We start from the raw sequence: 142,929 nt of genomic DNA on the forward strand, positions 1-142,929 counted from the left end.
TCCACCATATTTTTATCCAAAATGCCTTGACATTACGACATGTCCACCATATATGAAAATATGTAGCATCACAAGAACCACATCTCCAACATTTAGGTTGAACATTTGGATACATAGAGGCAAGCTTTTAGGATCTAGGTGCCATCTATAAAACATCTTATAAAAATTTTCTCTCAAGTTTTGTGCTTGTGTAAATTTCACATTTCTTACCCAGATTCTTTCCCATGTTTCAAGCATTATTGGTTCCTCGATATTCTGAGCCCATTTATCATACAATCCTTAATCAGTTCCGTTTCAGAATCCATCTGTACTAATACATTATATATCCTCTTTATATGCATTGAGCTTTGATCTCTTATTTGTTTAAACAAATTATCCTCAACTTTTACAAAGCCAATTTTTTATCTGTTTTCCACCTAGCCTGTAGTTGACCATACTGAAACCACGTTTGAACTACCTTCTCTTCTTTAAGTACCTCTAAAGATTTTAGTTCCATCACCCCTCTTTCTGAGATAAGAAGTTGTCTATAGGTGGTTCTATCGTGTTTTTGTTCTACATTCATATTTTCAATTGCATGTCTAGGAATTGCCCACATGGGCACTTTATCATTTAATTTATGTTGATATTTTTTCCAAACCCGCAATAAAGCATTTCTTAAGATGTGATTTTTAAATTTCTTATCCGTTTTTTTGTTAAATAACAGGTAAGCATGCCAACCATATAACAAGTCATATCCCTCGATATTCAAAATTCTGTCATTAATTAGATGAATCCAATCGCTAATTGCAGATAATGCCACTGCGTCATAGTATAATTTTAAGTTAGGTAATTTCAATCCTCCTCTTTCACGTGCATCTTGCATTATTTTCATCTTTACCCTCGGCTTCTTTCCTGCCCACACAAATTTGTTGATACCCTTCTGCCATTCTAAAAGATTCGCATCTCTTTTAAGTATTGGTAACATTTGAAAAAGAAATAAAAATTTTGGTAAAATGTTCATTTTTACTGCCGCTATTCTACCCAGCAAGGACAAATGCAGTTTTTTCCCACCTTTTCAACTCCAACTGTGTACTATGCCAAAGTGATTCATAATTATACTTGTATAATTTCCCATTTGAGATTAAATATTAACTCCAAGATATTTAACTTTTTTAACTACCTCACATCTTAGCATCGCCCCCAGTTCTTCCTTCTGTTTGATAGTCATATTATAGCTATTATTTTGGTTTTCCCTAGATTTATTTTAAATCCTGAGACTTGACCATATTGATTGATCATATTCAATAATACCCTACTAGTTTCCTGCGGTTGTTCCAATATTATAACCAGATCATCCGCAAATGCACGGACTCTATATTCTTGCTGTCTAATTTTAATCCCTTTAGACCGCCCAGGCCCCATATCTTATTCAACAGTATTTCCAAAGTTATAATAACAATAATGGGGACAGAGGACAGCCCTGTCTTGTACCTTTTTCAATTTGAAAGGAGTCTGTCAGACTTCCATTGACAATGATCTGGGCTGTTTGCTGCTGATATATTGCACCAATTGACCGTAAAAAGCCATCTCCTATCTGCATTTTTTGCAATGTCTTCAGCAGGAATTGCCAATTAACTCGATCAAAGGCTTTCTCCGCATCCAAAAATATGAATGCGGCCGGGATTTGATTGTTCTTTCCCAGGTATTCTAAAGCGTTGATAATTAATCTAACGTTGTCCTTCATCTGTCTGCCCTGTATAAAACCAGTTTGATCGGTATGTATCAGTTGCTGAATTACCCCCATTAGCCTATTTGCTAATATTTTAGTAAAAATTTTATAATCTACATTGAGTAATGAAATAGGTCTGTAATTTTTTGGTTGGGTAAGGTCTTGGTCTTCTTTGGGTATCAACGATATGAACGCAGTCTTCCACGAAGGAGGCACTTTCCCTCCCGATTGAATTTTATTGAATAGTTCTCTGAGGGGTTCTACCATTTCTAACTGTAGATTTTTATAATAAACAGCTGTTAAACCATCTGTGCCTGGTGCTTTCCCTAACTTTAATTGTTTAATTGCCTGCAAAATTTCCCCAGAGGTTATAGGTTGATTCAGCTTATGCCTATGTTCTTCTCTAACTAGGGGGATTTTCTCTTTATCTAGGTATTTGTCTATATCTCCGTCCTTAATTTTATCCCCTTTATACAACTCTGTAAAAAATTCCCGAAATACCTTTTGAATCTCTTCCTGTTGAAACACTTCCTTCCCTCTGTAACACAATTTGGATACATTTCGAGCTTTCCTTTTTTTCTAATCTGATAAGCCAACCACCTACCGGGTTATTTGCATTGCAGAAAGTATTATGTTTAGCATATAATAAACTAGTAGCTACCTGGTCAGAGATCAGCATATCAAACTGAGATTTTAATATAGCAATTTTTTCCCTAATCTTTGTATCTCCTGGATTCAATGTTAATTCTGACTCTTTCCCTTTAATTTCCTCTTCCAATTCTTTTCGTTTTTGCCCTTGCTTGTGTCTATGTATTTTGTTTATATTCATTAATACTCCTCTCATATACGCTTTGCTTGCATCCCATACATATTCCAAAGATGTACCCTTGTTCATATTGAGAACAAAATATTCCGATAACAATTTTTTACAATCATTAACATACTTTTCATATCTAAATAAGTTTTCATTCAACCTCCAGGACCTTCTTGGCTGGGCTACCCTTCCCAATTCCATCCAGACTGGATTATGGTCTGAAAGAACTCTCGCCATAATCTTTGTCTTCTTCACTCTACAAAGTAAATCATTTGTAATTAGTATAAAATCAATCCTTGAAAGAGATTGATGTCTATTGGAAAAAAAGGTAAAGTCATATTCTTCTGCATGCCTCTCGCGCCAAGCGTCTCGCAATTCAAAGTCGTCCAGCATGTCAAAAAAGGCTTTGGGTAACTTAGCTCGAAATTTGGTGTTCGGGCGAGCTGTCTTCTTATCTCTTTTGGTGTCGATCACGCCATTCCAGTCACCCAATAATATACAAGACTCAAAGTCCCACTGTACTAATTTAGCGTGAAGATTTCTATAAAATCCATCTTGTTGTTGATTAGGAGCATAAATTCCCAAAAGTAACGTCTTTTTCCCTTCTAAGATTAAATCTAATGCAATATATCTTCCAAAGGGATCTGCTTCAATTAGCTCAGCTTTAATATCTTTTCTTAAATATACTACTATGCCATTTTTCTTTTCCATGGCTGAGGTCGCAAAATGTTGGCCCAGTTTGGGGTTAAACAAATATTTTGATCGGTTGATTTGATATGAGTTTCTTGCAAGCAAATTATGTCATTCTTAAACTGTTTGAGATAATGAAGTATTTTCTTTCTTTTCTGTGGAGAGTTCAGTCCGTTAACATTCCATGTCAAAATCTTAGTTGTCATTTTTGGTTGCCTGAAGCTTTTTTAGAGCCTCCCGCAAGGCCTGTCTCACCTTTGGTTTAGCTCCTCCCACAGCTTCTGAGCTTGTTGCAGTAGCTCCTTGATCAGTGGCCAACGATTGTTGAGATTGTTGCATAGTAGCTTGTTTATCCGTTTGTCTGGTGGTCTTACGGTTGAATCTTTTTTCCTTGACTCCTTGCCCTTCCGGAAGAGGGAGATGATACATTTTATCTGATGGTTGTGTGGTTTGCTGTTTATCTTGTTCGTCTCGTGGTTTTTCACCATATCCCGAAGGTTCAGTGTATCCCATCTTCAGAATCTTATGATAGAAATCACGAGCTTTCCATACAGAGCTGAGACGATATCTTTGTTTGTCCATTGTAACTATAATACCGAATGGGGCATCCCATCTGTACTGTATCTGATGCTTCTGAGCTCTTCCACCAGAAAAGCATAATCTCTTCTGGCTCTTAGCACCTGAGGTGGTATTTCTTTCAAAACAATCAGGTCCTGTCCACCAATTTGAAGCTTAGTATTGTAAGACTCTTGTAGTATCATATTTCTAGATTCTCTTGTAACAAAATATATTACCACGTCTCAGGGAAGTTGCCTTTGTTTTGCCGCCCATGAGTTAACACGAAAAATCCTGTCAATCTGCCAATCAAAATTGGATCCCGGTTTTCCCACCAGACGGTCAAAAGCTTCAGAAAACATTTGCTTTAAGTTCTCCTGCTTTTCTTCACGCAGCCCCCTCACTCTTAATGCAAGCTCCATCTGCTTATACTGTATCATAATAATTTGTTTTTCAGCATTGTCAATTTTTTGTTCCACCACTTCAGTTTTGGATATCAGGTTAGTTTTAGCTTCATTGAGAGTTTCTAAATTATCTTCCATTCCAGAAATATATTCTGTTATCACATTTACAATTCCCATCATATTATCGTTCATTTTGGTGACCCTGGTATCGAATTTGTCATATAGAACTTCCATCTCATTCCTTATTTCATCTTTGAATTCTTTAAGCATTTCTAGATTCTGTTCTCTGAATTCTTTAAACATTTCTAAGTTCTGTTCTGTGGATTCTTTGAACATTTCCAGAAAAAATTCTTTTGTTAGTACATCTCCACTAGGGGGCATAGATGGTGGGGGGCTGCAACTTTGTACCAGGTATGGGAGACGTTTTCGGAGGTAATTTGACAGAGGTTGATTTAGATGCCATTATATTTTAGTTTTAATTATTTATTCTAAATTACTAATCCACTGTGCTATGTGGAGAAAAAGAAATTCCTCCCCCCCCTTTTTTTCCTTTTTTTTTTTTTCAAGGGGTTTTACGGAGGATTTCAAAAGAGAAAGTCCGTTTGGAATGTTTGGAATGTCCCTGTATCAACAACAAAGAGTCTTGAAAGCTTTAAGGGAGTAGCGCTAATTAAATTATACGAGATTGTTTCTTTAATTCTGTAGCAGGAAGCCGGAGATAACAAATGCAGAAGCTGTAAACGCCATTTTGAAGACAATTAAACAAAAGAGGTTTTTATAACATTGAAGCTGGTATTTCAGATAGAGAAAGGTTTTCAAAGTTCACAAGTTTGGTCTTTGCTCGTATTGATTTTTAATAGTCTCTTTTCTAAAGATTGTCCTGAGGGGGAGGGGTCCTGTCTAGTGCTGTGAATAACAGCTGCGAAGTTCAGGTCGGAGTTGAATGACTCAGCTTTGGGTTGATCCTCCCCCTCCGTCCACAGCTCACAAAAAAACAAACTGTGAACTTCAAAGAAGATTCTTACCAGCTGAAATTCCTCACTGCTTTTTTCTTGTCTGAAAAAAGAGTTATCTTCTTGATATTGAGTAGATAACGAACCTGAATTCTGGGGGCAGCTCTGTTAAGCTGCCGACGGCGACAGGCCACTCCCCGGAAGCTCCGTTTTTGAATGAAACATTACATCTAGTGTAATAGATTTTTGTCTTTTATAAAGGACACTAAGGTATATAAAATCCTAATTTAAAGCATAATTTATCATAACTCCGTACCCTTTAATTCATAATAAAATCATTTTCTGTCTTACTCTGATATTTTAAAATAGTATTCTGTTGATCTCATCAATCATATTAAGCATTAAAACAGGAGTGTCAAACTTGATTTCATTGAGGGCCATATCAAGGTTGTGTTTGACCTCGGGGCTAGGGGGGCAGGGACAGGGGGCCGTGGCCAGGAGAGCTGTGGCCAGCTCAATGTCACTTGTGTTATGGGCATCTGTGGTGCAAGGATGGGTTCTGGCTGCTGCTACTGCCAGTTCTCTCAGGGATGCACTGTACTATAAAAATGTTTCTGCGCATGCACAGAAGCAAAAAACAAGGGCGCAGAGAGAACTGGTTCAGGGGCGTGGCAGGCCAAGTTACTACCTATTTGGCCAAACCGGTCCAAACCGGTAGGAACCCACCTCTGCTGTGGTGGCCCAAGCACTCTGCCAGCAAAAACAGGCTCCCAAGGGCCTGTGATAGCCTCCTGCAACACTCCAGTGAAAACAGACCTTGGAAGGGCCACCCGGGCTGGTCGTTCGCTTTTCCAGGGCAGCCCCAAGGGCCATATCTAAGCATCCTGGCGGCTGAATGCAGCCCCCAGCCCTTGAGTTTGACACCCCTGCATTAAAATTTTACAATATGCACCTTCCTTTCTTAAGTAGGCATCATTTGTTTCACTTAAATTCTTGTAGTTTCAACAAGAGAATAAAGAAGCTAAATGTGAATGGCATCTACAATATGAGAAATTGTGTAAGGGCCCAGGGTTCCACTTTTTAATAGAAATAGCTACAGTACAATTTTCCCACAAGCAATTGGACACTAGTATTTTTAGCCAGTGGAGAGCCAGTGTAAGTTAAGAATAGCAATTGCTACAGTGGGAAACTACACAGTTTCTATTAAGGGGACAGCTAGTACAACAGCTGGCTGGTGATGAATTCATACAAAATATGCAATAGTGCAGCATACATAAGAATACATTTTATAAATTGTTTATGGTGGAATTGTGAAAAGACAATAGCATATTGTTGCCTTCTTTCTGTAATGGGAATAGTGTTCGTCTTGATAAGCTGCAAATTCTGAACCCACTCAGTTTATATGGCCTTTCCAGCAAAAGGGCTTTCTACAAGAACAACATAGGTATTTTTTTAAAAAAAATATGGAAGAAAGTTAGACAGATACCATCTGTGCATCTGTTCAGAATGTGCAATATTTAGAAAAGCAGGCCAACTCAGACACAAGAAAGGGAGTCACTGCAATTCACAGATGGTCGTTTTCATTTAGTTTTGTGTACCACCCTAAAAATGTAGTGGGAAAGCAATCTTTTCCCATGCAGATGAAACTAAGAGAGGATTCTTTTTCTGGAATCAGGTCATCATTTAAAATTATAACAAAGCATGTTGCTTACCCATTTCCCAAACACTGATATTCACTGACTTGTGTTTGAAGAGGAGCAATGAGGTGCCTGTTACTTATTTCCATTGAAGTAACAACAGTGAGAAGGGAATGCATACTGGTGGATTTGTGAAAATGCAGGGCAGTATCAGATACTAAAAGTAGCAAGCACAACAATTTAGAACTGGGAAAAGAAAAGAAAATTGTATTCTTATTCTCATAGCTACCAATGACAGTATTTACTATCTTTGTAGTCCTCAACTTACAACTACAATTGAGCCCAAAATTTATCTTGCTAAGTGAGAAATTTGTTAAATGATCCCCCCTCCCCATTTTATGACTTTTCTTGCCACATTTGTTAAGTGAATCAGTGCAGTTGTTAAATTAGTCACATGGTTGTAAAGTGAAACCGGTTTGCCCTTTGAGAGCTGTATGTAAGAAATTTCATTTTAATGTATGGTGATTAGTGTACATTCAAAGTGACAATAAAGTTAGCATTTTATTCTATTCTATTCATTGACTTTGTTTGTCAGAAGATTGAAAAAGGTGACCGCATGGCCTCTGGACGCTGTAACTTTCCTACATGTGAGTCTTTCAAGCATCCAAATCTAAATCACATGACTATGGGGATGCTGCAACAGTCAAAAGCACTAAAAATGGTCATAGGTCACTTTTTTCAGTGCCATTATAACTTCAAACAGTCATTAAGTGAATTGTTGTAAGTCAAGGACTGCCTGTATTAATAATCAAACTCATAGTGCTGTTGCAAGACCAAACTGGACTATATTTGGTAAATCACTTGCACATTAAGTTTTGTATCAATGAGCCTTAATCCCAGCCACTGTATGTAGAAATTATGTATTTGTTTGTTTACTGTTATTTATACCTCACCTATGTCTAATGAAAGTTTCAGAAAATGAAAGGGTAAACAAAACTCCAAGAGAATTAAATATAATCCAGCAAAATATACACAACAATTATCCTCGAAGTATCACAATGGCATCATAATACATCATTAAAACAAGAGTTAGAAAAGATCTTACTAAGATTAAAGGATCTTTGTTGCCAGACAGACAGTGAGCTGAAATGGGGCCATTGTTAAAAATGATAAAGACTCTTTTGGAAGAAGCACATTACCTGGTGATTTCATAGTCATGTCCATGTGGTTTTTGGTGAAAATATCCTAAGTTTCCAACAGGAGATTTAAAAATTCTAAAAGTTCTTCATATGCCATCAGTTCAGTTTCCTGAGATGAACTGAGCCTGGAAACAAACTAAGGAAGATAAAGATCCACTGCATTTTAAGCCATCTTCAAGAGAGATCTCATGACATCATGTAAACTATATAAATTCAACCTGAAGTAAATTAGGCAATAGATGCCCAAAACCAGCCTTGGAAGATAGCTGATAGAATGTGAAGACATTCCTAATTAAAAGTCAATTACATGTTAGCTATATTGAATCTAGGGAGTCACTCTATATTGCAAACTGATACTTTTTTAGAAAAAAGTCTTATTGATAAGACTGCAGATGTGAGGTCAATTTGGAGGAGTATACAGCAAAACAAAAGAGGAATAATTCAGAAAAGGTAGACACAGACACACTTCACCTGAGGAGATGGTTAGCAACATCAAGTTTCTGGGTGTGCAGATAACAAATAGGCTGGCTTGGTCGCTCAACAGCAAGACATTGGTGAAGCAGGCACAACAGCGCTTGCATTTTTGTGTTGCATGAGAAAAGTACATTTTCCTCCCCATCCTTACCACTTTCCATAGAGGGATGATTGTGAGCATCCTGTCATCAGGGGTGGTTTTCACTTACCTTCCCTACTGCAAATGTGCGCGTGCTTACCTTCCCTAATGTGTGTGGATGGCCCCGTCTACGCATACACCCGGACTTCCGCGCATGAGCTTGGCTCAAAAAGTCCCTAAATAGGATAACATACAGTCAGGATGGAACTGTTCCGCTAACAGTTTGAGTGAACCAATCTGAAGCGGCTGAATATCACTCTGCCTGTTATATTGCATCGCAATCTGGTTTGGAAGCATTACTGCCTCAGGCAGGCAGGCAGTGGAGAAAGTGGTGAGGATAGCAGAAAAGACTATTGGCAGCTCACTGCCTTCTAAACGAGGTCACAGCATAAAAGCATTGCTTGTGCAGGGTCCGCAGGATTCTCTGAGACACTGCACATACTCTTCATGATTTGTTTTCCTTGTTACCTTCTGGGAAGAGGCTTTGTGGCTTCTGAAGAAGAACATCCAGATTCAGCTATAGCTTTGTTCCACACAGTATCAGCCTTGTGAACTTTCAAGCTTCCTCTTTCTGCTATGTATTCAAGCTGGACAGTGATTAATATTTATATGCATTTATATAATAGGGTGTAGGTGTATAATATGTATCTATATAGCATATCTATCTCTGTGTTATATATGTGTACACTTTGGAGAGCAGGCAACAGAAATTCATTTTTAATGTGTGCCAGTGTACCCACAGAAAAAAAATGATAATAAGGAGTATCTAACTAATAATTCTTTCTCAACCACCTATATGTTCAAATTATCCTTTCTCTACATATGCAATTACTAAAACTATCCTTTTAAAAATATTGGTATCATCTTTATCATATTCAAGTGGAATGCTAGAGGACAGTGGTTAGAGATGGAAGAGGAGGTGGACACAATGTTTATTATTTTAAAAGTGGTCTTTTAAAAAAAAAACCTATATATTGCCAAGTTTTCATGAGATTTCAGGACACAAAGGTATTATGAGATCTAGCTATCAAATGAGATTATGGCTACTTAAAAATATTTAGAAGCATCAACTAGTGATACTGTTGGGGGTTTTATATGTCTATGGGTTCCCTTATTGTCAGCGCTTAACATTAGTTGCTCTCTGATGTGCAGCTTTCCATTTCTTAGCTCACCTTCTAACATCCGTGCAACCATTCTGCTTTCCAGGCTATCTTATTTGAGCTGCAAAAATCTAGAAACTAGTATATGGCACCAAAGAGATACAAAAAGGAGCAAATGCTTGCAACCATTTAGTGAATATCTGGAATCTTGCAGCTTGACTATGGTAGTTCTCCTCTTTTTAGTGAGATCTTTAGTTCAGCTATTTCTGTCGTGGAACAGGAGTCACGAATTCTTCCAAACATAAGGCAAGGATATAGAAGTGTTTGGTTATGGGGATAAACATACAAGTGTTTTGTCTTTACCATAGATACTGTCTTTGGTGCTTTTTTTTAATGAACCATTTGTCTGAAAAAGGAAGCCCTGGGACTAGATCTTTCACCTTCCTTTGATTGTCATTTTCCAATTGTTTCATTAAAAAAAAACTACGTTAGCAGTTGACTGATGTTGAATTTCAGCCTAAATTTGGAAACACCCAGAAAAGGGAAATGCCAAGACAAAGTTGGGTTTTGTTTTGTTTTTTTAAAAAAGACATCCCTTGAAAATTTGGTGTGCACTTTCCATCCGTTAGACTGTTATCTGAGGTTTTTTTTAACAGGGATACATGGAACCATGTTGGCTATCTCAGTCCCCATTTTCACTTCCTTGTGAGGGTGTGTGAGGGTTGTTAAGGGGAAAATTATTTGACTTGTCCATGGTATACATAGTAGGGACCTCTTGCTGCCACTCCTACCCTTAACAGGTTCTCTGATTTTCTCAATAGAGTACGCAAATCCCCCAGTTGAGTGGAAAGACCCTTCACCCATGTTTCCTGTACCAAATATTGGGACTTTACCAAATATTTGTTCTATGCAAAATATTTATTCTCTCTCCCTACACACTTTCTTGTAGAAGTTTTTCTGCATTTTGAGGAAGGAAAGGGGAAGTGTTGTCTAGTGCTATGCATCTTTCATGTACTTTAGAGATAGCCTGGCCATTGTATCTGAAAGCTGTATCTTTTCTTGTACAATAATCTGCCCATTGATCACCAGATCCCGTGGCTTCTGAAGTTGTCATGATGAAACTCCACCTTTAACACTTTTTTTAAAGTCAAAGCAACCAAAGAAATGTTGAAGAATGATGGGGAAAGATGTACAGGTAGTCCTTGACTTACAACAGTCCCTTTAGTGACAATTCACAGTTATAAGGGCACTGAAAAAAGCAACCTTTGACCATTTTTCACAGCTGCAACCATTGCAACATTCTCATGATCATGTGATCAAAATTCAGATGGCAACTGGTTCCTACTTATCACTGTTGCAACAGTCATAAGGTCATGTGATCACCTTTTGCAACCTTCTGACAAGCAAAGTCAATGGTGAAGCCACATTCACTCAACAACATGGTTACTAACTTATCAACTGCAGTGATTCACTTAACAACTGAGGAAAAGAAAGGTTGTAAAATGGGGCCAAATTCACTTAACAAATGGCTCACTCAAGAACAGAAATGTTGGGTTCAATTGGGGTCGTAAATCGAGGACCGTGGCACGACAAAACCGCGCTCGTCAAAATAGCGGTGATAAAACCACATCGCTAAAGCTGTGACATCATCACCGCGCGTCATCACCGCCACGACAACAGCGCGGCGACAGAAGGGCGCTTTAAAACAGCGCAGCGGCAGAAAGCCGATTTAAATTAAGGTAAGGGTTAGGATTAGGTTTAGGGGTTTGCTTTAGGGTTAGGTTTAGGGTTAGGGTTATGTTTAGGGTTAGGTTTAGGGTTAGGTTTAGAATTAGGTTTAAGGTTAGGTTAGGGTTAGGGTTAGGGTTAGGGTGCTGAGTGCTTCGGAAGGCAAGGATTTGCCCTCCGCGATTATGTCATCGCGGTAGGGTCGCGTTTTTCCTTAGCGCTTCGAACGGCGCGGATTTGCCCTCTGCACTTATGTCAGCGCAGATAAGGGCTTCGCGGTTTTGTGGTGGAACCATCGAGGACTACCTGTAATAGAAAAAATACGCTTGGCCATAAAATAAGCACAACAAAGCAAAACAAATATTTTACAACACTTAATGAGGCGGAAAAACGACTGCACTTTTACAAAGCTCTTAGAAAACTGGCAAGGTTGGGCCTTTAAGCTTGGATCAGGTGTAGTAAGATGAGTAATGGGTGTGAGCAGAGCTTTGTGTGCTCCAAGGCAAATTTCTCACTGGAGCTGTCAAATCCAACACCTAGAGGACAGCAAAGAAATGGCAACTTGCTAAGCCTTTGCTGCCACCTAGTGGCAATCCAGAGCTTTTCAGCCCAAATATAGTACCCCTATGATGAAGTGGCTCTATAGTCACTGACATCATATCAATGTTTGCCTATTGTTTTACTCTAGGTTGCTAGGGAAGAGGTGCCACATTTCTGCTTTCAACAGCAAACTATACTCTTTCCTAGTTCTGCTTTGAAAAAAAATGTCCTGAAGGCATACTTAAATAAACAAGGAGAAAGTTTGAGAGAGGTGAACTTTTCAAATCTGGGCAAGCTCTTTTTGTGACTACTTAAAAAAAAAAACTCGGGAAACTTCTCTGCATGATCTGCTTTTCACTCTGTTGGGGGTTACCCGAATATCCCCCAAATAATTTTAAAATTATCATATTAGTGTCTCAAGAAATAATATGTATCAAGTATATCATCCAACATTAAAATGCCCATAATAAAAATCCCATATTAATTTTAAAAGTAATGAGTATAGCTACTATCACAACTCCAGTCACCATAGGAATAGACATCCTGTTTAATTCCAATTCTACTTCTCAATGTTACCCTTTTGTCCCAAGACATAGTCAGCATTAAGTGCATCACATTCTGTCTTGGGGGAAAAAGGCTCCCTCCTAAGGGTTTGCAAATCTTAGATTTCCCAAAATATTCTGATAGCTACATTTTTGTTCCTTGGTGGTTGGACTGCCTTAAGGCAACCAAAATTGTGTAAATACATACTTGACATTTTACATCATAGGCATCAATGTATGCTATTTATGCAAATAAATGAAGTAAAATGTCAGTTATATAGATATAGCAATACCATAAAATATGCCAATTCTGTGGCCTGCTTTAAATGAAACAAATTTTGTGCTTGGCTTGTGGATTCAGTAGAAGGGAGAAGTTTCTCCAGAACATCCAATATTCATTGAATGAAGGCCAGAGAACTGAGATTTTATTGCAATAGCAAACTGACAGCCCAAATCTATTGCATGAGTCAAGGCAAATTTATCCAACTAGATATTGTATTATACACTTTGAATTTCCATACGTATCTCAAAATATTTGCTGATGATCAGGTTGAGGTAAGCTGTTTTATTCTTGATATGCAACCAAAATTGTATTTATACCAAAACAGTATACAGTGGTTCCTTCACTATCATCTAGAAATGTCTGTTTTTCATTTATTTCCAATTTATGTGTTTGTTAATTTCTTTTGTTTAGGAGTTAAAGGATTCTCTCCTGAAATTTTTCCAATAATAATTCTGCAAAGTTCTATAGATTCAACTGAGAAAGGCTGGTCCAAAGGCACTCAGTGTGCTTCCATGGTTAACAATGGACCAGAACCTGTATTTTATTGAAGCCAGTTTAATATCTTAACCTTTATGCACTTATCCAACATTAAAGGAAATCGGTCTGCATGGAAATTGCACTATAGGCCAAAAAACTGGTGTTTAATACCATTATTCGAGGGTGTTGTCTTCTTCTTCCCATATGTCTTTATTTTATATGACAGTCTTGTCTGTTGTTGTTCAGTAGCTAAGTCGTGTCTAACTCTTCACAATCACATGGATCATAGCATGCCAGGCTTCCCTGTTCTCCACTGTCTCCCAGAGTTTGGCCAAATTCACGTTCATAGTCCTGACTGAGTTTTCCCCAATTTCTTTTAAAATTTAAATTGTGGAACTAAATCTGGAAAATGAAGGAAGGAAGGAAGGAAGGAAGGAAGGAAGGAAGGGGAGAAGGAAGAAGGAGGGGGGAGGGAGGGAAGAAGGAAGGAAGGAAGGAAGGAAGGAAGGAAGGAAGGAAGGAAGGAAGGAAGGAAGGAAAATATACTTTAACTTTTGCTCCTAGGTTTATCTATGCAGTTTTCTTAGCAACAAAATAGCCATTTTCTCCTTCCAGGATACTTCCCAACTTTTGAACTTGCTTATAGTCTAGGAATTTCCAGGTGGTTTCCCATCCAAAGGAAACCAGGTCTGACGCTACTTAGCCTCCAGGGTCAGACACAATCAGTCAGGTGCTGCCACCAGGCTGAGGCAAGTATAGTAGTTACCATGAGAAATAAAATTCATCCCACACACATAACCAGGGTGAAAAGGGAAAGGAATGCATTTGTGGCAGTAAGAGAATGGAAGCATCTTGCGTGTTTACATTTTATTGCTGTCACTAGTGGTGCCATGTCAAGAACAGCCTTCTCAGGGGGCACAGCCTGATTTGTAGAGTGACTGCATTTTTGTAGGCTTTCCTTAGCGCAGCCAGCACAAGCGAGAAAGGGACACACTCAGTTAGCGATACTCTTAAAGCGCTTCTAAAGATGCCTCCTGAAAGTCACAGTCCGTCCTTAGATTGTTCAATTTTTGGAATTCTTCGGGAGTGAGAACAGACTCTGTTGTCAACAGAGTCCTGTTCACAGAAACTAGGCAGGAAAATGAAAGAAGGGTCTCTATTGTTCGGGGATGTGGTGTAGGCTGCAAGAATGTGTGGGGAATGTGAAGTCTGCATATCACGGAGAAAGAGGGGCCTTTGTGTGAAAACACTGAAGCAGAATGTCAATCATATAAATAACCCTTACCTCATTTTTTATTCGAAGCATGGCTGTCATAATTTTCAAACCATATATCAATGAGCATGGATATTATAGGTTTCCTGGAGCATATTGCTTTCAACCTCCCCACCCCCACCCCCAGACTGCCCGCCGCATTCAGTCAAACCTTCTACCATAAAAACAGAGACAGAAAGAAAGATTTGGGGCCTCTTTTAAGTGAGATCACTGACTCCACCGACATGGAGGACTGATTGTGGTGCTTTTGGACCGATTCCTACAGGGAACGACACGTGGAAAACATGACGTCAGAATTGAAAATCCATGTGGATTTTGCAGGAAGGAACTGGGAGGAAAGCAATTGGTTCATGTTGGCTTCAGCTTATTAAGCGCTCTGGTAAAATTCATATGGATTTACAGTTTCAGGCAAATGTTCTTCTTCCCTGTGCATTCCACCACAAGATTAATTGCAAAATAATCACAGCCTTCTGTGGAAAAATATATCACATCAGAATTGGCTCCTTTCACTATCACCTTCAGTGGACGATGATCTTCCCTTCCAGGCAAATCTTCATTTACTTTTTCTTCAATGCGTATATAGAAGCTGATAAACTCAGGTGCTGGGATTTGGGGTGCAGTGGAGGGGAAAAATCAATAGGATTGGGTTTGAGTGATGTACATCCCACTGGATTACTTAGTATGATGAGGCATGATGCAACCCACCAAGCTTTGCTGGGAAATTCTTGAAATCCTGAGCTTAAGGCAAGCAACAAGCCTGGAGAGAAATATTTAGCTAATAAATGCTTTTGTTCTTCCAACAAGCAAGGTCTTGAAGGCTGCCTTGCCAAGATAGGATACCATACCTCTAAGACAGGAATCAGAGTTGGCTTCTATTCCAGAACGGCATCCTACGTGTTGGTTTTATGAGGTGCTGTCTAAGAAGATCGCCCTTTGAGATACAATATATTGTTTTGCCTGCAGTGATAGAAGGAGGGTTTGAGTGCTGAATATCACCCACGCTGGAAAAGTTGTTAGCCATTATTTAATTAGATAATGCTATATGCTGCGTCACTTTAAGTACATCCAACGAGCGTGCCACAGTGCTTTAACTTCAAGTGGGTACTGGAAAAAAAAGAAAATAAATCCCTGCAGGTATGATTCTTCAAGAGAATATTGTAGGAATGTGCACATAGATAGTTACAAGAAGCTACAAGGTGATCCAATGCTATCCTTTGAGGCTTCCTGGACTGTATTCATTGTCTTGAGATAAAGAATGCCTCTAAGTTGCAAGAACTAACTAGTAATATGAGATATAATGATAGCTGGCTTTGTCAAGTGGGTGGATGACATGAACAAAATGCACTGAAGAAAAAAAAATGATCCAAATTAAATTTGATACTTCTGCATAGTTCAGACTATAAGTTGTCATCTTCCAAACTATTACTTTTCTGTCTGCAGAATTCCTGGCTCTAGAGTCAGTAGTGGTGGATCCGTTGCCAAGAGCTCCACCACTGTCTCCAGAGAATAATCCAGAAGCCTTTAAAAACAGACTTGGTGGCTGTAAGACTTTCCCCACTGCTGTGTTAAAATATTTGTTTGTTGGTTTAAACATTTACATGGCTGCCCATCTTAAAATAAACTCCAGGCTGATTGATTATTTAATTAATTGTTCATAAATAACACAAGGCAGAGAACACATCAAACAGACTTTCCTCTTACTATTTTCCCCACAACAATCTTGTGAGGTGAATTAGGCCGAAAGAGAGTGCCTGGCCCAAGGTCATTTAGCTGGTTTTCCTTGGCTAAGGTGAAACTAGAAGTCATTGTTTCTTGCTTTCTGGCCTGGTGCCTTAACCATTAGCTCACCATCCTTGAATCAGCAGAAAACAATATGGACATCAAGTCCATTCCCAATGCCTATCCTTCCTGTATGGTCTATTTCAAAACACTTGGCAGTTCCAGTCCCTTCAAAGCATTTGGTACATCATGGGGACCCAGCACAAGTATAAAAGCGCTAAGCACAGATCTGAAAGCACAATATTTTGGTAGGCCCTCCCTTCATATTCAAACCAAATATTTATCTTTTGCCAGACCACCAGTATAGTAGTCCAGCATGTTGTACAAGAACTAGAATTTGGCCATGGGCCCATTTGCAGTTTTAAAGGCATATATCCAGGTTGCATTCACTCAACATGCAATCAATTGGGTAGAACCATTTCCATCCAAAGGCATGATATCTATAATGGATATTATCTATAATGCCATAAAGAAAACTCAGCAGTTTCAATGCCCCTATGGTATTATTGTCTTTTGTTCTGGCAGTGCCTTGACCCATGCGCAGGGATGACTCAAGAGCTATGTGCTGTAATAAATGTTTACAGAGAAACAGCTTAGCAAACAACCATTTCAGCATAATGAGGAATTCTCCTTCAAGCTCCTTCAACATTCCATTCATATTCATCTTCCTTATCTGCTCTGTCAGTTTGCAAGAAACAGTTTGGAAAACGAGATCAGAAAAGGTGTCAACCCCGTGTTCAAATGCAGTCTGCCTATTCCTCCAATCCATACAATTTCCTATTTAGTACACATTGTGCAAGCGATTGCTGATGAGTTGCTCTGTTGGAAGACAATCCTATTCAGCCTCTTTGGATTATCCTGGACTCTGTTCCTTTTTGCATATGAAATTTCATATAATTGCGCATGCATTAATCCAGATTGGCCTGAAGAGATAGTGCAAAAGAACAAGTTTGAACTATTTTGAATATGCTCTTTTGGCACAGAGTTTAATTTCCGTAGCAAGGGGAAAGCATACCTTGTAATGTCTAAACAGAAGTTGCTTTTTCAAGACCACTAATAGGTCTGGGTAATTCCATGCCCATAAGGTGAGTTATTCGATGATGTCTGAGGTCTGTGAGGAATTGGCTTGTGAGAGGAACAAGCAGGAAGTTGGTCCTAGTAAGACAGAAAGAGTTGTGTTTGAATAGCCACCAGGTTAATGTACTAACGAAATTCAGTTTCTGAAAATGTTTAGCAACTGTTGCCTTTTTATTAAAGAGGGCCATTCTCCACTATTAACTTGCCTTTAATCCACATCATGGCAAGTAACCTAATATCCCTTCATGGGTAACAAAGCTAACAGTTTTTATACACCTTAGGTCCAGTGGAATTAGGAAAAAAATATTACTTTGAAACTGGTACAGCTAAGTGTACCAGCAGAGTCGGACAGTGAGGAGATTGGGGAGGAGCATGGGCCCGTCCTGGAATTTGCGGAAGGCTCAGATGAGGGTTCTGCATCGGGGGCAGAGGGGGGGACAGGGCCATCTGGGAGTTATGTGTTGCCTCTGGAGCCTCCAGAGTCAGACATCAGCAAAGCAGAGGAACAGGGGGAGCCTTTTCCCAGTGCTTGCATGCACAGAGCTGCCAGAAGGAAAGAGCATTTAAGACAAAAGGGATGATTTGGGAGTAAGGCTTTGAGTTATGTGTAGGTTGCAGAGGAGATATCTTGATTTCCTATTGCTATGGTGTTTATTTATTTGTTTGTTTTCTTGTTTGTTTATATGTCTTCCATTTGTATATCTGTCTACTTATTGCTAAGAAACAAATCCAGATTGTCATTTATTAAGGAAAAGGGGAAAACAAACAAACTCTAACAATTATATTCCTGTTTCATTTGTCTAGACTACTCTTCACACACAATGAGCCACAAGATCTACAAAGAACAAAAGCAGTTTGGAGATCAAATCCTATCTATTGTTTATGGTGAAATCAGCAGCATGCAAGCATTTATCTGGTCTTATTCTCATAGGTCACCTAAAATCTGAGCTGTGAAGAGATCTTGTGAAGCTAATAAAGCTATCTTTAAGCTCAATAGAGATTTGTACTGTACTTTTCATACTATTATGAAAAAGCAAAAAGTTGTGATTTGATGTTAATGCCATATTTTACGGTAACATAGAGAGAGTCAGAAATCAATGCTTCTTTTTCTCTCCCCCCCCCACTATCTTTCCTCACTTCTCTTCCTACTCCCCCCATTTACTTTTGTATTTTACAATACTTTATAACTCAATAAAAATGTTATTTGTACTGTACTTTATTTAACATAACCCTAAGGTAACCTCTGTTACACACTTTTCTGGGCCGACAATGGCACACATTAAAATGAAATTCTGATGCCCACTCTCAAAAGAATACACACACACACACACACACATACATATACTGTATATATACAAACACACATACACACATAAATACAGACTATGTGACATACTGTACATATATTAAAATGGACTGTAATATTTTATATATACATTATATATGTGTGTGTGTGTGTGTGTGTGTGTTTGTGTGTGTGTATGTATATACATATGTGTGTGTGTGTGTATGTATGTATGTATGTATGTGTATATATATATATATATATATATATATATATATATATATATGTATATGTGTGTGTGTATATATATATATATATATATATATATATATATATATATATATATATATATATATATATATATATGTATATGTGTGTGTGTGTATATATATATATATATATATATATATATATATATATATATATATATATATATATATATATATATATATATATATATGTGGGTCTCTAGTTGTTCGGGTTTTCTCCCGCGTAGAATTGGAGATGTCTTGGCGACGTTTCGACGAAGTCTCATTCGTCATCTTCAGGCGGCTTCAGACTACTTCAGGTTTGGTGTTTCCTGGAAGATGACGAATGAGACTTCGTCGAAACGTCGCCAAGACATCTCCAATTCTACGCGGGAGAAAACCCGAACAACTAGAGACCTACATACTAACACCCGCGAAAACCTCAGAAAACAAATATGTATATATGTATGTATGTATGTATGTATGTATGTATGTATGTATATAGATGTATGTATACACTCACACACACACACACATAATGTAACAAGACATATTTTCAGCTTCAAATGAACTAGTTAGGTATGCATTCATTCAATAAAGATTTGTCTCTTTTAAAAGGATATATGCACACATCTTTCTCTCTCCACCCCCCTCCTTTCTCTCACATATACATATGTATATGTATATGTACATATATAAATACCTTGGTCATATCTTGGTCACTGGTCATTGAAAATCCTCTCTCTCTCTCCCCCTCCCTCCCTTTCTCTCTCACACACACACATAAATATTTACCATTTACCATTTATGTCCCATCCTTAACAGGTATGTAAATATTTCTTTTATAAGGAAAACACATTTCCATTAAATGAAATATTTAATTTGCTTTTCCCACCCTGTACTTACACTTCTGAATGCTATGGAGTTTCACTTTTGATTCTAAGCAGTTTCATTTTCTAAGTGCCATAGCCTTGTGCAATATTTGCATTCCAGGCACTGTAGGAGAATGTTGAAACCATACTTCAAAGCTATTTGTTAAAGCATTTGTTTTATCAGTCATTCGGCTCTTCATGTTAGGTTTAAAACAACAAAGAAAAGGTGCCCTTTACCTAGTTTAATACCTCACTGTCCTTCCCCCATGAAACCCTCTGAAAAAACCTTCTCTGGCAGTTGGGAGAGCCTACAGAAAGGATTAGGATAAGGAGCAAACCACTATACTTGTAGCGTGAGTTTTAGAAGCTTGCTTACCAAAATGCCTCCAGGTGGTTTTCCCATTTTGGTTTTTGAGTTTTGGGGTTTTTTTTTGCCTTGCCAGAGAACTCTTCGCCTGTAATTCAGGAGGAATGGGCATACTCTCCATCTATTGACTGGTATGCTCTTCAACCTTGCTCCCTAGTGCTTTTCAATCTACTTTAAAGCTAATTGAGAGATTCCTTCAACAATTGGCTGGAAAGAATAGGCTGTCACAGGCTATGTATAAAAATGCATATAAATTGGGAGTTAGAATTAGCTCATTCTGATTCCCAGGTTGGTTGGCTGTCTAATTACAAAGAAGAGCAGCAATCAGTATCCACAATACTGTATGTTAATCTTTGAGCCACACTATTGGATCAACAGCTGGGACATCCAGTTCAGACAGGTATGTATATGGAGGGAGTATACGTAGATGGGTATCAACAGACCTACACTACCGTCACTATCAACATTTTCCTTCCATTCTGCAGTCCCAAGTTTAGTACTCTTGAAATAAACCTGGAGCCTTATATCCTTCCCATTCTGCCTTCTAGCATTTTTTATGATACCTCTACAAATCATTATTTCCACCCTCCAATCTCTTGCAACACTATCTGAAGCTTTCCTGCAAATATATTCACTTCTGATGACATCAGTAATCCAAAGGAGTACTGGTTTTAATTTTATTATAAGGTTTCATCAATAGAATCTTGCAAGTGAAAGTACATGTTGTCACCAACATCAATCTTGCAAGTCTGAAAGTACAACTCTGATCAACAACATCAATCTTGCAAGAGGCCTCTTATCTGACCATTGCCTAGCCTGTGGTCCTTCTTCTTCCTCTTCTGCTTCTCAAGAACATTCTCACAGACCATTATGGATGCTCATACAAAAGAAAACTCTCTTCCAGATCAGTAAAAGAAAGAATAGGTATATATGGTGGTGTTATAAAATTAATTTTATTTTCCTTTAAAAAGGCTTTTAAAAAAATGTTAAAGAAGACTTAGAGTAAGACATGGCTTAAGTGACTCTTTTACACTCTCCTATTTGACAGCTGGAGGAAATGCTGATTGGTTTTGTAGGCCTCTGAACATTCTTTGGATTACTGATGTCATCAGAAGTGAATATATTTGCAGGTAAGCATTTATTATTATATACTTTATTCATTAAACATGAAACTCAGCCAACTGAACATTCAAAAATGCATCACAAATACAAGTGACTGGTGCTAATGGTTGATACGGTTTGCTGCCAGCGTCCTAGGTATCAACTAAGTACCTTCTTAAAATATAAGATGTAGCACAGTTTTTTGCAGCTCCACTGGTGTTATTGCAAGAAGCTGTAATTTATTGATGTATCTTGTAAAATTCTTGGACATGGTACCAAGTGCCCCGATGACAATGAGTATCACTGTTACATGCTTCATCCATAGCTGTGTAGCTTCGATGGCCAGGTCGTGATATTTCATTATTTTTTCTAGTTCTTTTTCTTCGACTCTGGCATCTCCCGGAAAAGCGATATCAATAAACTGTACACTTCGGCCCTCTACAACCATGATATCTGGCGTGTTGTGCTCCAAATGACGATCCATTTGTATTCAAAAGTCTCACAATATTTTCACGTTCTCATTTTCAATAACTTTTTCCACTTTATGTTCCCATGACTTTCTGGACACAGGTAAATCATCTTTTTTACATAATGACCAGTGGATTAATTTAGCAACTCGGTCATGTCTAGCTTTGTAATCAGTTTTTGTGATTTTGCTGCATTCACATATTAATTGTGAAACAGTTTCGACTTTGTTATTGCAAAGCCAGCAGTTTGGGTTGTCAGTGGATTTTTTTATCTTCACTTTCATAGCATTAGTTTGTAGTGCTTGTTCTTGAGCAGCCAGTATTAAACTTTCCGTTTCTTTCTTGATAGTTCCCATCTTAAGCCATGTCCATGCCAGTATCTTTGTAAAAGTTGAGTGTTGCTGTCAGACAAGTAATTGGGTGATAGTTGCTTGGTTCTGTGTCTTTTTCTGGATCTTTCATTATCAAATATGTTCGGCCAGCTGTTAACCATTCTTTGCTTGTTGCATTTTGAAGCATTGATCAAATTGAGTGGCCATGCGATGATGGAGGCTTGTCAGGTGTTTTAGCCAGTATCCATGCAGTTCATCCAGACCAGATGCACTCCAGTTCTGAACCTTCTTTGCTTGTTTTGCCACCAGTCAGTTTTTTTTACATAATTTCCATTTTGTTTTGTGTTTTTTGTTGTTGAATATCTTTGGATCCAGGAGGCAGTGTTGTTGTGTTCCACTGGGTTTTCCCACAGTTCTTTCCAAAAGTTCAAAATTTTTTTTACATTGGTGAATATTAGTTTGGTTTCTTCTGAACTGGACATTTTCACAATATTGTTTTATTCGTCCTTCGTACCTTCAATTTTCCTTGCTGTTGCTATTGCACGTTGTTTTAGTCTTCCATAATTTCTGTTATTGTTTTTTCCTCCAGGTTGTATTTTTTTTGTGAACTATTTTTCAGCTTTTTGTTCTTTAGTTTTCCTTCTTTTAAAAACTTCAGATTGGTCATGTACCCTCATTGTTTTTTAATTTTATTTTCAAGTCGAATTTTCCACTTTGGTGTTCCAGTGGGTTTCTTTTTTGGCATTTTATAACCTAGTTCTGCAGTTATAATGGCGGCTGTGCTATACATTAATTGGTTGGTTTCATATAGTGTGCTGGATGGGATGGAAGTTAAAATGTTGTTCACGGCAGTTAAGGTAGTCTTTTTCTTTCTACATTTTCTTTGATGTGGTTTTCAATTTTTTCTTTCAGTATTTTTGCTAGATCACTTAGCTCTACACTTTCAAGTTGTTGCACAGAAGGGTCATCATCCTGTATGTTCGTTTCTTCCACTGGCTAGTCAGTTTGTTCAGGTGTTGGACCAATTTCTTCAGCTTGTTCATCATCACTTGTTCTTTTCTTTTTAGCCAATATTTCTAGATGTTGCATTTCCGCTTGTGTGAAAACTTTATTACAGATGATAAAGTGCCTTTGATCCATTAATCTTTGTTCACTTATGTCACTTTCTGGGTGTTGTTTTTTCCACAGTTGCATCATTCTTTTTTGAAATCCTCTGGCTGTTGGTTCTGGCCTGGTAGTAATATTTGAGGATTTGTTGACTTTCTTCGGTTGTCCAAGTTTTGCGTTTTCGTTCCAGTCGCTTTGCAGTTGCATGCCCTGGTTCCCTGGCAGTAACAACTGAGCCCTGTGTGCCCTTTTTCGACAGATGTCCAGGAGTCATAGCATCTGACATGGCCCTTGTTGACCCGGGCGATGACCGATCCAAAGTGGAATTTTGTTGGTTTCTCCTCATCATTAGTGATGGTAGGTGCCTGGGTTGGTTTTCAGTGCTAAGCCACTACTGATTCAAAGATGATAATATCATAACTGTAGGAACCAGACCAGATAGCTGTCCAGGCCCAGCCATGGCAGGAAAGAGGCCTACCTTCTTGTTTGATGGTAGGAAGGAAAGTCTGGAATGGAGGGGGTGGAGGAAGTGGCCTACCTTCCTGCTTGATGGTAGGAAGGAAGGATCAGGAATGGGGAGAGGAAAGAGGCCTACCTTCCTGTTGGTGGTAGGAAGAAGGATCAGGAATAGGAGGAAAGGAAAGAGGTCTACCTTCCTGTTGGTGGTAGAAAGGGGGATCAGGAATGTGGGAGGGAGGAAAGAGGTCATTATTATTATAATTATAAGTGGTTAATCTTTGGTGAGATTCACAGCTCGAGTCCTTCCAGTTGTCATCCATTCATCATTTTCAGGTGTTTTTAAGATCTGGTTCATTTGGGCTGCCAATCTTTTGTGCACACTTGTAAGTGCCTTTAACCAGAAGCCATGTAACTCATCTGGTCCAAGTGCACTCCAGTTTTTCACTTTTCTTGATTGTCTTTGCACCATTTCTTTTGTTATTTTCACATCTTCCATTTTATGCACTTTAATAGAATCCTCAATCTGTTTGATCCATTTTGCATTTCTGTTGTGCTTCTTGTTGTTTTCCCACAAATTCTTCCAGAATTTCAGAGCTTTCTCTTTATCAGGCTTTTCATTTGTTTCCATTCCATCTCCACTTTCTAAGCTCTTATAAAACTGGTGCTGAACTGTGAGTTTTCCTTGAATTGAGTTTAGGCTTCCTCTTCTTGCCTCTTTGGTTTTTTTGTATTTTTAAACCCAATTCTTTGGTGGTTATGAAAGCTACTGCATATATCAGCTGGTTTGTTTCAGCTAATGTAGTGCTTTGAATGGTTTGCACAGTGTCATTAACCTTTTTTAATACAGTACCTTTCTCAATTCTTTCCGGTTCACTTGGTTCAGCTTTGGCAAACATGTTCTTTCAGCATCTTCCATTTGATGCTTTATTTTCTCAGCTAATTGAGCGATATCTATTGGTGTTTGTTCTTCAGTGCTTCCTTGTTCTTTATCTTCATCCATTTCAGCATCTTCTTCCTCCCTTTCTTCCTCAGTTTGCTTTTGAGTCTGCAAATCATTCTTGATGTTGCTCTTCTTTGTTGGTATACACAGACCATTAGTTGCTTTCTCTTCGATTCCTATTAATTCTGCTGTAGTGAAAATTTGTTGCTTAGAATTACACATCGTTGGTCCATTAGCCTTTGTTCACTGATTTCACAGTCCATGTGGTTCACCTTCCAAATCTGATACGTTCGTTTTTGAAATCCACATTTTGCTGGCTCAGGCTGATAGTAAGCTTTCATAATAGAGAAGTTTTCTTCCCTAGTCGAGATTTTTCACAATATTATTATTATTATTATTATTATTATTATTATTATTATTATTATTATTATTATTATACAATTGTATCACAGCGGCCAGTTGTTTCACCGGATTTGGCATTGGTTACTAGTCGGGCCCCACCCAGGGGCCTAGGACGTCGTAACGTATTTTCTTAATATGCGTGCAGATCCAAGCAGTGCGGCTTTTTGCATTTGACTGATGGTGATTTTGTCAATTTTTAACTGTTTTAAATGTAATTCCAGTGCTTTTGGAATAGCACCCAGTGTGCCAATTACCACTGGAATTACCACTGCTGGTTGTGCCATAGTCGTTGAATTTCGATTTTAAGTCCTGGTATCTTGCGATTTTTTCATGTTCCTTCTCAGCGACCCTGCTATCACCTGGTATTGCGATGTCTATGATTGTGACCTTATTTTTCTCAACCAGTGTGATGTCTGGTGTATTATGCGCCAGTATTTTGTCGGTTTGTATACGGAAATCCCACAAGATCTTGACCATCTGATTTTCGGTGACTTTTTCAGGCTGATGTTCCCACCAGTTTGTTGCTGTTTTAATATTATAATTTTTGCACAAATTCAAATGGATCATTTGTGCTACTGAATTGTGCCGCAATTTATAGTCAGTCTGCGCGATTTTTTTACAGCAGCTGAGTATGTGATCAACAGTTTCATCAGCTTCTTTGCAAAGTCTGCATTTGGCATCATCAGAGGATTTTTCGATTTTGGCCTTAATGGCATTTGTGCGGATAGCTTGTTCTTGCGCAGCCAGGATTAGTGACTCTGTTTCTTTCTTTAATGTACCTGTTGTTAACCATAACCAAGTTTGTTCACTGTCCACTTTATCTTTTATTTTTTCCAGAAATTGGCCATGCAGTGCTTTGTTCTGCCAACTCTCCATTCTTGATTTTATCACATCTTTTCTGTATTCTTGTTTCGTCTGTTGGGCCTTCAGTAGATTTTGTTCTTTACTTCGATTAATAGATGTTCTTGACTTTCTTTTAAATAATCAGCCAGTGCATGTTTTTCTTCTTCAACTGTTTGCTTCACTTGTAATAATCCTCTGCCACCTGATTTTCGGGGCAGGTACAGTCTATCAGTATCACCACGTGGATGTAAACTGTAGTGCATTGTCATTAGTTTCCTGGTTTTTCGGTCCAAAAGGTCCAAATCAGCTTGTGTCCAGTTAACTATACCAGCTGTGTATCTTATAACTGGTATTGCCCAGGTATTTATGGCCTTGATTGTATTTCCACCATTCAATTTAGATTTCAAAATTTTCCTAACTCTGGTGGTGTACTCTCGCCTGACAATAGTTTTTACTTCTCCATGCTTGATGTTATCCAACTGCAGAATGCCTAAGTATTTGTAGGCTTCATTTTCTTTGCATTTAATTAATTGGCCATTGGGCATTTCAATTCCCTCACATGCAGTGATTTTGCCCTTTTTATGGATACAGTTGGCGCATTTTTCCATGCCAAACTGCATTGAAATATCGGTGCTGAATACTCGGACTGTGTTTGTCAATGATTGGATTTCTATTTCTGACTTTCCATAGAGTTTCAAATCATCCATATATAGTAAATGTGAAATTTTTCAGCTTCTTTGGCTGTTTGGGTAGCCTAATTTCATTTTTTTTAAGATTATTGATAGTGGGATCATTGCGATGATGAAGAGAAGAGGTGAAAGTGAATCACCCTGGAAATTCCTCGCTTGATATTAACTATTCCGTAGATCTCATTCCCTACTGCCAACTCCGTTCTCCATTGTTTCATCGCCTTTTCAGTAAAGGATGTAATATTTTGCTAATGCCAGTTGTTTCTAAGCAGTTTATGATCCAACTATGTGGCAGTGAGTCAAATGCCTTTTGTAATCAATCCAGACCCTATTCAAGTTCGTTTTTCTGTTCTTACAATTTTCTAATATCATTTTATCATTAGAAGCTGATCTTTGGTGCCCCTGCTCCTTCTTTTGTTGCCTTTTTGCTCTACTGGCAAGATGTTGTTTGTTTCCAAATAATCCATCATGTTATCTGCAATAATGCCTGTGAGTAATTTGAAGGTTGTTGGCAAGCATGTTATTGGTCTGTAGTTTTCAGGTGTTGTTCCTTTAGTTGCATCTTTCTGAATCAAGTATGTTTTTCCAGTTGTCAACCATTCATCAATTTGGCCCTTTTGTAAAATTTCATTCAGTTGCCTGGCCAATATTGCATGTAAACTGGTCAGATATTTGAGTCAGAAACCATGTAATTGGTCCTTTCCAGGTGATGTCCAATTCTTTACCTTTTTAACTCGATTTTTGACCATCTCAGTTGTTATTTCTAATACTTGCATTTGCTTGTTGCCAATGTTTTTCTCAAAGTCATGTATCCACTTTGCTTCCTTGTTGTAGTCCTTTGCATTTTCCCACAATTCTTTCCAGAATTCAACTGTGGCCTGTTTTTCTGGTTTTTCACTTTTGGTGTCACCATTTACATTAAGACTTTGATAAAAACGCCGTTGGTCTGATCGAAATTGCTGATTTTGTTTATATTGGATGATTCGTGCCTCATATCTTTCAATTTTTCTAACTGTTGCTGTTATCTGCTGTTTTACAATCTCTACAGCTTCATTGATGTTTCTTGTATCCAATCTATATCGTCTGATTAGCCGATCTATGATTTTGTTGTTTTTAAGCCGTTGCTCATGCGATGTTCTTTAAGTTACTAGCATCTGCCCTTAATTTTTTGATTTTTTGTTCTAAACGGATTTTCCCACTTTGGCTTTGATGCTTTTTCTGTTGTGTGACTAGGTACTTTAATTTTAATGCCTAGTTCATTAGTGACTATTACAGCTGCGCTGTACATTAACTGTTTGTTTCCAAGATGGATCCCAGTTCAATTGTTGAAAACACTGCATTAACCATTTTCATGATAGGGGCCAAAATTTTCTTAGGCACAGTTTTTAGTGATGGTAAACGTTGCCTTTCCTCATTAAGCAGAAAATGCTCCCTGATCTTATCCTTCAATTCTTTTTGTTTTGAGTTAGTTCATCAGTTGGTCAGTGATAACTGGTTCTAGTGGTAGTGATGTTATTTCCCTCCCCGAGAGCTTCTTCTGGGAGTTCTACTATAATGTCTTTAGTTGTGTCTTGAGTATCAGTTATTTCCGCTTGTGATATTGTTTTTTGGGTTTTGCAATTTGCCTGAATTTCCTCATGTTCAACTTCACTAAACACTTTATCCGTATAATAAATCGCCTTTGATCTGCTAGTCGTTGTTCACTAACATTTGAATCTGGATATGTTGTTTCCATAATTCATACATTCGCTTTAAATAGCCTCTTTTTTCTGGCTCTGAGTTGTAGTAACAGGCCATTATGGCACGGTTTTCATCTGCACTATATTTTTGTCGTTTTGTTGGCTGTCCACTTGTAGCCCACTTGTCGACGGATGTCCAGGGACCCCAACATCCGCCGCGGCCCTTGTTAACCCGCGCGACGACCGATGCGGTATGGAATTCTTATTTGTTTTTTTCACCATATTGTATGGGTTGGCCGGGGTTTTTTTACGGACCAGATGCCAACCTGACCCCAACCCTCCTCCTTTCTCATCCGGGCTTGGGACCGGCAACGGCGGAGTTATTATTATTATTATTATTATTATTATTATTATTATTATTATTATTATTATTATTTATCTAGACAGATCTTGAAGGACTTGAATACTGGTCCCTATCCAAAAAAATGTAATTCAGTGATGAAAATGTCAGATTTTATATTAAGGTAAGAAAAAACAAATACACAGGGTATAAAATAGATGGTGCTTACTCAATAGCAGTAATTGTAGAGGAGCCCTACCGTACAAACCACTTACCTAGCAGTATGCCTGCAGCTTCAAAAAAAAGCCAACTTCTGGACCTGCATCAACAGAGGGATAGTATCAAGTTCACATGGCGTGTTAGAGACAATTTATACTGCACTAGTGAGAACACCCTTGGAATTCTGCATCAGTTTGGTCATCATGATAGAAAAAGAGATGTTGAGACTCTAGAAAAAGTGCAGAGAAGAGCAACAAAATGATTAAGAGACTAGAGGCTAAGTGTATATGAAGATCATTTGCAGGAACTAGGAATGTCTAGGTTAATGAAGAGAAGGACTACAGGTGACATGACAGCAGTCCTCCAATATTTAGGGGGTTGTCACAAAGAAGAGGGGGGGTCAACATATTATCCAAAACACATGAATGCAGGACAAGAAGTAACCGATGGAAATTTATCAAGGAGTGTTCCATCCCAAGGAGAAATTTCCTGATAGTGAGTACCATTAATCAATAGTATGACTTGCTTCAGAAGTTGTGGGTACTCCATCACTGGAGGTTTTTAAGAGGTTGAACGGTCACTTGTTTGGAATGGTAGAGGTTCTCCTGCTTGAACAGGAGTTGAACTAGAAGATGTTTCAGGTTCTTCTGTTATACGATACGTCAGAAATGGGCAGAATGGCAGAATGACAGAGCGGGCAGAATGGTCTGCTGCATTCTATGGCTTTTCAGCAAATATTTCAGGGATGATTCCTAAATTGTATGTCTTAATACATGATTTGACTTATGAATTAGAAATGTTACGCTCCACTTATGATTTGAGCCACATATCTTGCACATATGTAAGGAATTTTTGCACATTCTATATAATGGTCCCTATCCAACAAAGTTAACTGTTTCGGTTATATTGTTCAGCTAGTTTTTAGACCTCTTCTAAAGTCTGGAGCTGGTTTGTATTTCTTTTCCTAACTCTAATGCTTATGCAAACACAATTAACAACCTGCAATGCCACTCCATTATCTTTCCAACTGAAGTCTCTATAGAAGTCCATCAGGCAAAATTAAAAGAAAATAGAAATTCTGTAACAGTGATTATATAAAATCAACATATACAGGTGAAACTCGAAAATTAGAATATCATGCAAAAGTTCATTTATTTCAGTAATGCAACTAAAAAGTGAACTAATATATGAGATAGACTCTTTACATGCGAAGCAAGATAGTTCAAGCCATGATTTGTCATAATTGTTATGATTATGGCTTACAGCTCATGAAACCCTAAATCCACAATCTCAGAAAATTAGAATATTACATGCAATCAATAAAACAAGGATTGTAAATAGAACAATATCGGACCTCTGAAAAGTATAAGCATGCATATGTACTCAAAAGGTTTGGGCCCCTTTTGCAGCAATTACTGCCTCAATGCGTTGTGGCATGGAAGCTATCCAGCCTGTGGCACTGCTGAGGTGTATGGAAGACCAGGATGCTTCAATAGTGGCCTTCAGCTCTTCTGCATTGTTCGGTCTCATGTCTCTCATCTTTCTCTTGGCAATGCCCCATAGATTCTCTATGGTGTCAGGTCAAGTGAATTTGCTGGCTAATCAAGCATAGTAATTCCCATGGTCACTGAATCAGGTTTTGGTGCTTTTGGCAGTGTGGGCAGGTACCAAGTCCTGCTGGAAAATGAAGTTAGCATTCCCAAAAAGGTGTCTGCAGAAGGAAGCATGAAGTGCTCCAAAATCTCTGATAGATGGCTGCGTTGACCTTGGACTTAATGAAGCACAGTGGACCAACACCAGCAGATGACATGGCCTCCCAAATCACACAGACTATGGAAACTTCACACTGAACTTCAAGCATCTTGCAGTGTGTGCTTCTCCATTCTCCTCCAACTCTGGTCCTTGGTTTCCAAATGAGATGCAAAGTTGCTCTCACCAGAAAAGAGGACTTTGGACCACTGAGCAACAGATCGGTCTGTTTTTCTTTAGCCCAGGTAAGTCGCTTCTGGTGTTGTTTTTGTTCAGAGCGGCTTGACAAGAGGAATATGACATTTGAAGCCCATTGTCCAGGATCTGTCTGTGTGTGTGGCTCTTGATGCACTGACTCCAGCCTCAGTCCATCCGTGTGAAAGTCCCCAACACTTTTGAATGGCCTTTCCTGACAATCCTCTCCAGGCTGCGGTCATCCTGCTGCTTGTCACCTTTTTCTTCCACACTTTTCCCTTCCACATAACTTTCTATTAATGTGCTTTGATACAGCACTTTGGGAACATCCAACTTCTTTTGCAATTACCTTTTTGAGGCTTTCTTCTCCTCATGGAGGGAGTCAATTTCTGCACAGCTGTCAGATCAGCAGTCTTTCCCATGATTGTGATTCCTACTGAACCAGACTGAGAGACTATTTAAAGGCTCAGGAACCCTTTGCAGGTATTATGGCTTAATTAGCTGATTAGAGTGGGGACACTTTGAGCCTAGAATATTGCACCTTTTATTTTCTGAGATTGTGGATTTGGGGTTTTCATGAGCTGTAAGCCATAATCATCACAATTATGACAAATGAGAGATAGTTGTGTCATTTCCAACAACTTGGGGGCCTGTTTTATATGTATCACATGTCACTGGGAGAAACTGTCCTAAACTTTCTCATAATATCCAGTACATGTTTTTCTCAGAAATCAAAGGAAGAAGACATTTCTTATCTATTAAAATAGACTTTGACACATTTAACACAAAAGGCCAATTAACAATTACCAGTTCCCAGGTAAACCAAACAGAAACACAACTAGATGAGCTAGTTCTACTTTATTGCAAAGCTATAGTAACAGAATCTTTCAAGTCTGAAGGTACAAACTTCCCATTGCCATTTTTAACTAACTGATCAATTAGGGCAAATCCATCTTACATTTTTTTCTCTGATGGGACCACTGGCAGCTCCAGCCTTTCTTGCCTGATTGTTTCTTAGGCAGCATCTCTTTTCCTCATCCCCGAGATCATCCAAACAAGTGAGAGGCAGGGGAAAATTTCAAGATTGCCCTCCTTTATTTTCTTTAATATAAGTAGAAATATTTTTTTTATATCAGGCTTTCAAGATTCTGTTATCTACTCTATAATAAAGTAGAGTTCAAATAGGCCATATGGTCTCTGTTTTTTTTTAACCTAGTTTACCTCAATGACCTGGAAGCTACTTCGTTAAAAGTTCTTTGAAGTGAAGAATTTACTAAGGATGATAAAAGCTCCTTCACAAGTTCATTGTGGGCATAATCATTTCTTGAAAGTAGGACTTTAATGCTAATATTCACGAGAAAGGAATTCTCACAATGGTGTGGGATGTAGCAATGCATGGACTCACTTTGTTCCAGAACAAGAGTTTAGGCTGAGTTTCCTTTGAATATCAGAGCACTGAAAACATTTTTTGGCATTGATATTTGCTTTATGAATAGATACATGCAGAACAAATGTGCAGGTAAATTAGCACTTTGGCAGAAAGAGACAGCATCCCAAGGTGTTTCACCTTCATCCAGTTGACAGCTCTCTTTTACTATGGGTAAAAACTAGTTTACTACATGCAAACTGCTTTGTGTACATCAAAGACACCACCCAGTAGTCAACTGTATGTTAGTAAAACATCTAGAGCACTAGTGTTAGTCTGTTAAATCCACCCCTTATTATTTATTTTAAAATAGTTACCTATACTACCTGTTACGTAAGCTCCCTGTTGGGAGAGCGAGTACGTTCAGAGAAGCATTGTGAGAGTGTCATTGGGGAACACACAAACCAGCATACAGAGACACTGCAGTTTACTTTCATGGAAATAGAGGTATCAGAGTCCATCAAACAGTGCAAGTCATACACGGTTAAGACAGTCAGTCATCATCGTCTTTCAGTTAAGAGATAATCCAAATAACATAGTCCATAATCATACAAACAGTCTGGTACTCAAAGTTTGCTAGCAGTTGCAAAAATTACAATAGCTCACGGCACTTTCTAACAGCCAGCTTCCAAAACACTCAGATCAGATCAGCCCATCATCTAACAAACAGAGAGCTAACAGTCATTCTGGCTCCCTCTTATGGCCAATTGAGGAAACAGCAACCAATCACATTTTACAGTATGATGTAAAGAAAGAGGTATAGCATTGTTACATGATTTATATATTGCCAACCCAACTGTTAGATTATATTCCTATTAAAATAAATCTCAGTGTAGTTTACAATTACATATTCCATGTGGAATAATTTTAGACACAATCATATCCTTGTTTGCCATGATGAAAAATTGAGCTGACTTATTTCCAACTCAGATATAGTATAGTTGATACACATGCAAATCTAGACATCACTTTTACAAACATTATTCTCTCACACGGAAGAATTTTTTATTCCCAGGTCCTGAACTTCAGGTGCAATAATAGAAATTCTATGCTTTTTTTCACACCTCCCCTTGAAATTGACAAGACCAAATGATTTCCCCCTCCCCCTCTTGTCCATGCAATAGGTCTGTCAGGAAGGAGATTTTTATTGGTGAACACATGCAGTTGCTTGAGATAGAGTTCTGGTGTTTGAGGAATAAAAAGGGGTCAAGAGAAGTGTCCCACATCTCTCCAAATACTACTGCATTTCAACTGGAACAATAGCAAGTGTCAGAGTTTGCAGCAGCAATCACATCTAGAAAGCACACACAGATTTAGCAGGATTCATTAACTTCTCTTTATATACAGTATATTATAATACATGAAGTAAATATACAATATCAAAAGCAGGTTTTCCAACATGGTAGTAAATACAAGCAAACACAGGCAGAGAAGAGAACAGTTTCAGTTTCAGTTCAGAGCAGCAGACTAGCATATACCTCAGCACAGACTCAGAGTTGCAGAGCTAAGCCACCCCCAGGCTCCTAGCTGTCTCCAGAACATACTGTTTCAATTTCCAAACAGCTCTTATTCGCTGACCTTGTTACCCTGTCTCTGCCAGGTCATGAACTCTCATATACTGACAGAAGTCTCCACAACTTTGGTCTGAATTCTGTGTACTGTATATGGAATATATATTTATGGAATGTTCTTTCTGATTTTGAAAATCCTCTGAAACACCAAGACATTCCAAACTAACATTACATCAAGTGTTCAGCTGAGAATTTAATACGAACAGAGTCTTCAGGAAGAAAATAGTGGAAAAAATGAACGGTGAAAAGAGACCTCAAATTCTGATTAAGGATTGAAGACATAGAACATCTAATGGTGTCAGGGCTTTATGCTAGAACTTCTGCTTTGCATCAGGAGGTCTCTGCTTCAATTCCAGGAATCCCCAGGTAATTCTGGAAAAACCTCTGCTTCTTAACAATACCGGGAGAGATGCAATAGAAAACAGCTTCCTGTGTTCCAAAATTTTCAAAGGTCAATACAAAATCCCTGTGGTTCCCTAAGATATATAGTGGCATGGCGATTTTTTTTTCTGACAGAGATTTAAGCTGTCTTACTTGCTGTAAGGAATTGAAACAATTCAGTGACTGCTCCAAGTCTATATCCCAGGAGAAACAAGATGTAAAATGTAAGACTATATTTTGGAGTATGTGCTTTCCACCAGTCAATTGCTTCCGTCTGTGTTCCCTATATGTATGTAAAGAAGTCAATCTTTCTTTGCAAATTTTCTACAAATGTGTTCCTCTAAAAGTGAATGTGCAAAACCTCAAGAGAAAAAAAGCCAAAATATTTTACAAATAGGTAACTAGATCTTCTTAGAGATCCTGGTTATAGTATAACCAGCATTAGTAAACAGTTTTATCTACTATTGCAAACTGGGCCTCCCAAACTGGAAATGAACATACTCTTAAGAGTGAGTCTGATTTGAACTTCGCATAGATGAAAGGCAGTGAGACCAATCAGTAATGACTTATGAGTACCAAGGGAGGAAGTCAGTCTGCCTTTTTCCTTTTTCTTTTTTGCTGTCTAGAGGTTACAGATGTAATAGTCTAAAAAGAGAAACAAAAGGCAGAAAACTGAAAGAATGTCTTAGGCTTTCTCAAAGGTTTGTCATAATTCAGTTCCATATTAAAAGCCCAAGCTTATTTCTAGAACAAAAGAGAAAATTGTTTCTTTATCAGTCAACCTCAAAGTTCTTGAACTAGATTGTCCAGTTCTGTCAGATCGTCGTCATCATGAATATAGTTCAAGAAAAACTATTAAAATAAAATCTGTAATGCAAATACACAAGTTGTTGCATTAGTATAGTATTTTAGTTTTAAAAATAATTTTTGAAATTGGGTTATTATAGTATGTGATTATTATTCCAAAGTACAGATATTGATCAACTTACAACCATATTTTTGACACCAAAATTTCTGGTATTTTTAAGTGAGTTTTGCCCCATTTTATGCCCTTCCTTACCACAGGTGTTAAGTGAATCTCTGCAGTTGTTAAGTTAGTAACATGTGAATCTGGCTTCCGCATTGACTTTGCTTGTCAGAAGGCTGCAAAATGGGATTGCATGATCTTGAGACACACTGCAAGTCATAAATAAGAGTCAGTTGCCATTGCCAAGCAACCAAATTTTGACACATGAATATGGTCATAAGCTGCAATGGTCATAAGTGTGAAAAATGGTCAAAAGTCACTTTTTACTGACCTCACAAGGATGGAAGACTGAGACAACCATGAGTCCTGTCAGGATCGAACTTCTGGCAATGGGCAGAATTAGCCTACAATGCTGCAGTCTAACCATTGCGCCACTACAGCTCTTAGAAGGATAATACTGAGATAATCTACAGCAGGGGTGTCAAACTCAAGGCCCGCAAGTCAAATCCAGCTTGTGAGGTGCTTAAAACCAGCCTGTGGGACCCGCCAGAAAATATCAGAGGACCAGCCCCGCGGTGCCTCTGCCGGCTAAAATAGGCCACATGCAGCTCACCCTCCATGGCCTCCTGCACCACTCTGCTGGCCGAAAACCTGAAAACCTTTTGGCCAACAGGGTGCTGCAGTAGGCAATAGGCATCCCAAGAATAGGTTGCTCCTAATTCAGCCCGGTTCGCCCAAACTGGTAGTGGAATTCAGGACTGGATCATAGAACCAATAGTGATCCAAGGCTGCCATGTCCTCGAACCAGTTTCCTTGCTGACACTGGGCTGACACCATTTTGATTTTTAGTGACTGCACATACACAGTTCACTGTAAATTGTTCTCTGCATGCACAAAGAACAATTTACATTGAATAGTGCATGCACTCACAGTGCGCATTGCGCGTGGGTTGCAAACCAGTAATAAAACCAGTAGCAACTCACCACTGGTCCATCCTGTCTCCCCCACATCGCCCTCTCCAGCCCAAGGAGAACTACAATGCTGATTTAGCCCTCAAAGAAATCCAGTTTGACACCCCTGATCTACAGCAATAAAGGACAACCTTTTCTGATCTAATGATGATAGTTGAATTTTGAATCCTGAATCAGAAACTGCATTTCAAAATGTAAGCAGGGCCAGGACATATATTACATTTTATTTAGATTAATTTAAGTGTAATTAACATTAAAATGCAAATATACTATCAAGAACATGGTGGGAGCATATTTCCAGTGCAAGAATATTAAAAACGTTGTTGTTTGTGGCACAGCTTCTACAACAGTATATTCCATCTTTTTAGCAGAAACCATAAGACCTAGATCCTATTCTTATTACTTGATTTTAATGTAAAGCAGTTATCTAAATCTTAATTAATAGCTCTTAATTTCTGTCTTCTGCAAAGCATAAATAGTAGCATTAGAAAAACAAAATTATTATGAAGGTAGCATCTATTATAAGGGTGAAAATGTATCTTCAGTAGATATAGGATTAGTTATAATAAAGAAAATATTGCCAGAGCTGAAATTAGCAACGAATAAATATTGCATTGAAGTTCGTATATTAATGGGAATAGGTTTGTCCTGAACTCTTTAAAAATTAATTGCCAGGAAAACTTCCCTTTTGGGGTTTTTAAACATTTTTTCAGTTCCTTTTGCCCCAAGTCATAATTGTGTTCAGTTATGGTCTAATACACCAAGATATGCAACCAATCCCTCCTCCTGCTTCTTCAAAACTGTATGCCTTATGAAAACCCGCAAACGCAGCCTAACCTAGGGCAGTTCTTCCAGCAGACAGCACTGATATAATTACAGTAGTTTTTGTTGCAATAAACCAGATGTTCTTCTTCTGGAATGCAAGCATTTTCCCCTTCTTCAAGCACCATTTAATATGTTGCCTCTTTTTAAGCCTCACATCAGCTGTTCATAAAACTCTTTCCCCATTGAGTATAGTTTACAGATTTCGTTTACAGATGCTTACAGTATGTCTGAAAAGAATGAGACAATAGGAAAAAAGGAATTTGATGGATTTTAGGAGAAAAAAAGAAGAAAATCCCTTTCTTCCCTTTATTTTCCATTTTCCTGCTATGTTTAAAACTATTCTTGCCCTGCTTGATGTTGAACCACCTAAATGTTTTAACTGATATTGTCTATTCTTGCAAAAAACTAAAAAGAATTTTATGTATTTCATGTGAACCATCCTATCTTCTAAATATTGAGAAGATTTTATGAGTTATATTCATTCATAAGAAAAATTATTTAATTTTAAGCATCTGTGTAATATTGAGAAGATTGTTTTCTATCTGCTTTATATCTTATCTTTGCTGGGGTTTTTTATTTGATTAAAAGGATTTTTATTCCTTTGTGTGTTTGAATGCTCTGTAACTACCCAGATATGTTTAATCACGAATAATGTTTGGCATAATTGAACCATTATTAATTATAAAATAATAAATAAATAAATAAACATATGAGAGATTTCTTAGCTGTGGTGTAATAGTTCATCAGCTTCAAGGATTAAAGAACATATTATGTTGAATACATTGTGTGTCCTGTGTCTTTAAGGAAAGAATTTCAAAATAAGGAACCGTGATCTAAGTTGATAATTTCCTCTCCCCCCAATAGAAAAAGATTTGGGGGCAGGACATCTTTTATTACGATAGAATACAAAAGCCAATAGGGGGCTCCAAATTCAGATGAGCCCTTTGCATTTACTTTTAAGTTAAAACTTGGAGCTTTGCATTCTATAATTGTGGATTACATGTAATATTGTGCTGCATTACACTGTACTACCTTTCCATTTTGATGCAATGCTTTATTTTATTTATTACTTTGATACATAGCTCTGTTTGCATTTCTAGGATATTCAAAGCAGTTAACAAAGAAAAAAACAAAGAACAAAAGTTCCTATGCATACAATACTATAAACCAAATAAAATCCAATTAAAAATAATCAGGAATGAAACTCACTCTCAACTAATCATATCTAAATATCCTTTTAGAAATGTGATTAAAAATAAAACAAGATGCAAATAAAACAAGTGCATCAAATGTGTCTTAGGGAACAATGTGATATAAAAATGTCACTTTTTGTTTCAATGCATAATTATCTTAAAGAATCCAAATTTGGTTAGATTTGTTTTCATCATTGTAAGCAACTGCTCTGTAAGGATGAGAAATTATCTCATGAAGCTAAGAAAAGTATGAAACTTGTGGTATGTAACAATTGTTCCAAGGAAGGCAGGTTTGACATATATAATTCAAAGCATTTTTGCTTTCACTTTCCAATTGACAATGCAAACTCTGAAACAATTCACCCTTTCTGGATGTTTATAATATGTATGATCGGTTCATATGATGTAGATTCACCAACAACTAAAGAGCAAACCCCATCCAATTGTTCCAAATACCAAAAACAACCAAATATAGCTGGATCTTCAGGGCACTACGAGCTATTACTTTTTGTCGCTGTTTTATGTAGGCTAAATAAAACTGGTTCCTATTTCAGTTCTGGATGATCTCATAGACAGAAAAAAAGATAACTCTGACGGGACCTCAGAAACAACATAAGATCAAGCAGAAGTTCTGAGAATTTTCTTTGATAAGCAAATTAGATAGCAAACTGCAAATGGTTCTTAACACTTTTGCAACAGCAGCTTAATGTGCTTTCCTTTATTGATAGATCGATTGAGAGTTTGACTTAGTGCTCAGAGAGTGCTAAAGACTCCACAGTTAACTAAAATGGATCAGGAACCAAGAAAGTCTTACCTACTGTAGGTCTTCTCCTCATGTCCTTCTGGCAATAATGACTAGAGTATGTCTCAAATTCCCATTAGACTAGTCACTAGTGGATCACGCAAATACAAATGCAATTCTTTCAGAAAGAGGGTTCTGAGTATTGAGTTAATGTGCATAGATGCATTTATCACACATTCCAGGCTACACATATAGAAACATACACCCAGCTGGTAAAACTGCCCGGTTACAAATATATAAAAGAAATCACATTCCAGAGTTATGGAACTGCCCAACTGCTCCACCAAACGCTAATCTCTAAAAGGATTTTGTACTGGAATATACATCTGAATGATTTGGCTTTATGATTTAATTTAGCAGCATAGGAAAACAGGTACAGAGAAATAAGAACAGGGGACGGTGTACATAGATCATAGCTTGAACCTTGCAGAGTAACTTGAAGAAGATATTTTGCTAAATGTAGACATCTGATAAAGAATGGTTATAGGAACTGGGCATGGCTAGTCTAGTGAAGAGAAGGACCAGGGGAAACATGATAGCAGTGTTTCAATATTTGAGGGGCTGCCACTGAGAGGAAGGGATCAAGCTATTTTCCAAGGCACCTGAAGGCCAGAGAAGGAATAATGGATGGAAACTACTAGAGGAGAGATTCAACCTAGAAATAAGGAGAAATTGACAGTGAGAGCAATCAACCAATGGAACAGCTTGCCTTCTGAAGTTGTGGGAGCTTCATCACTGGAGGCTTTTAAGAAGAGATTGGAGCATCAGAAATGGTGCAGGGTCTCCTGCTAGGACGGGGTTTGTGTGTTGGACTACATGACCTACAAGGTCCCTTCCAACTCTGTTAATCCGTAAGGCATTGATTGTAAAGTCACTTGAAGAAGGTATGGGCTCTTCTTGAATCATTAGAGCAGGAAATGCCAACACCAAGAGGAAGGCAGCCTTGCAAGTAGAGAAACCACTAGACTGCCTGTTGTGGTTTGTCATTCGACATGTGGTAGTACAGTGTGGAAGCAGCTGCTGAAGACTGAAACCTGGGATTTTAAAACTGATACATATTTCCTACCCCCACCCCCTTGTCGGAAGCAGATTACTGTGACAAAGATGTTGATGGCTGTCCTTTTCTTTTGTTATGTACCAACCCTTGGCTTTTGGTTCCATTTTATCCTGCTACTGTTTCCACTATGACACATTCCCATATGATAGATGCATTTGGATATCACCATCTTCATTTCTCTAAATCATGCTTATAGTCCCCTCTTCTCTATATGTTAGAAGTAATGTATTTCAAGATCAAACCACAGCTTATCATGGGAGACCAGGCAGCAATCTGTGATTTGAATAAAGATACCAAGCCAGTAATTGTATCTCTATAACGTTAGTGACTTGATGATTTGACGAGACATGAATAAAGCCAGGCTGTCTCATTTCAACCATATATAAAGGTAGAGAGTTTCATGCACTGGAAATAAATAACCACCTAATTCCAGTCTGATGCATGTGAGGATAGCATCAGCCAAAAGCTCCCACTTGACGGTAGGACAAATGGATTCCTGGTGTAATCTTCTGACATTTGCAGAGATTCACCAGTAGTATGCTTACCTCAGGGGACCAATGTGCTAAATTTATACTTTGTCAAATATAAAGGCTTCCCATAAAGTGGATTTTACATGACTTTGAAACATGGTGTAATTTTTCACTGATGTGGTAGAGGATGCAGACATTGCTAGCCTGATTTTATAGAAATCTTTGAAAACAGTCCATAAAGTATTTGAGGAAACCTAAGAGGCACCCACAGGTTTGGAAGGAGATGATAGAACACTGCCATTATGCAACCACAGCCAGCCCCCCACTTTGTAAAAAAAAGAAAAAAGCTGTACTGTATCAGTTTTACATTTTTGCTTTCTTTAACAAGAATGTCAGAGTTAAAATAGATAAATAAATAGGCCTGTCTTGGGATCCAAGCTTCAGATCCGTTCCATCACAGAGCTTGTAACTAAGGCCTTTACATTTCCTCATATGGCCATGCTCTGCTCGTTTAATGTTTCCACAGCATACACTTTCAGCTTCCAAATGCTTCCTTTGCTCAGCCATTATTGCAATTGTGTAAAACCTCTGCTTGAAATCCACCTGGCTCTGAGACATTGTCTTAAAGACAGAGGAAAACCTGACAGTTTGTTTTAAGCAAAACAGAACCTTAAGCAAATGTCGTAGTCATCCCATCCCCCCCGCCCCTTGATTTATGACAAATATACTGTAGGGAGGTTTTCTATAGCCGGATGGCTGGAGTCTAGTTCATAGAAACACTAACCCTAGAATAACCTTTTGCCAAAGGTTATCCCACAACTGACCCTAAACTATTCACCTCTAAAAAAGTTGCTCTCCCCCCCCACAAAGTACCCCTTATCCTAACTGACTCTCTTTGAAGCAGAGGTAAGGCAAGGGTCAGTTACATGCAAGTTGTCCAAAATAATAGCTCAAAGAGTTTAACTAAGGCCAGTATTCAAAATACTGGGTGGTCTGAAAGGTCCTTCTCTTCCCTTCAGAGTGATTGCTTCCATTCCTAAATCTTTTTCCACTTCCATTTCATATTCATATTCCATTTCATATTCACAGGAATATGTGCAAGAGTTGGGGAGTATGAATCTGGCCCAGTTTTGCTGCACAAAGTCAGGTCTTTAGCACGTTTGATAGCCCCACCAAAATAACAGAATAACAGGGTTGGAAGGGACCTTGGAGTTCTTCTAGTCTAACCCTCTGCTCAGGTAGAGAGCACTACAGCATTTCAGACAAATGGTTATCCAACCTCTTCTTAAAAACCTCTAATGTTGGAACAGTCACAACTTCTGGAGGTAAGTTGTTCCACTGATTAATTGTTCTGTCAGGAAATTTCTCCTTAGTTCTAGGTTGCTTCTCTCCTTAATTATTTTCCATTTCATTTTACCAGATGTTCTATTCCAGTCTTCTACCAAAGCACATGTTATTTTGTATTCCATTGTTGTTGCTACATATAGGGAGAAAATAAATTAAAAATAATGAGAAGGAAATAATCCAAATAAAAAGAAAGGGGGAAAATGGAATATTGTTTTAAAAATCCATGTTAGGGCCATCCCTAGTAGCAATAACAATAGCACTTAGACTTACATACCACTTAATAGTGCTTTACAGCCCTCTCTAAGTACTTTATAGAGTCAGCATATTGCCCCCAATAATTTGGGTCCTCATTTTGCTCACCTTGGAAGGATGGATAGCTGAGTCAACCATGAGCCTGGTGAGATTTGAACTGCCATCTCAGCAGTCAGCAGAAGTAGCCTGCAGTATTGCACTCTAACCACTGTGCCATCATGCCTCATATTACATTTTGTTTTCAAAACAACCCAGCAAGGTTGTCCATGGACATTAGCAATAGCAATAGCAGTTAGACTTATATACCGCTTCATAGGGCTTTCAGCCCTCTCTAAGCGGTTTACAGAGTCAGCATATTGCCCCCAACAACAATCCGGGTCCTCATTTTACCCACCTCGGAAGGATGGAAGGCTGAGTCAACCCTGAGCCGGTGAGATTTGAACAGCCGAACTGCAGAACTGCAATCAACTGAAGTAGCCTGCAGTGCTGCATTTAACCACTGCACCACCTCGGCTCTTATAACCCTACATACGGTTTGATTAAGCCAAGAAGCTAAACACAGGGGAAATAATTCATATTTGATAGTACCTAATTAAAGTCAAAGAAAATTATGTCCCAGACAGAAATATAATTGCCAGAGATAACATGCAGAAGGACAATTCCTCAAAGCCTGCCAAGAATCTTGTTATAAAGAAATAAGTCCACACTAACCAACATACTGCTGAACATTTCGCACTCTGCTGAAAAAGTTGTACTGATTGGCATTGGATGGCACCTTGGAATACCACCTGAATTTTTACATGGCCTTGAGAATTTCCTTTAGGTTGCCTCCCCACTCCACCTGGTTTCTTTTCCTCCTGCTCATCTATGCCTCTGCGGGAAATTCTGAGGATCTACAGCAAGATTAAACTTTCTGACGCTGACAACGGTCATGATGAAGAAATCTAAAAGGCATAAGCTTAGATTTCTTTTTTTGGGGAAATTTTTATTTTATTTTAATTAAACAAAAACACAAAAAAAGAATCATCCTTCATTACATCTTGGTTACAGATAACTTTCGTGCCTTTCTTCCAGTCATTACTTATAGTTCATATTAGATTATACACTTTAAGTAAAAAATCTTTGTATATCTTACTATCAATGTACCACAATTCTCATTTGACTACAATTATTTGAACATGCTTTTACCTCAAATCATTCATACTTAAAGACACAACCACATAATGGCATTCATTAGCTATTTCAAAAAATCCTCCAATAACAATACACCTTTATAGCATATTTTAAGCAAAAGTCATTAATAAAGTTTCTAAGCCTTCCCCCCACCTTTTTTTCCAACTCACTAATTAAAATTTATATCCAAGTTGCTTTTACCAATACCATTAGCATGTATATTTTGTTAAACAGTATCCATTAACATTTGCTTGTTGTTATTATAATTGGCTAAAAATCATTTACTATTTATGCCCCATCTCCTCTCATCAGAGCCCCCTCCCCAGAAAAAAACTTACACCTTTATAACAAGATCTAAATGAAAATTTGTTAATAAAATTTATAGGTCTTTTCCCCAAGTCACAATTTACAATTTATATCCAAATTTCTTTTACTAAATTGCCAATACATGTATATATCATTGCGCTGTATCCATTATCATTTCATTATTATTATTTATGGTTAATTAATTGTTAGCAAATAAACATTTAATAACAATCTAAAACAATCTAAGAGTTACAAAGTTCCTACTTTTTAATCACCAATAATAAAAACTATTTTTTTATTATCAACTTTCATTGTCAACCTGTGTCTTTCCAATAACAAAATAGTCTTACCTCTCTTGCCAATTGTGGAGTCAGTCTTCAGGAGCTTCCGGTTTGCTCGTAGGGGCATTTTTCGTCCTCCAGAGCCTTCTGGAAGCCTTCTGAAGGTCCCTGAAGGCTCCAGAGAGCTTAAACCGGCCCTCCGAGCAAACTGGAAGTCCGTTCCTGAATTTCTGGTTTGCCCGTAGGGCTGGCTTTTTGTGCTCCGGAGGTTTCAGGGAAGCTGGAGTCTGGGGAGGGCAAAAAAAGCATGCAAAAAATGGGGGGATGCCTGTCATGCACGCATGCACACTGGGGGAATCGTGCATTGCAATTATGGGTGTGGCATGCTCACACACAACCTCCCTGCACTCCCCCCACTTATGCCACGCGAGCCAAAAAAGATTCACCATCGCTGGAATAGATGCTAACCTCTCCTTCCCTCCAGGAGGCATTCTGTACTTCTAAAACCTGTCCATCAAAGCCATGTATGTCAGAGTCCAAAAGCCTGCAAGGGCAAGACTTACAGCTAGGTCTCCGGAACTGTTATTTCACATCCTTAGGCTTAGAATAAACTGGCCTTTATTCAAAATTTCAGTAACCAAGCAGCTGATACCACAAAGCTGTCAAAATGAACAGCATCCAAATCAGATCCACGCAAGCAATTTTATCCACAAAATAGGCAGATTGTATAAATTTTTCAAAGGTTTTGACAGGCAACTGATTATCCAAATCTTTTTGCCATATTTTTATCCATTGAAAATTTTCATTAGATAAAATTCTGCAAAACCAATAGAGAAGTAAAGTCAGCATCACTGCTGGAGTGAGTCCTGCAAAATAAGCTCTATTTTAGTGTCCTAGTTGTGTTCAGTCATGGTCATCAGGAAATTTCTAATCTCTAAATAAAAATCAATAAAATTCAAAAACTTTCAAGATTCCCAAATATGAAAGTAAAATATTTATGCAGGTGGAATAATAACTAACAGATAGTGCAATACTTTGTTCCTGAACATCACATTCTCATGGGTAAAAATCTTTCTTCTACATTATCTAGTTCCTTCTGTTCCCATCTCCACTTCCTGTGTAGCAATGTGCTTCCTCTTTATTAGAATGATACTACTTCTAGTTCCCCCTGGGCAGCCCAAATATTCTCTAAAAGAAAGAAAAAACATAAATCCTAGAAGGATTTTTCACTTCAGTGCTGAAAATTTTGAAGCTGATGTTGAGAACATTTTCTAACAATTACCTGTATTTATTCACATGATCTATACCCTGAATTATTGTTCTAATAAACATATTAAAACGTCATGCAGGATTTGTCCTACTACTTAAAGCTGAGGGTAGTTTTTCCTTTGCTTTCTTCAGTCTGTGTGTGGATTAGTGGTGACGGGGCTAGTGGAGGTGTTATATGTGAATTAGGAGTAACAAAGAAATTAACAATAATTAATAAGGAAAGAAAAGGGGTGATGATGTGAAGAAGGAGAATCGAATCAGGAAATGATTTAAAAAAATCATTTAAGTAATGTAATTCCAGTAAGGAAACTTGGCAAATGCAATTAGTCAATTCGGGCAAGGGATCCAATTCATGCATTACAAATGTATCTTACATGTGTGCATGTGTGGTGCTTTGATATTATAGAATTAATCTAAGGTATAGCTACAAATGATGGCTATTCCCACAAATAATCCTGTTGACAGAATTTATTATGGCACTTGGCAATAGGTTTAGCAATATATAGCAATATCTCAAGATGAGGTTCATGTAACAAAAACAAGTCCCAGTTTATATATATTTTTTAAATGCTTAGCACTTCTAAATGATTGTGGCATTATTTATTGTTTAATTTTATATATTTGTCAAGTACAAGGAAATAAGTATGAAAACACATGAAGAAATGGCATAAATAAATGGATATAAATAAGCCAAAACATACCCATAAACACATAAAAGAGTACATATAAATGGGACAGTGGGACAAGGATGGTACGCTGGTGCGCTATGCACGCCCCTTAGGGACCTCTACGAAATACATAAGGTCCACGGTAGACAGCTTAGGTAACAAGGTATGGGGGGGGTTAGAGGAACTAACAACAGGATCAGGTAAGGTTTTCCACACATTTACTACTCTATTGCTGAAACCGTTTTTCCTGCAATCAAGATTAGAACGGATTACATTTAGTTTGTATCTATTGATAGCTCTTGTGTTATTACAGTTGAAGTCAAAGTAGTCATTAACAGGTAGGATGTTATGGCAGATTATCTTGTGCACTAAGCTCAGGTCGGAACGTAGACGACATAGTTCAGGGTTATCCAGGCCTAAAATTTCAAGCTGGTGGTATACAGAATTTTATTACGAGCAGAGGAGTTGAGTACTCTTCTTGTAAAATACCTCTGAACCCTCTCTAATGTTTTAATGTCCAAAATGCAGTGTGGGTTCAAGCAGATGAGCAGTATTCAAGTATAGGTATGGAAAAGGTTGTGTATGCCCTAGTTAGCAGCATAGGTTACCAGAGAAAAACTACATAAAATAAGGTTCACAAATCTGAATGCCTTTTTGGTATTGATGTCATAATGAGCTCTGGGGCTAGATCTTCCGAAAGAATTCTCCTAGGTCTTTGGCAGAGGGTGGGTCATCTTTTAGATCAAACTTATCTTAGACATCTAACTCTTAAACTTTATTCATCTCTAAGATGTCAGAACCTTGCTTGCCCCTTACAGCACAGTTAAAAATAGAGGGTATCATCAAATAAAAAGTTGACATTTCAAGGTAACAGTTATATCATTCATCCTAAGAAAAAAATAAATTATGGAAGTTGGGCAGAACAGAAGTGTTGATCTTGCTTTTTCTCTTTCTGAAGAAAAAAACTTCATTCTTATATCTTCCTTTGATGGTTTTTGAGAGCTGATTGAGAATCGGTCGTCTTCACAGCAATGAGATTGCTAGCTGCTTAATTTTCTGCCGTGGTTGAATGAAAAACAAATGAGCAGACTTGAATTTCTGTTGTGGTTTATTACCTTTCATTCTGATAACAGCTTGCTACAAGGAAGGTTCATAGAAGTTTTTAAATTATGCAAAGAAATCAATGTGTAAATCTCTTGATTCCAGGACAGAAGGGGTAAAATTAAACATCAGTTCCAAGATTTCTGGAAATCTGGTCAGAATAAATATTCAGAACCAAGGTTTATGAAAATTAATAACTGACGGACTCTAGGGATGATAAATTCCTAACATATATCTATATTAATCATCTCTTTCTCTGTGTGTGTCTAGGTCATTATTGACTGAATAAGTCCCTGCAGTTTTCTTGGCAAGGATTTCAGAAATACTTTGCCATTGCATCCTTCCTAGGGATGAGAGAGAGTGATTGACCCAAGGTCACCCAGTTGGCTTCATGCCTAAGGTAGGACTAGAACTCACAGGTTTCTAGCCTGGTCCCTTTACTACAGCAAACTGTTCTCTTAGAATCACTTCTACTTTAAGCTTATTCGAAGGTACCATTCAATTTTTTTGAATGCTTCTTTCAGAGAGCAATGCTTCCTCAGCTGTATGTTAATGATGAATAATATTAAGTATTTTCTCTTTGTTTGGTCTAGCCTTTTCCATTGTGTAAACTTTGTTTCATTGCACTGTACATTAAATAATTGATAGTACTCAGCTTTTGAAAGAAAATCGAAGGAATGTTCTTATAATATATGTTTATGAGCGTATAGAAGACTCCCGGCTATGTCAAGCCTCAATAAGCCTCTTATTTAAAATTAGCCATTCTTACTGTTTCTTGCCAACATACCTACATATACTCTATTTTATTTTATTTTTTGCATTTATATTTCATTTTATTCATTGCTACTGAACATGGACTAACAGCTGAATCTCTTATATAATTGGCTATGAAATTATCCAACTGGGGCATGATATTGTTGCATTGCAATTAGCAGACTTTTATTTTTTACATGCAATGGGACAGGTTTTCAGGAATTTATATCACCTGTGTAACATCATTATGAAGTATAATTGCTTGCATTGACTTATTTTTTGTGGTATACACGAACAATGCATCAATTTGTGTCATTTGCATCTTGCAAGCTTACAAATTAAATAATGTTTAACTAATGTTTGTATATAAATAATAAATACAGCTTAGTCCTTGATATACGACCACAATTCAGCCCAAATTTCTGTTGCTAAGTGAGAGAGTGTTAAATGAGTTTTGCCCCATTTTAACCTTTCTTGCCACAATTGTACGTTGCAAACATGGTTGTTAGTGAATTTGGCTTCCCCATGACTTTGCCTATCAGGAGATCACAAAGGTGATCACATGATCTGGGACACTGCAACTATCATAAATACGAGTCAGTTGCCAAGTGTCTGAATTTTAATCACATGACCATGGGGACTGCAATGGTCATAAGTGTGAAAAACAGTCATGTCACTTTTTCAGTGCTGTTGTAACTTTGAATGGTCATTAAACAAACTGTTGTACTGTACGTCAAAAATGGTAAAATTGGATGCGGTCAAGTAATGAAATGGAGACCAGTGTGCCTGTGTTGCTATTACAGTGGGATTATAATAATACAATATAATTATATTTTGTGGTTAATCTTTGGTGAGATTCATAGCCTTTGGGGCTGGTTGGTAGCTCAACAGCTGAGTCCTAACCAAGGACCTAGGAACTTTTAAGGTACGTCGGAGGATATAAGCTGTTCCAAGTAGGGTGGTTTTTGTAGAATCAGAATGTACAAGTCTGATAAATTTAAATTTCCAAATAGCGAGGTAGCCCTTTAGGTATTGCTCCAAGGCTCCAATTACAATTGGGACAACAGACAATTTCTTTTTCCACAGTCGCTCAACTTCAATTTGCAAGTCCCGGTACTTTGTGATTTTTTTCTTGCTGTTTATCTTCGATATGTGCATCTCCAGGTATTGCAATGTCATTATATTATTATTATAATTATTATTGTAATCCCAATGGGATTCTGGTGCATGATTGTGCAGCATCTCCTGTCATTTACAGTATTTTCTGTGTTCCCTTAATTTTACTTCTAATTTTACTTCAAAATCCCTTGATTTTACTTCCATGTGCTTTTATGTTTCGGGGAGAAATTCTATACATAGATTTTGGAATTATGAAATAAGTGATTATCTTGATATATTTAAAAAAATGTTGATCAGAGTTTTCCATCTATGTATGAATGAAATTTAGAATGTTTAGTCTATAGTCTTTGGTGGATTTACTTCTTTTTGGCTTTTTTCACCTATTTATCCCCATCTAAATTCATCTCCGTCATTCACCTTCTTTGAGTGAATTGAAGATAGTTACTCTAATTAAGAATCAGTGGACTGAACTGTTTGCCACTGCTTCTAGTTTATTTCATTTTATTTCAATAATCGCCTAATATCTAAAAAGTGGAAGTGATGAACTTATATTAATTAACTGCAAGCGATCTGATTAAGTACTTTCAATGTGTGTTATCTGCATTTCATTTCCACTAATCAAGAAAGCAGTGTTGTACCTAATTGCCACCATAGCAAATGCATGTGCACCATAGGATTCTCATTTAACACCACCAATAGAGAGCCACACTTCCTAATTAATCTTCTATTTGAATAAGTGACATTTATTATGAATCAGTAGGAAGAAACAGTGTTACTCTGAGACCTTAATGCAAATCAGCGAGCATTTTTTATGTCAGTCAGAGATTTTGAGAGGCTTGGCACTCATGGTTTATTTAAGTACCATCACTGCAGATTTTAAAACATTGGGCAGCGGGGGGGGGGGAGGAGGAGGCATAGTCCAGCTGCATGAAATGAAGCCCTTGGTGATGCTTCTTCCCCATGGAGCTCTCCACTGCCACCCTTCCCAGCTTCTTTTAATGCATTTTCTTCAAACCAATAACTTCAGGAAGGAAATATTTCGAGCATATATATTGATACTGCGGGTTTCATTTAGCTGCATGAAAGGTTTTTACCATATACATTAAAAACCTAATGCTGTATTCTCTGAAAATGGGGAAATCTGTTTTAGACAACTCTTCTCCCAAATAAATAAATCTAATCTCCTACTTGTAATATAAATAAAAAGTTCGTAACCTCGGCATCGGAGAGACAAAAAGAACTTGTAATTTTATGGGGGAAATGTTACAGTGTGTTCAAAGGAGGAGGCGAACATCTTTATGTAGAAATTGCATAATCAAATGTTCTACAAGCATGCTTATCTTTCTCTGTCTTAAAGAGAGTCAGCCAGACAGAATTCCATATATGTATCAGGCGGATACTAGTCCATTAATAGAGGGCTGCTGCATCCAATGTTATATAAGCATGTGCAACAGGCCTTTCCCTTGCTCTGCTCCTCCCTTGAAATCCTACATGTGCTATAAATTTGCTCCAGATGGTTCTCAAGTCTCTATAACAGATTTGAAATGTACGTGAGGGGTTAAAGAGGAGGACAGATCTGATCCACTGAATGAAGTCTGGAGTCTATAAGAAGTTCAGAGGAAATGAATGACAAATATATTCCTCTGAATGAAAAAGTAGGAGAAATGGGCACTATAGCTACAAAATCTACCATATTTACAAATGGACAAGCAGAGTCTATCAATAGGATATTCGTTGTATACTGGATAGCAAACACGAAACACCCTAATCTAGCAACAGTGCCAAAACGTTTCCTGCCTTTTAGCCTTTCAACTTAATGTATGCTGCCCCAAGCTCAGATACACTATTGGTATTGGTTTCCTTCCAAATATATAGAAAACAATATTAAACTTTCCTAACCATTAAGAATCCCTAGCACCATGTAATGGAGTGAACTCCTGTTACTTGTCCCAGCTTCTGCCAACTTAGCAGTTCAAAAGCACATAAAAATGCAAGTAGCAAAACAGGAACCACCTTTCGAGGGAAGGTAACAGCGTTCCATGCATCTCAAGCAGGTGATCCTATACCATTTCAGACAAGTGACTGTCTAGTCTCTTCTTAAAAACCTCCAGCAATGAAGCACCCACATCTGAAGACAAGCTGTTCCACTGGTTAATCATTAGCACTTTTAGGAAGTTTCTCCTTAATTCCAGGTTGCCTCATTGGTTCAATTCAAAACATTGTTTCTTATCCTGCCCTCTGGAAAATAAGTTGACCCCTCTTCTTTGTGGCAGCCTCTCAACTACTGGAATACTGCTATCATCCCCCCGCATCCCATCTTTTCTCTAGACTAGCCAAACCCAAATCCTGCAACTGTTCTTCATATGTTTTAGTCTCTAGGCCTTTAATCATCTTAGTTGCTCTTATTTGCACATTTTCCAGTCTCAAAATCTTTTTTGTAATGTGGTGACCAAACTGGATGCAATATTCTAGGTGTGTGACCTTAATGGAGACACTAAAGAGATAGGTCAAGGTAGTTGTGATAATGATGACTCAAATAAGCAGGGGATCTTGGTCCAAAATGAAGAACTTTCTTCAGAAAGGCAAAATGGTACTGTATCACACATCAGTCTCAGAAGAAGAGCACGGTATACAAAAAGAGAAGTCACTTTCTGGTTGGTGATTCAATCATAAGGGATGTAAATTTAGGAAAGGATATGGAGGTTTTAAAAGAGGTCAGGAGTCTGCCAGGTGCTACTGCCAGCAGAGACAAGAGGCATATTCTTAAGATAGTCAAGAATGTAAGTAAGGACTGTGACATTGATGCTATTATACATCTTGGCACTAATGATCTGTCCCCAAAAGATGTACTTTCTGTGCAGAATGATTTCCAGAACTTGGGGTATGAACTTAATTACCAGGTGGGGATTGTTTGAGTGAGTGAATGAGTATGGATGATTCGGAGGACCTGGTGGGATTTGCGGGGGCCACCGGGGTGGTTGGGGGAACTACATCCACAGGAGAGGGTCGGAGCATTGCGGTCATAACAGGGAGAGGCAGATACGGCGGGGACTTTAGGGCTGGCCATTACCGGGGAAGGAGGGTTCGCTATATCACAGAGATCCCTCCTTCCGGCCCTATGAGTCCCACTCCAAGGTCAGATGGCGCGAGTAGTCAGGACCCTGGTCTCAGGCTGCTGTCGCTAAATGCCAGGTCTGTAGTTCACAAGGCTTCCCTCGTCCGGGACTTGATAACAGACAAGGGCGCAGACCTGGCATGTATTACTGAGACATGGCTGGGCACGGAGGGAGGAGTCCCCCTCGTAGAGATGTGCCCAGATGGATTTCAGGTGCTTCATCAGCCGAGAGCCCAGGGAAGGGGTGGCGGTGTGGCTATTGTAATCCGGGAGTCTTTAGTACCTCGTAGGATCCCTGCTCCGGAGCTTGTCGGGTGTGAGTCCCTACTGGTGACGCTGGACCTCAAGGGTCAAGTGGGTTTGCTGCTTACGTACCTGCCTCCCAACTGCGTTGCAGCAGCCCTCCCCTCGCTCCTCGAGTCAGTAGCCGAGCTGGCAGTTGAGTTCCCCAGGCTTATGGTTCTGGGGGACTTCAATTTGCCTTCGCTCGGTGAACACTCTGATGGAGCGCAGGAGTTCATGGCTTCCATGACAGCCATGGGCTTGACCCAGGTAATTTGAGGCCCAACCCCACTCAGCGGGTCACACGCTCGACCTCGTATTCCTCTCGGAGCAGTGGAGTTATGATCTTGGTCTGAGGGGAAATGAGATCATTCCCCTGTCGTGGTCAGACCACTGCCTACTGAGGCTAGACTTCCGGAGGCCAAACCCCCACCGTAGGGAGGAGGAACCGACCAGGTGGTTCCGCCCCAGGCGACTTATGGACCCAGTAAGGTTCCAGACGGAGCTTGGGGTTATTCCAGATGCTCTCACCCACAGTTCGGCGGAGACTCTTGCTGCTGCCTGGCACTCGGCAGCATCAGAGTCTCTGGACGGATTGCGCCACTATGGCCCCTCCGGGTCAGCGGCCCACGGAGGCCTCCTTGGTTCACCGAGGAGCTCCGTGAGATAAAGCGCCGGAGGAGACGCCTAGAGCACCTGTGGAGGTCCGATAGGTCCGAGTCGAGCCGGGCACTGTTGACAGCTTGCACCAAGGAGTATATTCGGGCTCTAAGAACAGCCAAAAGATCACACATTGCCTCCTTGGTAGCGTCCGCCGAGTCCCGCCCAGCCGCCCTGTTTAGGATAACCCGCTCCCTCCTAAATAGGAGGGAGACGGAGAACCCCTTACAGGGTAAGGCTGAGGAGTATGTACAGTTCTTGGCGGACAAAGTTGCTCGGTTTCGATTGGACCTGGACTCCACTCCTGCAGATCCAGCCGAGACACAAGGGAATGATCTGGCAGACCATCTCTGGGTTGAGGTTTCAGGATGTTGCCTCCGGGGATGTGGACAAGGCTATGCGAGCTGTGAGTGCCTCCACCTGTATACTGGACCCGTGTCCCTCCTGGCTGGTTGCCAACAGCAGTGAGGTGACACGAGGCTGGATCCAGGCGGTTGTTACCACCTCTCTTTGGGAGGGGCATCTCCCCACCGCACTGAAGGCGGCGGTGGTGAGACCCCTCCTGAAGAAACCGTCCTTGGATCCAGCAGTTCTTAACAACTACCATCCAGTCTCCAACCTCCCCTTTGTGGGGAAGGTTGTTGAGAAGGTGGTGGCCTTCCAGCTTCAGCGTACCTTGGAGGAAGCTAACTATCTTGACCCCTTCCAGTCTGGCTTCAGGCCCGGTTACAGCACAGAAACTGCTTTGGTCGCATTGACTGATGATCTCTGGAGAGCCAGAGATGGAGGCTATGCGTCCATCCTGGTTCTCCTTGACCTCTCAGCGGCTTTCGATACCATCGACCATGGTATCCTTCTGCGACGACTGCGGGAGGTGGGGGTGGGCGGCACTGTTTTGCAGTGGTTCTCCTCCTACCTCTCGGACAGGTCGCAGTCGGTGTTGGTGGGGGGGCAGAGATCGTCCCCGAGGCCCCTTACTTGTGGGGTGCCGCAGGGCTCGGTCTTATCCCCCCTACTATTAACATATACATGAAACCGCTGGGCGAGATCATTCGGAGGCACGGGATAAAATACCATCAGTACGCGGACGATACACAGTTGTATCTGTCCGCCCCGTGCCAACTCAATGAAGCGGTGGAAGTGATGAACCGGGGCCTTGAGGCTGTCAAAGACTGGATGAGAGCTAACAAACTGGTGCTCAACCCGGAAAAGACCGAGTGGCTGTTGTGTTTTCCTCCCAAGGATTTGGCTAATGTTCCATCAATCAGGTTGGGGGACAAAATTTATACCCCTCAGACAGGGTCCGCAACTTGGGAGTCCTCCTGGACCCACAGCTGAGTTTCGACCATCATTTGTCAGCTGTGACCAGGGGGGCATTTGCTCAGGTTCGCCTGATGCGCCAGTTGCGGCCCTACCTGAATCGGGAGGCACTCACAACAGTCACTCGAGCCCTTGTGATCTCCAGGCTGGAATACTGCAACGTGCTCTACATGGGGCTGCCCTTGAAGAGCATCCGGCGACTTCAGCTAGTCCAGAATGCGGCCGCGCGAGTGATCGTGGGCGCACCACGGTTCGCCCACATAACACCGATCCTCTGTGAGCTGCGCTGGCTACCTGTTGATCTCCGGGTGCACTTCAAGGTCCTACTTACCACTCACAAAGCGCTCCATGGTAGTGGATCTGGCTATTTGAGAGACCGCCTTCTGCCAATTACCTCCCTGCGTCCCATCAGATCGCACAGGGTAGGCCTCCTCCGAATTCCATCCACCAGTCAGTGCCGACTGGCGACTACGCGGAGGAGAGCCTTCTCAGTTGCAGCTCCGACGCTATGGAACAATCTCCCCGTGGAGATCCGCACCCTCACCACCGCCCAGGCCTTCCGCACGGCCCTTAAGATCTGGCTGTCCGTCAGGCCTGGGGATAAAAAATCTTAGTTCGTCCCCTCCCGAATGAAGAATGAATGTTGTGCTCTATTTTTAATATTATGTATTGTCTTATGTTTTTTTGTCTTTGTACCCCCTTCCCCGTGTTTTGTAAGCCGCCCTGAGTCCCCTCAGGGAAAAGGGCGGCCTATAAATTATAATAAACATTAAAAACATTAAAAACATTAATAGTATAGGTTATAGGCTTATCTTTTCAGAGGTTTTACCAGTATATAAGGAACAAAAAGGGAAGGGCCACCGTTGTAGCAGAGTTTAATATGTGGCTAAAGGAGTGGTGTAAAAGGAAAGGCTTTGGTTTTATTAGTCATGATGCCTGTAGCTAGTCCAATGAAAAACTGTACAAAGAGATGGTTTGTACCCATCCAAGAAAGGGACTGAGTTCAGGCACTAAATTCACAGATTTTCTGGATAAACATTTAAACTGAACAGCGGGGACAGAGAATTAATAGATACAGAACATTTCTGTCCCCAGCAAACTAAAATTCATAGGATTATAAGTGCATGTAACATAGATGTATGTGCAGGTAAGATTATCACTCCTGCTGTCAAGCAAAACCAAGCATTTAATAGTAATTGCCATACCATGTGCATGAATCATACAAGTGGCAAGAAAATAGGGGCTGTCAGGCATAACACAGGTTATGTAGACAGTAAACACAAGGTCAATCAAAATGGACTCAAATGTCTATACACCAATGCACAGAGTATGAGGAATAAACAGGGCGAATTAGAAATTCAAGTAAAAGAGGGCAGATACAATATTATTGCCATTACAGAAACTTGGCGGGATGAAACCAACAAATGGAACATACAGCTAGAAGGATTTAAATTATTTAAAAGAAATAGACCAATAAAAGAGGAGGTGGAGTTGCACTATATATAAGAAATAACTACATCTCTTCAGAAATAGACCACAACAATGATGAGAACTATCTTGAATGCATTTGGGTCAATATTAAAGGTTGGGGGGGAAATGACATTGCCATAGGTCTATCCTACAAGCCACCCAACCAAGCAGAGGAAATAGATCCAACTTCTCTGTGTGCATGTGTCTGTTTGAGAGAGAGGGGAGGGAGGGAGGGAAGGAGGAAGGAGGGGAAGGAAAAGAAAAGAATGAAGTAAAACTTTTTCGCAAAGGAGAAAAACAAATGCTGTCGTTTTAAATCAGAACTGAGCATGCCTGGCTGTGGAATTCTGGGAGTTGAAGTCCACAAGTCTAAAAAAAATTGAAACCCCTGTATCAGTTCCTCACCAGCCATAAACCTCACCGCACGTCACTGATGTAGATATAGCACTATTAAGGACTTCTTCTTGAGTATGGTTTGTCAGTCAATTCCAAATTCATCTGGTGATTATGTTATCTATCACACATTTTTCTAGCTTGCCAAAAAGTAGGTTGTGGTCTGCTTGCTGAAGTCTACACTATGTCCACAGCTTTTCATTGGTATACTAATTTAGTTACTTTGTCAAATAATGAAATAAAATTGGTTTGGCATGATCTGTTTTTAACAAACCCATGCTGGTTACTACTAAACAAACTTTATTTGTTTCTATATGTTCCCAGATCTGTTTTTTTAATTATTTTTCCCAGTATCTTCCCAGATATTGATGTTAGGCTGATTGATCTGTAGTTTCCTGGGTCTTTTTTTTCCTGTTTTTTTAAAGATGGGAACATCATCAGTTCCTTTCCAATCCTCTGGCATTTCCCAGTGCTCCAAAAATTTTAAAGATATGATGCAATGGTTCTGAGCTAACATCTGCCATCTCCTTCAGGACTCTGGGATGTAATCCATCAGGTCCCCATGATTTATATTCATCAAGGTCAGATGGACATTCTCTTATCATTTGCTTGCTTATTTAAATTTTTATTTCTGTCTGTGTGTTATAGTTAGGTTTTGGGTAGGTTGAGCTAAAGTTTCTTTTTGTGCGAAGACTGATGCAAAGAATGAGTTAAGCAGCTCTGCTTTCTCTCTACTGCCTGTTACTTCCTTGCCATCTTCTCTCTTTTAGTGGACCAATTGTTTCCTTGACTTTTTCCTTATTATTTATATGTTGAAAGAAACTTGTTTTATTATCTTTGACTTTTATTGGAAGTGTTTGTTCATTCTGAGCCTTTGCTTTCTTAACTTCATTTTTGCAGATTCAGGCTATCTGCTGATATTCTCCCTTAGTTATGTGTCCCTCTTTCCATTTTTTGTACTTATCTTGTCTTTCAGGTTATCAGAGAGATCATTATGCAACTGCTGGTTTCTTTTCGATTTCTTGTTTTTCTTTTTCAGTGGTATTGTGTTGAACTGGGCTTTTAGGATCATATTTTTTCAATATTTCCCATGCTTTTTGAGTTGTTTCCCCCTTTAGAATTTTTATTCATGAAATTTTCCTTAGGCTCTGAATTTGTTAAAATTAGCTTTTTTAAATTTTAAGACACAGGTTGGATTTGTATTATATTGTATTGTATTGTATTGTATTGTATTGTATTGTATTATTATATTTTATTGGCCAAGTGTGATTGGACACACAAGGAATTTGCCTTCGCTCTTGGGTACATAAAAGATATAAGTGATAAATCATGATCATAGTCATTATGTATCTTATCATGAATCATAAGATGCAACACTTAGTGATAGTCATAGGATACTAAATAAGCAATCAAAATCATACTAGGTCCTCAATGGAAGGCAGGTTAGTAGCAATTTTTTTTCTGTAGTTTTAATTATTAATTGTGTCTGTCTTGTTTGGTTGCAGAACTTATGTTTTATTTTATGTTCTATTGTTTATGTTACCATTATATTGAATTCCAGTATGGTCACTCTCACCCAAGGTTCCAGCAACTTCAACTCCCTCTATCATTTCTTCTCTATTAATAATAATTAGGCCCAGTATAGTTTTTTCTCTAGTTCTCTCCTCTGCTTTTTGGATGACAAAGTTGTCGGGTAAGTTAGTTAGGAATCCATTTGATCTCCCACTTGCTGCAGAATTTGTCTCCCGGAGTTGATATCAGTATAGTTAAAGTCTCCCATTACTAGTGTGGTATGTTTCCTACATACATTTGTTAATTGGTTAGCAAAGAGTTCATCTATTTCTTCTGCTTGGTTTAGTAGCCTGTAGTATACACCTATAGTAATGTCATTTTCTCCCTTTTATATTGACCCATATGGATTCTAGGAGGTTTTCATCCTTGGTTTTGTGTATTTCAGTAGAGATGTAGTGATCTTTCATATATAATGCAAACTCCACCTCCTCTTTTGTTAGGTCCATTTCTTTGAATAGTTTGTATCTTTCCATCACTACAATCCAGTCATGAGTTTCATTCCACTACGTTTCAGTAATGGCAATCATATCACAGGTGGAATTCAGCAGGTTCTGACCATTTCTGGAAGACCAGTACCATAAATTTTAAGTAGTTTGTAGAACCGGTAATTACCAACTCTGACTGACCCACCCCCATCTATTTTCTGTCTCCTAAGTTCGAGTTGATGGGGACAGAATAGGGATTTTGCAGTAACCTTCCCCTGGAGTGCCATGCCCACCAAGCCACACCCACAGAACCTGTAGTAAAAAAATTGAATCCCACCACTGAACTATATCATATCTGTCTTCATGTACTAATACTTCAGGTTCACCCTGTTTGTTCCCTAAAATTTGAGCATTAGTGAATAGGCATTTGAATCCTTTATGAGTCTTGGATATGTTTCTTATATCTCCTACTTTGTAACTGAGATTTTCATCCTTTCTATCACTTTCTACTTCATTATGTTTTTCTTTTTTATTTTTCTTTTCTCTTTACTCCCTTCCTCCTTATGTGATTGGTTATCTTGTGATTTTTGTTTGGAATTAGGTTCTATAGGTTGTAAAGATTGGGCCCTCTTCCCCCCCCCCCAATTTTAATGGTACAATCAATGGTACAGATGGCCAAGTACTGCTGGTTCTTGTTTGTTCCATGTAGGCTGAGATTTTTAAGAGTAAGACATGCTTCTCTTTTTTAAAAGAAATAGTGTGGCAAAACATTAGCTTAAATAAATATAAAGTTTCAACTTCACGAGTCTCCATTTCATGTTATTATATGAGACAAATTCAGAGTTCGATGTTTGTGGTTGTTTTTCCTTGTTTTTCTAGTAGTCTGAGTGATTTTTTTTTTCATGAATAAGAATTGTGTACTTGTTATTTTCCTCTTTGACCTTAAAAGAGATCTCTTTCAAAGGCATCCATTAGTGGCTGATCATGGTCAATCCATATTTCACATTCCAAACAGGAGAAGAAATGCCAGACTTAAGTCTAAATTATGTCCTTAGCTGCATGTGGCTCGACTTGAACTTTACTGATTTGTCAATTTCCTTCTGTGACTGACACAAATGATAATAGTTGCAAAAGATTTATTCCTGTTAGACCAAAAGCATGCCTGGAATTTTATAAACCCTTTGAAAAATTATGGTAGTTAGATCTCAATGACTTTTTCTTTACTTTAAATGTTAATTTGGCATTATGTTTAAAAGCACACACATTCACAAATTTGTCTACATTAACAAAAGAGATGGAAGGAAATTTCAAATGTGACTGACTGTAGTTCCAAAGAAATGGTAAAATTCTATCACTCTATGAGCTTTCTCATTTTCTCCTTCATCTCAACTCTCTCCCCGCTCTCACCCCCCTGCTCACATTCATTATTCTGCTTTTGTTAATTCTACAAGGGACCAAGGGCATTTTTAAGTTTCATCATCCCCCTACTTTCCTTTCTTGCCAATTTAAGAAGATCCAGCTTCCTAGTAAATATTTTTTTTCTGTAGTAAATGAAGTGTTTTGCTCTTCTCCTACCTTTCTCATTCAAACTCCAAATTGAAATAGACCTTTTCACTTTAATGCGAATGGTCTAAGTACTATAAAAGCGATTGTATGAGAAAGAAATTTCAAAAGACTGGAGGAACTGTGATGCATAGATTTTGTTAACATTCCATCTTACTTGTGCAGCTGCATTCCTTTCAGTATTTTGTAGAAGTCTTCCATACATACAAAGTCTACTGCTTTCTCTCATTTCTGACACTGCGAGCTACCCCTTACGTGCAGCTGCTCTACAAATCATCAAAATAGGGCCATAAAAGCAGGCTAGAAACCAGGGGATTGTGAGTTCTAGTCTCACAGTAAGAATGAAAACCAACTGGATGACTCTTACTTAGCTCACAATGCCAGGCTCAGGTGATAATGTAATTGGCCAATTACTGTCACAATCAATGGATCAATTTTTGGTTGATACAAAAAAGCGGACTCTGCACCTATGGGTAAACACAAAGGAGAAGGAGAAGGAGAAGGAGAAGGAGGAGAAGGAGGAGGAGGAGGAGGAGGAGGAGGAGGAGGAGGAGGAGGAGGAGGAGGAGGAGGAGGAGGAGAAGAAGAAGAAGAAGAAGAAGAAGAAGAAGAAGAAGAAGAAGAAGAAGAAGAAGAAGAAGAAGAAGAAGAAGAAGAACATCATCTCTAAAGGAGAGAAAGTAGTTTTACAAAAGAAGGTATCCTTTCCTGTAGAGGATGAAATGGGTATAACTTTGGACTTGGCAGAATGTTCATGGTTAATAGAGTCTGTGGTCAAGTTAATAGTTGCTGTGTATGCTTTTTGATTCCAGAAGCAAAGGGCCTCTGTGATTTTCCAAGCACAGTTACCACAGGCATTCTCAAACAATGTAGCCAAACAAACTAGATAGTCCAGGGCCGAAAGAGGCCAAATATGAAGCTTACAGAGTCCACTACATATTTCCCAATCACAAAAGGTTGCTCATGAACTGAATCATCATTTCTGAGTTAGAAAGTCTTTTCCCATGTATGGTTTCTGAATGGTGCAGGCCAATTATATAGGCTGCAAAGATGGGGAAGGAACACTAAGCGTGGGCAAGTTAAAAAACTCTTGATTGGTGTATCAAGTATAGCTCATATGATGGGATTCTCACATAGACACCTAGTATGCAGTTTGTTTCTTTCTACAGCTTTTTGAAGACTGAAATGCACTGGTAGCTAGCAGGTAACCTCACTTCCTGATCCCTTCCACAGAACGCTCTGTCCTTCCTGTTATTGAGCATTGTGGTGTTTCTTCAGCTTCTCATCCCCATATCTCCTTAAATGCTGTCTCCTGCACTATTGTATAAACTCTACCTATCCTTCGTTCTTCTTTCAGTTTCTTTACTACTAAATTCAGTGGTGTGTTCTCAAACTCCCAAAGATGTTACTCTCATTTATTTATTTTTTCCCCTTCTGTTTCTGGAAAATCTGTTCTGGATGTTTGAGAGTACTGAACAGTGGAGAAAAAGGATGGGATGAACAGATGCAAAAGACCCAAATGTTTTCTGTATCTGTTTTGCTGTCCATCTCATGGCCATTCTGGATTTTTGCAACCCAGATGTAATATAGCATCATGGGAGGCAGAAGAAGGCATGAGCAAAGTCCTTTATTGGGGACCGAGGGACAGAAAACATAGGGTTCCCCCACTTCCTTGCATTTTTAACCCCAGTGAATTTTATACAGTTCGTTCTCATCCCAAATAAACTTCACAGTGTTTAGTTTTCTAAACATCTTATCTAGGTCAGAAAATCACTAACACACATGGATATTCACTTATAAACCCTGTGCAAAGTATGTATGGATTTTACTTCTGGACTTTTCCCATCTTCTCCCACCCATTCCATTGCACCACTTTGGCAAGAAGAAGTAACACTCCCTGGAATTCATAAGACACATTCATACACATTTCCCTTTAGAGTGCAGCCCCTCTTGAGCTTTCCAAATACATTCTGTAAAGAGTTGAGTACAGCTGGCCTACATATCTACATTTCTTAAAAGAATCAGTTTATAGAAAAGAACCATTTTAGTGTAATCACTGTATCAATCATATGGCTGAATTGCAATACCACTATAAGCTACTCATTCGTGAAATCATCGTCCCAACACAAATTCTTCTAAAACCATCAATAAAATGTCTAGGATCCAAAAGTTAGCTCAGTGTCTTTGAAAGCAGCCAAGACTACAAGCAGAGAGAGACAGAGAGAGACAGAGACAGAGAGAGACAGAGAGAGACTGACAGATAGACAGAGACAGAGAGAGACCAAATGGAAGCTTCCTTATAATCAGGGTTACTTATTTCTAACTAAACATGTCAGATTCCTATTTCTAAACTCAAAATATTTTTTGATTTGTTTTTTAAAATATATTGCTTGATCTACCTGCTGAATGGGAAGCAATGGCTAAATAAACGCCCTTCTAACTGATTCCTGGGACTACTTTCAGTTTGTTCTGGATAGACTAATACTGGATCAATAATACATTAATATTTTCAATTCAAGAGAAATTAGAGAGATTGATAGATTCTTCTGCTAGCAGGAAAGTATTCACCATATAGTTGGGGTTACAGCTTACTGGTGAGTTTTGATAGATGGCTAGTCTTCTGGATTCAGCCATCTGTTAGAACCTGATTCCTGAGGTAGCAGGGCTCCCCCTTCCTGCTTTACTGGGAAACCTCTACCCATCCTTCACTTCTGATCAACAAGGCTTTGTTGTTGCTGTTCCCCCTGAAACCAGAACCAGTCCTACATTTAAAAAAAAACAACATGCATCCCAATTGACCCATTTGACTTTAATTTCTTCTAATTGAAAACTGTTTGCTGATCATTTTGGTGAGAGGAGGGACAGAAAAATATTTTAGCTATTCCTGACCTGGGAGGCCCATCACACACATGTCTGTCTCCATTCATCTTGACTACTATAACACATAATATGTGAGCTGCCTTTGAAGACCACTTGAAAGCTACAATAAGTTCAGAGTGCAGTTTTTGTGGCAGCACCTTACTGTACCTATAGTACATCGTTACTTTGTTAATTGTATTGGTTACTGATGTGCTTCTGAGTACAATTCAAAATGCTGGTCATGGTCTATCAGTGTCATGCATGTCTCCAATTACTACTACCCATCCATAAGTTCTGCCAAGATGGGCATGTCTGGGTCCCATTCAGAGGTGGGTTGCTAATTCTTTTACTACCATTTCGGGTGCACTCCCATGCACATGCACAAAAGCATTTGGCAGGTAGGCCGAGCCTCCTGCCGCCGCTACTACAGGTTCGGCTGATCAGGCCAAAACAACAGTAACCCACCTCTGGTCCATCACATAACCAGTGTTAAATAATAGAATCCAAAAGATGTGTCATATTTGCCCAATGGAAAAGCAGTCCCTCTGAAATTCACATGATCCTGACTCTACCTGTGTTTTAGAAGACTCTTAAGACCTGTTTTTTAACCCCAGGCATTAGGTGAGGTGGTGTCATGACTATAATGATTGTTCTTGCCTGTTCTTCATGCCTCAAGCACAATATATTTTATGATGGGGGGGGGTGTTCTAGTTATTCTATTTATTTTTTAGTCATATGTTAATTGGGCAACTATATAAATTGAATGACTAAATGAATAAATATGTAGTCACCAACCTATCCCACAGATTCAGAACCATGTACATTGAGTACAGAAGATTTGAAAAAATGGTGTTATGTATGCTGCCTTCCGGTAGGAAAGGTGGGGTGTGAAATTATTTCTTCATTTGTAGCTTAACCAGGCCTGAGGAGAGGGGGGTCCAGCCGGTACATTGTTCTGGGGCCCATGGAACTCAAAGGGGGCCCATGAAGGGGGAATTCTTTTTACATTTTTACAATGTAAAAATGTAAAAGGCAAGAATTATTAAGGGAACATTTGGACTTATGCAGCTTTGCCCTTCTTTTCCAAACCTTCTATCTACATGGGTTCTGGCTATCCAGTATTATGCTACGGAAGAAAGGAGATAGAGAGATATAGATTTTACAAAGCCCCAAGACATTATGGCATGGACTTGCAGTGACAAGGAGCATTACTACTGTGTTATCACCCAACTCCATCTGGAATGTTGCTCCTGAATGCAAAGTGTTGAAACTCATTGCTCTTAATCCAGAGATACTCAGAGAGGGAGAGAAGGGAAATTAGAGTGATCAAAGGCAACATGCCACTTAAGCATTTGCTTTTTTTTCAGTATAACAATATTCCAATTCTCTATTAGTTCCATAATCATCACTTTAATGTCATCATTGCTAAAACTGGATCTTTGACTGGTCTTATATTGGGGATAATTCTTAATATGCATACTTTTTCTCAGAATTAGCAGAACTAAATAGAGGATAAATAGTTGGCCAATGCAGTCTAGAAATCCTAACTCTGACAATGGTTTTCTGCATCTCTGATCTTTCCTATCACATCCTATTTCATCAGAAGATGCCACCATTTTTACATTAGAAGCTTTGGATTTACTTCTGAGCTCTTCTTTTTATTTATTTTTGTTTATTTCCTTCTGTACTAAAAATATTATTATTATTATTATACAATTGTATCACAGCGGCCAGTTGTTTCGCCGGATTTGGCATTGGTTATTAGTCAGCCCCACCCAGGGGCCTAGGAGGTTGTAACGTATTTTCTTAATATGCGTGCAGATCCAAGCAGTGCGGCTTTCTGCATTTGACTGATGGTGATTTTGTCAATTTTTACCTGTTTTAAATGTAATTCCAGTGCTTTTGGAATAGCACCCAGTGTGCCAATTACCACTGGAATTACCACTGCTGGTTTGTGCCATAGTTGTTGAATTTCGATTTTTAAGTCCTGGTATCTTGCGATTTTTTTCATGTTCCTTCTCGGTGACCCTGCTATCACCTGGTATTGCGATGTCTATGATTGTGACCTTATTTTTCTCAACCAGTGTGATGTCTGGTGTATTATGTGCCAGTATTTTGTCGGTTTGTATACGGAAATCCCACAAGATCTTGACCATCTGATTTTCGGTGACTTTTTCAGGCTGATGTTCCCACCAGTTTGTTGCTGTTGTTGTTGTTGTTGTTGTTGTTATTATTATTATTATTACTTATGATTTTTTTGTGAAAAGTGGTTCACGCAACCATTGTAGCATCCCCATGGTCATGTATTCAAAACTTGGTCAATTTGGTAACCAGCATGTGTTTACTGCAGTTGCAGCATCCTAGAGTCATGTGATCACCCTTTGCAACCATCTTAGCTGGTTGGCCTCTAAGCACAATTAAAGGGGGGGGGATACTGAATTCACTTAACAGACACTTAAATGATTGGTTTAACAACCTTGGGCAAAAATGTCATACTGACTCACTTTACAACACACTTGTTTAGCAATGGAGATGTTGGTCCCAATTATAGACATAAGTCATAAGTCAAGAACTACCTGTAACAGCTAAAAAGACAAACAATCAGAGGCTAAAAACAGCTAATGTTCAAAAGTAAAATTACTGTACAGTGCTTAAGAAAGACTCGGCTTGTAAAAATGATGCAAATATACTTTATCTCTAAATTGTTAAATGGAGCAATATTGGACTTCTACAATAATATTGCCTTAACATTTGGCTCTGAGCTACTTTTTGGTTCCAGGCATGTGAATGACGTTTATACTAATCTTTCTCTAGTTCTTTTTAAAATTAGGAACTCTCATATGACCTGGCCTTTCTAAATCCAATTCAGCTATCTCAGAGCTGAAGAATTTTGAGAGGACCGTAATTAATGTATAGAATAAGGTCCAAATCAGAAGCTAATTTTCACTTTGAAACTGCTAAGTGAAATTATTTACATCCAGATTTTAAAAGCGAAATTAATTTCCTTTTCAGCTACTGATGAGTTACAGAAAATACATAAGTTTCATAAGCAAGCTGCAGTTAGGAAACATTAAGGGCAGGGGTGGGCTACTAGGGGTTCACCCGGGTTTGGGAGAACTTGTAGATAATGTTATGGGTGGTACAGAGAACCTCCAAATCCCACCCCTGACTGGCCCCACCCACAATGCCCACCCCTGCCACCCAACCCCACCCCTCCAGGACTCTCCACACAGCCCACTTTGGATGCAAGGTAAGTGCAGGGCCCGTGCGGAGGTTCAGGGGGGGGAATGGGCCACCCGGAAAGCCTCCGGAGCCCAGGGAAGGTAGTTTTCACCCTTCCAGAGGCTCGAGGAAAGCCTCCGGAGTCTGGGAAAGGCGAAAACATCCCTGCTGTGGTGCAGGAGGATGACTAGGCCATGCTCACCAAGGCCTCATCCACCCAGCAACCCGTTGCTGAAATTTTTGAAGCCCATCCCTGATTAAGAGTACCTGATTTGGCTGCAAAAATCCAGACCCACCCCCCCTCAGAAAGAGATACTCTGTTTTCTTGCAGAGCTAGTCAGCTAGCCCCCAAAAAGTTGGTGTGCTCTACATAAATAATATAAAATGTTCTGTTTGCTTTATGCACAGTAATCTTCCACTATCTTTTTTCCTCTATTTTCGTTAAGGCTTGATTTCTTGAAGTGGGGAGGTTCAGGATCTTATATGAAAACAGCACCTAGTTAGAATAGCACTATATCCACATTAGATTGGAGAAGCAGCAGCGGTAAACGTATTTTGACATATACAATTCCCTGCCCTCCTCCCCCCCCCCAAAAAAACCAAAGAAAATGAAGATTTTTGTAAATCTTGTAAAATCACACACCTAATAACGGACATATGGCAAAGTGAGTAGGTATGTATGATGCAGAAAATCCATATAGATGCCTTTGGAAACTCAACAGATTGATCTTCTCACCCAGGACTGCTTCTATAGGTGTTGGTAGAACCAAAGACATTCTGCATGGACACCAAGAACTGACTGAAAAAGGTTTTGGAAATCTTGATCCCAAGACCCATCTTTCTCTTCCTTCTTAGGGCACTTCACAGATAATCTAACAATCTGGAACCAGAGCAGTTCCCTTCCATCAATTACAATGAGGTACAGGATTAAAACAGCAGAAATTGTTGGGTCCATTTGCGGCATTGATCGCAGAATAGGTGGAATACTGCTGTCCTAGCCAATGTGATTTTAATAGCTGAGCTTAACTAAAACTTTTTCTTGGCCAGGATTTCTAAATTAAGATGCCCTGGAAAGTGATTTTTTTTTACTGCATCCTGCTTCAAGATGCAGTCTATGGTTAAATCTTTCAAGTACAATCATTCTTTGCCTAGCACTGACCCTTCCTAGGAAAGGCCTGAGATCTTCCTTGAGAAAAAGCTGAAGAGTGCCATCAATGGCTCTAAACCTCTTCCATTTATATGAAAAACAGGGTGGGATGGGGAAAAGGAAACATCTTCCTGATGAGTTGTTGGTGGCTGTTAGCATCTCTAAAGGTAGCCTACTGATGCATACACCACCAAAAGTAATTGGAGTATCTACCTGGCTGGACCAAAGGAGTGTTTCAACAAGGCCAGATCCTTATTACAAAGAAGTGATAATGGAGATGTGATTGACAACAGAGATAGGCACACAGGTGCCACAGAAATTCCTTTTTTGTCTCCAGGAACATCCAAAAAATGTCGGGGGGGTGGGGGTAAGACACTCAACTAACCATTTCTTAAAGGAAGTTCCCATAACTATTGACTAGTTGTCAGTTGAAAACCATAATTGCATAATAATAATAATAATAATAATAATAATAATAATAATAATAACAACAACCCCGCCATTGCCGGTCCCAAGCCCGGATGAGAAAGGAGGAAGGTTGGGATCAGGTTGGCATCTGGTCCCGTAAAAAAAACCCCGCCAACCCATACAATATGGTGAAAAAAACAAATAAGAATTCCATACCGCATCGGTCGTCGCGCGGGTTAACAAGGGCCGCGGCGGATGTTGGGGTCCCTGGACATCCGTCGACAAGTGGGCTACAAGTGGACCAGCCAACAAAACGACAAAAATATAGTGCAGATGAAAACCGTGCCATAATGGCCTGTTACTACAACTCAGAGCCAGAAAAAAGAGGCTATTTAAAGCGAATGTATGAATTATGGAAACAACAATATCCAGATTCAAATGTTAGTGAACAATGACTAGCAGATCAAAGGCGATTTATTATACGGAATAGTGTTTAGTGAAGTTGAACATGAGGAAATTCAGGCAAATTGCAAAACCCAAAAAACAATATCACAAGCGGAAATAACTGATATTCAAGACACAACTAAAGACATTATAGTAGAACTCCCAGAAGAAGCTCTCGGGGAGGAAATAACATCACCACCACTAGAACCAGTTATCACTGAACCAACTGATGAACTAACTCAAAAACAAAAGAATTGAAGGATAAGATCATGGAGCATTTTCTGCTTAATGAGGAAAGGCAACATTTACCATCACTAAAAACTGTGCCTAAGAAAATTTTGGCCCCTATCATGAAAATGGTTAATGCAGTGTTTTCAACAATTGAACCGTGATCCATCTTGGAAACAAACCAGTTAATGTACAGCGCAGCTGTAATAGTCACTAATGAACTAGGCATTAAAATTAAAGTACCTAGTCATACAACAGAAAAAGCATCAAAGCCAAAGTGGAAAATCCGTTTAGAACAAAAAATAAAAAAATTAAGGGCAGATGCTAGTAACTTAAAGAACATGCATGAGCAACGGCTTTAAAAACAACAAAATCATAGATCGGCTAATCAGGAGATATAGATTGGATACAAGAAACATCAATGAAGCTGTAGAGATTGTAAAACAGCAGATAACAGCAACAGCTAGAAAAATTTGAAAGATATGAGGCACGAATCATCCAATATAAACAAAATCAGCAATTTCTATCAGACCAACGGCGTTTTTATCAAAGTCTTAATGTAAATGGTGACACCAAAAGTGAAAAAACAGAAAAACAGGCCACAGTTGAATTCTGGAAAGAATTGTGGGAAAATGCAAAGGACTACAACAAGGAAGCAAAGTGGATACATGACTTTGAGAAAAGCATTGGCAACAAACAAATGCAAGTATTAGAAATAACAACTGAGATGGTCAAAAATCGAGTTAAAAAGGTAAAGAATTGGACATCACCTGGAAAGGACCAATTACATGGTTTCTGGCTCAAATATCTGACCAGTTTACATGCAATATTGGCCAGGCAACTGAATGAAATTTTACAAAAGGGCCAAATTGATGAATGGTTGACAACTGGAAAAACATACTTGATTCAGAAAGATCCAACTAAAGGAACAACACCTGAAAACTATAGACCAATAACATGCTTGCCAACAACCTTCAAATTACTCACAGGCATTATTGCAGATAACATGATGGATTATTTGGAAACAAACAACATCTTGCCAGTAGAGCAAAAGGCAACAAAAGAAGGAGCAGGGGCACAAAAGATCAGCTTCTAATTGATAAAATGATATTAGAAAATTGTAAGAACAGAAAAACGAACTTGAATATGGTCTGGATTGATTACAAAAAGGCATTTGACTCACTGCCACATAGTTGGATCATAAAATGCTTAGAAACAACTGGCATTAGCAAAAATATTACATCCTTTACTGAAAGGCAATGAAACAATGGAGAACTGAGTTGGCAGTAGGGAATGAGAGCTACGGAATGGTTAATATCAAGCGAGGAATTTTCCAGGGTGATTCACTTTCACCTCTTCTCTTCATCATCGCAATGATCCCACTATCAGTAATCTTAAAAAAAATGAAATTAGGCTACCAAACAGCCAAAAAAGCTGAAAAAATTTCGCATTTACTATATATGGATGATTTGAAACTCTATGGAAAGTCAGAAATAGAAATCCAATCATTGACAAATACAGTCCGAGTATTCAGCACCGATATTTCAATGCAGTTTGGCATGGAAAAAATGCGCCACTGTATCCATAAAAAGGGGCAAAATCACTGCATCTGAGGGAATTGAAATGCCCCAATGGCCAACTAATTAAATGCAAAGAAAATGAAGCCTACAAATACTTAGGCATTCTGCAGTTGGATAACATCAAGCATGGAGAAGTAAAAACTATTGTCAGGCGAGAGTACACCAACAGAGTTAGGAAAATTTTGAAATCTAAATTGAATGGTGGAAATACAATCAAGGCCATAAATACCTGGGCAATACCAGTTATAAGATACACAGCAGGCATAGTTAACTGGACACAAGCTGATTTGGACCTTTTGGACCGAAAAACCAGGAAACTAATGACAATGCACTACAGTTTACATCCACGTGGTGATACTGATAGACTGTACCTGCCCCGAAAATCAGGTGGCAGAGGATTATTACAAGTGAAGCAAACAGTTGAAGAAGAAAAACATGCACTGGCTGATTATTTAAAAGAAAGTCAAGAACATCTATTAATCGAAGTAAAGAACAAAAATCTACTGAAGGCCCAACAGACAAAACAAGAATATAGAAAAGATGTGATAAAATCAAGAATGGAGAGTTGGCAGAACAAAGCACTGCATGGTCAATTTCTGGAAAAAATAAAAGATAAAGTGGACAGGGAACAAACTTGGTTATGGTTAAAACAGGTACATTAAAGAAAGAAACAGAGTCACTAATCCTGGCTGCGCAAGAACAAGCTATCCGCACAAATGCCATTAAGGCCAAAATCGAAAAATCCTCTGATGATGCCAAATGCAGACTTTGCAAAGAAGCTGACGAAACTGTTGATCACATACTCAGCTGCTGTAAAAAAATCGCGCAGACTGATTATAAATTGCAGCACAATTCAGTAGCACAAATGATCCATTGGAATTTGTGCAAAATTATAATATTAAAACAGCAACAAACTGGTGGGAACATCAGCCTGAAAAAGTCACCGAAAATCAGATGGTCAAGATCTTGTGGGATTTCCGTATACAAACCGACAAAATACTGGCGCATAATACACCAGACATCACACTGGTTGAGAAAATAAGGTCACAATCATAGACATCGCAATACCAGGTGATAGCAGGGTCGCCGAGAAGGAACATGAAAAAATCGCAAGATACCAGGACTTAAAAATCGAAATTCAACGACTATGGCACAAACCAGCAGTGGTAATTCCAGTGGTAATTGGCACACTGGGTGCTATTCCAAAAGCACTGGAATTACATTTAAAACAGTTAAAAATTGACAAAATCACCATCAGTCAAATGCAAAAAGCCGCACTGCTTGGATCTGCACGCATATTACGAAAATACGTTACGACGTCCTAGGCCCCTGGGTGGGGCCCCGACTAGTAACCAATGCCAAATCCGGTGAAACAACTGGCCGCTGTGATACAATTGTACAATAATAATAATAATAATAATAATAATAATAATAATAATAATAATAACAACAATAATAACAACAACAACAACAACAACAATTGGTATTTGCAAATGGTATTTGTGACACATCTTTGTTCACGTGACTGAGTTTCATGTTTAATGAATAAAAGAAATAATAATAATAATGTAATAATAATAACAACAACAACAACAACAATAGTTGCTAAATTAATCCACTGGTCATTATGTAAAAAATATGATTTACCTGTATCCAGAAAGTCATGGGAACATAAAATGGAAAAAGTTATCAAAAATGAGAAGGTGAAGATCTTGTGGGACTTTAGAATACAAACTGATTGTCATTTGGAGCACAACATGCCAGATATCATGGTTGTAGAGGGCCGAAGTGTACAGTTTATTGATATCGCTGTTCCTGGAGATGCCAGAGTCAAAGAAAAAGAACTAGAAAAAATAATGAAATATTGTGACCTAGCCATCGAAACTACACAGCTATGGATGAAGCATGTAACAGTGATACCCATGGTCATTGGGGCACTTGGCATCATGTCCAAGAATTTTACAAGATACATCAACAAATTACAGCTTCCCGCTATAACACCAACGGAAGTGTAAAAAACTGCGCTACTCTGAACATCTTATAATTTAAGAAGGTACTTAGTTGATACCTAGGAAGCTGGCAGCAAACTGATTCAACCATTAGCACCAATCACTGGTATTTGTGATGCATTTTTGAATGTTCAGTTGGCTGAGTTTCATGTTTAATGAATAAAGTATTATTATTATTATTATTATTATTGTTGTTGTTGTACAATTGTATCACAGCGGCCAGTTGTTTCGCCGGATTTGGCATTGGTTACTAGTTGGGCCCCACCCAGGGGCCTAGGACGTCGTAACGTATTTTCGTAATATGCGTGCAGATCCAAGCAGTGCAGCTTTTTGCATTTGACTGGGTGCTATTCCAAAAGCACTGGAATTACATTTAAAACAGTTAAAAATTGACAAAATCACCATCAGTCAAATGCAAAAAGCTGCACTGCTTGGATCTGCACGCATATTACGAAAATACGTTACAACGTCCTAGGCCCCTGAGTGGGGCCCGACTAGTAACCAATGCCAAATCTGGCGAAACAACTGGCCGCTGTGATACAATTGTATAATAATAATAATAATAATAATAATAATAATAATAATAATAATAACAACAACAACAACAACAACAACAACAACAACAACTCCGCCGGTCCCAAGCCCGGATGAGAAAGGAGGAGGGTTGGGGACAGGTTGGCAACCTGCCCCCCCCCCAAAAAAACCCGCCAACCCATACAATATGGTGAAAGAAATGAATAAAAATTTTATACCGCATCGGTCGTCGCGTGGGTCAACAAGGGCCGCGGCAGATGTTGGGGTCCCTGGACATCCATCGACAAGTGGGCTACAAGTGGACCAGCCAACAAAATGACAAAATATAGTGCAGATGAAAACCGTGCCATAATAGCCTGTTACTACAACTCAGAGCCAGAAAAAAGAGGTTATTTAAAGCAAATGTATGAATTATGGAAACAACAACATCCAGATTCAAATGTTAATGAACAACGACTAGCAGATTAAAGGCGATTTATTAAACGGAATAAAGTGTTTAGTGAAGTTGAACTTGAGGAAATTCAAGCAAATTGCAAAACCAAAAAAACAATATCACAAACGGAAATAACTGATATTCAAGACACAACTAAAGACATTATAGTAGAACTCCCAGAAGAAGCTCTCGGGGAGGAAATAACACCACCACCACTAGAACCAGTTATCACTGAACCAACTGATGAACTAACTCAAAAACAAAAGAATTGAAGGATAAGATCATGGAGCATTTTCTGCTTAATGAAATTGTAGCTTTCTGCAATAACACCAGCGGAACTGCAGAAAACTGTGCTACTCGGAACATCATACATCTTAAGAAGGATACTTAGTTGATATCTAGGACTCTGGTAACAACCCATATCAACCATTAGCACCAGTCAATGGCATTTATGATGCATTTTTGAATAGTCAGTTGATTTGAGTTTCATAAAGTATATAATAACTACTACAACAAATACAAATAGCAAGCTTTGCTTTTTTTATAATTAAAACCCACACAGAGGGATGGAGAGGCAGAGGGAGGGAGGGAGAGAGGGGGGAGGGAGGGAGGGAGGGAGAGGGGAGAGAGAGAGAGAGGGAGAGGGAGAGAGAGACTTATATTATCTTACTGGCCAGTTTCTGGTTTTGGCTTGTTCCTTTTTTAATTAACTTGGTGCAGCATCTATATTCTTCTTCTCTTTCATCTATATCAGCTAAATGTATTAAAAACAAAAATCCCCCTCCCCATCCCAAGGGTGTTACTTTGACCTCTTTGGGGGGACCTGGCTAAGTTGTGAAAATTTTGGGCCACAATTCTTAAGAAGGAAACTTCAAGTTCTTTCCGCTTCACTTCCTCTTCACATGTCTGAGGCGGTTAATGCTGCTGCCCCATAGTCTGGGTGGCAGAAGCTGTGTGCTAGCTATGGTATGTATTGTTGGAATTTTTCCTCTCGTTAGTCCCCTTGACCTTTTATTGTCTTACTCCTAAAGTGTCAGGTCAGATTTAGTGTAAGGTCTCCCTTCACTAAGGACTCCTTTCCTTTCGTGGATCACTAAACAGGACAATTGCTCTATCCATCTTTTCAGAGCCTATTGTGGGACACCCCCCTCAGCTGAGAAAATTGATTCACTGGGAAACCATTTTGGTCAAACAGAAGACAGACTATGTGTTCTTTAAGGAACTCTGTCTTAATCGCTGCCTTTTTTTCCCCTCTGGGATATGAAGAGGATGCAAGAGATCAAAAGGCTGAGAAGTGCATGGGTTTGACCACAACTTTCTTAGAAATAATGGGGAACCTCCACTGAAAAATGAGCTCTGTTACAAAGGACAAACAAGAAGGAATGCTGCACAGGGTTCCCACAGCATTTGGAATCATCAGGATTTGGGCCTTTCCATGAGGGAAATAATAAAGAAGAGATTCTTCATTTGGAACATTGGAATGAAATTGAAAAGGTAAGCGATCAACTCAACATATAAGAGCAGAGATAGAATGAAAGCAAATATAAACTCAGTCATAACATTGGATGTTCAGCATTATCAATACTGGCTGCCATTGGCTTCCTAAGTGTCTGAGGTTAGAACTTAGGCCAGGAGTGTCCAAACTTGGGAACTTTAAGACTTGTGGACTTCAACTCCCAGAATTCCCCAGCCAGCTGGCTGGGGAATTCTGGGAGTTGAAGTCCACAAGTCTTAAAGTTCCCAAGTTTGGACACCCCTGACTTAGGCCCTTCTTGACGTGAAGTACTTTCTCTACCACTGAGCTGTAGCCAACCTAAAATAAAGAGAGAATGTGTGTAATCAGATATATATTTGAGATACTTGTGGCTGCTTAGAAAATGTTTCCATCAGTGTTTAATTTGATTTTAAAGATAGTAGAACAGGTAGTACTTTCTCAACTCCAGGCACTGATGGATAATGCTGATTATTTAGTTCCATTCCAATGTTCTTTCAGGCCAAGTTTTGAAAAGAAAACAACTGCTGGGTAAGCACCTCCAATCACAGCATCATTCTGGAGTATTTACCAGAACTGAGCATATGAGAACAAGGTTTTGCAATGCATCCAGGCTTTCTTGAAGCAGCAGTCTTGGAAGATGGCGCTAAAAAGCTTTGCTCCTTCCCCTGGTCCTGGTCTATGTGATAACAATACCAATATCACTTATATACTGCTTCACAGTGCTTTAAAGCCCTCTCTAAGCAGTTTACAGAGTCAGCATATTGCCCCCAACAATTTGGGTCCTCATTTTAACCACCTCGGAAGGATGGAAGACTGAATCAACCTTGAGCCTGGTGAGATTTGAACTGCTAAACTGGAGGCAGCCGGCAGGCAGCAGAAGTAGCCTGCAGTACTGCATTGTGCTACCATGGCTCATGTGATGCACCAGGGTCACAGTATAAGTGTACGTATTTGAGTCCATTACTAAGTACACGATAAATCTGGATATGCCATCCATTTGTAGTTTCTAATGGGCAAACTTGTGATAGTTTGTCACGTGACATTCTTACAGTATAATTCCATTGATGGAAGGAGAGTACATGATTCTTACTTTTCCTTCTTGGACAGCTGCCCCAGAAAGCTAGCGATTTACAACAATGTAGAATTGATGTAATGTGGTTTTTCTATGATATCAGAGCCCCCTAAAATATCTAGTAAATTGAATTCAGGGGTGGGCTGCTGGGGGTTCATACGGGTTCGGGAAATTCTCTAGTGAAGATTCTGTGGGGTTCACCAAACCCCCAAATCCCACTCCTGGCTGGCCCCATCCTGTCCCTTCCACCCCACCCTCCAGAAGTCTCCATATGGCCAGTTCATCATGCCACCAGATAAGTGCAGGGCGTGCAAGGAGGCTCGGGGAGAGGGAAAAACAGGCCTAGTGCAGGTTCCAGAAGTCTGGAAACAGACCTGTTTCTGGCTTCTAGAGGCCGGGGGAAGCAGTTTTCACCCTCCCAGTGGCTCAAGGAAATCCTCCGGAGCCTGGGGAGAATGAAAAACACTCCCCCACCGCCATGGTGCAGGACTGACTAGCCATACCCACCATGGCCACACCCACCCAGCAATGGGGTAGCTAACCCGCTGCTGCAATTTTTGAACCACACCTCTGAAACTGATCCCATGCTGAGTGGGGAAACAAAACAAACATTTATACAAAAAGTTACAACTGATAAATACTGGATAGTGTTCTTAGGAGGGATAAGAACTCACAGGTGAATAGACCAAAAGGTGTCAGGGGTACAGTAGCAGCCTATCTTAATTATCTTTTTACTGGGGAACTTGTAGAAGCAGAGAACTGACAGGATCTCCAGATTTGTATGAAGGACTTCAAGCAAAAGGAAAGATGAACAAAATTGCCTCCCTTCCTTGTGCATCATAATCTCATTTATGAATAAAGTGGGTAGACATAGAAGAATCTGTTGGATTTTGAAATAGTTAATTTTTGGGGAAAGAAATGAGGAAGGATCTATTTTGTAGTGACATAACTAAGATATTGCTGGTCCTGTTTGCCTTCTACACTTAGAATATTTATGACTGCATAATATTCACAGATAACTCTGGAGTTCACAGATGACTTTGGAGAAGTAATATATGTCTGGTTTTCTCAGTCTAACTCCAGGTTTGGATCTATGCCAGAATTTGCATATTCCATCCTAAGACATACTGGTATCTCTTGCAGTATCTAAATTGTTACAAACCCAATGAACTGTGAGTAGCATTACACCGAGCAGGATTTGATTGAAATCGAGTTTGTTGCATTAGTCAAATAAGTCTTATTGCATAAGACAATAAGTACCTCCACTAGGCCGATACAATCCCATAGATTAGGCCTCCTCCGAATTCCATCAGCCGGCCAATGTCGGATGGCAACTACCCGGAGGAGAGCCTTCTCGGTGGCTGCTCCGACCCTCTGGAACGAACTCCCCGTGGAGATTTGTACCCTCACCACCCTCCAGGCCTTCCGCGTAGCCCTTAAGTCCTGGCTGTCCCGACAGGCCTGGGACTAAAGATTTTAACCCCACTCGAATTGTATGACTGTTGTGTTTTTAATGATGTATTGTTTTTCATGTTTGTGACTTGTTTGTCCTCCCTCCCCTTGAGTTGTGAGCCGCCCTGAGTCCCCCCAGGGAAAAGGGCGGCATATAAATAAAGCATCTCAATCTCAATCTCAATCTCTCAAGTCACCATGCTTTCAGAAGAATAATTAATTTAGGCACTGGCAGCAGACAATATCAACCTGAAGAAGAGAGCTATTAGTCAAACTTTTGCAAAGCTAGGTAGCTCTTCCCCTTTATATTGTAAGATTTGAAGATAAGGAAGAACTATTTTAATTCTCCAAGTCCTGCTTTTTTTCCCTTATGCAATTGCAAATTGCATGAGAGTGGGGGGGGAGGGGGGAAATCCCATCTTCCTTATAGATAGAGATCCATCCAACATATATACTGGTTTCAGAAGCAATATGAGCTAGAGAAGAAAATATTTACTTTTGTTGTCTGCTTGAGTCTGATATTTAGTGTATACATTGCTATTAGGATTTTAAAAATTAATCATGAAGTATCCAAAAGTATTGATCATGATGAAACAAAAATGATAAAATGTGTGCCATGACATTATACTACAACACTGGCTTTTTTCACTTGAATCTCCACATGACACACAATGCATCACAATGTCTTTACCATTATGCTTTGTCATTTGCCCCCAACCCTATGACAATTGTCTCCATTTATTTATCACGATTTAAAAACAAGTTGGGGGTGGGGAGTATTAAAGATTAAAATCAGATCAAAACAACAATCAACCAAGGACAACAACAACACAAAAGGATCAGCTTAACCTTAGCTTGCCTATATCCCATTCATGTTACATCCAGACACTAAATTGTGGGCAGAAAGCAAGTGGTGCAAAATGCAAACATTTCCAAGGCAGAAAAAAAAAATGGCAGAAAAAAGTCATCTATACAGATAATTTTCCAACCTCATTCAATACAACGGATTCTATACTTGGGATTCTGGGGAATATACAAAGACTCCAGGAGGGCATAATAATGGCATAAACAATTTCCTTAAATCTTTCAGTATAGGCATCAATATAAGTAATGCATTATTGTATATGATAATAGTCATCCACCAACTTCATTCTTAGCCTGCCTTTTTTTTTTTCATTTTGCTTTCTTTTTTCTAGCTATGATTTTGGTCCATAGCTCATTGTCCAATTTTATGCTTCTTGGAGCAGAAACATATTTAGCTTAAATTCCATTGAACACTGAGAACTGGCTCATAAGTTAACAGCAATAGTTGTAATAATCATATTTATTTATCCTCCCCTCTTTTTCATTGGGCATATCAGTCTTCCATGAAACTATTCTCATTCTCACTCTCTCCTGCCACCACTTCTCTGACCATTTTGGCAACTGTCCTCTGCATACCTCTAATACCACTTCCTTCCTTATGTTCCAATCTGAGCAAAGAGAGCCAAAATAAGTCTCTTGATGACTCAGAGATTCTATGTGTCAGCTTCGGAACTCCCTTCTCCTGAAAGACTGCCAAAGCCAGAAAATATTTTCTTCTGGAGCCAATACAACTATTCTTTAAAAAAAAATCAGACGACCCTTGGTGACAAAAAATAGTAGATAATTATTTTCTTTTTAGGATATAGGTATATGTTTTGTGTTGTAACACTAGTGACAAGACGGGAGAATCTGATTTAATAATGATAGGTTACCCATCATTATTTTGTTGCAGGAATTGGGTATGGCCAGTCTAGTGAAAAAAAGAACTAGATACAGGAACGTACAGTCAGGGGAAGCAGGGGAGGCAGAGCCTCACCACTGTCATCATGAAAAGAAAAAAAATGTAAAAGGAAAAAGGCTGAGGTAGTTGCTGCCAGAATCACCATGGATGACTCTGCTTAATGCTTAACTGTTTAAAAAAGCCTCTAAAAAGTGTCCTCTACAGGAGTGGCAGGAGAACGAGGTGCCTCATCTAGTCTGACTTTATGATCACTCGAGCAGAGCTAAACAAGTGTTAAAAGCTGAAAACTTCCTGATGTAGATGAGGCATGTCGTTCTCCTGCCTCCTATAGAGGGCATTTTTTTAGAGGCTTTTTAGAGGCTCTGGCAGCAACTAGTACAGCATGACCTCAGTTCATGCCTTTTTCCTTTTACATTTTTCTTCTTTTTATGATGGCAGGCAAGAGCAGAGTTGAAATTCTCTCTGAAACAGCTGGAAAAGGTACATGTGTGGGTCAGAGGGAGGGGTAGAAATTCAAAAAGTTTGATTGCATGCAGAGCCACATTGCCTTTTCAAACACACACACACACACACACACACACACACAAACACACACACCTGGATAAAAGTATATAAGCCCAGCTTCACTGATTACAAGTTTGAAAAGGCGACGTGGCTCTACCTGCAATCAAAGGCTGGGATCGGAAGGCAGCAGGGGAATGGGAGGGGGTATGGCAGAGGAGCTGCTTTCAAGCCATTGGAAATAAATCCAATCCAACTTCTGTATTTGTGTTTGTTTGAGAGTGAGTGAGTGAGAGAGGGATCCAACTTCTCTGTGTGCGTGTGTCTGTTTGAGAGAGATGGGAGGGAGGGGGAGGGAGAAGAAAAAGAATGAAGGAAAACTTTTTTGCAAAGGAGAAAAACAAATGCTGTTGCTTTAAATCAGAACTGAGCATGCCTGGCTGTGGAATTCTGGGAGTTGAAGTCCACAAGTCTAAAAATTTTTGAAACCCCTGTGTCAGTGCCTCACCAGCCATAAACCTCACTGCACGTCACTCACTAGGTATGATATGAGAGCAGCGTTCCAATATTTCAAGGGCTGCCACAAAGAAGAGGGAGTCAACCTATTTTTCAAAATTGCCAGAAGGAAAGACCAGAAGCAATGGATGGAAAGTAATCAAGGAGAGAAGCAATTAGAACTAAGGAGTAATTTTCTGACAGTAAGAATAATCAATCAGTGGAACAGCTTGCCTTCAGAAGTTGTGAGTGCTGCAACATTTGAGGCTTTTAAGAAGAAATTGGAGAGCCATTTGTCTAAAATGGCATAGGGTCTCCTGCTTGAGCAGGGAGTGGGCTAGAAGACCTCCAAGGTCCTTTCCAATTCTGTTATTTGCATTCCCATCATTCGTTGTCTGTAAAAATCCTTAACCATCTTATCATGTCTTTCTGAACTTTTTCTGCTGCTCTATGCACTCATATTTCAGTGTTACATGGACCTTCAGTTTAAGCTAAGAAAAAGTAGACATGACAGATTATTCAGAAGGCACCTTCAATTTACAGATGCTTGAGGTAATGAAGAATATAATTATTGAGAAGAGATTTAAACTACAGTCCTGTGCGCATTTATATGAGAGTAAGATTCATTAAATGGAAACTATTTTTAAATAAACATGTACAAGATTGTTAAAGCTTTAAATTACTTGATTGATTTGGGAAGAACATATTAAAGCAGGACCATCCCCATTTTAAATATTGTAAACATAAACATTTTGCAAAATATTATACTATCCAGATATGAAACAAATGTGTAACATGGACCTTTATCAGAGGAACAATGTTCTGGACATTTTCTTGAGAAATCCAATTCCAAAAACACGATGTTAAGTATAAATTACAATCATTTGTAGTAACATTTAAAAATAAATTGGCTTTTGGTAATTAACTCATTAATGGGTGACTGGCTTTAGAAAATTGGTTATGTATTATTATGCTCCTGGGATCTTCATATATTCCCCAGAATCTTATGTATTGATAGAGTATATAACAGTGGTGGGTTCTGGATCCCATTCCAACCGGTACATCTTATCACCTCCGTGAGCCTCTGCAATGCTCCAGCTGGTCAGTGGAGCGTTGCACAGGTGCCATATGCGCCATGTGCATGAGCGTAAGTGCCGAAGACATTAAAGACCAGTAAGGAACGAGGTCGGGTTGGTGGGCCCTCCAGAGCACCATACCTGAATGGTATCCGGTGCTCCGGGCAGGCTCCAGTACGCTCGTACCGGGGCGTACCGCCTGCAACCCACTACTGGTATATAAATATTAAGCCTCAATAGTTTTAAAGACAAGTCAAAATTAGACAAAATATTTGAAAGCTCATTGGAAAAGGTCTCATTCAGCCTAATGCTCAAATAAGTATACAGCTTAATCATCTTCTTTTAACAACCTCATAATTCCTTGCAGGGTGGAGTCAGGGCAACTGAATGGAGCTGAATGATTACTGGCTGGATGCCCTTCCTGTCACCAATGCAGAGTTTTGTTCAGCAGATATAGTCTAATTGTGCATAAGTATACAGCCCAATACTCAGAAAATATTATGCAGATAATCCTCAATTTACAATTTGTTTAGTGACTATTCAAATTACGATGCCACTGAAAAAGTGACTTATGACTGTTTTTCACAAAACCATTGTAGCATCTCCATGGTCACATGATCAAAATTCAGATGTTTGGCGACTGGCTGATATTTATAGTTGCAGTATCCCAGAGTCATGTGATCACTTTTTGCGACAAGTACAGTCAATTGGGAAGCCAGATTCACTTAACAGTCATGTTACTAATTTAATAACTGCAGTGATTCAGAAATTTTTGGGGTCAATTGTGGTCGTAAGTCGAGGGTTACCTGTAGATGTTAATGAGAATCGTTGAGGTTTATTTTTATCATATTATCTGTTACATGTACAATCATTTTACTTTTAGAATTTACTGGTTACCTATGGTGAATATTCAGATATAGATTTCTAATGTTTAGAAGAGGAAGAACTGGAGAAAATCATAAAATATAAACATCAGCAAATGGAAATGGAATGACTGTTGTAAAAGAAAGCAAAGGTAATACCAACAGTAATAGGAGCCTTGGACATCGTACCAAAGCAACTGAAGGCCCATCTGAATGCCACTGGCATTGACAAAAACACCATTAGTCAATTGCAAATGCAACTTTACTTGGAACAGCTTACATCCTGCAATTATTCTTTTACACCATGAAACAGCATCTCATTTCCAATGACTTTAGTAAGGATTTGATATATTTGGGTAAAAACATCAAATCGACTCAAACCTCTGGTTGACTCTGGGGACCAAGCATAATAATAACAATTATTTATTACATTTATATGCCACTCAACTCCCAGCAATAATAGTTTGGGATAAGAGGAAAATATGTATTGTGTCTTTCATTCAATCTCATTTCCTCTATCTGTGCACATCCTTCAGCTATTTGCAACCTTTTGCTATTGTTAAGCAGGTCTGAACCCATTGGCATTTAATTCTGGGAGGATGGGAAAAAGTAATCCAGGCATTTCCTATTGGCTCAGAATGTCGAAACACCTGTTTAAATCATGAGTGACTACTTGGCTGTGTTCTGCTCTGAACCCTGCCCTTTAATGGAATTAAACCTAGATTTACAGTGAAAAGTATCAAACTACATGGGAAAAATGCAGCCTCTTAAAATATAGTCATATGAATAGGCCTAATGAGACTTACTGTATATAGTTCCAGACTTGGAACTCTTGGAGAAAGAGCAAAGAGGAAGCTTTGGGGTGGGGGTGGGGGATCTATAATTGCAGTGTCTGGGAAAGCCCTCCTAAAGACCTGTGAGAAATCTCCTACAAACCAGTTCTTCAAAAATCCTTGAAAAAAGGCAGAGGCAGTTGCATAGACAAACACAGTTAGGGCATTCCGGTGTCTATTCCCACGATCCTGCAGAAAACCATGGAAGCCATATCAAGAGCTCAACTGTAAACAATCAGTCTGTGTGGTTACCCTGATTACTACAACTGCAGCCTTCTTTTAAATGAGAATCATGGGAATCAGTTGTGTCTCATCCCCACATAATGCTGGTGACACAAGATGGTCACCATGCAGTCAGCAGGTGTGCAAAAGAAGAGGTTTACAAATGCAACTGCCAAAGGCTAAATAACTGCTACATGAGAGATGATATACAGATCACAATTAATTTCGTTTTTCCTGTCAGCTGAAGTCAATTAAGGTTTCAAACTGAAAAGATGTTGGAAGATCACATGTTGACATAAGAAATCATTTACTTTCATGTATTTAAATTTGTTTCCTGTGATTCTATCAAATGGCATTTAATGAAAAGACAGGAAATGCAAAATAACAAATCCAAAACAATACATAAACCAGGGCAGGCAGATAAAACACATCAAGAAAATATCAGCCAATTTAGAATGTCTTCATTTGCTTCCTCCCCTAAAAAAAACAATGAATGGAAAGCAACATGTTTGGAAATGTATTGGCACAGCTATGGTATATAGTTCTTTGAAAGGAATTCTGAAGATTTGAAGGAAATGCTCTCAAGCCCTGGATCCAACAAATTTGACTGAAAAGTATTTGTTATTACTTTTGTGTATGCAATATTGTGTATGCCTTCAAGTTGTTCTTGACTCCTGTTGACTACATGGACAGGTTCTTGCAACTTCCTTGGGAAGATGTTTGGAATTGGAGATCAGATTGACTGGCCCCAGATCACTCAATTGGCTTCATGTCTACCGCAAGACTAGATTCTAGACCAAAGCTTTAAGTACCATAACCAAAATACATATAACTGACTCATATAACTTTTTTTTCAAAAAGTACCTGGACTTCGTTTTTTCCTTGAAGATGTTTTGGTTCTCATCCAAGAAGCTTCTTAAGTTCAGAAGTTCTTGGATGAGAAATGAAACATCTTCAAAGAAAAACAAAGCCCAGTTGCCTTTCGAAAAAGCACCTTTGGGACAACCATGACTTGGATAATTGAGAATTTCCATAGATATATAACTTGGACATGACCACTTCAACTGCTAGAGAAAAACAGGAAAATGGAGTGCTCTGTTCACCATCTTGAAGGAATAGATGAGATATAATCTAACAACTAAATGACCAACTTGCATATCTTCTCTATAGTAGAAACCCATAGACCAGTGTCACTTATTGCTGGTAAGATGTTTTTTGGAACTAATTGCTAATTTAAGCAGAAAATAATTGAAATTCACCCTTTTTTTAAAAACTGAACTACTCAATCAAATACATCATTATGATTATTTAGTCACATGCCAGTAGTAAACATTTCTTTTTGGGGGTTTTACAATATAGTATACAGTATAGTATACAGTATAGAGGTTGCTATCTCTACAAAGTCATTGTAAGGACAATTCTTTCTGCTACAATGGTATATCATTCATTTTGGATTTTCCGTTCCAAAATGCATTTGACAGGGGTCACTTCCTTGTTTCACATGACTTTATAATTGGAAATTCAGAGCTAGCCAATAAAACTGCCCAAAGCTCTACTGAAATCAACAAAACAATTTCAATTTGGAGTATCCAAAGACTGTTCCAAAAATGAATGCTCATTCGTCGTTTTTCCTGTATTTTATGGAGGGCCAGGGTAATGGAAAAATGTAGCTCTAGAGAACTCCTAAGTGAAGTTTGTACGTTTTTGCATGTTCTTTGAATTAGTGCAATAAAGGTACTGCCTTAATATGTAATTTAGTTTTTATTCATTTAATTTATTCATTCATTCGTTTTTACAGACAAAGCAAGATTTCATAACAGCAGAGTTAGAACTTGGGGGAAGGAGTTGAGTTCTATCTTCTCTGTATATTACTGTAGATACAGCTGTCCAGTTAGAAAATGAAATATTTTTATTTAGCCTACATTACTATTTTTTCCCAAAATATCCCTTTGTCTTTGTTATTATAATTGTTGCTTTTTTCCCACTTCTGTTTTCCAATCTGCAGCTGTACTGAGTTATCATGCTATCACCATTTCTGTTCTATTCTGTCTAAAAAAAAATATTCTGAAACCCAGGAATGTTGATGTTCATGTCTCAGCCTCATCAAGGTGAGAAACAAGAATACCAAATTGCTCCCTTCTGCTGATCAAGACATGCTGCCACCAAGTTTTCACACTCAACAGCTACAAAAATCTCATTATTCATAGCACTCCAGACAAATGGAAAAGAAATGCATATTGATGCATTGGGAATTTATTCAGTGCATACATTTGTAATTGAAGTTTTTTTTCTCCTTCCTAATTCTGCAGCAGTTTTGAAACCTCATCTTTGTTAGCTGGATATATCCAGGTCAAGAAATTATCTTTGTCACAAAGGAAACCAATAGAGATGAAATAGATCATAATTTTTTAGGGCAGGGATGGTAAACCTTTCAGATACCGAGTGCCCAAACTGCACATGCATGCATACCCAAACTGAAAGGTGTGCGCCCACGCTAATGTGCACATGCACGTATGCACATGCTGAATATGTGTGCATGCATGTGCGGATATGCGTGCATGCACAGCAGAGACTCAAAGTCCAGCTGGCCAGGGGACGCGGGACATCCCAACACCGGCAGCACAAGAAGAAGTAAGATCTTTTTCTTTCGTGAGCTTAGGTTTCATCGTTTGCAGGGGAACAGAAGCTCACAAAAGAAACGCCACAGAGATCTGATATGGGTGATGGCACACATGCCAGCAGAGAGGGGTCTGCGTGCCACCTCTGGCACGCATGCCATAGGTTTGCCATCACAGATCTAGGGGATGTGTTAAAGCATCTGGATCATTTAAGTAATTGGAAAGCTGTTTCAATAATTTGGAAGCAAATGTCTGTTAATTTTAAAAAATGAGTACTGCACATTTCTTAGACTTCTCAAAGAATGTGAAATCAGATTTGGCTACAAACTCCTCATTTTTGAAATATGGTTTCACAAGCAGAACTTTCATAGATGATTTGAGCTTATTCCTGTAATTGGAAATTCTATGGTTCTACAATGCTCACAACCTGTCCAAGATACATACAGTACAGAACTTGCTAACTAGCTTATATCCCTTGTACAGAAAACATTCAATTTATTGGATTAACATGGGGAAAGAAGGGCACATTAAAAGAATATCCATCAAATGTGGATAGGATTTTATACAGATATTTTACAAATTTTACTCAGGCTTAAATGGAAGAGCTTTCATACCTTCACATTTTATGTATTTTATGGACAGGTAAATAGAATAAAGGGACGTTATGCAGATACATGTATTACAATGCATTGTGTCCATTTAATTTGTGTCCATTCAAAATCTGTTAAAGCAAGTATTGATTGCATATGGAATTGATCCATATTTCAAAAGCTATGAATACTTTATGCAGACCAAGATAACTAAAGAATCTTTCTCATTACATGACATATTCCTATTATTTGATGGTTGTATGTATTTCTTGTCTAAATGTTAAGTGTTTGCCCTTTTATGCTTCTTTATGTAACATTCAAATTCTGTGCTCTGTTTGTGTTTTGCATATGTTAGCAAAGGCTGTAGACATTGATTAAACAATTTCCTCTTTAAGCAGTTTGGTTTATTGCTTTTGAATATAGCATGAGATTGTCCAAATGCTTTCTAACCTAGTTTAGCACAGTTCAAAATTTCTTCTATTTTGTCACCCTCCATGTTAATCATTTGATCAAGGAGGATGTAGCTATTGACCTTCTTCACTTCATGACTCTCAATTGGGGAAGGGGGGTTGGAAGTAGTTGCTGAATTTGGCATGTCTTCTAAATATCTTTAGGAGTAAAGATTTTCTTACTAATTTAGATACTATTACATTGTGGTATTTGAATATATTGAAACTGCTACTTGCATTTTGGGGATTGTTTTTTCTCTTTTGATTTTTTTAAAATCAAGTATGTTAAGAAGGTGAACCCGCAGCAAAAAATATAAACTGAAGCAAGAGTTAAATAATGCCATTCTCCAAAGTCCTATTAGAATATATTCCTTTGCAGACAAGGTCTTTATAAATATTAATGCCACCACTGTGAGTTTCTTTTGAAAAAGTCTAGTCCAAATTTATTTAATACTGACTTTGGTTTTCATTGTTAGTTTTTAGACTTAGTACCCAACATATATATAACATAAAATATGCATCTTTTAACATGCTGGTATTGCCTTTTACCACAAAATGGTACATTTTAGAAAAGTGTTTTTTTTAAGTTGACAACTTTTAAAATGTATGGACAATTCCCAGGATTCCCAGCCAGCATCCATACATCTATTCATCAAATTTGCAGATGACACCAAGCTAGCAGGAATAGCCAACACTCTGGAAGATAGGCTTAAGATACAGATACACTGGGTGCTAACAAAATGAAATTCAATGGTGAAAAAAGTAAGGTTCTACATTTAGGCAATAAAACAAAATGCACAGGTACAGTATATGTGGTACTTTGCTCAATAGTGGTGACTGTGAGTGGGAGTCCTAGTGGACATCTATTTAAATATGAGCCAGCAGTGTGCAGCAATTGCCAAAAAAGCCAATATAGTTCTAGCTGCATAAACAGAGGGATAGAATCATGATCACGTGAAGTGTTAATACCACTTTATAATGCCTTGGTAAGGCCACTCTTGGAACTGGGTACGTCTAGTTTAATGAAAAGAAGGATGAGGGGAGACATGACAGCAGTGTTCCAATATCTCAGGGGTTGCCACAAAAAGAGGGAGTCAAGGTATTCTCCAAAGGACCTGAGGGTAGGACAAAAAGCAATGAGTGGAAACTAATCAAGGAAAGAAGCAACCTAGAACTAAGGAGAAATTTCCTGACAGTTAGAACAATTAATCAGTGGAACAACTTGCCTCCAAAAGTTGTGAATGCTCCAACACTGGACATTTTTAAGAAGATGTTGGACATCCATTTGTCTGAAGTAGTAGTGCTTCCTGCCTGAGCAAGGGGTTGGACTAGAAGACCTCCAAGGTCCCTTCCAACTCTGTTATTCTGTTCTGATCTGTAAGTTGTCAAGTTTCAAAAAGACAATGTTAGCTATTCAAATCACCTTTTTGTAGACAAAATTTTATTTTATCATAGTATTTGACTGAATCATATCTAACCATTCATGTGTCTAATTATATTGTAATTTCATTATATACACTGTATATTAAGAAGTAAAACATTTGAAACAATGAAGGGAATCGGTTTTTAACACCAGTCATCTTATTTCTGGACAGAATTTGTAACATGCACCCAAAAGAATAGATAGATAAACTAACACCTGGATTTTTCAAGGATTTTCAACCCAATCTGTGGGAGAGTTTAAACCAAGATTATGCAGAAAATTATGTATAAAAGTCAAGAGGATGGGAGGAAAAGTTTTCAGGAAATTATTGGCTGACATGGTGATCAACAGTCATGTAAGAAATAAATATTTAGGTCAAGGCAAGTTCCAGTTGCAACATTTGTAACTCAGATGGGCAGCTTGAGAACTATCCATAGGAATGTGTGGCATGTACGTATAAAGTATTTCTATGAAGAGAAAAGAGCACACCAATGGTGTTAAGCTTTAATCTACATGGGAATATATCCTGCCCTCAGGCCACTACTTTAGACTCAGAGTGGATATTTGAAAGAAGCAGATAATGTAGCACTCTTTTCATCTGTTAGTCAGACAAGATGAGAGGCTCTCTAATTAAGGAAGGTATTTTACATATTAGTTATATACATATGCATGCAATAATAGTGTACTTATTGGTAATTGGCAGATTTTGCCAAATAAAAACACACATCCAATGTGGGTAAAACAACAAGAAAAGTACAGAACACTCTGCTTGGAGCTACAAATGATACTCTCCCAAATTATTGTAATGGATCACCAATATTTCTGTTCAGTTTAATTTCTTTTAAGCTATAGAGGAGCTAAAATTGTATGATGATGATGATTATCAAGGTAAATGAGAAGTATTATCCAAGATAATTCATCAATATTGTTTAATTTAAATAGTTGTCATGTATCCTTGAAAGAAATCTAGAAATTGCTATGGGTATAGTTTTGTAGGCTTTCCGGCAGTAGCATATGACACCAATTCTAGCCAAGCTGCAGTAGCTCCCAATGGTTTATGGAATGAAGGCCATAAGAATATGCACCCTCTGACATCCTTTCCCACAATGGCCTCATCAGTACTCACAACAATATAGTACCTTACCTTATCTTTTTCACTATGGATTATGTAATGTATTCTAGCTGTGGTTGCTCTTTTGAACAACCACTGTTTGTTCAAAATCCAACAACCAAATCACTTTCTAGTATGTCTTTTGGAAAGAGGAAGGTATTTTTTTAAAGGAAGATATCTCCCCACTGTGTAACTTTTACAGGGCTAGGGCAAATTATACCACTGATTCTCCTTGAGGTCCAAAAGATGGATCAGTCTTAAATCTTTGTATTTCACCTTCACTTGATAAGGAGTCAATCTTCAGAGTTTAAAAAGCCCTAGGCTTATCAAGTATGAACTTACTTGGATACTCATTATAACAGAAAATTGTAACGTGTGTATTGCACCTGTGCAATGGGGTACATCTTGTAGACATCCCAGGTGGAGCAGTGGTGTACCTACCCCCCCTTTCTTCCTGAAGATTATAATCGTTTCTTCTTGGTCACACAATAATCTAGATCAATGTAAACACTGATTTAGATGAAAGGACTGTATGTGCTGAGAGTCGTCCATGCAAGGAAATCTTTGGCTCAATGTGACTTGTCCCGTGTATAGACATTTTAGCAATATATTAGGGTGTGCCCAACTTTTCTCACATATACATACACATTCCTGAGTGTACAGCTGCCTGCAGGGGTTTGTGGGGTTTTTTTGGGGGGTGGGGAGTCTGACACTTCTAAAAGCCTTACCTATTCTTGCCAGATCAAAAATGTTCCCTTATGGTATTGAAGAAAAAAAACACCCAGTCCATTATGAAATATCTATTCACCAAAAGACAGATCACAAGCTTATTTGATGTCAAGGCAAATTCCTGTATAATAGCTTTTCCAATTTTTAACTTATGTTAGATAAAAATTCTTCTCCATCCTAAGTGGCATGACCAATACATCTCATTGATGCCAGTTTAGGCAACAGTACAATGCTAAGCATGTTGACTCAGAAATAATTAGTTTAAGTTCTGTAAGCCCTGTGAATTATGTTTTAGAAAACACATTTTAGAAGTCGTATTTCATGTTCAATCATTCTCCATCATAATCTATTTTGAAGCCGATGAATCACTGATATATACACAAAGTGTTTTATAACCTAAACCTGCATTTTGAAGAACGTTTTCTCAATAGCTCAACAACAACCACTGGATTAAAAAGTAAATGAGTAAAATTTCCACATCTGGAAACAGAATGTGATGAATGGGCTTTTTAGGTGTGTTTATGTTTTCAGGAGTTTCATATGATGCATGCTTTTCCTGTTGACGAACAATTTACCTTCCATAGAGACAAAAAAATGAAGCAAGAAAAAGAAGGGGAAAAAAGAATGGTCAGGAAAAGTCATGAACCTTAAATAATATTTATTTAAATAATAGATCAATTTTTTTTTGTAGAGTTTAACAGCACTTTTTTTTCAGAGCAGATCACAAAATAAACATTAATGAAAAATAAACATTGGCATAGTATTATTCGGTGGTCCATGATAGAAACAAATAGATACCTATGAATGGAAGTTAAGAATGAGGAGGAGTCTGGGAGCACCTTATCTAATCAACATATTTTATTAAGATACAAGCTTTCATATGCTACAGTTCATTTCATTAGCTGCAAGAGATAAAGCCCTGTGAATCACATCAGAATGCTGGAAAATTGCATGTATTTTCCAAATCCAATTGAGATATAGGTTGAACCTCTTTATTAGAATTGTGAACCAGATCTTTTGAACTGACCATCCTTATCCCTAGGAAACAGCTATGCCACTTTTTAGAAAAGATCAAAACTATCTTTGAAGCTACTAATGATATTTATCAATTCTGTTCCTGTAGGAGATGACCAAGGTGAGCCTGAGGGAGAGGTCAAATGCATCAGAGTCTTAAGTCCATTTGCACCCACAAGAGTCTAGTCCACCTTGAATTCCATTGACTCATCTACCGCCAATTTTAGTACAGATTTTTGTAGTGAGCTTTAACATTCAATAAACCTATATATCTATTTGGACTGCTTGGACTCCTGATTTCAGTAACCTATATATCTATTTGGACTGCTGGACTCCTGATTTCCTGTAATTGACAGTTGTTTTAGTAAAATCCAGTCTCCCTTTCTTCATACTTCATGGTTTAATTAAATGAAACTCTGGCCTAGAAGACCCAATCAGCACAATAAAGTAATTGTAAGATGCTACAGAATTCTTCTCAGACTTAGTCTTGATTCCTGATATCTTCACAGATGTGTTCATGTAGTTCTCCTGGCACCATATTCACATAATTTGTAACTGTTTTCTTTTTACCTTCCCAGTCCGTACTACAGCCCTGGGGTTTCCTGGGAATCTCATTTGTAAGTTGAGCCGCTTCTACTTGTTAATATCAGTCAGGCTTGGCCAGGTGCTTTCTGTCATAAGTATCCTAAAGTGATAGCATGGACTATGTAATATACTCTTTTCTCATAACCTGATTTGATTATTGTATGCATTTTATATGGGATTGCTTTTAAAGATATCCCCATAGTGCAATTGCTATAGAACGTAAAAGCAAGAATACTTGTAAGTGCCAGATGGTCAAATCACATTATATCAATTTTACTTCACTTTTATTAGCTACTATTCACTTCTGTTCCCGATTTAAAGTTATTGTTTTGGCCTATGAGGGTTGATGCTGGTTGTCTAAAGAACTGTGTACACCAGTGATGGGCAACCTTTTTGGCGTGGTGTGTCAAAAATCGGCAAAAAATTGAGCATAACTCGTGTTGTGTGTCACTTCGACAAAAACATAATTTTGCGGGCTTCCTGGGAGGAGCCTGCTGGTGGTGGCAGCAAAAATCAGCTGCCTCCGAATTCCTGGCTACGTACCTGTTTAGAGGAACTTCCATCTGACGTCTTATCAGGTTTTCTTATCCTTCAGGCAAGAAGGAAAGAAGAAACTGTTTTGCTGGCAAATGCTACTTCGATTTTTGCAGCTTTTGTGCTTGCAGGGAAAGGGGGGCTAGCCCAAGGCAGAACGGCTGTCCGTGCTGGGAACTTCAAACTGCCTTGTGCAGGACAAAGTAGGTCTCCCCCACTCAGTTCAAGGTTTTGTTTGATTTAATCTTATCACGAGCTGAATCCATTTCCATGCACATAATTGTTTATCAACATTTTAGCTTCTTTTCTTTTTCTCCTCCGAAAAATTATTTACTTAGAGGCTTTTAAAATGCGCCGAGCAGGCTGGTTCTCCGGTAATAATGAACACTTTTGTTAATCCTCACAGGAATTCACAAGAATTCAAAACAAAAGAGATTGCTTATCATATGTTTTGGTTTCACAATAGGCCAGCAGAAGCTTTTTAATTAGCTTTATTTCTACAAGAATGTTACTCCTTCATTAACTTTGCTTATCTGGAAGTTAAATGGTGATGAATCTGCTGAACGGTCTTGTTACAATGTTTACTCACTGAAAGTTTTGCCAAGCCTTAACTTCAAAATAAAAGGGGAACTCAGCCTCTTTACTTAAAGCTGCATATTCAAGCAATAGAGTTTTATAACTGCAGGCAGATAAATTTTGAATGGCTTCAAAACCAAATATTAACTTGAAGTTGTAAATTTTTTTCTTATTACTATTCAAAATACCAGCTTCAATTTTGTAAAGGCTTTCTTATCCAGCTGGCATTACAAGATGGCGATTTTATAGCTTCTGCGTTTGATATATGACACACTCAATCAGTTCTATTCTCCTGAAGACTTCTCCTTATTAACTGTTAAAAGTCTATAATAGTATCCATTTAAAACCGAGGGGAGCAGAGACTTTTGTTTGTTTGTGCGTTTTTTTATAATGGCTCCCAAATCGAAGCAGTCTAAGCGTTTCCTTAATAATACATCTCAAGAAATTGTTACAAAATCGCTGCCCTTGCCTCCCACGCCCTCTACTGGAGATCTCTTAACGCAAGAATTTCTTTTTTGAAACCCTTAAAGAGTTCAGACAGGAAATTAAACAACTTTTATCGGACTTATATGATAAACTGGACGCCAAGATTGCTCAAACAAGGGAAGATACGATCAGAGTTATGACTGTTATGACAGGCTATGTTTCTGAAATGGAGGACAAATTGGAACTTTTGGAAAAAACTAATTCTAATTTGACATCTAAAATTCAAACGTTACAACAGGAAGTTGAAAATGCTCAAAAACAACTCGTTATGATAAATTACAATAAGATTGCGTTTGCAATAAGAGTCAGAGGATTGCGTGAAAAGGAACAGGAGAATTTGAAACAGACCTTTTTTGAAGCTTTCAGATGTTCGGTGGGAAGTCCGGGATTTAACTTGATTGGCAGATTCAAAAAAATTTATCGCCAGAACTCGTGTGTAGCAAAACAACGACAGCTTCCGAGGGAATATTAATATTTTCACCACAAGAGATCCAGGAAATGCGATAATACAGATAGTTCTACAATAACAGGCTGCGAATCGATGGGACAGGACTTGATGTTTTTAAAGAAATACCATCTCAAATATTAAGAGCAAGGAGAGACTACACTTTCTTAACTGAAAAACTCAGAGATTCTCAGATACAATATAAATGGGAGGTGCATCTGGTATCACAGTCCACATTTGAGAACCAAAAATATCGTCTCAATTCTGTTTGCGAAGCCCGAGATTTTTACTACAAAACTCTGAAGGCGGGACTTCCTGATTCACCCGGACTTGGAGAAAGACAAGGAGAAGGAGAAGATAAGCAGCGGGGACACGTGGCTACAAGGCGGAGGGTGTTGCTTTCCCTTTCCGGAAGGGCAGAAGAGGTAAAGAATAAAGATCCAGCTATGCCTTTAAAATACTTCTTAAACTTTTAATTTGAATAAAATTTCAGGACTCCTGTCTGTATAAAATGACAAAGCTGTATACCGATGAAGAGATATTGAGACTGAAAGAAGCGGTGCTGAATTTGGGACATATATTGTATGGGACTTATAAAGACTTGTTTGAATCTTTAATTTAAACTGCGCATGATCTATTCTTTGGGGCGAGGAGAGCGGAGATCATACGTTTCTTGGATTGTGGTTGGGATGAATGGAGTCGGTGCGGTGGGGTAGATGAAGGGTAGTGAAAGTTCAATTAGATTATCTTGATTCCAGAATGTAAGCTGATTTTTGGTATAAATTGTTATTTGAATACAAGGTTAAGAAAGATTATCTGGAGAGTCTACACGAGGGTGGAGTAAATATGAGAGGAGCAATGGATGAGGATAAAATATATATGCGGACACGGGTAAAGGCAGGAGGGAGGTATAGAATTTATATGCGGAGCAGGTAAAGACATTGTTTAAGATTTTAAAAATAATGAGAAGCTGAGTTTAATGTTAGAGAGTATATTGACTTCTCTTTCTTGGGGGGGGGGGTTCCCGCCCTTTTTCTTTTTCTTTTTATTATTCTTTCTTTTTGTTCTTCTATTTTTATTATTTTTTATTATTTTGTAACTTCTAATCTATTTGGTTTCAATATACTCCAGACTTTGCTTGATAAAGAACAATGCCGGGAATGGGACCTGGGAAGTCGGAAGGGGGTCAGGGAGGGGGGTTCAGGGGGTGGGTGGGGGGGAGGGTGGAAGTATAGACTCAATTTTCAGAACAATGAATGCACTTGGATACTGTTGCTTTTTTTTTCTTTTTTTCTTTTCTTCTTTCTTTTCCTTTATTTTTCTTTTGTTTAGTACAAACAAATAGACCAATGCATACTAGAAATACACCGAAGCGAGGTGTAGAGGGAAGAAGAGGGGGGAATTAAGAGGGAGTGAGAAGGGAATGTAAGGAGGTGAGATGGTGGGCAGGGGAGAAAGGAATGGCTGAGGGGGAGGGGAAGTAGAAGAGGGGATTGTTGGAAGGGAGAAATGAAAGTGGAGGGGTAGAAGGAAGGGTGTATGTAGGATAGAAGTTGTTATGAGTTGTTTATTGCTTCTTCTTTTTTAACTGCACAGTATTTAAGTGATTGTATAAAGGAAATGAAAATGTAATAAAAGAATCTTTGATTGTAAAAAACAGGATGGATTGGCCAAAGGCCATAATAAAAGAAATCATTCATTCACTTACTCAAAAAAAAAAAACATAATTTTGCGCAATTTATAGTTTAAACTACAAAATGTCTAATTGCAATATATAATTGTATTTAATAAACCAAAAACAAATTATTTAACATACCTGCTTAGTAACTTCTTTCATCCCTCACTTTTTTCCAAGAGCTGGGAATGATTAGTTTCAAAATGTCTATTTATATTCCACGTTCTGCTTACTACCCGTTTCAGTACATAGAACGCAAAATGATCTGCCATTTTTTCTATAATGCCATACATCTCGCTCCATGTCTCTTGAAAGGGTCGGCCACTGCCACTACCACTCCCTTTACTTAACCTTTGTTTTTTATTTTTTGGGTGCTCCATCAGTGGGCCAGTGACAGCAGATAGAATTATAGATAGCCAATTAGGGGTTAACTAGCCTAACAAGCTAACACAACCTCCCCCTCACTTATCTCAGTTATTGTGGGCAATTACAAGTCCATGGCACCCCAATAGTTGCTGCTAATGGCGCTCACAGTTCCTGTTGGCACTCCGCTGTTCCCTGCTGATATTTTTTATTCTGCTGATCAGCTTCTTAATCTGCTTCGTTGTTTGTCACCAGAGTTCCAATGACTAAGGCAGCTTACAAATAAATAAACAAATAAATAAATATTAAAGCAAACAATCAAACAAAGAAAAATATCCTGCAATCAGACAACAAACAGAGAAGGCATCCTTCTCTCTGCCAGGCAATTCTAAATGTTTATTTATTTATTTCTCACATTTCTTCCATTATGATTCCTAGGGATTCTAAGTCTCTCTCATTCAGGCCCATAATATAACACCTTCGTGAATTACCAGATAACACCAGATGAAATGCAAGCCCTAGAAGAAACCTTCACAATCTCTATTCTTTCACTAGACTACAAAATGACAAGAATCACAGAAATACTCTGCAGTCGGCCACCTTGCCTTTAAATTTCCAATATCTGCCTATAGACCCATTTAGTAATATACATTTTTTTCCAGATATTCTAAAGTTCTTTCCATGAATGGTGAAGCAAAGCAGCATACTGTTTACCACAAACAGAATACAACACCCACACCGCCTCCATTCACATAAGACACTTAGGAAGAGTAAATTCCACAGAATCTAATTAGGCTGACTTCTGATAGACGGCTAGGCTTGGAACTCTTAAAAGATTTATTGACGTGTTTCTGTTATTGAAATTAGCCCTCACTGGTGCTGGAAGCTAGGCTCCAATGTTAATAGCCAAGGGTGGAAAATTATTGGCTAAAAGATTGTTCTATATATTTAGTTGCTTCTTGCACTATTATGCAATATTCCATCTGCTGTCATAAAACAGAGGTAAATCATACAAAACCAAAAACTACAACATAGCGAAAAATATGAAACATTCACAAACTAAGCAAGAAGAGAAGAAATGTGGACCAACATTGAAAAAAACATTAAAACTTTAAAAAAACTGACTTGATTGAAAGAAAATACTTAACTCTTATCTTGGGCAAACAGAAATATACACACGTCCCTTGGAGTCAAAAGAAATACAAGACTGGATGTTACAGTAGACAACCTTACATCCCAGGGCTCACACAGTTCTCCCAAAAAAGAAGGAGCAAGATTCTCATAAAACATGAGAGATAAGAAAGATTGGACTAAGTCCACTCTTGAACATGATAACCAAATATATGATTAATACAAAGGCAGTAGGCAAGACTTGGGAGAAAGAAGCTCAAATCCTTACTAAATAGTCAACCAGCCAAAGCAGAAAAAAGAAAAAAAAAATAATTGAACATGTTAGCAAAACGTAAACATGGTACTGATAAAACAAAGATTAACATTTGGGGTAGGGAGTTGGGATAGGGCGGTGAACAAACATCCTGTTCATAACTTGATTAACTCTTCCAAGGATTTCACTGAACTGGGGATTTATAGCAAACCCCCAGTTCAATATCTTATTATTCAAGGCTAGCTAAACTCTGGAACTGAGGTAGACAAAGAGACTGGTTTTCCTGATACCTACATTTCAGTAGTCCTTGATTCAACACTAGTCAATTTAGTGACCGTTCAAATTCTACACAGCACTGAAAAAAAGCGACCATGACCACTTTTTACACTTACGACCATTGCAGCATCCACCTCATGGTCATGTGATCAAATCAGGACCCTTGGCAACTGAGTCATGTTCTATGACAGTTGAGTGTCCCAGAGTCATGTGATCACCTTTCTGCAACCTTCTGACAAGCAAAGTCAATGGAAAAGTCAGATTCACTTAACAACCTTGTTACTATTCAATTCAATTTAATTCAATTATTCGATTTATAGGCCCGCCAATCCGGAGGACCCGGGCGGCTTACAAGAACAAGAAAAGAAAAACAAATAAAATAAAATAATTTTAAAATTCCCCAACACGCATACGTTCTGATCGGGGCTGGACCCTACATAATAAGGTCAACAGCCCCAGGCCTGCCGGAACAGCCAGATTTTAACAGCCTGTTCGAAGGCCATGAGGGTGGGTGAGGTCCGGACCTCTGGGGGTAGCTGATTCCACCAAGGGTTCGGAGCACACTGTGCAGTGATTCACTTACTAACTGTGGCAAGAAAAGCCATAAAATGAAGCAAAACACCACTTAACAATGTTCTCACTTAACAACATAACTGTTGGACTCAATTGGTTGAAAGTTGAGGATATTTTGATAGCAGCTCTTAAATTGTGACTACCAGGCCTGGATTGCGAGAATCAAGATGAACACTGGTTGGCAGCAAAATGTGTTTCTCCATTTTGTTTCCTCCCCCTCTCTCTCTTCTGCATCCAGGGTTAATCTGGATTCCGCAGCCCAAAGCTGGTAGCCTCCAATCCAGGCAGCCTCCCAATTCTGCCTCATGATTCTCCACCCCTGCATTTGTACCCGTACATATGGTCTGCCTCAGCTGATTTCCTCTGGATGTAGAATTATATTATGCAGAATACCCTATCCCTATCCCTAAACATTATGGGAAGAGTAGCACAGGATGAGAAGGCTGCTCAGGAGAGATCAGCTAAGACTCCAGCTGGGATTACAGAGTATGTAGGAATTCCAGCACAATCAAAATTCTTTTGGAGTTCACTGTGCATAGGTGTAACTGCCCATCTGCCTTGGGATATGAACTCGGTCTGTCAATGATCTCATGTATTTATTCATGTGTTCCCAGTAATTACGGGAAGGGGAGGAGAGAGAAAGGTCCATTCTTTTCATATGGAAAAAACAGGTGAACAGGAGAACAGCCCTCTTCTCCATATACTGTGTCAGCTGCTTTGGGAATTTTTCCCCCCTAGCAGATTCTCTTTCAAAAGTAAAGATGGGAGAAATTATGCCTTGTCCAATTAAACAGGCTGAGACAAAGCTTTGGGGAATGAGACATTTTTCTTCTATGACATAGGAGAACAAAGCAGAAACCAGAGGAGTAGCTATTCTATCACATCTACTTGGCATTCCCAGGCTGGAATCCCTGCATTTGGGGATAGCTTGCAGTTATGTATTGCTTCTCTTGATGACATTTCAACAGCTTTTTGGAAATCCACAACAATTTACACTAGCGAAGGAGGCTAGCCAGATGTTTGTCGACATCTTGACGTAAGCAGCCTCATAAGGCTAGGCTGAAGAAGGCTGTGTTCTCAACAGCCTTTGAAAGGTCAGCATTTAGCACTAATGGCTCAAAGTTTGCTGGGTTTTGCTCAGTCTTTAAGTTTTATTTAGCCTCAGCATCTATGGTAGGACTATCAGTAGGTGAGTGGCAAGATTTCCTTTACATTAGTAAACAGTTTCAATAATTCATTCATTCATGTATTCAGTTTATATGGCTTAATAAAGTTTATATTCAGTATTACCGGGTGACTCTGAGCAGTGAACTTTGAAAACAGCCAAATATACCTCACTAAAAGGTGAATAAATTGATGAAAATACATCTATTTGTATACATCTATACAAATAACATCTATGTTAGATAGTCCCCAAACTTTGTGACTTGGCAACCCAGCTGCATGGCAGGGGGGAGGGGAACTGGGCCGTGTGAGTGCCAAGATGGTGCACATGTGCCTGATTGCCCATCATCCCTTTGGTTGTGCAAGTTGAGCTGTACACATGCTCCAACCAGCCACTCACATGGCCCAATTTTGAATAGGCCATGGCTCAGTGGGCCGCTGCCCAGAGGTTGGGGACACTTGGTCCAGAGATGGTATTCTGCCAGTTCTGACTGGTTCACCTGAACCAGTAGCGGAAATCGTGGGTGGCCCTGCCCACCTGCCCCAGCTGTATGGCATTCCATTTAGAACATTTTTTTAGGCAAAGCACATTTGCGGTAGGTGGTGTGCATGCGCGGACGTGGAACGTGAGAGTGAAGCACGCACATTCACATTTGCAAACCGGTAGGGAAGGTGAGTGAATACCACCCCTGCCTTGATCTATAGCATTGGGCATAATCAGACACAAAACACATATTGATACAACCTGGCTGAGGGAAAAGCCAGGAAGAGGACTTCAAGGCCTGGCCAAAAGCCAGAAGGTTCAGGTTGTCTGCATCTCAGCGTAGGGGATGTACAGCAGCAAAGAAAGCATGCTACTTCAATCCCACAAGAGGACACTGTTTCAAAGACAGGATCTAAAGCACCCCAACGTGTCTGATCTTGTCAAGCAGGGAGACTAATTGGCATAGGAGTTTCCTCAAATACTTTGGCCCTGACCCATGAAGGGCTTTCTAAGGGTTAACCACCACTTTGAATTGCATGTCAGAAGTCAAGAGTATAATCTACACTAATGCAGTTTGTGTAGAAATGTTGTTACATGGGTACATCAAATACACACGTACACATAATCCTGTACTGCTGTATTTAAGACCACCTGTAACTTGTGAGTGATCTTCACGGGTAGCCTCATGTAGAACCCAATGCATAATCCACGTGAAAGGACACCAAGAATTGTATGACCACTAGCAGATTTCACACCAGAAATGTATTCAATTTGTCCACGAGATGGATTTGTGCACAGCTCCTCCTAGGCATTGCTGTTACTCGTTCCTCAAGCAACAGCCACAAGACCAGTGCATAATTGTCCCACATCTTTGTTGCAAAAAACAACAGATTCCACAAAGACACAGTTCTTTAATACATAAATCTCAGAATCCTCTTAGGGAAAATGATGATTCTTACCAAAATTCCTATTGCAGTTTCCAAGTGTCACTTGATACATCCATGTGATCCAAAATTATTGTAGAAGACCAAATCTCATCTCTTACTTTGTGAGCTTTCTGAAAGTTTTCCTTCCTCCCTTCCTCTTTCTTTTCCTTCCTTCTGTTGGAAGAAATGCCCATCTGTATTCAGTTCCCAGTGGGGAAAGAGACACTGGAAATATGGAGGCTGATTGGAAAGGTGGTTTATTGATGGACAGGACTACATGGGTTTGAAGTTCTGGGCAGCTGAACACATGGAGGAGAGAGAGGGGGGTATTTATACCCTCTCTTGGGTCTTGCCCTTCAGCTTCCTATTCCTGTGTAAGAAATGTATTTTATTGGTTGTCAATCTCCCAGGAGGCTATGCGGGGGTCATAACTGAGGTTGTCTAAGATATGTTTTAGTTGAACCTTGCTAGGTGAAGCAATGAAGGGGGCTTGGTTGTGCCATGGGATGAGCTCTGCTGATAGATAATCCTATTAAGTCCTGGAGAGTCATGTCTTAATCCCATCACCCTGGAGCTAATTGTCTTGTAGATAGGCTGGCCCAGCTGCTGGGGCTATTAAGAAAGGTGGGGGCTTCTTTCTAAGAGCATGTTTCTCCTTTAGGGAAATATAATATTCTGCCTTTTTATAGTTTCCCAAAATATTTCATTCTTTTAGGAGAGGAATGGGTGCTAACTTTCTATACTTCCTCTCTTTCTTTCCTTCCTTCCTTCTTTTCATCTCCCTTCCACTATCTTTCTGAACATCTTCTATCTACCTTAATAAAAAGAGCCATAGTTCAGGGACAGGTAGCAGATCGGTTCAATCTCAGCATCTGTGGTTAGGGCTAGAGTTAGATTTCTCTGTGAAACCTTGCTGATATGCAGGAAATACTGAGCTTGATTATGATGACTTGACTCAGTATAATGCAATTTCCTATGTTCCAACAATATTTTTTTAAAAAAATCATTATCTCTACAAGTCTAATCTATCCCAGAATTAACAATGCCTCAGCATTTCTACTGGGGAAAAATATGCCTGATTTCCTCAGGGCTGAAAAAGGTATGATTAATCCTAAAAGATCATTAGTACATTAGACTAGGCTGCTGAATTAGACCAAGGCCTATCCCAGCAATTTGTTTCTTATAGTGTCCAACCAGATGTCTCTGGGATGCTCACTGGCAGGAAATGTAGATAATCCCTCTCTAGCTGATATTTCCCTTTACAACTGGTTTTTAGAGGCAAGCCGCCAACAGAGGTAACACTGAGTCTTCAAGACCAACAGTCTTTGATTGATCTATTATCCCATTCTTCAAAGTTAAGGCTTATCACTACATATTGCAGTAATAAAATATACAGATTAATAATTATTATAACCAATCCTAAATAATGGAGATACTTTCTGAATAAGACTTTATTTTTCAACAGATTTTTCCCCTCTTGTGATAAGTTAAATATCATTTATTATATTCTTTTTCCTTCAAAGGCAAAATAATGTTTTAAAGTTGACATTATAAACATTTATGGTTCATGGATTAAAGAATTAGAATAGACAATAGTGAATGATTAATGATTGCATATTATTTTGTTTTAATTTATTTTAAATTTTAAATTATTTAACTTAAGCTCCAATCTGAAATGTTTCAGTGGATTTAACATTAAATCTGACTATCAAAAGATCTTATTTTGAGTTTACTGAACATACCAAATAATATATTCAAAAGGATGGACATTGGATTCCCTTTGCTGACAATGTGAAATTTGGGGGAGGGGGGTCTCATTAACTCATATGATTTATTAACCACTGACCTCCTTTTAGAATAATATTTTAAAGTACATAAGTAGATTCATGGGAAGACTTTTACTATCAAATTGTTAATCTTCAATGATGTCCTAAAGCTTAGGCTTTCTCTATTTTTGAAGTGTATTTGTGGTGCTGCTAAGATAATTATTTTCAATAATTAGATGTTTTGAAAAGGCATTTATCTTCTAAATGGTTGAATGCAACAGAGATATCTGAAAAACCTTTTTCCATACTAACTTTCAGGAAAAGATAAACATTATCTTAAAATACTTTCAGAAAAAAAATCACAAGAATAATCCTATTTTGTGCTTTTCTGAGGCAAAATTGCACATGTCCTATTGGTCAGGAATCAGGAATCAAACTTCACTGGATGGTGCGTTTATCTTTTACTTTACAAATAAGACCACTTGAGGATATCATCTTCAGAGATAAGAAGCAGAAGAAAGGCCCAACCTTTTGCCTGATTGTGTTTCCCATTCAGAATATTCCAGGAATAATTGTGTATCAAAAGACAATTAGCTAACTGGGTTGTTCCCATAGAAACTTATCACCTGTATTTGCCTAACAAAGGCATGTTCCTGCTCTGTTGATTTGATCAACTTTTAAGCACTCTCTAGTGTGGATTTAATACTTTCTTGTCTAATCTTAAAGGTAAAGGTAAAGGTTCCCCTTGCATATGTGCTAGTCATTCCCAACTCTAGGGTGGGGGCGGTGCTCACCTCCATTTCAAAGCCAAAGAGTCAGCACTGTCTGAAGTCGTCTCCGTGGTCATGTGGCCAGCATGACTAAATGCCGAAGGCGCACAGAACACAGTTGCCTTCTCACCAAAGTAGTCCCCTTTTTATACTTGCATTTTTACATGCTTTCGAACTGCTAGGTTGGCAGAAGTTGGGACAAGTAGCAGAAGCTCATTCCGTCGAACTGCCAACCTTTCTGATCGACAAGCTCAGCATATTAGCTACTGAGCCACCACGTCCTTTTGTCTAACCTTACCTCTTCTTAAAATTTACAACAAATTGGTAAACCAATTCCTTAGTTTTATACACAACACAAATTTGTAGGGTTGCAATCAAATAGTTTTAAAATGTCCAAGATCATTTAATTTATAGCCAATGACATTTTTAAAAAAGGAAAGTCACCATTTAAAATATCACAAAGTGAACATCTTTCAATTATCTTGTGGGTGTAATTTCTAAAACTTCTCTGTTCAAGATACACAAAATTACCTTCCTAAAGGATGATAGAATGTTCCGCTACCCTATAATGGCATTATCCTCAGATATTGGAAAGCATGGCTGAACTTTCTTCCCACAAATTTCTTTTTTGCACTTGCCCTTCCACTTTCATCAAACTGTCTCCTTGTAAATTCTTCAATAATTCACCAATAGAAGCAGATTTTTAATAACATCAAATAAATTGTCGGAAGAAAAAGAACATCCATTCAGAGAGGGTCATACTTAAAACATGTAACTATTCCATTACCTTACTCTTGCTTGTATTCATTGCCTTTGAAATCAGATCTTGAATTACTTTAGCCAAACAAATACAGATCATTCAGCATTTTATAGAAAAAGTATCAGTAGAGATGAAGAATTATGGTAGATTGGAAAGAGCTCTATGGAAGTTATTAAATTGTTTCTTCACATTCTTCCTAATTGTTACTATTGCACTCTTGTATGAAGCTGTTATGTGCTAAAAATACACATTTTTCCAAAGAATAAATTGTTGCTTTGAGAAGGAGGTGTTAGGCTAACATATCTGGAGTTAAATATATGGATAAAGACTTTAGTTAGAATTTTATACACAGCTTTGGTTAAAAAAAAAAAAAGCAGATTTAACAAAGAAAACAGTACCGGATTTAAAAAGGGTTTTGTGCTCAAGGTCTGTCCTTCAGCTCTATGAATTGTACTGTTACTCTGTACTCTGTATACAGGCTATAAATATATTTTTAAAAAATGAAATGGCTTATGGACCCCTTAATTGCTGCTCTGATCTAAGAAAGGAAGAGATGTAAAAAGATTCTTTTGATGATACAGGAAGTTCTTCTACTTCTTTTTGCTATAGAATTGTCTACAATGATGTAAAACTTGCTTCTCTGGGAATCTCTTAATATAAGGCTTGAAGTGTTTTCTGCAGAGAGGATTGCAGAAAATATTTGGAGCATTTTTAAGATTACAGATACTCCCAATTATGTTTTTAAGTGTTTTGTATAGTTTATTCTGTTTATTTTTCTTTAACTTGGTTCTTAGGTTTTGTCGATCACTCTACATACACATATTATAAATATTTTCTTTTAAAGAAAATGTATTGTGAATCTACAGATCTTGCAATCAGGGGTGAAATGCCACTGGTTTGAATTGGTTCACCCAAACTGGTAGTAAAAAAAAAATGCTACCAGTTCGGGCAAACCGGTAGCTCCAACAATCAGCTGTGTGATAATCAGCTGTGCTGCACGATTAGAAATCATGCTGCACAGCTGCTTGTCACACAGCTGATCATTGGAACTACCAGTTTGCCTGAACTGGTAGCATTTTTTAAAATGATCAGCAGTTTAAATGATCAGCTGTGTGACAAACAGCTGTGCCACACGATTTATATTCTCTAGAAAACAGGAAATCCTGCTTTCTACCGAATATAAATCGCATGGCACAGCTGCCCCCCCCTCGCTGTTCTACTTACCTTAATCCTCATTTTTCAGTGTTGCACAGTAGTGCCTGTGGTGCTCATGCACGCAAAGTGTGCACACCCACACATGGATCTCCAAATATAAGACATCAATGTCTACCTCTCCAAATTTGTTTCTTTAATTTTAACCAGGGGCAGAAGGCCTTTGAGTTGGTCAAAGCTTTAGCTCTGCTCATAGAAAGTATCGGGTGCTAATGAAATAATTTATTTCACTGGCTAAAAAAATGAATTAAAAAAAATAAATGAAGAAATATTAGGAGATATTTCAATCTCCTAAAAAGAAGTATGCATTTATCCATATTTGACTTTGAAGACCTTGATTTGCAGGTTAGGGTTAGGGTGCTGTAGTGATCTATTCCTTAAAAAAAAAAGCTTCAAGCAACTTTAGAAGCAATGAAGGCATCCCAGGTCAGCAGTCACTTTTAACCATCTTACATTAGGATTATTACTAAAGGGGGACCGCTGCTGAATTTTCATTTCATCCACAAGAAGCATTGATTGCAATTAATGCTCCCGGCCATTTAAGTCATTACTGTACACTTCATGAGAAATCAAAGTAGAAATGCCATGGAAATTAAACTCCTTGACCCGTAGACATTTTTCCTCTTTGATGTCAATCTAAATAGCTGTTTTGACTGGGATATAATTTTAGTTTTTAGGCATACAAGCTCTCTTGACAGCTACAATACTAGACGTAAAAACGAGGTTATTTTTCCTTAAATGACAATTACAACACCTAAAAAACACAGTTTTTTGCCCTAAATGAGAGTGATATCAAACTGTTTCCATAATATCACGCTTAAAATTTATAAAATACTCAGTTCAGTTTATACTTGTAAAGTTTCTTAAACTTTTCCAAGTAACAGTACATCAAAGAATTATTTTTAATGAAAAATGAAACACCGTTTTGTTTTATGAAAGGAAACACATACATTAAAAGGAAACACAGTGAAATTCCTCATATTTTAATAATGTTTTATTCTCCCTTCCATTTAATACACTGATTATAAATCTTAATGGTCTGAATGAGCTTGCATATGAGGGTATATTTCCTTAATGTTTGAAATGAGATTTATTAAAGCAAGCCTTAGAGTTGGCATAACATTTAGTCTGTTTAAATATCTCACCTTATTTGTTTAAGTGCTGATTATCCATTTTTCAGAAGAATATGTTGAAATAAAAAGTAATAGGACCTTCAAAGCCTTTGAAGAAATTTGTGGGACCTTCAAGCTACAATACTCTCTGTCAATGGAATGATTGAAACAAGGCTCTTACTAGTATTATTACAACTGCTACTAGTACCATGAGGGACACAGTGGCTCAGTGGCTAAGATGCTGAACTTGTCGATCAAAATGTCAGCAGTTTGGCGGTCCGAATCCCTAGTTCCACGTAATGGGGTGAGCTTCTCCCAGCTTCTGCCAACCTAGCAGTTTGAAAGCATGTAAAATGCAAGTAGAAAAATAGGGACCACCTTTGGTGGGAAGGTAGCAGTGTTCCGTGCACCTTTGGCTTTTAGTCATGCCGGCCACATGATCACAGAGATGTCTTTGGACAGCGCTGGTTCTTCAGCTTGAAACGGAGATGAGCACTGCCCCTTAGAGTCGGGAATGACTAGCACATATGTGTGAGGGGGAACCTAGTACTCTTAGGGAACAAATTAAAACCATGGCTATGCTATTGTGCCTTCTCCTTAGAACGGCCATTGGGAAAGAAGATGATCCACAGGTTACATCTCTACTGGGGTTAACATACACACATAGGTGTTTCTATCCAGATGATAGGAAGTGGAAATTCTCTTTCAGGATCTTTTAGTATCTATGGCAGACTTTTTGAACCCGTCAAGTTGGAGTCACTGTTGTTCTGTCGAGAAGAACAAATGGAATATTAATTTCCAAGTATTATATATTATGCAATTAAATATTTTGTTAGGGGTATAAGGAGCTGCCTTATATTTTTCTAAATCATTGGTCCACTGAGACTGAAGAATCTAGGGTTTTCCAGATAGTTCTGAGGTTCACCTTTCAGTGGCAACATTAAATCACAGAAGCTCTGTAGGAAGTAGCCTGTCAGGAAATAGCAGTGACCACATGCCATGCAGTAGTACCATATGCTATCCCAAGAGTCCTTCTCTACTGTTTATTCATGTATATTTGATTACTTACTGTTTTACTACCTTGTTTCTCAGAAATTATTAAAACCTGAAGCAGCTCATAGCAAGAAAAGTCCTGCCGTTAAGATACAATAAGAATGGGGAATGAGCAAAAAGAGAAAAGGTGGTTGTTCTCAATTGACAGAAAATAAGACCTAACATTTATATGTAGTCTGGAGTTTGGGCCACCTAATCTTCCTTGCTGGTATTGTAGATCACTGCTGGTCTCTTGACCTAGAAATGAAGCTGAAAGCTGCTACTACTTGGCTAAGGTTGCCATATGTGGCTTGTAAAAAGTCCTGAGAACTGCAATATGGGTAAAATACTTTATATATCAGCTGTTATATACATTTTACAGTTCAGATATCTTAGCTCTACCTTAGAGAGAAGCGATCTGTTTTCAACAATGTTACAGAGTTATACAGTATGAGATGGACAGCTGATAAATAATATCTTTAAGAGTTGTTGTTTTATTTAATTCCTTTTGTGAGTGAAGGATGGGGAGAACCTTCTTGTAACCAGAGCAGACAAGAGCGGTTAAAAAAGGAAGTGCCTGATGACTCCGTTGTAGAGTGAGGTCCACCTTCTTGTCCTCGTGTTTCAATGCATCTTAAGGTGCCCCAGGCATATTAGCAGAGGTATGTAAAGCAGTCACTGGGGCATCAATGCTGGGTGGTAGGAGCACCTGGGCTATATCCTTAACTACATTAAAAAATAAAGGAGGGGTGGAGGTGGTGATTGCTTCCCATTGGCCCGGCGGCCTTGGTTCACCGACGATTGCTATTGGTGGACAGACCCTGGAGGATCCCTTGGGATGTTTTCCCTTAGCCAGGGGTCACTGGAGCATCTGAACCCTCAGTGGTTGACTGCCTGGCGCTTGAGTGGAGGGTCCTGATGGAGGACAATTATTCCTCCAGGGTCATACAGACGATCCAGGCAGCACGCAGGCTGCCCACAGAGCACATCTACAATTCTACCTGGCACTCATTTTGCTGCTGGTGTGTCGAATGGACAATTGATCCGGTACAGATGACAATTCCATAAGTCTTGGATTTTCTTCAAGTGGCCCTGGACAAAGGGTTGACTCCTAAATACCATTAGGAGACAAGTATCGGCGATACCTTCTGGGTTATTTTGTGTTAATTGCTCTGTTTGCGTTATCTACTGTACATATCTTTGACTTCAGGCAAATAGCTGAATAAAAATCTTATATAATTAGAGTTGTTAAAATAAAATTGCAAAGAGCACCATTTTATTTTATTTTATTATTTATTTTATTTATTTAGTTCATCAAGCATGTATTACATAACATATATAAGTATAAACATGATTTTGAATACATGAAATGGATACGAATAAAAGGGAACATTAGGACAGGGATGGTAGGCACGTTGGTGCGCTTATGCACGCCCCTTACAGACTTATCTAATTTTCTATCTTATTTTCCTATCTAAAACAGTATTAGGGATATTTATTCTCATTATCTTCAAAACATTTTACAATACTCACATGCATTAAGTATTATTTCAAATAAATCACTATTTTATTGGGCCAGCAAGGATGAATGATAGGATGTAATGAGTTCTTTGGTTTCCTAAATCACCGAGCCATCTTTCATCCTAAGAGCTATTCATAAGCAAATCCAATTTAATTAAAAGTCCCATATTCTATTTCCAATGACTTTGCTAGGAGACATTGCATCCAAAACAACTAGAGGGCTCAATATTACAGACTCTTTCATATATGCATATACAGTGTCTCTTCACTGATCTTTACTTGAATAAAATCATACCAGGGAAAAGGGCAGAGGGTATGTGGATATTGGGAGGAACAATTGCTCAAAATCAGTTCTTTTGCACTTTTTCTCCTCAATATCATTCTGTTAGTCTAAGCATTAATATACCAGGGTTCCTAAGGAATGACCCAATTTCAAAACAGAATTCCATAGCCAGAACAGCTTTGGGACTGACATAATAACTGGCCCATGCTCACTCTGAATATTTCCGCATCTAGCATTTAAACCACTCTAAAATGAGTGGTTTAGTTTTATATCGACATTGAATTTTTTATGTTTAATAAAAACATTTTAAAACTTGGGGTGGGGGTGGAGAGATTCTGCATCTATGTATTCCATTCTGATATTTTTTATTCACTCACCAACTCTATTTTCTTTTTATAAATTCATCAAGAATCAGATTGGTTTGCCATGGAAACACTGAAGTCTTGAGGCAGGTAAGTAGGAACTTTTACTTCACCCCACTTCCTTCCTTCTAAACAGATTAAGCTACCAAATCAGCTGTTTTAGGAACAACAAAGGGTTGGCAACTTACTGATTTTGCAGCCCCCCCCCTCATGGTATATTCATAGTATGACCTCACAATATGGATTACTTAGGACAGAGCGGCAGCTGGGTTCCATTTTTGTGTCCTTCAGACAGACAGTAGAAAGAAGCACTCACTGGTGATGTCCTTTGCATTCAAAATCAGCAGCAATGAGAATGACTAGGTTGCCTTGAAACTGTTTCTCACATTTTGGGAAGCAAAACTGGTAGTAATGTTATCATCACAGCCCTAGGACCACCTGGTTCTCAGCTGACATTCAGTCTAGCCATGGTTGATTTAGTTATAGTTTTCTATTATTTTTATTTTCTGTGTGCACACAACATGCTAAATTCAGAGAGATAAGGGTAACAAATCCTATTAAACTAAACTGTGGTTAGTTAATATGTTACTCAATGTGACCTTAGAAACAAAGCTCACTCTCATAGAATCAATCCTTAGCCCCTACTCTGGTTTCATGACTTTGTTGTATTTATTACCAAATTATATGAAACCTAGTACATGAGATATATACCATCATTTATAACATGTACCAATGTACCCCTAAAAAACTTGTGTGCCTTGTCTTCCCTTTCCACAAGCAGTTCTGTGAGCTCAGAGACATCACAAGCCTCTAATACAGATATTGTTTTTCAATGAAACCTTTTTAAAGTGTGGTTGCTTTTGTACTAACAACCTTCTTATATGGTCAAAAGACATTTTATAGACTTTTGGAGATGAGACAAAAATGAATGGCATGCCTATCGATATTAAAAGCCAGGAATTTACTGTTGGGCCATGGATAACTCTAGAAATTTTGCAACTTTGATCCTCTTTATTTACCAAATCTGCTGTTTGTAAAATGAGGTTTTACATTTTATGCAGCAGGTAAAACCGCTACAAGTGTGAAATAAGCCCCAGATAATTGGGTGGGGGTTTAAACCGTGACCCGACAAAAGGGCGAACGACAAAACCGCGCCCGACTAAACCGCATCGGTAAAGGCAATTTACAACAGTGCATCGGCAGAAGTGCGATTTAAGTTAAGGTAAGGGTTAGGTTTAGGGTTAGGTTTAGGGTTAGGGTTAGGGTTAGGTTTAGGGTTAGGTTTAGCGTTAGGTTTAGTGTTACGTTTAGGGTTAGGGTTAGCGTTACGTTTAGGGTTAGGGTTAGCGTTACATTTAGGGTTAGGTTTAGTTTTAGTTTTACAGCGCGCTTCTGTCGCCGCGCTGTTGTCGGCGTGATTCAGCGCTCATTTGTCGGAGCGCTTTAGAACATGCAGTTTTGTCACCGCGGTTTAGTCGGGCGCAGTTTTGTCATTCGCCCTTTTGTCGGTGAACCGGTTTAAACTATATTCTGCAGGTATCTTGATAAATGGATTCTATTCTACTGGAGGACTATTTCATTTTAATAAAAGGTTTCTCCTTTATTATAAACTGCCCATGGATGCTGATTTGTTTATTTCATAATAAGGTTTCAGCTGTGACTGAATATTTATTTATTGCATATTTTATGCCATGGACTCACCAATGAATGAAGCAGACTGAACATTCTGTAACTGAAATCACAACACATCTGGTTGAGAACCCTGACATAAAGCAAACTAACTTTTATTAAAGCAACAATCTCTTCAACCTTGTGTGTTAAAAATCCTTTCCAAACCAATGAATGTTCCCAACTACTTATGCTTTTTTTTATCTGGGTTTCTCACTCCCTCCTCAGTGAATTCAGTGACAGTCTAAAATCAGACATGGCACCACCTAATTCTGACTACTATTTGTAAATAAGTACTACTTTTTTGATAACAGAATTCTTAGGAAACAAACAATGATTAAAAAAAGAAAAAGAAATAAAACATGTCCATGTTGAGCCAAATAGTTCTTTACTGGGGATTTGCCAATTTTGATCTTTTTGTGTTTCAAGCTTAATAAATGCTAAATAACACAAGAAGGGAAATCTGATGGTTTTGGACAGTGTATAGAACTGAATGATAAAATCTGATAGCAAATCTGGGCAACAGAAAGGAATTCAACAATGCAGAATGTTTCATTTTACTTAAGCATCCCCCTATCTTTTTAACTTGCTTTCACTCCTATTTTTGATTTTGTTTTTAATCTACTGTATCTCTATGGCTTTATATGGCTTTTATCTGTAAACTGCCCAGATTCACACAGCTGAGGGCTGAATAAATTTGATAAATAAACAAATAAAACATATTCAGATTTTAAGCCAGAGGTCCCAGAGTTGGTTGCTAGCCTTCTCATTTTTTTCTCACAAAGAAAAACGTAAACATGAGTAGATCATCAATAAGGAGAATTTAATTTCTCAGGCCATTGTCCACAGTTCATCTCAATTTCTTTCCACTGCTACTTAGCACTAGAAGTCAAGATTCCAATGACTCTGAACAGGAGCTTTCAGTAGCTTGAATATAAAGGATTTTCTCAACTTGCTGTTTGCTCCTGTGTTTGCTACCCAGAGGACTCTACTAGGACTCTACTAGCACTAGGAAGTGCTTCCTTGGCAGTCCCAGAAGTGTTTTTGAAACGCCAATTTTGAAAGTTTTGTACAGACTCCAGGTCTTTTTTCAAAGTAATGTCATCCAAGATGGTATGTTAATTTCAATAGTTAATATATACCAGTGCAGTGACTTACTGTGTAGTAAAGAAAATGTTTTACATTGGTTACATTTTATGCCAAAAGGAAAGCTTCTGATTTAAAAAGAGGCTCTTTGTGTTTTTGCTTTTATTCTGAGGATAAAAACCCACAAAATGTATATTATCAAGCAAAGAGAGGAGTTTTATCTATTTGTGGTGACAGTGTAGAATAAGCGTATCTATCAATTACTTATAGCAGTCCATCCAAACATGGAAAATAGCACTGATGGAAAACATTCCATCAATATAGCCTATTTTCAACTCTACCCAGAAACATTTTAACATAATGTTGCTGCCACCCATGTAGCTTCCTCTTTGTTTTTCTGCTAATCTTCTATCATATTAGTTTCATTTAAACATACATAACATGTAGATAAGGGAACTGTGTTGTACCAGCTACACGACATGTTATTAACACGCCTGGCCACCTGCAAAAGGAACTATTTGCAAAGAGTTGTGTGGATGTACTCATCCACATGGTCAGGTGAATTATGCAGTGTGTGTAATCCAGCAGAAAGTATGCAGATATAACTGTATGCTCAATTTGTATAAAGCATTAAAGCATTGAGAAGTAGAGCCAGTCAGTTATAGTCAGAGGAATATTAAATGAACATGTGTGTACACCTGAAAGTATATCCTGAGAAAAAGAGTCCACACCCTTCTCCAGATATTATATCGCTTATGGAAGAGTTCAATTGTATGTGATGGTCAACCACAGATATTGTTAGCTTTCCCATTTGCCTCTACTTCATTGGCTACCATATTAATATTACTAAATGTTACGGAACAGTCATAATTTACTATCTATTAATTTCACATATAGGCCATCTAATTCTGGTCATAGGAAATGCTAGGGTCAAAAATAAATACAGCACTATCTGTAATGTCCCAAAGATGCTTTTCCAAAAGGCAACTGGTCTTTCTTCATTTTATTTCTTTGAAAATATTTGACTTCTCATCCAAGAAAAGATTCCAAAGGGAAAAAAAACAACCTCAAAGTCCAGTCCCCTTTTGGAAAAGCACTTTTGGAACAATCATAATCTTGATGGTTGAGAATCTCCATAGACACTATCTGTAATCAGTTGTCTTGTGACTTGACTAGGAATGGTCAAATGAACAAAGACTTAATTTCAAAACTTATTAACATAAATGCAATTGACATATTAACTGCATCTTCCATCAGGATTAGATTTGCCATTGTAATGGTTTCTCGTCACTCCAGTTTGTTTAAATTTTGTTTTCACATTCCATGGGTTTTGAAGATCAATGATATTCAGAAACTAAGCCAGCATTACACCACCCCTTCCAAACAAGATAAATGCAATTTAATTGAAGTTAATCTTTCTGTTTGCACTCTCGGTGCACTTAGAGCAATTGCATGATTACAAAGCAGCCAATATCACAATAGCATTAACAAGTGAAGTTCTAGATTCTACTGACAATTTCAAAACAATAATATCTAGATAGGATCCATTTAAAAGTTATTCAGCCTGAAACAGTAAAATCTTCTGCAAATTGTGAAATGTGTTATCTATTATTGGAGGAATAGAAAGTAATCAAATTAAGTTTTTTAAAAGGAGATTTAGTTGGCAATTAAGAAATTGCAGAGTGGTTACTTCTCTTGCAGGTAACAGTGGACAGTTTAACTAAAGATAAATTTATTGAACATGCAGAAGGATAGGACTTGCTCAAGAATTTCAACAGTCTTTTTAGAATTCTTCTAAAGTACTCAAGAAGGATAAGGATAGTGGTAATCAATAGGTTTTTTGGACTTTCAAGAAACTCTAGGTTAACCCACCCCACAAAAAAATAGTGAGCAAACTTTGCAGCAGAGTTATTTAACAAATTTTTAACTGGTCAAAAAAAAAACCCAAATTGGAATGCAAGGACATAAAGAGCAATTGAGTTTGTTGCTTCTTCACTTATTCAGAAAAGAACAGAAACTAAAGATAAGTAACAAGTAGTTTGCTGATGGTATTGAATTATGTAGAGTGGGTAAGCAGAAAGACACAGAGAAGACTTCCAAAGGAATCAATCCTAAATGTAAAAGTGGGCATTAAAATCGCAAAGCCTATTTTAGTATGAACAAGTATAAAAATGATACACATTAAGGAAAAAAGTATGTTATGCATGTATGTGTATGTTCAACCATATATGGTTGAAAACTGATGGTAGTAGATAAGAAAATGGTTTTGGTGTAGTTGGTGGATAAAATGTATGCCTCCACTAATAAAAAGTTAAAACAGGAAACTCCATGTTGTTGGAAATCCTTAGTACAGGAATAAAAAAACTCAAGGATTTTTTAAAAATTGTATCATAACCACCATATCTCAAAGATAATATTGTAGAAATGGAAAAGGTACAAAGGTTGCCAATAGTTTGTTGGGCACATAAAGCCCTAAAAATAATAACATTGTTGATTTAACCCTTAAAGCCCTAAATAATAAAGGCCTCTCTACCCAAGACGACCATGCTCCATTAGGAACCTATCCTTTTACTAAGTCAAATGGATCAGGCCCTTTCTTCAGAGAAGACAAGTCTTCACATTTGTCAGCCCTGTAGGAAAGAGTCTCTTGTATCTCTTTCAAACTAAGGGCTGTACTTATTTCAAAACAAGAGTCAGTCTCTACTTTGGACTTTTCAAGGCAAATTTTTTGCCATTTTATTGTTGCTTTCAAAATACTTTTTTTAAGAGCAAATCTTCCTTTTTTTAAAAAAAAGTTATTATTGATATATTTATCATCAGCATCAGCACCATTTTAGCCATTGTCTATCCACTGCAGGATGAAGGCCTCTTCTGCGTGTTTCCAACCAATATGGTCCTGAGCTTCTTTTGCCAATCGGGCTCACAATACTTATTGATGTTGTCGATCCATCTTGGTTTAGGTCTCTTTCATGGATGCTTTTTATCAAGTGGGATCCATTCTCTGACTGCCTTGGTCCATATGCTGTCAGTTCCTCTTGCTAGGTGACCAGCTCATTTCCATTTCAATTCTTTTACTCTCCTGATGATATTGTATACTTTTGTTTGTTCTCTAATTGATGTTCAGGTGTTTCTACCTTGTCTTGTGATGCTGAGCATGTATCTTTCCATGGCTCTTTGCGCCACTCGTAGATTTTGAATTGATTGTGAAGTTAGTGTCCATGTTTCACTGGCATATATTAGAGCATGGAGCACACACTGAAAGCTTTTGTCTTTCGTTGTTTTTGAAAATTATGCTTAGCTTGCTGAATGCCTGCCAACCACATTTAACATGCCATTCAATTTACTTTATTGTTATTACCTTCCATTGAGATCCATTGGCCAAGGTATATGTACTGGTCTACTATGTCTAGTTCTTCCTCAGATGTAAAAATTAGTCTTTCTTTGGTAAATTTATTAAACATAACCTTGGTCTTTTTCAGGTTTATTTTTAAGCCAAATAGTTCTCCTGCTTTGTGCAGCTCTTGTATGTGTGTTTGTAGCTCTTCTGGGTCTTGTGAGAAGAGGTACCATTGATTTTTATTCCATGTTTTTCCCTGTTTAGTTTGCAAAATACTCCTTCAAGACAGGCTGAGAAAGGGATAGGTGACATTTATAAATATGACTATCCCTTTCTCAGCCTGCCTTGACGGAGTTTTTCGCAAGCTGAACTAGGCAAAAAACATTGTGATATGTCATGAATCGGCCAGTGTCAGTCAGATCATGAAATACTGTGATGTTTTTTGTCTTTGCGGAGCTGGGGTAGGTGTGGCCTGTGCATGATGTATCTGGCCCGCAGACCACCAGTTTGACAGGCCTGACATATATAGTTCTACCCTGTTTTGTCAGATTCTTGAAAGAGAGATGGAATGATAGGGAAGCAAGCAAATAAATATTGTAATATCATGCTTATTTCATTTTACTTTAAGGCAACCCCCTCCCCCTAAAAAAAACCTCTTATGAATTGGGACAGCCTCCCAAAGTCCAAGTTTCACAAAGAAACTAAAGAAAAGGGTACGTGCAAATCATGGGAAGAATAGAGGTCTGGGATAAACAGTCCTCCTTTTGAAAACAGGAGGACGCCAAGATAGGAGAAAGGAGAAGACAGGCACAAGGACACACTGGGCTCTGATTCCTAATCTTCCCAAGAGTCTCTTTATTGTTCGGTGGAGTTAGAAAGCCTGGGTACGTTGAGTCAGAGTCACAGATAAGAAGTCCTGTTCACATTGGGCTCCCATTTCAACATAGGTCTTGCTGTTGCACTGAATGTTGGCAATTTTGTGAGCCTCTTGGCTGCATTCAAAAATACTATTGTCAGAAGGCAGAGAAGTATGCAAAGGTGTTTAACTTGCCCTGATAAAACCTGGTTGCGAGAGTGCCTAATCTTCCTTTACTTCCCTCCCATCATAACCCCAGTTAGGAATGTCCCTCTAGGACTTTTCAATATCCCCCTGCCCCTCAAATTTGCTTTCCATTTATCTCAGTTTCTGTAACGAAATCTGAAGCATTTTCTTTTCCTTTTTTTCCCTTATTGAATCCAAAATGGATTTCCATACATCAGAAGGTGGAGAAATCTAGAAAAGTTTTCCTTTTCTTGTATTAGGACAGGAGACAGTTACCTGAAATCACACAGTAGAACCAGGATGTAAACTGCAATTAAATTATTTTCTGAAAATCACCCTTTGTTTTGTTTTGCAGTTTTCCAACAAAAAATGTGCATGGAAAAGTAAGAATCAGTAGACCCTGTTGTCTACAATAACATGCAAAAAAGTTATTATTACATCAAATTACTACATATGTAGTGCATATATGCACACAAACACATATGGGTTTTGTATGAAAATTTGTTTTAAATCAAACTCCTGCAGCCAAGTTAAGAGCAGAGCCTAATTTTGGGAAACTGTAGCATCTGGCTGACCTTGTGCAGGTTCAGAAATTAAATAGGATCAGACCTGGTTAGCATTGGATAGGAAATTACAATAAACATTACTGTGGTCAAAAGACAGTACAAATGTATGTATGTATGTATGTATGTATGTATGTATGTATGTCCCACCTTTTATTATTTTATCAATGCAAGACAACAAACATACTAACACCCCTGCATCTTCCTATTTTGCTCATAACAATCACCCAGTGAGATGAGTTGGGCTGAGAGAGAGGACAGGTCCAAAGTCATCTAGTTGGTTAAGTATAGGATAGGATAGATGATGATATATAATTATATAATCACAATACAACATTATATAATATTATTATATAATAATAATAATATATATTTATATCAGCACAAATAAATAAAACATATATATATATAAATGTGTATGTATTGTGATTGTCTGGATTATAGATAATTCGCTACTTATGTTGAACCAAAACCCTACTTAGAGTGTCCCATGTAATCACCTAGAATCCAACTGCCTTAAAAGATTTCTTGGCTTAAAATAGACATACTGTATCTATAAACCACACAGTGGTTGCTCTGTGCCAAATAGCCACAACCTCTTTCAAATATCATGTTGCCCTCCTCATAGGGACACGGTGAAAGTATAACTTCTGCATAATTGGGAGTTGTTGTGAGTTTCAAACACAATAGGTACTGATTCTTCTGTTTGATACTCAAAATGTGGAAGCAGGAGATCAGCGTGGTATAACGGTTAATTTATTTAACCCAACTCTCCCTGGTTGAAGTCATCTGTTCTAGCATGGAGCTCTCCAGGATAGTCTGCCAGTCACCAGATAAATTCTCAGATCAATCTCACAGGTTATAGATTAATAACATCACAGGAACGCTAGTTTGTTCCATATCCATAAGCGTCTTTTTGTGGGTGGAGACCAAATATAAATGAATAACTTGTTCACCTTTAAAATTAGGATGCCTTCTTTAATTATCCACTGACACCTGGATAAAAACAAACAAACATCCAAAGTATTGAACAAAAGTTCAGTATCTCTATAATTCCTTGGCTCTTTTTAATGACAAATTGCTGCTTATAATTTTTACAACATCCTCCTCTGCCTTTTTGAATGGAAGATTAGTTATTGTTTTCACTGGCTTACTGTATGCTACCTTCCGCCCTCCATTTTGGAAGCAGAACAGAGAGCTAATTTATTTATTTATTAAAAACTAATGTAAAATGAGTGTCAGGTTTACAGACCTTTTTTTGTGAAAACTGAACTATTTTAACCAAGGAAAGTGAAAGTTTACAGAGAGAGAGGTGGGAGGGCAGGGAGAAGGGAGGGAGAAGGAGAGAGAGAGAGAGATGCCAGAAGCTTCATTGAAGATGAAGGCTCAAGCCACTAAAACTCTGGAGTTTTTTGCGAGAAATTTCTCTTAATAAACTTTCTCAAAAAAATTATCTCCCTTGCCTTGTACGTGCTGTGTTACTGAATATACAAATTTATACATTGCCAATAAATTTCAGTCTTATTAATTATATTATTTAAGATTCAAAGGGGAGCATAAGGGATAATGTCTTTTCTGGGATGGTACTACTGGTGTACAGTCCCTTCTCGCAATGTCTTTACAATTGCTATAGTCCTCTTTTATCTGTTATGCTTTTCATAATTACTTATACAATTCTATCTATTTAAATTTAAGTGAGAGCCAGTATAGGGTTTACAGCCCAAGGCTAGATACTGGAGACTCTGAGTTCTAGTCCTATCTTAGGCTTAAAGTCAGCTGGGTGACCTTGGGCCATTTTTATCTCAGCCCTAGGACAAGACAATGGCAAACCACTTCCGAAATCTTGCCAAGAAAACCTGTTCAAACAGTTGCCGGAAGTCAACAGAAGAACACAGACACAAAAAGCTTAATTATTTAAAGAGTCAGAGTTAGATTATATAGAATGTAATGAATGAATCAATGAGAATAAACAAACAAACAAATGAGAAAGCCTAACTATATTAAATGAGATATAGTAGTATACTATAAGGTAAAGGTTCCCTCGCAATATGTGCTAGTTGTTCCTGACTCTAGGGGACAGTGCTCATCTCCGTTTCAAAGCGAAGAGCCAGCACTGTCCAAAGACATATCTGGGGTCATGTGGTCGGCATGACTAAATGCCGAAGGTGCACGGAATGCTGTTACCTTCCACCAAAGGTGCTTCCTATTTTTCTACTCTCATTTTACATGCTTTCAAACTGCTAGGTTGGCAGAAGCTAGGACAAGTAACGAGAACTCACTCAGTTAAGTGGTGCTAGGGATTCAAACCACCGAACTGACAACCATTCTGATCGACAAGCTCAGCAGCCACTGAGCCACCACGTCCCTCATCATCATACTAAAGGGTATGGAATTGATGCTGTTATTTCATGATGGTAATTAAAGAGAGACTGTGGCAAGGTTTTTGCTACTGTGTACTGGATGACATTATTTCCATTATACATCATACTCATTGCCATTAATATCCTTTGAAGCAGTGGTGGGATTCCGGTTCTGGGGGTTTGGCTTGGTGGGTACAGTGGGTGGCCGTGGCAGGGGGATACTGTAAAATCTTCATTTCTACCCCAGTCCAGGGGGAAGTTACTGCAAAATCTCTTCCCAATCAGCTGGGACTGGGGAGACAGAGAATAGATTGGGGTGGGGCCAGTCAGAGGTGGCATTTACCAGTTCTCCAAACTACTCAACATTTCTGCTACCGATTCTCCAGAACTGATCAGAACCTGCTGAATAACCTCTGCTTTGAAGACAAGTTATGGAATGATCAATCAGCTAAAGTTTTAGAAAAACTTTCCATAACACATGGTGTGCCACTGTGGCTGGGAACAAGGCAAAGATACCACCCTTTGGTACAGGTAGTCCTCAATTTATGTCACACAACTGAGCCCAAAATTTCTGCTGCTAAATTGTCAAGTCAGTTTTGCCCCATTTTGCAACCTTTCATGCTACAGTTGTTAAGTGAATCTCTGCAGGTGTAAATTAGCAACATGCTTGTTATGTGATTTAGCTTCCCCATTGTCAGAAGATAGCAAAAGTGATCACATGGAATACAGGCCAGCTGCCAAGTGTCCAAATTTTGATCAAGGGATTCTGCAACAGTCATGTGAGAAACAGTCATAAGTCAATTTTTTCAGGGCTCTTGTAACTTCAAATGATCACTAAATGAATGGTAGGTAAGTCAAGGACTACCTATATCAGGTATACTTTGTGTGATGATGGAAAGGAACTATATCCAATCAAACTTTCATTTTTAGCCCATCGTATTCTACACAAGATAAGTAAACACTGCTAGGGATAGAATGACCTTCTCATAGGAGTATGCAAGAGAAACGTAATGAAAACTGTAAAGTATTAGTCAAAAATACTGCTTAAAATTATTAAAGTACAAACAGGACCATCGTCTATGTAATATTTGCCTAAGGCTATCCAATTATAATCTGAGCAGCATATAAAACTATGCATGAGAAAGCATTCTCATGGGAAAATTGCTGATATAGGCTTGGAAACGATACACTCATACTTTGAGGGTAGGTCAATAACATATACCTGCATGTGGCTGGTAAGTAAAACTAGTCCCAAACTTGAGCTTATAAACATTTTAAGATAGTCCAGAAACAGGAGAAAATTCTTTGATTCCCCTAGTTATTTCAATGTCCTTGGCAATCAGATAACCATAGTCCACAAAATGTGAAATATGTCATCAAAACTTTATTTGACTGTGTGATGTTCCTTGGCTCTGTTGCTTCCCTCAGACTTCGCTCACCCACGCATCATCTGCTAGACAATACAAGCAAAACCAAAGTCAACAAGAATTAGAGGTATCTAAACTGGAAAAAAAATAATAGAAAGAGGTGTACTGTAAAAGATAAATGATTCTGGATTCCACTTAATATTCTGAAATTGGATAATCCAAACACATGCTTAGCCAAATGTTTTGAAGTCATCCTTCTGGGAGCTCACCAAAGCAAAAACAAGCTACTGTTTAGCCATCAATCTGGGAAGGCACAGATGTTTTGGGGGATTTGGGATATTTAATGAGACTTCTCATTAAAGTACTTGGTATGGGAGGGGATAGAAGTCTTGTAAATAAATAGATAAATTTCGGCAGTTCAAATCCCTAGTGCCGCATAACAGAGTGAGCTCCCGTTACTTGTCCCAGCTTCTGCCAACCTAGCAATTCAAAAGCAAATAAATAGATAAATATTAAATGAATAGAGGAGGTTTCATTAGCGCATTCATGTTATATTAAATTGTTGATTTACTATGTTATTTGCGGTCTAAAAGATGAATGTGTACTTTAAAATAATAATTTTTCCTCCATGAGCTGCAACTTGATTATGGTACAATTATGTCAGATATAAGAATAAGAATAATTTGCTCATTGATCAAACAAACAACTAATCCAATTGTAATGCTAGATTTCTATTCCAGAGCCCTTCTTAATCCATTTCTCAAAACGCACCTTTCTCCAACTTTAGCAACATGTCTTTTTTACTTAGAAAAATTGATTCCTTGAGCACACCAATTTTAAGGTCTCAATGCAATTTTGAGAAGCTGCAGAAATCAGATTTTTTTGATGGCCCATGAGAAATGACTTACAAGTCCTACGATACGGAAGCAAATAGCTTAACTACATTCCTTCTACTCCTTGAACAATGTGCTTAGTCAACAATCTGATATTTCCAGAACCTCGTATTACTAGTTGTGGCACATTCTGGGAGATTGCACCTTTTGTGTAGTGTGAGGATTTTTACTTAGGAATTGTTTATTAGAAAATATAGATACAGCTTTCAGTTTCCATTTTAAAAAATTCCCAAAATAGTTTACAACAAAATTATAAAAATGTGTTTTCAATTGTCAGCACACTGGAAATTCACTGGATTACACAACTCAATCCATATGGTACCTTGATAGAAAGTGAATGGAAAAATTATGACATCAATACTATCATCAGAAACTTAAAACTAGAGTACTAATATTATTTATTATAATCTTAAACATTTTGTTCCTTTTTCCATTATAATTGTGACCGCTAGATTGAATTTAGTTGTAGTTTAGTACAGTAATTTCTCATACACTGCACCATGCTGTAACACTATTTTTGGTTTTGCCTTCCATTATACAGCAGTGGCACAGTAGTTAGAGTGCAGTACCACAGGCCACTTCTGTTGTTCACCGTCTGCCAGAGTTTGGCAGATCGAACCTCACCAGGCTCAAGGTTGACTCAGCTTTGCATCCTTCTGAGGTCTGTAAAATCAGGACCCAGATTGTTGGGAACAATATGCTGCCTCTGTAAACCGCTTAGAGAGGGCTGTAAAGGACCGTGAAGTGGTATATAAGTCTAAGTGCTATTGCTATGATGTACAGTCCCAAGAGCCATGGTGGTGCAGTGGTTGAAATGCAGTATTACAGGCTAATTCTGTCAACTGCCAGCTGTTCAATCCTGACCGGCTCAAGGTTGACTCTATCCTTCCCAAGTTGATAAAATGAGGAACCAGATTGTTGGGGCCAATATGCTGATGCTGTAAAATGCTTAGAGAGGACTATAAGCACTTGTTGTGGTCTGCCGGCGGCCTGCAGAACTGGCAACAGAGTCGGGGAGGAGGTTGGGGAGGAGCATGGGCCTGTCCTGAAGACTGGGGAAGGCTTGGATGAGGGCTTTGCGTCAGAGGATAGAGGGAGCCAGGGCCATCTGGGAGTTATGTGCTGCCTCTGGAGCCTCCAGAGTTGGACAGCAGCGAGACAGAGGAACAGGCTCCCTGCTCCCAGTGCAGAGCTGCCAGAAAGCAAGAACAGTTAAGACAGAAGGGACAGCTTGGGAGTAAGGCTTGGAGGTGATTGGCCCCTCCCATATGACATAAAGGAGGAGCAAGCTCCGTTTTGACTCTGCTCCATTTGGCCTTGTCAAGCTAATTGCCAATTAAGTCTTTGGCAACATTTCAAGGAAGATAAAGGTGGGTGCTCATCAGCCTTATCCCGAAAGACTTTGGCAGCCTACTGTAGAACTCTTTACAACTATTTGGGACTTATTACAGGCTGTAAATGAACATAATTAGGCCTCCTCCGAGTTCCATCCGCCAGTCAGTGTCGACTGGCAACTACGTGGAAGAGAGCCTTTTCAGTAGTAGCTCCGACCCTTTGGAACGATCTCCCCGTGGAGATTCGTACCCTCACCACCCTCCAGACCTTCCGCACAGCCCTTAAGATCTGGCTATCCCGTCAGGCCTCGGGTTAAAGATTATAATCCGCCCCCACCCGAATGATGAATGTTGTTGCTATTTTTAATTATGTATTGTCTTTATACGTCATTGTGTGTATTCCCCTTCCCCATAAGTTGTAAGCCGCCCTGAGTCCCCTCAGGGAAAAGGGCGGCCTATAAATAAATAACTTATCTATCTATCTAGCTATATCTATAATTCACAGCCTTTGAAATAAAAAGAGAGCTTTGGGGACTAAGAGTGTGCTTTTTACTGTATCAGGAAGCCTAGGTCAGAACAGAACTTTGACGTGGCATATAAATGCTATTGCTATTACAATTCCAGTTACTCTGATTTATAAATTATGCATTATAATTGGACACTTTGTAGGACTAATTGTAGTAACCCATGGTTAACCAAAATTGCATCTTAACAAAGTGTATGAGCACACTCTTGCTTGATCTTTGACTAGTGACAAATATAATCTATAATCTTAATATAATCTATGTCACAAGATTGCTATGGGTTAAATGGGGAAAGAATGAGACAGAACATAAAAATATTAATTTGTATGGATCTCCATATATTTCCACCACTGCTACCATCCCCACTCCCATTACTACTGATTGGGCTTGCTCTTACTTCAATAGTTCTTAACCTTGGTACCTCTGGAGAGATTCAGAGGATCTAGGAACTTAAAATATGGTTGTAAAATTCTGTCCAGTCACATGATGACTTGACTTATGATCACACCAATTGATGACCAAAAATCCTAGTCACAACTGTGGTTATGGATGGAGAAGTATTTGTAAAACACATCTGTATACATATATTTTATTTAATGCATTTAAATTCATTTTTTCTAAGGAGGGGTCCATAAATTTCATCAGACTCTCAAAGGGGTCTATCACTTTAAAAATGTGTTATTCTATAAAATCCATGGGCATCAGTTTCTTCCAGTCTCTTATAAAATTCAAATTTGCTCAGTTTCAACAAAGTCCTTGCAGTACTGTTTTTTACGGTAACTAGATCCTTAACAGTTTGTTTAGTTAATCCATATTTTAACTAAACACATTTGACAAGGCTTCATGACTTTTTTCCCACATCAGTTCCTATCAGATTTTTTTAAGCTCCACCTTTTTCTCTCTCTTCTTCGGGCATATTAAGATATTCAAGGCTGGAAAATTCAAGTCCCGACCATCACCTTGGGATCCTTTGTGACTCAGTTATCTGCATTCTCTCATGAAAGAAAATTGCTTTACAAACATATTGAAACAAGTTGCCTGAACTCTAGATGATTGAAATTCCATTATAAAGTAAGACAGGTCTGGCATCTACTCAAAACTATTTCACATCTTTATATGCTCATTCAAAAGGAATCCAACCTACCATATCAAATCTCAGGATAAGCAAACTGCCTGAGCTTTCAAAATACCTGATGAACTTATCTCTCTCTCTCTAAACTATCTTGTAAAGGCCTATGCCAGCTTCTTTACAGATATGACATTCAAAGAAACTTTGAACAGGTAGTCCTCAACTTACAACCATAATTAAGCCCCAACTTATGTTCCTAAGTGAGAAATTTGTTTAGTGGGTTTTACCCCATTTTATGACTTTTCCTGCCACATTTGTTAAGTGAATCACTGCAGTTGTTAAATTAGGAACACGGTGTTAAGTGAAACTGGCTTCGTCATTGACTTTGCTTGTCAGGTGGTCACAAAAGGGGATCACATGACTCCGGGACACTGCAGTAAATATTTTTGTACTTTCCAGAGGTGTTGGACTTTAACTTCTTCAATCAGCATAGCCAATTTATCTACCCTATCAGGGGCCCAACAATGGCATTGATATTGGCACTGCTGGTTAATACATACATACATAATCTCGGGATACCTAAACATTTGCATACAATATATATGTTAAAAATGTGTACACAAGCACAATTAAAGAAGGCCAAATCAAAATCCTAAGGATGAATAAATCCCTGGAGCTTGTCACTGTTGACAGACATATCAGCACTGGCACGATTATTTTAAATAAGCAAATTGTGAAGAATTAAAGCTTAGATCGTATGAGAAGAACACAGTGTGTACAGATTGCAAAAACAAAAACCTCATGTTCTAATCTTCACCTGTCAAAAAGAGATGAATTACAGTACTGTCAATACAAATTGATTTATGAGCAGAACACTGAAGAAACAATTAGGTAATTGCTTTGTTCTCTATCAGTCACAGATCAAGTCTCACTGCTCAACTTTGGGTGCTTTGGGTTCTCTGACAGGTTAACCATCCATCAAAGTATATGATAATCTATGTTTCATGATTTTTGTCCAAACTGTTGTACCACCCAGAAAATTATCATTTTTTGTTTTTAATAACTGACTTGACTGTCCCAAATATGCTGCTGTTCAAAAGCAATTGGACTGTCTTCTTGTTTTTTCTTCTTCTTGAAAACGATTCACTTCTCATCAGGAAAATTCAAGGAATTCTCAAAGAAATCTAATGAATTTTCAAGGGGAAAAAAAGCATTAAAGTCCAGTTGCCTTTTGAAAAGCACTTTTGAGACAACCACTACCAGGATGATTGAGGATCTCCATAGACAACTGACTGGATCCAATAAATATAAAAATTGCACCTACATATCAGTGGTGGGTTGCAGGTGGTATGCCCTAGTATGGGCATACCGGAGCCTTCCCGGAGCACAGGGTACCGTTCCGGTACAGTGCTCTGGAAGGCCCACCCGCCTGCCTGAGCAACTTACCTATCTTTAAGCCTTTGGTGCTTCCATGCATGTGCATGGCGCGTATGGCACCTGCACAATGTTCACCCGAGCAGCTGAGCATCGCGGAGGGCTTGCGGGGGTGTCGCTGGCAGGTACGATGCATGCGCGTGCTGTGCACATCAATGTGGGCAAGGCCAGGCCCGTTTCCAACCATACCGGTTGGAACGTGATCTGGAACCCACTACTGCTACATATTGATGTTTCCCCATATAAATCAATCCTACAACATTAACCAAAATAACATTTAAAATCTTAATAAGACCTGGTACTCGTTTGGGGGGGGGGGTTTGTCTTGTTTGTTTATGGGTATACTATAATATCTTCTTTTCTGTTTTTTCTCCTTAATCCTTCATTCAGTAACTGCAGTAATTTCTCGATGTATTTTCCCTAACCAGAAATATCCCACAGGTGAAAGACTATGAATCCGACCAATATAAAGAAAGACAAGCTAATTCCAAATGATAATTACTCAACAAACCAATTCAATTCAGCTAAGCAGGAGGCCATTATCATACTTCAAATTCCCTGCTGTCATGGTCAAATGACCAGCAAAACTCCCCAGATTGGGCAAACAAAACATATCCAAGGACTGAAATGCTTGCACAACAAAAGTAGATGAAACATATAGCAACACAAAATGCACTGTGTGACTAGATACATTTCTGCAGAATTTCTGGTAACTATAGATTGATCTCAGGAAAGACAGTATGGAAATAGATAGTATGGACTGGACCTTTGTTTTTTCTGATGGATGCTAAGCGCCTTCAAATTACTAAGCACCTTCAAATTGCTTATTTCATTTGTATGCCTTGTTTCTTCAAGAAGAGGAACAATGACATTGTTTTCAGGCACTAAATTGAAGCAGATTTGATGCATCCTGTACCTTCAGGCACTGAGAAGGCAACCTGGCACCTTCTAGATATTTTGGAAATCTCCATAATTCCTACTTTATAACTGTCCTTCTTGATTGAGATTTGTGGCTTTACTGCTTATTATTATTATTATATTGGTTTTTTTGTAAGCTGTAGCTTTTTTTAAAAAAAACCTTTGTAAGGTTTTTTTGTGGGACGCGGTAGCTCAGTGGCTAAGACGCGGAGCTTGTCGATCAGAAAAGTTGCAGTTCGGCGGTTCGAATCCCTATAGCCGCGTAACGGAGTGAGCTCCATGTTTACTTGTCCCAGCTTCTGCAAAACCTAGCAGTTCGAAAGCATGTAAAAATGCAAGTAGAAAATAGGAACCACCTTTGGTGGGAAGGTAACAGCGTTCTGTTCGCCTTCAGCGTTTAGTCCATGTTGGTCACATGACCGTGGAGACGTCTTTGGACAGCACTGGCTCTTTGGCTTTGAAACGGAGATGAGCACTGCCCCTTAGAGTCAGGAAGACTAGCACATATATGCAAGGGAAACCTTTACCTTACCTTAAACTGTACAGTGTCACTGAGAGTGAGCTGGATGGCAAAATGAATGTTCTTAAATGAATAAATATTTTTGTACTTTCCAGAGGTGCTAGCCTTTAACTTCTTCAATCAGTATGGCCAACATATCTGAATATTATCAATGGGAAAGCTTGACTTACCCTTTTCTTATTCACCTTTTCAAGCTTCCATCCATAGATCAAACCATGGTTATTGACAGAATGGCACTTTAATGCCCAGCAAACCTCTTTTTAAAACACATTCATTTGCAAAATGGAGAGCATTTAAATTGCAAAAAAAAAAAAAAATCGCCAAAAGCAAGCAATTCATGTATCTTAAGAGAATGAGATTTGGTGGTAGAGGGCTATATGAGAAAATGCCTAGTTCCTAACAGATCTTTTTTCCATGCCCTACTATTGATACCAAAAAACCAAAACTTTCCAACTGAGCATCTGAAAATTCTTCTATAACAGACCACAGTGGCATGCAGTACTTATTCCAAGAGTTTAACATAAAGGGAATGAGAAGAATAAAGAATCAAAAGGTACTTGATAAGACACTCTTCTGTCCATGAATGGGACAATATCCAAGAACAAAAACAAATCTAAATTATTTATTTACACACAGTTTTCCTTCATGGCTAATCCCAATCTTATCACAGTCCGATCCTCCAGAAAGTTTTATTATGGTGCTGTATCCTACTCTCCTAGTCATAAGTGTTTCTCACAGTAATGTAAATCCAATTTCTTATCATAACTGCGGAAAATAGCATTTAAATGACACTTGGAATTTCCACTCATATCATGTGGATCCAACAAATTAAATGATAAAACATAGTCAATGGAATGTTAAGGCGACTTCTGATGAGGCTTTGTCACTTAAAAATAAAGCAGTACTGGGTCATAATATCCTATAGCGGTGATGGCAAACCTATGGTACGCCTGCGACAGGTGGCACGTGGAGCCATTTGTCAGGGCATGCCAACTGATTTCGGCCTTTTAATGCCATTTTTTCACCCTCTGGAGTCTTCCTTGAATCCCTGGAGTGTGAAAAACCAGCCCTACGGGCAAACCGGAACTTCAGGAACAGATTTCCGGTTTGCCTTTTAGGGCTGGTTTTAGCCCTCCAGAGAGTTCCCTGACATTACAGTTCTCTTCAGTGCTTGAACACCATAACTGGACAGTGTTAATGAGGATGGTAAATTATGATTTAGCATGGTGGAATGTCACCAATTTCTCACCCTTGGAATAAAAAAAGTTTATGTCCCTTGGCAAATAGAACCAGGCCAAATTGTCATATTTTTCACAGATCCTGTATACATCTTCTCTGACAACAATTCCTGAAATCCAAACAATTATGATCAACAGAAGGTAAGAGAAATTACTGGAACAAAGATAACAGCCTTTCTTTTTATCATAGCAAGCTTTCAGCTATTTACATATTTTATAGACTAAAAATAAATATCCTGAAGTATCAAACGTTTTTTTAGAAAACAAAGTCCTTTAATCCCATACATTTTGTAAGCAAGATTTCCAACTAAATAAACTTAACAGGTCTGAAATCAGACAAATCTTTATTGTACACAAGTAAATTTTATAATGCTCTCTTAGACCTCATTCAGTTACTTCAAGAGCTATATCATCTGTCCAGCTATTGATTATTACTACATTATATGTTTATCAGACACTTTTCCAAAGATATCTAAACAGACTTTATGACGGTCTAAACCAAGTTAATCCTTATAAATATATCCCTATAAGCCCATTTTTAGGAGCAAGTTAGGGAATGACTCCAGGTTGTAGAGAAAATCTCATTGCTGAGTATTTAAACTGGAATTTCCTTGACCTAATCAGGCACTTTAAGTAATTTTCAAGCCTAGTGGCTAGATTCAGATAAAACAGGATGCCAAACCAACCATATTGTGATTTTAGAGATATGTATGAACCAGATCAGAGAGAAGCAGGAAAAAAATTATCTGTATTAAGCAGTACATTTCAAACTCTGATTGGATTAAGGAAGTGTGCTGTTCCTGTTATCTATGGCATTCCATCATGTTCACATGTTAATATTTCTTTCATTCTTTAAGGCAAAAAATGATTCTTCCTATCACTTGTCAAAGTAGCTTATAGTCTAAATAAGACCTTTATCAAACCAGACGAAGCCAAAACTTTGTTTTCTTCATTCAAATAAATGTGAGTTTGAAGTGTTCTTCAGAAGATAACAAACCCAAGGCATTTTCCACTGTGATGTCCTTGAATGTGAGTAGGGAGTCCCTTTAACTATTAACATCCTGGCCCACATTTTGTTGTTATTTACATTTGGGAGTTACAATGCAATTAATGACTCTGCAATGATGTCCAAATGCCTTCGCCTATAAAAGGCATGTCTGTCTTTTGATGCATTCATATGCTAAGGCCTTAGCAGAAAGTGACTATTGTTCCTTTTTGGCCTGCCTTCATCTGCACTCACGCTAGTCTATTTAAATGACAACATTCAAAAGGTTAACCAAACCACCAAGTGCCTTTCAAAAAAAGAGAGAGAGGAGGAGGAGAAAGGGAAAAAAAGAAGAGGAAATGCAAGTCTAGTAAAGTAATTTAAAAAAGCAAAGTAAATTGTAGCTGGATAATGCCAAATAAAAATGAAGAGAGAAAACTTTAAGAATTATGTGGGTTGTTTTGTTTATTACTTAGAAAAAAACAGGACATAATTGAAGTGTGGAAAGATCTACAGTTGTAGATCTACAACTGTTCAAAATCTTTTTCAGAGAACAATACATTTCTATCAATTCTTTGCAAATAAATATAGAACTTATCATGCATCATGTTTCTTGTGATATTACGGGGAAGGATTAAAAATATGTTCTGGGGGGAGAAACACAGCTAAGCCATTAAAACATTGAATGGAATCTGGAAAAAAGCAGCTGAATTTACACAGATGTTTAAATTAAAATGAGACCCATTATAATTTGCAGCAATCTTGTCAGCCTTCTGTTAAATTTGCAACAATGATCCATTTCTAAGGGAAACTCACAAAGAAACAAATTTGTTGTTCTATGTTATATGTCCTGCATATTCTGCAGGGGGTTCAATCTTACATACTTGTGTTTGATAATCTATTTACTACACCTACACCCCAAACCCCTAGGATCTAGATCAGGTGTCAAACTCGCAACACTGCCATTACGTGATGTATGGCAAACTTTTTTCCCCCTTCACTAAAACGAGGGTGGTGTGTGGCCAGCGGTGACATATCTGGCGCAGGGGCTGCGGGTTTTGACACTCCTGATCTTGATCAAGCACATGGAAAAACATTTTGTTACAGTTTTCTTTTCTTTAATTAAAAATATGTTATTTCTTATGTGTTAAGCTTATCCAAAAGGGTCTGACCCCCCAGGTCAGAATTAAATTAAGCAACTTCACATGTATTGAAATCTGACTTCTCAAAAGGTTTTTTCTTCTGTGAAACAGGCTTTCCTTTACATTGTCATCATGTTTGAGACTGTATTTGAATTATGGTGGTGGTGTGGTAGTACTACTATAGTGATGGTGGTTGATGATTGTGTTTTTTAAAGTCAGTGTTGATTCCTGGAGATTGTCTGGATTAATTCCTGCAGTTTTCTTGGCAAGATGTTTTGGAAGTAGTTGCCTGGTGAAAGATCACCCAGCTGGCTTTGTGCCTAAGGTAGGACTATAACTCACAGTCTTGTACTAGCCTGATATCTTAACCACTATACCACACTGCTCTCAATGAAGCTTTGAGCTAACTTTATTAAGTATTGGAAGTAGCAGGACTATCTGAAAATGTTTCCAAACTGAACAAGCTTAATGAGGCATCTACTCAGCTTCTCTTCCATTGGGATTTGAGGGAAGCACTAGAAGCCAGTGAGGTTTTCCCACCCTTAGAAAGGTGACTACACAATGAAAGACTACCTCTCTACGAAGACAGGCCAAAAACACCACTTCCCACTGATTATATGCAGAACTTCTACATCGATTCGCAATTAGTCTTGATTTCAGTTGCACTAAGACAGATTGTGTGCCTTTTAGGAGACACTATTAACACAGCCCAAATGAGCCACACTATCCCTAGTCTTCTGATTAGAGAGTGAGAGCTTTTATTTAATAATTTAGAAACTGCTCTTCCTCTAGGACAAACCATTACCTCTTCTGATTTTTGAGATAAATAGCCCTGGCTGGACTTAAATTTAGATCTCACCAGTTCCACTACACATTAACCACAGTGGCATTTTTTTGCATTTCTGTATTTTATGCAAAATTATGCAAATCTACACATATACTTACCAGTCGGGTATGGTAGAACTTCTTACCCTCAGATTCTGGAAGGATGAAGCTTAATAGGTTTAGCTGCAAGTTACTGAACAATAAGGAAGCAATAAATCTACGGCAGGGGTCTCAAACTCGCGGTGTCACATTCTGTCTCAGGACTCCACCCCCCTTTGCTACACCGGGCAGGGACAGGGGGCGGGCCAGCATATGACGCATCTGGCCCGTGGGCCATGAGTTTGACACCCGTGATCTATGGTATGTCTGAAGCTTATTTGATGCTATCAAATAGCTCAGGGTAGGATACACAGACGTATCCCATTTTTCTCCTTGCAACATTTCTTTATGTTGTGCAGGCAAGTTACACTGAGGCAGTGATTGGAGTTTTTTCTATGCATAAGGAAGTCTTATGGAAGTCATCTTCTACCTGGTGCATTACAGACACCAGATTGAGAGGCTGGTTTTAGGACAGCAGTGATAACCTGGTCTCTTCAATTCCAAACAATGAAGGCGGAAACTTGTCTGATGTGCTATAATTCATATGGTTTGCTACTGAATAAATGGCAATTAGCTGGTATTATTCAACCTGTTAAACTCACCTTGGCTCATAAGGGACACTGGTTTGGGTTCATATAACATGGAAAGCCAAAACCAAATCAAATTATATTATAGCTTAGCATAATGCATGATCCAGGACAATTACTGCTAACTAAATAATCAAACAAGAAGCTTAGAAAGTTACATATATGCATGTACACATTTAATCTAGAAAGTATAAGCCTAAATCAGATGCCTTTAAAAATACTGATTTTATCTTCTGGAATAGATGAGTCATAGCACAACGCTTGGCTGATTGACTTTTCCTAGCTATCCAAACTATTTACAATACGTCATCAAGTTGGTTTTGCTCTTTTCTACTAAGTAGGTTCCACTTATTCTTCAACTTACGTGTTTTACTTCTAGTTTCACTGATTCCTAGTTTTTTCCATCTTGTGAGTTCAATTTCACTCAATATTATAATGATACTTTCTGAATATGTTGGGGGAGGAAATGGAAAGCACAAAAGAAGACGGAGAATTTGTTGAGTATGTGTAAGTTATACCCAAACAACTTTAGCTGATCCCCAAATAGTAAAGTTGTGTCAGAAGTTAGCATATTAGATGCTAAGGAAATTCCTGGGCCATAAACAAGACTGGAAAATAAGAAAAATATTCCAGAGGAATGTAAGTAGTAAGTAATTTCTGCATAGTTGTTTAAAGAGTTTGACAGGATGCAAACTCAACTTGAGGAAATCTTTATTTCATAGCTAAGAGAATTCTAAATGGAATGAAGCTGAAATCTTACATACATTTCCTAGAAAGTAAGCCCACTGAACACAATGCAGTGCTAAGACGCCACTATTAACTTGAGGAACCAATTCCAGAAAAGGGAATGAACTGGCTCCATGTTTTCTTGGAATACCTAGGAAAGGAACATTTTTAAACAAATGTGCATTTTTAAAACTACCAATTGGAAAAATGACCTCATGGGACAGGACTATGTAAGTTGTAAGTCAGTGTACTATCAGAACAACAACAACACCAAAGCAATTATAACCCCCAACGCAACCATACTGGAAATTAGGAGTATAAAAATAGAACATTTGCATATATTTTTATTTATTTATTTATTTATTTATTTATTTATTTATTTATTTATTTATTTATTTATTTATTTATTTAGCTTGTATGCCGCCCACTCTCGGAAGACTCAGGGCGGCTTACAATAAAAAGGGAAAGGGGAATATAAAAATAAAAAACAACAGTTAAAAAATTCAACAACATTCATAACACAAGATGGGGCTGGATAATTCAACAGCCCCAGGCCTGCCGGAACAGCCAGGAGTTAGTTGCTTTGCGGAAGGCAGGAAGGGTAGTGAGAGTCCGTATCTCAACGGGGAGATTGTTCCATAGGGCCGGAGCAGCAACAGAGAAGGCCCTCTCCCGGGGGGGTCGCCAGCCGACATTGGCCAGCAGATGGAATCCGGAGGAGGCCTAGTCTGTGCAATCTAATAGGTCTCAGGGAGGTAACTGGCAGGAGGCGGTCTCTCAGGTAACCAGGTCCGATACCATGTAGGGCTTTAAAAGTAACGACTAGCACCTTGAAGCGTGTCCGGAGACCAATGGAAGCCAGTGCAGCTCGCGGAGGATAGGTGTAATGTGGGTGTACCTAGGTGCACCCACAATCGCTCGCGCGGCTGCATTCTGGACTAGCTGAAGTCTTCGAACACTCTTCAGGGGCAGCCCCATGTAGAGCGCGTTACAGTAATCCAGTCTTGAGGTGACGAGGGCGTGAGTGACTATCCAAAGGGCCTCCCGGTCCAGATAGGGTCATTCAACCGTAAAATCAAGGAAATTTCACCCACCCATCCCAGTAACAACTTTGCCCTCTTCCAATTAGTTGGCTAACAAGAGTCATTTTACTTGTCAACCCAGAATTTGTTATCATAGAAAATCCCCTTCCCCCTCAATCTTTTGAGTTTGGTTTGTTAGATACAGCTGCTTTACCTATCACGCCTGTCAATTAGCTCTGTTGTATGGGGGTTCATTCACATGCCCAGCTTGTGTGAAGGTGTCCCACTAAATTTCTAAAGAACATGTCTTCATGAGATTGACTATCTCTGCTGCTGAGGCAGCCTGAAGTTAGCCTAAGGCAGGGGTGTCAAAATCAAGGCCCAGGGGCCGGATCTTGCCTGTGGGGTGCTTAGATCTGGCCTGCACTGCCACCCTGGAAATAGCAAAGGACCGGCCTGTGGTGCCTCTGCTAGCAAAAACAGAGCTTGGGAGCCCATTTTCGCTGGCAGAGTGCTGGGACCGCCACAGGCGTCCCTGACATGAGTGATGTCGAGCATGTCACACCCACCCTGGCCATGCCCATGACCCCCCGAGGCCAAACACAACCATGATGCAATCAAGTTTGACACCCCTGGCCTAAGGTAAGGTGCAAGGCGGGAGTGTTTGTCTCATCACATGACACAAGATATGCTGTGTGGACATTCTAGAATGCATGGAGAAGGAACCTTCAAAGGTGGTAACATGCTGGGTTCCAATCAGTGGTGGGTTGCAGGCGGTACACCCCGATATGGGTGTACCGGTGCCTGCTGGGAGCACTGGGTCCCGTTCCGGTACAGTGCTCCAGAGGGCCCACCCACCTGCCCACCTTACCTGTATTTGAACTCTTTGGTGCTTCCTTACACGTGCATGGAGCGTACAGCGTCTACGCGATGCTCTGCCGAGCAGCTGGAGCATTGCAGAAGCATTGCAGGAGGCAAGGATGCATGCGTATTGGGCATGTGTGTGTGTGCTGCGTATGTGCTGTGCATGTGCTGCACGGCGTTCATGTGGTGGACGCTGAGCCCCGTTGCACCATTTTGGTTGCAATGGGATCCGGAACCCACCACTGGTTCCAATTGATACAAGATTCTTCCTATGAGATTCCCGGCCATTATTTCTGTGGCCTGGGAGGAAGATCAGACACTTTTAATTGTGCAATCCATTTTTTCCTAATGTTGGGGAGGATAGTGGAGAAGGCAATATTGATCTCATGGTACACCACAATAAAGGTTTTGGAGGACTCATGCAGTAGCTATCTTTTCAATTATAATTGCTTATAGACAAGAACAGTTCCCCCCCCCCCCCCGAATGCCATCACTCTGCTAAATAAGTATTTCCCTCACCATTGTTAAACTATTCACTAAGGTTGCATTACTATTACTATTAGTCTCCTCATCATTCCTATCACCTATCTCCTCCCACTTACTGCATGACTGTAACTTTGTTGCTTGAATCCTTATGCTTTATATTGATATTGATTATTTCCTGATTATTTGTACCCTATGACTATCATTAAGTGTTTTACCTTATGATTCTTAACCAATGTATCTTGTCTTTTTATGTATACTGAGAGCATATGCATCAAGACAAATTCCTTGTGCGTCCAAGCACACTTGGCCAATAAAAAATTCTATTCTATTCTATTCTTTAAGATATTTCTATTTTTCAAAAGGATGGAAATCATATGCAGGCAGCCTTTATTTAGGGACTCTCTTATTTAGTGTCAATTTGCAGTTACAACGATGAAACTGCAATTCTTGAATTTATGACCTTTGCAGATCTATAAAGCAAAGAAATGCTGAAATAAGATCATAAGCACAGCCACAACTTCACTTATAAAATCCCCTGCTTTGTTTAATGACCAAGATGCTGGTTTCAATTGTGGTCACTAAACAAAGACTATATTAAGGGTCCCCCCCCCCTTAATTTCACTCCTACATACATTGAGAAATATTCCAATGGCTATAACTTTTTGAAAACCAGCCCTAGAGGATATGAAGTGGCTATTTCAGCAGCAGAGTTTTCCGCTTGATGATTGGCTTGTGAAAGGCAACTCTCCCAAAACAAAGCTGCTTTTTCCCACTCAGCCTTTGAAGAGGAGACATGTGGAGAGGCAGGTCACTTCTCCCAATGTGCAACATTCTGTTCAAGAGTCTGAACGCAAAAAAAAAAAAAAAAAAAAATCAAAACCAAATGCTGAATTCACAAGTGGCAGGACAAAAACCAAGACAGTTTCTAAAAGCAGAGCGAGTGAAAGATAGACACAATTTTCCTTTGAACAAATCCTTGGGTAGTTCCCATTAGTCACGATTTAACTTAGGGTAGAATTCCTTCAGTCTGAAGAGTTCCAATGATTCCACCTGGAATCAATGTCTTTGAATTAATGCAGCAAAAAATCTTACTTCAGATCTCTTAATACTGAAATTAATCGTCATAACCCTCTTTGAAAAGAAATTAATTGTAGCATCTGAATCACCAATCTTTTCTGGAACTGTATAGATACAATCACACAAACAAACACATAAATACATATTCTTTGCCCAAGCCCCAGACTCAATTCTAAAACAACCCATCAAGATCTTCCAAATTAAGCCCACAGCATAGCTTGGGGCTTCGTTTCATGTTTCCTAAATGAAAATGTAGTTGGAGCCTCCAAAGGAGAAAGCCATTTGCAATCCAAATGTGATCCCTAAGAAAGCTTTTGGCAGTAACTGTAGCAAATCAGAATTAAATAAAATACATGCATCTCCTTAAGATGAGCCCTCGTGGCGTAGTGGTTAGAATGCAGTACTGCAGGCTACTTCTACTGATTGCTGGCTGCCTGCAATATGGCAGTTAGAATCTCACCAGGCTCAAGGTTGACTCAACCTTCCATCCTTCCAAGGTGGGTAAAATGTGGGGCCGGATTGTTGGGGGTAATATGTTGACACTGTGAACAGCTTACAGGGGGCTGTAAAGCACTGTGAAGTGGTATATAAGTCGAAGTGCTATTGGTATTACTATACTGAGCAGGCATGCAAAGACTAAAGTCACTTTTCCTAGTAGTAACACACTAGAATTAGCTTGTGGGTCTAAACACAGAGCTCTAAAGGACAGCAATCACTGTGCTCCAACAATGTGGCTTTGGGACATTCTTGCCCGAGGCACATCCTGCCCTTCCTCTTGGCTAATAGGACTCATGAAACAATTTGGATTTAAACTGTTATGGCAGCCATGTTCTCTAACCTCACAACATAGCACTTTCTCCTTGAAGCCACTCAGCGCGAGCCATGCCCAACTCAACGTGTGATCCCCTCTTTCTGTTGCTGGCCTTCTTGCTCTGAGAAGCTCACTGTGAACAGAGGCTAGCGAAAGAAATACTGTTAGTCCTCAACTTACAACAGTTCATTTAGTGACCGATCAAACTTACGATGGCACCGAAATTTTTCACACTTACGACCTTTGCAGCATACCCATGGTCATGTGATCCAAATTCAGATATTTGGCAACTGATTCATATTTGTAATAGTTGCAGTGTCTCACGGTCATGTGATCCCCTTTTGCGACCCTCTGACAAGCAAAGTTAATGGGAAAACCAGATTCTCTTAATTGTGTTACTAACCGGACAACTGCAAGTGAGTCACTTAACAACTGTGGCAAGAAAGATTGTAAAATGGAACAAAATTCACTTAACACATGTCTCGTTTAACAACAGAAATTTGTGGTCATAAGTCAAGGACTACCTGTAATGACATCTCCACACCCCAATCCAACAATACATTGACAAAGGCAGATAGCTGTGAGGCCTGCAGAGATTCTCAATCATCCAGGTCATGGTTGTCCCAAAGGTGCTTTTCCAAAAGGCAACTGGACTTTCCAGCTCCGTGATGGCAAACCTGTGGCGCGCAGAGCAGAGGTGGTATTCAGCAGGTTCTGACCAGTACTGGAGAACCAGTAGCAGAAATTTTGTGTAATTCAGAGAACTGGTAAATACCCCCTCTGACTGGCTCCATGCCCATCTATTCTCCGCCTCCCGAGTCTCAGTTGATGGGGAGGAAATGGGGATTTTACAATAATCTTCCCCTGGGGTGGGGAGGGAATGGAGATTTTACAGTATCCTTCCCCTGCCATGGCCACCAAGCCACACCACACCCACCAAGCCATGCCCACAGAACCAATAGTAAAAAATTTTGAATCCCACCACTGACACAGAGGCCTCTCTGTGGGCACGCGAGCTGTTGCCCCAGCTCAGCTGTACTGTGCATGTGTCCGCACCTCCTGCTGGCCAGCTGGTTTTGAGGCCCATGCGGGAACGCATGTGCATGCGTGGGGAGGTCATGGGGGATTTGCATGCATGCGTGGGGGCATGCAGGGGGACGCATGCATGCGCGGGACCAGGTGGCACATGATCGTGCGGGGTGGGGAGCGCACGCATGCACAAGGGCAAGGCGCACACAGTGGGGTCACCTGCTCATACACGGGGATGAGCGTGCCGGGGGGTTGTGCATGCATTGCATTATGGGTGCACGCATGTGCGCGCTTTCACACACACGGACGCATTCGGCTCCCAATGACAAAAAGGTTAGCCATCACTGTTCTAGAGTAAATGTTTTGAAAGAAAAAAAGAAAGTCCAGTTGCCTTTTGCAAAAGAACCTTTGGGACAGTTAGTCAGTTTTTTCACTGGTAGGAAAAAGGAAAATTCATCAGTGAATTTACCTGAAAGCAAATCCTGTTATGTTCTGTGAGCCTTGTTGGCTGTGACTGCCGTTTAGAAGACTGCTGCCCGCAGGATGGACAACACATTAATGTGGCTGAGGAGAAAGAGCCCTTGGAAAGGAAAACACTGAAACTGGACACCAGTTGGTTGAGAGAAGCAGTGATAGAGAATGCCTCAGCAGCAAGCCAAGAACTATGATATGAGATTTCTAAACCGCTTGACATTTGCCCTAATTCCTATTTGTATTCTGACAATAATAATAATTCACCCACTTCCTATTCTGCACCATTAACAACTTCGTGACAGAAGCAAAGAGCACAATCATGAGCATATTTACTCTGAAGCCAGGCCTCTATGTTCAAACAATTCCAGGCCTATTTCTATTAAGTAATAGTTTAATTTAAAATACACAAAGCCCAGATACTTTAAAAAAAAATCTGAGCACTAGGATTTATTTTCTCTTCCATATCTCTACACCAAATGATTTTGCTCCCAGTCCAGTTCCTAAAACAATATTTTAAAAATATATGCCCCGCCTTTCTTTTTGGGGGGAGGGGGGAGCTAGGAAGCAGGAAGCTTTACAAAAACAGATTCAACGATGAGAACAATAACCATCTGAGGTCTGTCTTTCTCTGTTCTTGTGGGCTCGCCTCTTAGAAACATTACGGTTAATGATGGTGATAAGAGAAACCATGTGGGCTTGTTAACTTAGGCACAGGCAAGAATGATAGGAATTCACCGCGCTTCCATTTAATGATCAGAGGACAGAAGCCTCAATTAAAACGATATCATTCTAGATTTTTCCCAGTCTCGATTCTGATACAATCCCTATAATCCTTGCTCACCTAGAAGGATTGGCATTTAAAGTGCTTAGGATCTACCCCTCCCCCAGGAATTTGGCGTGGGAAAATAAGGCGACCAGGAGAATTAAACGAACGGCGTCTTTTCTCATTAAAATACAGATGCCATTCAACCCCCCCCCCTTTAAAAAAAACACACAAAAGAAGCAAACAAAAGGCTATCATCTCTTAAAATCTCAAAACGCGTTTAGAAGTAGGTTAACATTTTCCCTCGCCCTACCCCTTCCTAGCGTTTCAAGAGTCTGGGAAATTATCGAAAAGTGCTCAGCTCCCGGAAAAATCATAATTTGCATTATCCAGTTGCATTTTGATCTCCCTCTTTTATTCAGATACAATGTAGTCAATGGCCCTTACGTAAGGGGGGAGCCTTTGCGATTTTGCTTTTTTAAATAAGAATGCATAATCCCATGACGATTATTGCTTCCTTTCTCGGGACCGGGAGGCTGGGGGAAGAGAGAAAAGATCTAACTCGGCTTAACCACACCTCTCCAGCCCAGCAACAGATAACTTCGAGTTTCTGACACCCCCCTCCCTATTTCCAAGGGGCTGCATTGCATATATACTTTGTAGAGAGCGAGGCGCGCGGGGGAGGGGGGGTGGAATGCTGATTACATCATGAGAAACTGCCTGCAAGATTCTTCTTCACGCAGAAGTTCCAACTTCCTGATGTCGCTATTATCCAATCCACGCAAAGACAGGGGAAGCAGATCGAATATCGAATTTCTCACAGGGAGAGGGGGGAAACCGGGAGGCCATGCACACACGCTCACGAAGCGGGGGAGGGGAGAGAGAGAGAGAAAAGAAGCGAAAAAAATTAAGATTTCACGCGTTAAATACTTGGTTGGAGACAGGGACCGAGAGAAACTGAAAGGCTGGAGGCTGGGAGGAAATGCGCGCGCCGCGGTGTGGTAGGCAACCTCAGGAATATACACCGCCTGTAGCCCGTTCAAGGTACACAAGGCAGCCGATGTGCTAGGTAGACAAGATCTAACCAAGCATTGCTGTTTCTTGAAAACGTGTCCGCTTCCTCCACGTGTTGAGAAAGAGGGAAAGCTACAAGGTTGCCCGATCCCTGTCTTGGGAGGGGGGGGGGAATCTAGATTAATAACGCTCCTTTTGCAATTGGGTGCCTCTTGGCTAATGAGCCCACCTAAACTCACCTAGAAGTACAGGCGTTTACTTTCCAGTAAGCATATAGGCTGAAGTTGGCAAAGTACCTTTTCGACGAAGGAAGCCAGCCTGCCGGAAGGTGGGGTGGCAGGGAGGATCTCCCCCCCAACCCCCCAAAATTCCGGCGAATTAGTATCCAAGTAAATTCTCCCGAACTCTCCGGTTTTAGCTCTCCGAGGTGGGATCCTTACCCTTTTTGTAGTTCTAAATCTGAAGTTGACCTCTCACCACCATCCCGTCTGGAGCTAATATTTATTGAGGGTCGGGTACAGTATTGAGAGAAAGGAAAAGCTCTTTTTCCCTCAGCAGTGGTCGTGACCACGAGGTAGGCAATGTTGCTGATGGGACGGAGAAGAGAAGCTAAACCCATAATTCACCTTCGGAATCTATGCGTGTTTTAAACCGGGGAAATGAACTGTGTGCGTGTGCTTTAGCCGCTCCAGGTGAAGCCGAACGTGAGCTCCCTAGGAGCTGCATACTTTTTTTCAATGGAAAGATTTTTAACAATGGCAAACATTGAGCAGAGGTGAGGGTGAGGGTGGGAGAGGAAAGCAGGGGGAGAACTCCTTCAAAGTTGCCCATCAGGTATCTAGTTCAAGGTGAGATCCCACCTACACATGTGGGAAGTGGTTTGTTTAATTTACTGTGTGGCATTCTTACAAACAAAAGAAGGTTGGTTCCCATTGCTAGGGATCGAGGCAAAAGTACATTCCTTCCAAGGAGTAAGAAATTCCCTGGATCAGCATGGGAAAACGAAATTTGCTGGTTGCTCTTTCTACTGAAATGGAAAAAATAGCCCAAGAGGCGCAACAATCGGGGGAGCGGGGGAAGATAGCACCCTATTTCGGAACACCCCGCCACGATAATTCTCTACATAAGAGAGTTAAGAGAGAATGCGAATTGGTAAATTTCTGCAATAGATGCAGAAAGATAGGTGGCTGCCTCATCCCGCATGGGCTAAGAACCCAAATGTTTTACTTTGGATCCCGAATGAGCTTTAAAGCTGCACCCAGACAGACCTTGACACTGTTTTTACAAAAAGCACTTGGTTTAAAAAAAATCTGTCTCGACCCATGTTTCTCTTTTGAGCTTTTAACAAAGAATAGGAAAAAAAGAGAAATTGAGCAGCGGAATGAGAGTTTCAGCGAAGTTTTCCATCTTCGCTTTTACGCTTTTCGGTAATTCCGGCACTTTTGACCATATCCCTTTCGTCTTGTCAGCGAGAAATCAAACAAGTTCCTAGTTCAGATCTGCCTGATCCGCCTGGTAACAGATCTATTCCCCTATTGGTTTATGCTAATTCCAGTTTCCTCTTGTATTGGAGCCCAGTTGGGGAGGGGGGGAGTTCCCTCCAGGAATTAGAGCCAATTTTGTTTTAAGTGTGCGATCTCGCCCCTGCAATATTGCCACACGCAGCAGAAGGCGATCTTTCTGGGCAGGCGTCTCAGCTGGAGGGCGATGGCATGAGGGGGGCTCCGGAAAAGCTGTAGCTGATACCACTCTGTCTCAAAAATCCAGGTCTCCTGCCACACCGATGCACATTTTTATGAATGAAGAAACAACATTGCTCTCACCGTGTTCCTTTTCCAAATAAAAAAAGCACTTGGAAAGGGAGCCGATTTTACAAAGCTAATATTGTTTGGGAGAGGGAAAGTGCACGTAGCTGGTTATTGACCACTATTATTTACTAAAAGTAAATTAAGAAATAAAAGTTGGAGCTGCAAATGCTTGGATCGAGAGGTAGCTTCCTTTCCCAACGTGAATGCTTCAATGGGGAGGGACAGAGGTCAGGAATTATGCGAAGACATATCCTTTAGGTTTGTATGTCAAGGCGTACAGCATTTGCGGGGCGTTTATTTAACATTTCTAAAGGCGAGGCTGCGCTTCCCTTAGAATGCTGGAACAAAAGTACCCCCCCCCCAAAAAAAAATAGCGCATATAGACATAGATCTAAAGGCATACATGCGCACAACCAGTTTAAAGGAAGGTCAGGCTGAGTTCTGCGTTTTTGGAAGGGAGAAAGCTCCACCACAAAGTGGAACTTAACTTTACTGCTGAGTAACATAGGATCCGAATCCACCTTAGAACTTACCTCTTACAAAGTCCTAAAACAGCCTTGCCAGAGAACTGCCTTTGTGCCCTTTTATTTTGGATTAAACCGCATTGAGATTTGGCATAGAAGTAAACACGAGGAGGGTAAGGCACCACATGGGCAAAGGTTATAATATACACAAAGAAAGGAGCAGCACGAACCCAGCCCTCGAAGTATGAATTACATTTGGAGGTCGAAGATTTGCAATTTCAAATGAATACCTGGGTATCCGGGGTCTTCAAAGCGGTTTTCCTGAACAAAAATATTAAGCATGGCGTGCTTTGGGACTTTTAATTGCTTAGAATTGCCACTCCCAGGAGTTATTGCACACCTTTTATTCCCTGAAGGTAATAAGTGAGAGAAGATACAATTTTATTAATTGGCGTGCTTGAAACCTGGGGACATGAACATTTTTAAATGCAAGGAGCTGAAGAAGCTTGTTCCACCACCCGCTTGCGAACCCACTTGCCACGTGCTTTCTAAAAAATGTTTGCGGAATGCATCCGCCTGTATAATTCATGGTAGAAGTAAAACCAAACCGTCCTATTGAAATGAATGAATGAGAACTTCTTCCTGGGTTTTTGCATGGGACTTAAACCCAGGGGCAAAATGACTGCACTTCGTTTTCCTCTCTCGTGTCCAACCCGGTGCCCTGGAAGAAACTGTAGCCACCATCTTGCTTAAAATACGCTTGGACTTTCACTGGGTAGTACTTGGGGAGGGGGGAAAAGCTGAATGCCCCCTCCTACTCTCTCACCAAGCCAATGCCCTTCCTGGGTCCATAACGCTGCTTTTCTGGCCGCCGCGGACGAGATGCCCTCCTGCAAGTGGTATTTTACAGTATTGACATTCTGTAGCTCGAGCCCAGCCTCGTGCAAACTCGTTCTCCCAACACATCGGAGGGTCGCCCTTAAGAACAGGGTGGTCTCCTTTAACATTAAAAGATAGCAAGCAGAGAGATAAGGACCGACATTTTTAGGCATATATTTTGGATCACTAGGAAGTCCTTAATCCACGGGGTGGGGGGGGGGAAGCTTTGACAACTACCGCCCTTTCATTCCGAACTCTCTTC

At 39.0% G+C, this 142,929-nt stretch overlaps 1 long non-coding RNA gene across 2 annotated transcripts; it reads left to right on the forward strand.

The window, feature by feature from the left end:
* The first annotated feature begins 19,387 nt into the window (after positions 1-19,387).
* Positions 19,388-90,203, forward strand: LOC116514317. Of its 2 annotated transcripts, none has more exons than XR_004256092.1 (3): positions 19,388-21,274; positions 73,390-73,756; positions 90,080-90,203. It is a non-coding gene; the product is annotated as an uncharacterized LOC116514317 (long non-coding RNA). The 2 variants fall into 2 exon arrangements; XR_004256091.1 differs by lacking the exon at positions 90,080-90,203 and adding an exon at positions 74,256-74,515.
* The last annotated feature ends 52,726 nt before the right edge of the window (positions 90,204-142,929 follow it).

This window comes from Thamnophis elegans, chromosome 1 (assembly GCF_009769535.1).
Source record: "Thamnophis elegans isolate rThaEle1 chromosome 1, rThaEle1.pri, whole genome shotgun sequence".
NCBI lineage: Eukaryota > Metazoa > Chordata > Lepidosauria > Squamata > Colubridae > Thamnophis > Thamnophis elegans.